The sequence below is a fragment of the Schistocerca americana genome, chromosome 4, assembly GCF_021461395.2.
Source record: "Schistocerca americana isolate TAMUIC-IGC-003095 chromosome 4, iqSchAmer2.1, whole genome shotgun sequence".
Taxonomy (NCBI): Eukaryota; Metazoa; Arthropoda; class Insecta; order Orthoptera; family Acrididae; genus Schistocerca; species Schistocerca americana.
In genome coordinates, this window is record NC_060122.1 from 277,399,220 (window position 1) to 277,543,398 (window position 144,179).

The 144,179-nt window shown below is 42.5% G+C and overlaps 1 protein-coding gene across 1 annotated transcript; it reads right to left on the bottom strand.

The window, feature by feature from the left end:
- Nucleotides 1-12,178: 12,178 nt before the first annotated feature.
- LOC124613401 (carboxypeptidase B-like) lies at nt 12,179-111,351 on the bottom strand. Its single transcript, XM_047142104.1, has 9 exons — nt 111,275-111,351; nt 90,870-91,079; nt 81,263-81,359; nt 61,678-61,983; nt 47,457-47,544; nt 41,619-41,764; nt 24,649-24,705; nt 24,478-24,562; nt 12,179-12,463 (listed from the first exon to the last, which is right to left on the bottom strand). Exons 1-9 carry the CDS (start codon nt 111,349-111,351, stop codon nt 12,270-12,272), a joined length of 1,260 nt encoding a protein of 419 aa, XP_046998060.1. The 3' UTR covers nt 12,179-12,269.
- Between the last annotated feature and the right edge of the window lie 32,828 nt (nt 111,352-144,179).

A 144,179-nucleotide genomic window follows, 5' to 3' on the forward strand; every position in this document is an offset into this window, starting at 1 on the left:
CCGGTCTCAGGTCGACGGGCACGTGCACCTTCCGCCGACCACTGGCGACAACATCGATGTACTGTGGAGACCTCACGCCCCACGTGTTGAGCAATTCGGCGGTCGTCCACCCGGCCTCCCGCATGCCCACTATACGCCCTCGCTCAAAGTCCGTCAACTGCACATACGGTTCACGTCCACGCTGTCGCGGCATGCTACCAGTGTTAAAGACTGCGATGGAGCTCCGTATGCCACGGCAAACTGGCTGACACTGACGGTGGCGGTGCACAAATGCTGCGCAGCTAGCGCCATTCGACGGCCAACACCGCGCTTCCTGGTGTGTCCGCAGTGCCGTGCGTGTGATCATTGCTTGTACAGCCCTCTCGCAGTGTCCGGAGCAAGTATGGTGGGTCTGACACACCGGTGTCAATGTGTTCTTTTTTCCATTTCCAGGAGTGTATAAAAAAGGGAGGAAGGTTTATCTGTTTAGCAAGAGTATTAGAAGGCAGATTTCAGACTACCTAACAGATGAAAACGAAAATTTCTGTTCCGACACTGACAATGTTGAGTGTTTATGGAAAAAGTTCAAGGCAATCGTAAAATGCGTTTTAGACAGGTACGTGCCGAGTAAAACTGTGAGGGACGGGAAAAACCCGCCGTGGTTCAACAACAAAGTTACGAAACTATCGCGAAAGCAAAGAGAGCTTCACTCCAAGTTAAAACGCAGCGAAAACCTCTCAGACAAACAGAAGCTAAACGATGTCAAAGTTAGCGTAAGGAGGGCTATGCGTGAAGCGTTCAATGAATTCGAAAGTAAAATTCTATGTACCGACTTGACAGAAAATCCTAGGAAGTTCTGGTCTTACGTTAAATCCGTAAGTGGCTCGAAACAGCATATCCAGACACTCCGGCATGATGATGGCATTGAAACAGAGGATGACACGCGTAAAGTTGAAATACTGAACACCTTTTTCCAAAGCTGTTTCACAGAGGAAGACCGCACTGCAGTTCCTTCTCTAAATCCCCGCACAAACGAAAAAATGGCTGACATCGAAATAAGTGTCCAAGGAATAGAAAAGCAACTGGAATCACTCAACAGAGGAAAGTCCACTTGACCTGACGGAATACCAATTCGATTCTACACAGATACGCGAAAGAACTTGCCCCCCTTCTAACAGCCGTGTACCGCAAGTCTCTAGAGGAACGGAAGGTTCCAAAAGATTGGAAAAGAGCGCAGGTAGTCCCAGTCTTTAAGAAGGGTCGTCGAGCAGATGAGCAAAACGTCGATCTGTTGTATAATTATAGAACATGTTTTTTGCTCGAGTATCATAACGTTTTTGGAAACCCAGAATCTACTCTGAAGGAATCAACATGAATTCCGGAAACAGCGATCGTGTGAGACCCAACTCGCTTTATTTGTTCGTGAGACCCAGAAAATATTAGATATAGGCTCCCAGGTAGATGCTATTTTCCTTGACTTCCGGAAGGCGCTCGATACAGTTCCACACTGTCGCCTGATAAACAAAGTAAGACCCTATGGAATATCAGACCAGCTGTGTGGCTGGATTGAAGAATTTTTAGCAAACAGAACACAGCATGTTGTTATCAATGGAGAGACGTCTACAGACGTTAAAGTAACCTCTAGCGTGCCACAGGGGAGTGTTACGGGGCCATTGCTTTTCACAATATATATAAATGACCTAGTAGATAGTGTCGGAAGTTCCATGCGGCTTTTCGCGGATGATGCTGTAGTATACAGAGAAGTTGCAGCATTAGAAAATTGTGGCGAAATGCAGGGAGATCTGTAGCGGATAGGCACTTGGTGCAGGGAGTGGCGGCTGACCCTTAACATGGACAAATGTAATGTATTGCGAATACATAGAAAGAAGGATCCTTTATTGTATGATTACATGATAGCGGAACAAATACTGGTAGCAGTTACTTCTGTAAAATATCTGGGAGTATGTGTGCGGAACTATTGGAAGTGGAATGATAATATAAAATTAATTGTTGGTAAGGCGGGTACCAGGTTGAGATTCATTGGGAGAGTCCTTAGAAAATGTAGTCCATCAACAAAGGAGGTGACTTACAAAACACTCGTTCGACCTATATTTGAGTATTGGTCATCAGTGTGGAATCCGTACCAGATCGGGTTGACGGAGGAGATAGAGAAGATCCAAAGAAGAGCGGCGCGTTTCGTCACAGGGTTATTTGGTAACCGTGATAGCGCTACGGAGATGTTTAGCAAACTCAAGTGGCAGACTCTGCAAGAAAGGCGCTCTGCATCGCGGTGTAGCTTGCTCTCGCCAGGTTTCGAGAGGGTGCGTTTCTGGATGAGGTATCGAATATATTGCTTCCCCCTACTTATACCTCCGAGGAGATCACGAATGTAAAATTAGAGAGATTCGAGCACGCACGGAGGCTTTCAGACAGTTGCTCTTCCAGCGAACCATACGCGACTGGAACAGAAAAGAGAGGTAATGACAGTGGCACGTAAAGAGCCCTCCGCCAGACACCGTTGGGTGGATTGTGGAGTATAAATGTAGATGTAGATGTATTTACACATTTGTCACTATGATCTATTGATATGATGAAATTACAATTTCCTTGATACATATGAGTCTCAACTTTCTTTTCAGTAATGACAAAAGCTGAAGAAATAAATTAAAATTTGTGCTATGCCCGGGACTTGAACCTGGGTCTCCTGCTTACTTTTTTTAAATTTTTTTCCCACTAGACGTCTTCCATATCAGCTGTTACCTGTCATTTCAGCTGTCTTAAGCACCTTGCCACGTTTCACGCGGCTCCCCCAGTCGGAGGTTCGAGTCCTCCATCGGGTATGGGCGTGTGTGTTGTCCAAGCTACATTAAGCAGTGTGTAATCCTAATTTAGAGCTTCTTACGATCTAGGTGTGGTTATCCCGCTATACATTGTGAGAAATCTTATTTCAGACCGTTCAATTTGTCTTATTTGCTCAAACGTTGGACCCCAGCTTTTGCTTCATACAACAATAACGGTAGAGCAACGGTCGGTTTTCCTTTCGAACCTTACGTTTAAAAGTTCGTTGCATTTTTCCACAAAAATGCCTAAATCTTTCAAACTTTATTTCAACATCATCTGATTTTTTATGCTTAAGCCAATACCTCAAATATTTAAATCCACTTATTTTTTCCGTAAATTACAAATAGTTGCTCCGATTGACGATTTGAGCTCGGTCAGACTGACCATGATAACGAGACTCACGAAACAAGTAGTAACCGTTAACACAACTTTTTGTACGTTGAATAGATGCTATATAACAGTTAACTTATCAACTACACTGCTGGCCACCGTAAATGCAACACCCTGAAGGAAGCATCCGAATCGAGTGAAATTTACACCATGAGTTTGCAGCGATGAGATATGCAACTGATTAGAATTTCAGCGCAGACGCACATCACGCGCGCCTGTGGCGCCACCTCATAGCGCCATTTAAGGCTTGGCGATTTCGACGAGTGTACGTTCGGCACGTGTGTTTACCTTGTGGTTGTTTCACAAGACGATCAGTTATGCCTCGTAGACAACAGCGAACATCGTATAGCGTCCCCAGTGCCATATTACGAAAAGACCATATTTATAAAGAAGACATTCATAATTTGTAAGAGATTTTTTTTCTCATGTAGCCTTAAAATAATAATTTCTCTGTGTAGGTTTAGATTGCAAAGAAATAATTTATGACAGAATGATCTAAAGAGACGCCCAGTTACACTCTTTTGTTAATTTTTTAGTCGACCCTACTTCTTCGCTTGTCTTGAATGTGTCTAGAGGGACATCTTGCGTGTGCTGACGAATGTAAGCATATTTGTATGAGTTAAGCATATAATATACTGATTTAAATTTATTGTGCACTTTTAATTTGTAAGAGGTGATCCCGATTTCATGTCCGCCTTCCTTGAATTAACCTGCATTCAAGTAATTTACAGCTCAACAATCGCAGCGGCCGATGCAGCCAACGACGCCATTAAGTGGCGATATTAACTTATGAAAAATTAGCGGAAGCGGAAAACTCGCCCGCTATTAGCATAATATTAATTTTTCTCCACAGCCGCACGTACTTGCAGAAATACTTAGCTTTAAGATTCTTATTTTCAGTAGCATAGCCGAGACCCAGAGCCAGGACTCTGACTACAATACAATGGTTAACGGAGGTAAGAAAATACTCTCGCGCGTGTGTGGGCCGCAATTGTAATTAATAACTAAAGATCTTTTGCTTTAACGTCAACTGACTAGCCGAGGAAATTTATATGAAAAGTTTATTACATTGTTCAACTTAAATATCATTTTTATGAAGGCCCACCACGTAAGTCGGCAACAATCAAAATAATAATAATAACAATAATAATATATTAAATTACGACGACCGACGGACGCGAGATTGGCGCCGCAACTTTGGGGCCCGATTAATATGATTCTATTGTAATGAATGTAATTATGTATGTGTCTAATTGTTGTAAAATATTAATGCTTGTATGAATTCTTTTACATGTACAACAACAAAACCACACCCTGAGGAGATCTGGAGAGGAAAAAGTGTAGAAAAGAAAGAGGATTGCGAGAAAGAAAAATAAGTAAGGTAAGGCCTATTGTGCAAGTATCCTGTGTAGCTCTGTGCGGAATATCGAACCCATGTGCACATGAGATACCTTCGGTGTTTTGTGTATTTATGTGTTTATTTTTGGAGGGGATAATTATTCGTTTTGTGTATTTATGTGTTTATTTTTGGAGGGGATAATTAATCGTGTGTGTATCAGTGTTAAAGATTCGTCAGTGGCTTAAAGTGAATTTAGTATGGGTAAGATAGGACAACCTAAAGCATCCGTACCAGAAGAACAAAATTCTGTTAATATGGAAAGTGAGGATCATTTGCAATATGTAAACGAGTCCCAAGCCACCGCCTCGGATAACATAATTTCCGGAGCGGGGGGCGAGGATCTGTGGACGGTGAATGACGCTCCACAGCAGAATGGGAATAGAGTAACAACTCCACTGCCTGGGCAGGGGGGCCAATCGAGTGCTAGATTAAGCGGGGCACCAGTATGCTCACCGATTGCAGACCCATTTGCAGAATTTCTGCGCAGGTTAGAAGAAAGAGATAGGGAAAGAGATCAGAAACTGGCTCAGATGCTACGTGAGCAAGAGCAGCGCAATGAAGCGAAACTAGATAGGATCCAAAGCGAACTTGCCGAGATGCGGGACGCGTGCAAAGAAATACCCGATCTTGTGCAAAGCTTAGCCGGAGAGATGCAAAAATTACAGATATCGCAGGCTAGGGTTGAAGATAATGTCCAGACTTTAACCAACCGCGTAGATAATGTGGAGATAGATGCACGGAAAAGTATTGACGCATATTTGGAAGTGCAAGCTCAAAAAGTAGAAAAAGAGTTAAATGAATGGCTAGAAGTAAAGGATCGCGAGATATCTGCAAAGATTGAAAGCGATGTAAAAACAGCCGTAGAACAAGCGACTGCGGCCGCGAGTGTAAATACTGACGCTAGCGCTGCCGCACTACGTGCCGAATTAACACAGATTAAGTCCCGTGTGACTGCGGAGTTGCCAAATTGGCAACAGGAGGTCGCGCGGAGACTGTCTGCGTTGGAAAGCAATGTAAACAGTGGCGGACAGATCATGAATCAGACTCCGCGTACTGATTACTATAATAACGCTGACGGTAGCCAGGGTGCGAGTGCGCAACCGCAACCTAATGCGAATTCTGAGCACGAGCAACACGCGATACCGTGCAGCGCACATCACGAAGTGATGAATGTCCCAGAATGTAGCAATCAGACGTGCAAAAAAGAGGACAATGTAATAAAACACAGGACATTCCAACCCTTCAATAGCGAAAAACGAAATGTCCACCCTGTTGTATTTATTAAGAGCTTTAGGAATGTGTTTCCCAGGACATGGACGGAAAGACAAAGAATACAGTTCGTGGTCTCCTTTATTCAAGGTGACGCGGCACTGTGGGCCACCGACGTGTCCGAAAAATGTCTAACGATGCAACAGTTTGAAGGTGCATTCTTGCAAAAATTCTGGTCCGATAGCGTCCAAGAAAGACTACGAAAGGAGTTGTACAGTCCAGAAATGTACAATCCTAAGATGGGAACGTTACGCAAATATTTCGAAAAGTATATAAACAAAACCAGGTACTGGGACGAGCCAATGTCCGATCGTGACATAATCAGATTAATAAAAATGAAGTTGCCCAGTGAAATTAAAAGATATTTCATCAATGTGCCGGAATATGATATAGAACAATTCATGGAAATAGTGGATTCTGTTGACCTATTGATCGAAGATATGAAAACCGAAAACAAGTGGAACCATGCAGGCTATAATCAACACAAAGCCGATTACAATAGCAGCCACAGTAACGGTAGTAACTTAGTACCAAATGGTAACGGGAATAGGCAAGAGCACCGGCAACAGAATCAAGGCACAAACAATGGCAATGGTTATAACGGCAACGGTTACAATCGTGAAAATCGAAAGAGACATCATGATGGACGCATGAGTAATGGATATAATGGTATCGGCAATCCGCAATGGCGGAACAACCGAAACCAGTGGCGTGGTCGTAACGAACCGACACCACAGTGGCAACAAAACACAGCGCCACAATGGAACGCCAACCCAGGTCCATCACAGAACATGTCAGGGAGTTACAACCGACCACCACAAAACCAGAGCCATACACAATATCAAAATACACCAACGGGGAGGCAGGGCGGCCAACCCAACAGTAGCAACAACAACAACCAGAACCACAATGTGAGGTTAGTGGAAGTGACAGACAACTGTCAACCCACTGATGCTCATCCGTTAAACTAAAGACAGCCACAATACGCTCTCCGTTGTTGGCTGCAGGATGGTGTAGTGAGGGCACATTCACGGATGACAGCCATAAACTTTGTATGCTGAGATACAATGAAGGAACAAAAATAGAAAAGGAACTTGTAGACATACCGCAGACATGTAACCGAACCGACAAAAGTGTTGTGCAGGCTATATTGCAAGCAGATATGTATGGAGCACCAATACACATAATAGTCGATACCGGTGCGTCAACCAATGTCATGAGCGCAAATTTTTACAAGTACTTGAGTCAAAATAATAGAATACCAGTATTGCCAGTGAAGAATTGTCGTGTTACAGGTGCAATAGGTGCACAATCTCATATCATAAAGCACCAGGTGCAAGTCGAGTTTACGGTAGGAAATGAAGCAATGAAAAGCTCGTTCCTAGTAGTTAGGGGATTAGGTGTTGCTTGCATCCTGGGGATGGAATTTTTACGCCAGAGGGACGCAAAAATCGACCTCTTGTGCGGGGAAGTAAGCCTTATGAATGAGGATAGACGTGTAATTTTGCCGTTGTTGAGGACACGGGAAGTGCACGGTAAATATTGCCGGAGCTTTCAGTCGAGATTCGAAGGAATACAGGTAATGAATTTATATTCTGACTTAAGTACAAGACAAGCATATTTTAAAGATTTTATTACTGAAGACAAAGAGGAAAAAAGGAAACTGATAGCCATGAAAGTTAGGGAGTCAGAACATTTGACTGAAGCACAACAAAACGAATTGACTCAGCTACTTACAGATTATGAGAATGTGCTTTCGGAAAAACCCGGTGTTATCGAGGGCTACACCTATAACATCGAAGTGGTACCTCACGATACTTTCTGTCACGCAAACTACACCATTCCGTGGTCAAATAAGGAGGCAGTTACCAAGGAAATAAGAAAAAATACTTACAAAGACTTAAAGAAGTTCCCTCAGTAGAGCAACGTTTACATTTGTGTGTAGTAGGTTAAGTTTATAGTGTATTTTTTCTGTGTGTAAATGTTCCGATTTTAGTGTAATATTTAAAGACAATGAGGCACACGAGATTAGTGCGATTCAATTTTGTAGATGTTAAGGAATAATAGTACTTTTAAGCAATTGCATTTTGAAGAAAAAAAAATGAACGTAGGTTTAAGAATATGTTAAAAATTTCATGTTGAAAAATGCTAAAAAAATATATATATATATAAAAAATTTCAATAGCATGTAACGATGAAAGAATTTTTCATTAGTGTGTCATGAATATTTTTGAACTGTAGTAGTAACGCAACTTATGAAATTTAATATTATAGTGTATATGTTGTTCTATGTATTTATGTCTATATCGATCTTGAAATATGCTCAATCATAATTTACTAAACAACATGAGTGCATGGTGTACATCACCCAAGGTACCTCATGTGTTGTGGACAAAGTACAAAGCAAATCAGTAAACGCGACTACCGCTAAGCACTGTTAAAATATATTGCCATCTGCTAAGGCAGAGATTTGCACGAATTTGTAGTGTAAACAAAAGTCACAAATCAAACATTAATCTAGGAACTTGCACGCTAGGCCTAGGTTATAAAATGTCTACAATAATGCGAGAGGCAAAGTTTTGTAAAGTCGAGCCTGGCTCTGGAGAGCAAGTACGCAATGAGTGGGCAGACATGATATGGGGACTTACCTCAGATGAGACGGAAATACAATTGTATAGTCAAAAAATCTGAAGGCAAGTACGACTCTAAGTGGAAAATAAAAAGAGATAATTAGTGCGAGAGACTGGTAAAATCCAGCATTAGCCAAAATCCAGTTCAGACTGAATGAAATACATTAGTGTTTGTGAACTAATCGAAACAGTTACTTTAAACAGTGTGAAAAACTGTGAAGGTGAAACTGTGATATGGACAGTGAGGTGCTAGTATTGAACGTTCAACAGCGGTGAGGACGCCAAACGCCAATATTACGCACGAAAAACTGTGAATTTACTATAAATGTGAACTATTAACGTGAAGTGAACCCACAGTCAATATTTTTGGGACAGACTGTAGTTTCAGTGAGCACAATAATGCGAAATTGGAATACGATGCGTGGACTGTTGCAAAACAGCGACCGCAGAAACGGCGAATGTTTGTGCTAAGCTCGTATTGGGACACTCACCAGCGCCTGCGAGTGCGGCGAAAACAATTTTGTCAAGGCAAAAACTGACGTTGTAATGGAAATAGTATTGCATCAAAACTGCATTCACGGGAGAAGGTCCATGTCATGTTTTCTGCAAGACAGTGCTAGCTTGACACTCGGAAACTGGCGAAAACTTAACAACAACTGCCGCACTAATAAATGCTCCTTTCCCACTAGCGTAACCATCTGCGGCGGGAAACAAATATTACGTTGGTTGTGTGTGTGTTTCATGTACTACGTCGGAGATGCGTAGCAGAGCTGACTCCTGCCAACAAGAGCGGGGGGCGGATATCATCCCACTCCGCCACGCCCGGCCGAGACAGAAGCGCATCGCCAACGGTGCAGCCGATCAGCTGATTCTGACGTTTCGCGACGGCGAGACACACGCTGGCGTCGAGCGGGCGTTGACCTCTCCGCAGCCGTCGCGAACGCCGAGCACCGAACACACCAACCGACGCCGTCGCGAGCCAAACGTCGCGGCGTAGATCATCAACGACACCGCAATCAATTGTTTTAATGACCTCATTTTTTGCATAGTGCAACAAAAATGTTTGTATGCACATCCTGTACTCCAATGACATTCCAGAAACAATTAAGTGAAAGTGGCCAAAGCAGTTAGTCTGTCGCTCCGCCGAGGTTTTCCCCAGGTTTCCCTACGGCCGCGCCAAATGGGGAGCGAACAGTTGACACCCCTGGGACTTCAAGTTTATGGACTAACTCGTGATTGTATACCTTTGAACACTGAACACTGCAAAAGTTGCAACCCTAAGAAGAAGCAACCAAAATAAAACTAGTTGTATTCTATGTCCTTTTGTACATGACTGCATACGTAACCAATTGTATATTATATTGTTATGTAGATAACTTCATCTGTATTACACTTTGTGTGCAACACACCTCAGTAATTACAACATACGATGTGACATATATAGACTATGAAAGAAAACTCTGCGTGTGGACACTGTGGACATGAAAGTGGAAATATTTATGTCAAAAAACACGAACATTTTTTATGACATAAACATTTCGGGGGGCAATATAGCGTCCCCAGTGCCATATTACGAAAAGACCATATTTATAAAGAAGACATTCATAATTTGTAAGAGATTTTTTTTCTCATGTAGCCTTAAAATAATAATTTCTCTGTGTAGGTTTAGATTGCAAAGAAATAATTTATGACAGAATGATCTAAAGAGACGCCCAGTTACACTCTTTTGTTAATTTTTTAGTCGACCCTACTTCTTCGCTTGTCTTGAATGTGTCTAGAGGGACATCTTGCGTGTGCTGACGAATGTAAGCATATTTGTATGAGTTAAGCATATAATATACTGATTTAAATTTATTGTGCACTTTTAATTTGTAAGAGGTGATCCCGATTTCATGTCCGCCTTCCTTGAATTAACCTGCATTCAAGTAATTTACAGCTCAACAATCGCAGCGGCCGATGCAGCCAACGACGCCATTAAGTGGCGATATTAACTTATGAAAAATTAGCGGAAGCGGAAAACTCGCCCGCTATTAGCATAATATTAATTTTTCTCCACAGCCGCACGTACTTGCAGAAATACTTAGCTTTAAGATTCTTATTTTCAGTAGCATAGCCGAGACCCAGAGCCAGGACTCTGACTACAATACAATGGTTAACGGAGGTAAGAAAATACTCTCGCGCGTGTGTGGGCCGCAATTGTAATTAATAACTAAAGATCTTTTGCTTTAACGTCAACTGACTAGCCGAGGAAATTTATATGAAAAGTTTATTACATTGTTCAACTTAAATATCATTTTTATGAAGGCCCACCACGTAAGTCGGCAACAATCAAAATAATAATAATAACAATAATAATATATTAAATTACGACGACCGACGGACGCGAGAATCGTTTGATCAAGTATCCGAGTTCGACAGAGGAAGGATAGTGGCTTACCGAAATTGTGGATTATCATACAGAGAAATTGCTAGTCGTGTTGGACGAAACCAAACAACTGTAATGCGGATATGTGACCGTTGGATGCAGGAGGGTACGACGGATCGACGTGGTCGATCGCATTCACCTCGGTGCACCACTGCACGTGTTGATAGGCAAATTGTGCGCATGGCAGTGACGGATCGCTCAGTGACATCCCGAACCATAGCACAGCACATTGCGTCTGTAACGCATCATCCAGTGTCTGCGCGTACCATTCGACGCCGTTTACAGCAGAGTGGTCTGTCCGCAAGACGTCCATTGCCTCGTCTACCATTGACGCAGAACCACAGACGTCTCCGTCGCCAATGGTGTGATGGCAGACGGATGTGGACGGCAGAATGGAATGACGTTGTCTTTACTGACGAGGCACGCTTCTGTCTGCAGCACCACGATGGTCGGATTCGAGTGTGGAGACACCGTGGAGAGAGGATGCTGGACAGCTGCATTATGCACCGCCACACTGGTCTTGCACCGGGTATTATGGTATGGGGCGGTATTGGATATTACTCTCGCACGCCTCTAGTACGCATTGCCGGTACTTTAAATAGCCGGCGCTACATATCCGAGGTGCTGGAGCCAGTTGTCCTTCCTTACCTTCAGGGCTCGGCCACAGCCATATTTCAACAGGATAATGCGCGACCACACGTGGCACGCATTGTCCAAAGGTTCTTCGTCAATAACCAGATTGAATTGCTTCCCTGGCCGGCTCGCTCTCCGGATCTTTCGCCGATAGAAAACATGTGGTCCATGGTTGCTCAACGAGTGACCCAGATTACATCCCCAGCTGCCACACCAGATGATCTTTGGCAACGTGTGGAAGCTGCTTGGGCTGCTGTACCCCAGGAACACATCCAACGTCTCTTTGACTCAATGCCGAGACGTGTGGCAGCGGTGATCTCCAACAATGGCGGCTACTCTGGCTACTGATTCTGGCAGGAACCACATGTCACAGACGTCTGTAAACGTAATCATTTGATAGTTGGTCAACATGTTATCTACAAAATAAATTTTGTTGTGCTACCTCTAGTCTTTCTTGGTGTTGCATTTACGGTGGCCAGCAGTGTAATATCTAGAATCCATAATACAGATAATGTTTATGTACCTTTACTTAGCTTGCTAACTAGGGTGAGTAAGGAGAAATGTGTTACACTGTAGAAGGGTGGCGAAAGGCGCGTATAATTTATTATTTGCCTTTACACTGACAACGAGAATATAATACGGAAAATTGTATTTATTATAAAGAATCATATCTCACTCATAGAAACTGCTTCAGAACCGATCTTCATCGTCCATAGTTGTCAGCAATATATTGGCCGAAGACGCGTATTGCCTCAAAGAACGGTGTCACAATGCTGAGGATGTCGGATGCTGGAGGATCGAAACCCTCGTCCCCGCCACCAGGCAGTTCAAGGGTGAAGGAGAGGTTCACCCCAGCCACACCTTTCACCCAGTCGCTGCTCACGCCAGACGCCGTGTCTGTAAAAAACACGGGTAGTCCCATCGGTTAGAAATATACATGACAGCCTACGAGAATGGAGAACAAAATCCTAGAAATGAAAAATAAAAGCATAGTCTTAAAGATCGCGAGGCTCATAGGACTCTCGTGTTCAACTACACACATCAAAAAAAGTTTTGCATCACCCCAGTTCTCGGAACTCTGGAAGATAGGCGTTGACTGTGGTTGTTGTATCAAAAACACAGTCACTTTGACTGTTCAGAGATGTCACTAAACCCGCCCAAAAATGTAAACAACCGTGCATGAGCAGCGCCTATTAGACGGAGGGGATCCGACAGCCGATCAGTTGCAGTCATTCCACAAGGAGGGAGGTACACGGCTCGTGTTGTCTGTAGTTCGATCGTGTCCGCATTGTTACTTTGTGCCAGGAAGGTCTCTCAACAAGGTAAGTGTCCAGCCGCCTCGGAGTGAACCAAAGCGATGTTGTTCTGACATGGAAGAGATACAGAGAGACAGGAACTGTCGATGACATGCTCCGCTCAGGCCACCCAAGGACTACTACTGCAGTGGATGACCACTACGTAAGGATTATGGCTCAAAGGAACCCTGACAGCAACGCCACAACGCCACCATGTTGAATAATGCTTTTCGTGCGGCCACAGGACGTCGTGTTGCGACTCAAACTGTGCACAATAGGATGCATTGTGCGCAACTTCACTCCCGACGTCCATGGCGAGGTCCATCTTTGCAACCACGACACCATGCAGCGCGGTAAAGATGGGCCGAGCAACATGCTGAAGATTGGCGTCACATTCTTTTCACCGATGAGTGTCGCATATGCCTTCAACTAGATAATCGTCGGAGACGTCTTTGGAGGCAGCCCGGTCAGGCTGAACGCCTTAGTCACACTGTCCAGCGAGTGCAGCAAGGTGGAGGTTTCCTGCTTTTTTGGGGTGGCATTATGTGGGGACGACGTATGCCGCTGGTGGTCATGGAAGGTGCCGTAACGGCTGTGCGATACTTGAATGCCATCCTCCGACCTATAGTGCAACCATATCGGCAGCATATTGGCAAGGCATTACTCTTCATGGAAAGCAATTCGCACCATCACCGTGCACATCTTGTGACTGACTTTCTTCAGGATAACTATATCGCTCGACTAGAGTGGCCAGCATGAAAACTATCGAACTATTGACCATATCTGGGATAGATTGGAAAGGGCTGTTTATGGACGACGTGACCCACCAACCACTCAGAGAGATCCACGCCGAAAGGCCGTTGAGGAGTGGGACAATCTGGACCAACAGTGCCTTGATAAACTTATGGATAGTATGGCCACGGCGAATACAGGCATGCATCAATGCAAGAGGACGTGCTACTGGGTATTAGAGGTACCGGTGTGTACAGTAATGGTACAACATGCCATGTGCGGTTTTCATGAGCAATAAAAAGGGCGGAAATGATGTTTATATTGATCTGTCTTCCAATTTTCTGTACAGGTTCCGGAAGTCTCGGAACCGAAGTGATGCAAAACTTTTTTTGATTCGTGTATTAAGTAATAAATCAGTCTTCATTCCTATCTGCTTCTTGATCTACGTTTACTTATGTACTCCATAAGCCACTGTATCGTATTAAAGATTCTTATTTTATTGACAAATGTGGGGCGCGAAAAATACCAAGGTTTGTTATAAAGTTTTAATTACGACATCTGAAAAATAAAGCTAAATTTCTTTTTAGTTGCAGCTACATACTGCTAGAGGGACAAAGAAAATGGCCCAGGGCATTGATAAAGTGTATTATCGTTTGGCAGTTGTAAGGGGAACAACGCCACAGAAACCCATGCTAAGTTGATGAAAGTATGCAGCAGGAACTGCTGGGCTAAGTCAGATGATAGATAACTTAGTAGTTTTAAGTAAGTATTTTGAAAAAGAGGATCATTCTATGACAACGGGATGCGACTGAAAACAGTTTGAACTGGGATATGGCATATGTAGTAGGTGACGATCTGGACAAAATAGTTTCCCTGATTCATGACATCAACGTTCACTTTGTCGAGCTGTTCCGACGTAATGGTCGTCTACGCGTTAATGGAGCTGTGAGGCGAATTAATGAGTTAGAAATTGCACTGTTAGCAGCCGACATTGCGCATATTGCTTTAGTAACAGTCGGAACTATCGACAGATGGGATTTAACAAGTCACAGCCTACACCTAAACTGGACTGGGAAGGGAAAATTGGTACGTCTGATTCATGGGAGCGTACGGGGTAGATCTCGGGCCATGCGTAGACAATACCTGTTGTCATTGGTAGTAGAAGTAGTTCCATTTTAGGATAAATTCAGATAACAGATTATTCTGTCTAAAGGGTATCTTCATCATCTTTAAAAATTCTGCTATAAGCACTTACAATATAGATCCTAACACACCAAATGGCACACATACTATGTGTAATAAAGGAAAAGGAATTATTGGAAAAAGTAATGGGAACATTTCATAGACTTAGAAACTCGTCATCAAGATATACAGTCAATAAAAAATTATATATAGGAATGCACAGTTGACATCCAATGCAAAGAAGAAATTGAATGCACTCTGGGACGTCATGAGACAGTAACAGGTGGATATAAATGACACATAATAACATACCGATGAGGATGGGGATAAAGTAATAAGTGATCCATACCTCCTAGCAAATTATGTGACTGACCATTTTTCAAGTATTTCAGAGGAATTACTACAAAATTCCCAAAAACAGTTACAAATCCTATAAGTTCAAATGGTTCAAATGGCACTGAGCACTCTGGGACTTAACTTCTAAGGTCATCAGTCCCCTGGAACTTAGAAATACTTAAACCTAACTAACCTAAGGACATCACACACATCCATGCCCAAGGCAGGATTCGAACCTGCGGCCGTAGCGCCTAGAACCGCTCGGCCACCTATAAAATAAATAAAATAAAATAAAATAAAATAAAATATTAATTATTTTTATCTGTATGATTGGCTCTCCTATGAGTCGTCAGGTTTTGATTATTCGGTATCAGACGCTTGACAATGGCTTTTTCGTAAAGGCAATGTTACTCGTAGTTGACCGTGAAATAAAACTGAAATAATCGGACTTCGTAATTAAATCGTTTCCAAAGACTGCTGCGGTAGGTGCGGACTCATAAACTAAATCTCAATATTACAATAATTTGCCAGCCATGCCAAAACGTCGTACAGAGGTGATTGTCTACTAAACAAAAAAATTACACAGTTAGTGAAATCAGATATATTCAATGAATAAGCCTACAGTTCATAATCCTACTTACTTTTATAAATATAAATTCTTTACAGAATCGAGTGCCTAGTATGGTTGCAACTCGCAGTAATTTTCTATATCATGAAATATGGCGGTGTGCCAGACAATAAACTAAAATACGTGCTTCTCGCACCACTTCAACCAGGGCTCTTCCTTTTTTTTAATCAAACATACGAGTAACGTAAATGTACTTTTGTTTTATCAGCGACACAGCGCTGCAGTTGTGTGCCATAGGCTTTATTTATTTGTCACTGATTATTTATTTAATTAATATCTCGCGTTTCCGAGGAAACTCACGCTCGGCATGCAAATGTGCCTTTATATTGCCCCCTGAATTGCGAGGCGAAAGGACACACCTGCAGGCGAGCAATTCACCTAAAGGCACAAGAAAATCTAAGTTATCTACAACTATTTACATGACTTACATTATACTGTATATCATATACAAAATTTGAATGACGCGCGTGCGCCGAAAAAGTTCTTATGTTGGCAAAACAGAGTGCGCGCATGCGCAGAAGCGTCTGTGTAACTACGGCACTGCCGTTATTTCGTAAATTTAGATCACGCGGCACAGTATTGCAGTTCATATTGTTCGTGTGCGCGCGCATTTCTTAGTCGTTGCACAAAGAAAATATTCCACCAAGATTACATATGAAGACTACATTCTATGACAGGTAACTTAGTTTTAAAATTACAATATTTGTTATAATACAATACAACTTTAGATTGTTGAATGTTCTTAGTTACATAGCATTGCAATGAAATGCTTCAACGAAAAATGTTCTGTTGTTTCAGGTGCGTTGACCTATACACATGGTGTCGTTATCACAGTTCATATTCATCTGCTGCACAATAATTTTTTACAGGTTAGTATCGTCGTGGTAAAGTTTTTTGATCACAGTAACATCGTTGTATAACAACGTGATTAATACATAAGCGTGTCCATTTCCTATTTCCATTATAGTCGTTGTGATGCAGTTCGTTGTGACAAAAAGCATTGTTTATTACAGATCAGACGTGACCCGTCGAGTAATTGGTCCACGTGCAGTTCGTTTTTTTTTTACATTCCGTGGAAGCTTGGTTGCAGAACCTCGGACGGCACATAGCTGGCGTCGATCCTTGGACAGTCCAGGTAAGAGTGTCCGTCACATTTCGAGAACATTTCATTCCCTGAAGTTCCAACCAAAACTCTTCCACCCGTCGTGTTGTTTTCTGGACAGGCACTTTGTGTCCATTTAATCCAGTTAACATCTTGAAGTTGGGTACTGTAGTAATGTCACTAGACGATGCACGAATTATTCACTTCACATTTTCAGTTTTTTTTTTAAATATAGCTCACCTAAATGTTCGTGGTTACTCATCGAAGAAATCGTTCATCGCGTTAACAAAGGTACGATGCATCATGAATGTCATTAACAGTTTCTTTCACATAGGTTTCTGCGTAGTTGCAGACTTAGTAATGTACGTTAATGTCCGTGAACAGTGGTTCACTACGCATTTTTTTTTTTTTTTTAGAGTTTTTCACATTTTGGCACTCGTTATCGTTCAAATTTTCACACAGTAACAGTTACATTATACATCAGTTTAAAAAAAAAAAGTAATAATACATACACACGTCACATATTTTCTTAGCATAAACATAATACAGTTGCACATAAACATGTTTACATCATCATTACATAGCTATAGGTTATTACATTGTGTCACATTTGATTACATGAATTGCATCCTCTTTGGCGGTTTTGCTGGGATATTATCGATGTTTTTTGTGATGTCATCTGAAATTAAGATAGGTTAGACACAACATTCATTACATCAGTAGGCAAGACCAGGCGTTTTCGCTACTCAATAAATATTCAAAATAGTAAGAGAGAGAAAATGTTCGATTCCTCGCGTTTTGTGCGTGTGTGTAGAGTGTCTGTGTGGCCTTGACTACTGATAGATGCTTTTCGTGTTGAGAGATGTGCGTCTAATCTATTTCTCAAAGTAAAAGATCGCTTCACAGATGACGTCTGTCAGTTCGTCAGGTGTCATACCAGGTCAGTGGTACCTACAGTCACAAATGTTCCGTGAAAAATTTATATATCATTCACTGCTACGTAATCATAAATTTTACTTCAATATTCAGTCTTCTCGGTGGAGCCGCGGCGTTGAAAGAAAAGTTCTTCTGTCTTCAACTGCGTCACTGGAACGCTGAAATGAAAACTTCTATACTACTTATAATCTATGTTGTAATTTGTTTTAGTTCTTGCCACACAGCAGGTCGTTGAGATAACGGTACGTTATATGTCTTATGGTAGAAGATCTTGTGAGGCTCAACTTCAATCTTGTACACATACGTGTTGATAACACCTAATCGTTTGGTAAAAACTTGTAAATATTTGGATAACACTTCCTGTAGTTTTATACGTTCATGTACACTGAGAGCTGTAGCTCCACTTATCTTATGATCAAGCAATGTTTTCAAGTCCATTAGCTCTGTGTCAGATGAGTGTGTTTGCATGTCTTGAATGTCATTGTCAAGTACTAACTGAACCTTGTACCCTGTACAGTGTTTGTCATGCTTTAGAGTTCTCCTGTCCAAATCAATAATAATTACCCTGCTTTTATCATTTAAAATACATTTACCTTTGGAGAAGTCTATAATGCAGTCCTTCTCGCTCATAATATCTATTCCTAATATGCAATTAGTCACAAGGTTTTGTACAACCAGGAATGGCCATTGTACGGTTCCATTACCTATTTTAACGTTTACAAAAACTTGCTTCGTAACCCTACATGACTTATTACCTAGTGCAGTAGTTATTTTACAGTTTTGGGCAGGAAACTCAGGCACAGGTTCCAATTCACACATCTTTTTATAAAAATTAAAAGATAAAACGCTCACAGCTGCACCTGTATCTAGGATAATAGTAGTTGGAATCCCACCTACTACACCAGTAGTGGATGCTAAAACAATTTCATTTGTGTTTAAACGACATTGTGTACTGTCTTGTAAAAGTTCATCTGATATGTTGTTATTGTGGTTGTATCTTATAAATAAAACAGGTAGTTTTTGTTTAGAATTACTCGGCATATCATTATTCTGTTGTTCAAGTGTGGTGTCAAATAACTGATTAACATTGAAGCCGCCCCCCAAGGATTCTTCAGCCACGACCTGGGGCAAAGTAGTGACTGTTTCTAGTTTGTTGGATTAGCATTTGTACTAGGTACTGACACAGATTGAGGTCGTGCATCAGGTGTCATTTCTATTATATTCACATTCGGATATTGCCTATTATGATCTCCAAACTTTTGCGGTTGTTGTTGCTGTTGCGCATTATAACTTACCTGTCGGTCGTAAGGTATGCTCCAATTTTGACCTGGTGGCTGCTGTGGTAAAGCAGAGTTTGAATGAAAGTACTGATCGTTACGAGTCCAACCTTGATGCTGTCTTGGCTCGTAGTTATTATTATTTCTATTTCTGTTTGTGTTTTTGTTATTACCTTTGTATCCGTTGTTACCGTTGTAGTTATTACCGCGGTGCCTTTTGTATGGATTGCCGCATGAAATGTTATTACTGTTGTAACTATTGTTCGTATTGGAATACGCGTGTTGATTTTGATTTCCGTACTGAGACGGCATGTGAGTTTGCTGTTTTTGTTGTACCGCGTATCCAACTGTGGGCGCGCCAGAATTGTGTTGGCAAGCCTGCATGTTTTGCATACCACTAGTGTAAACATTGTGGCTGCTGTTTTGCCGCGCGAAGCGCTGATCTTCAAGTAACATGTCAACCGAATCTAAAGCTGTTAAAAAATAATCTGAATCGTCATCCGGGATATGTAGGAGTTTTTCTTTAATGTTGAAAGGCAATTTGGCCTTCAACGCTCGGAGTATATCACGTGTTGCGACTGGTTCGTCTAAAAAATGTCCCATGTTCAAGTATTTTTCAAAATATCTACGTAAGTTACCATTTTTACTGTTAAAAGTTTCAGGTTCTAAAATTTGTCTTCTGAGTCGCTCCTGGACGGATTGCGACCAGAATTTGTTCAGAAAAGCGCGCTCAAACTCACTGTACGTGGTACATACGTCAGCTTGACTGTATGCCCAGACAGCTGCATCGCCTTGGATGTAACCGACAATATATGAAATCTTTTTCCGGTCACTCCAAGTGCGTGGAAATGCGTTACTAAAAGATTTGAGAAAAATCACCGGATGAATGGTTCGTTTTTCTGGGATAAAAATCTGAAATTGCCTGTGTTTCATTAAGCTTTCTTCTTCCTTTGCATTATGATATGGATTTGTACCACTGTAATTACTGCAATGCTAAGCTGGCGAGTAATTACGATAATGTTGCTGTGGTTTACCATGATAATACCTTGTGTTTGTGTTTGCACGTTGTGGTATGTGTTGTTGTCGTGGTGTGTTTTGTTCTTGTGTGTATGTTGTGTGCGGTATGTGTGCGTCATACTCGAATGTATATTGATTTCTGAACTGTACATTTTGACTGATATTTTCGTTACATTCAGACTGTGGTTGATCGGTGAATTGTCTCATGGGTGCAGTGACGGATTGTACTGCGTCACTAATCAGCTGTTTGTTATTAGTGATGTATTCCGCTACGGAGTCGTGCACAATTGTTGGTAAATTTTCACGTATGCATCTATCAAAATGTTTGTCTTTGTTCTCTACCCAATCATGAAATTCTTTATTAATATTTTGAAAATGAGCTGTGGCATCAGATTGTAAGATGTCAGTCAGGTGTTGTTCAACATCGTCAAATTTATTCTGCACGTCAGTAATTCGTTTTTCAAGGTTGTCGTGTACTGAAGGATATGTTTGAATTTGTTCAGTAAGAGCTTCACACGTGACATTAAGGTTTTTTAATTGTCTCTGTAAAAGTGCTACGTCATTTGTAGTCTTTTCTTGTCTCGTATTAAGCTTGGAAAATTTCGTACTGAGTTCAGTCATCTGTTTGGTCAGTGTGGCGTCTATAAGTTCCACACGCTTACATAAAGTGTCATTAGCTGTCTTGAGTGCTATGAGATCAGATTTGATTCCGTCATTTTGTGTCTTTAACTGTTCATTTTGCATCTGTAAGGTTGCCATGTTTTCGGCGTTTTGCTTCATTAGCATTTGTAACATGTCGGCAATGTTTACCGTTTGCAAGGTCTCTGCCCCCGCCGCGTCATTAGACGTGACGTCATGCATTAACATGGGCTCTGATTGAGACTTTGAAATTTTTGTGGTGGAAGGCCTATTGTCAAAATTTTCGTCAACACTCGCGTCAATGTTTGATGAATCGTCACTACCGGTTGCTGTCGTAAAGTCATTTTCTAACATTTGTCTCTCGTCCGAGTCGGATTGCGTCTGAATAGTACGTCTTTGCTGTTCCATTTTTGCGTATTGTTTTCTAGTTATTACCATGCCACACGTGATATATGTTTCAAGAAAATATTTGACACTGATTTTAAAATAAAATACAGTTGAGTATGAATCGGTCGTAGCAACAATGGCTGTCTGTTAATTTAAAAATATAAACTGAATTTGAGATTATTGGTAATGGCTGCTGGCCATGTTACATGATATCGTACAGAAGTCGGCCATATTGTACACTCGTGTGTTGGTATTGTTGCATACGTTATTGTTTAAGGAAAAATACTGAGAATGGAATTTATCACTGAAACTGTTATGCGGAAAAGAAACACTACAGAATTTTACTGAAAAGCTAATACACTGAATTATACGTCTGGTCAAGCCTGCTAATGCAAAGATGCTGCGTCTTACCTTATTTTGCTGGAAGCTTCTTTGCGTCTTCCCGCAAAATTTTATAATTGGCAAATATCTTCTGATTTTTTTATTTCTCATATAGTCAAGTCCAGGACCAGAAGGTTGATTTTTCACATGAAACAAAGAGAACAATGTAACAAATGACAAAATAACAAGTCCTGTCACGGTCGCCAATATAAAATAAATAAAATAAAATAAAATAAAATATTAATTATTTTTATCTGTATGATTGGCTCTCCTATGAGTCGTCAGGTTTTGATTATTCGGTATCAGACGCTTGACAATGGCTTTTTCGTAAAGGCAATGTTACTCGTAGTTGACCGTGAAATAAAACTGAAATAATCGGACTTCGTAATTAAATCGTTTCCAAAGACTGCTGCGGTAGGTGCGGACTCATAAACTAAATCTCAATATTACAATAATTTGCCAGCCATGCCAAAACGTCGTACGGAGGTGATTGTCTACTAAACAAAAAAATTACACAGTTAGTGAAATCAGATATATTCAATGAATAAGCCTACAGTTCATAATCCTACTTACTTTTATAAATATAAATTCTTTACAGAATCGAGTGCCTAGTATGGTTGCAACTCGCAGTAATTTTCTATATCATGAAATATGGCGGTGTGCCAGACAATAAACTAAAATACGTGCTTCTCGCACCACTTCAACCAGGGCTCTTCCTTTTTTTTAATCAAACATACGAGTAACGTAAATGTACTTTTGTTTTATCAGCGACACAGCGCTGCAGTTGTGTGCCATAGGCTTTATTTATTTGTCACTGATTATTTATTTAATTAATATCTCGCGTTTCCGAGGAAACTCACGCTCGGCATGCAAATGTGCCTTTATACACCCTGGTCGGCAAACCCTATATGTAACTGTGCACTAAGTGCAATGGAGTTACTACCAAACACAGAACATGAAGTCAGAAAAGCCGTTGAAAATCTAAAGGATAAAAAGTCAGTAGACTTAAATGAAGTTCCAATGTGGGTGCTGAAGCAATGCATAAGGAGTTTACACGGTCTCTTAACAAACATGATAAATGAGTAATTGACACCAGGGAAATTTCCAGAGTAATCAAAACAGGAAATTGTCGTGCTTTTGTTAAAGAAAGATATCTCAGAAGCTCTCAGTGGCTCGGCATTCGTTTGCTGGATTTGGGTTGGTGATGCTGGTGCACCTGAGCTGAGGCTCGGTACGCGCCGCCAGTCCCCTTTCACTGTAAGCTCTGGGCATGCTTCAGCGATCACTGTTCGGTGCGGCGGTGGAGTATTGTGTGCCACAGTGAACAGCATCTTGGCTTGACTGCCCGGATCGCGAGGATGGCGAAAACCTCTATGAAACCCTCAATCTGAAGGTGCACTGTGAGCCGATGAGATTAGGTGGAAAGTTGTTAGCTGGCAAAATCTGGGGGAATCTGCCCGACCTCAGTTGTATAAGCCTGTCATACGCAAGCGGGGCTGAGTCTCAGTGGACCCTTAGTTCCCTATCTACTCGTGGAACAGAGATGGAACACCCGAATTTTTTTCCTCCATCTCCCAGTGGAAATGGTGAGCCACAGGTACGTAACAACACCCAATCTCTCAAGAGGCTTCCAGATGTTATATTTATTCAGGGTAGTTCAGTCTTTAATAATAGAATACATGCTGTGAGCCAGAATTCGTTTTTAATATTTTAATGAAGGGGCTATGCATTGAGAAAGCTTCCTCTTTCTACATTCTAAATGGTTTAGAGGACATAGAAGCTACATTAAAATCCTTCAAGGATTTGGGTAATGGAAGGCTGTTGGTCGAACCTCTAGTTCCCAAAAAACGACAAACCTACAGAACGCCAAAAACCTTGGTGAATATGTGACCGAGACTGAGTTATACACAACCATGAACAACAGCAAAGGTAGTGTGTCATGTACGAGTATGGAGGACAATCCCAAAGAACTGAAAACTGAGTGCACCCAAGACGGCACTCCTGATGTGCGGAATATCATAAAAAGCATGGACGCCGATCTGATCAAATTCGACTCGTTCATACTCGCTTTCCATAACACGAAGCTACCAGAATATGACAATGCAGGTTTCCTTTGTTTAAATGTGCGGTCTTATATCCCCAACCCAGTGACCTGTTTAAAACGTCAGCGCTCTGTGTGTAAGGGAGAGACCTCTTTCCTTTGAAGTGTGTGAATTGCTCTGGGGATCACCCTGTCTGGAGTAGGGAGTGCAGAGTATATGTTGATGAGCAGAGGATACAAGAGCTTATAACTACGAAGCGCAACCCATATGTTGGGGCCAAAATAAATGAATAAGGCCATGCCGCCTCACACGTTCGCTAACTCCTTTGCTTCAGTTCTTAAGAAGCCTGTTCAGAAAACGGATGCTGCTACATAAACGGAGATTGCTAGTGTCAGCTCTAGTACCTGCGTTTGTCAATGGGCGGATGCGGCTGCAAATATTTCGAAGCCCTTTACTCCCCTCAGAACATCAGAAAAGATCGTGGTTGCCGACGCTAAAGCGCAAATAGGGCTCTCCCGAATGTCAGCTCCATCACACTGCGAGTATCCGGAATGTAAAGGAGCAGTTACAACGGCTGTGGACCAGTTTGCCTGAGGAGAGGATGCTACGGAATCACCGAATCAGTGCATCTATCCAGGCTAGAGAGGGTGCAACGTCAGACTGATAGTTGGACACATATTGCAAATCTCGTTGTATATTTTATTCAATTTTGTTATCACTGAAGTGACATCACTTACCCTCTCAAGCAGTGAAGTTTCATTCAGTTTTCTCCTCTCCTTCTGGAGGTTTCCTTTCTCTGTGAGGCAATCTATTAGTTCGCTGGTGCTGGGTCTGATGTACAGTGTTTCAACCTGACCGTAGTAGTGACACATCGGGAGAGAAAGTTACACATAAAAAGACTCTCGCGAGTTTCCTAAATCAGTGCTGTTTGAAAATGGTGGCTGTAGGTCTACTCACACAAGACGTTGTTGAAGCTGCCGATGGTGTACTCGGGGCCTCCCGCTGCCAGCTGCGCTTCATTTGCGTCTTGGGCCAAGGCGTCCTGTGGAAGTAACGGAATTTAACATCTCAGTTCACAAAGTCATTTAAAACATCTACTACTTAAATAGAACGGTAAGTTTAGCTTACCAGAGTTTCCCAGTCATCAGGCAAGTCGCCAGTGTAGCCCCAGGGATAAAGTATGTACTGAAAAGAAATTACACGTTCATTATTAATCTCTACTGAAGACACAGAGTATATTGACACTCTGATAGTACTTCAAAATAAAAGTAATGTGAAAGCTAGAACTATATTAATCACCAGAATGAGATTTTCACTCTGCAGCGGAGTGTGCGCTGATATGAAACTTCTTGGCAGATTAAAACTGTGTGCCGGACCGAGACTCGAACTCGGAACCTTTACCTTTCACGGGCAACAGCTCTACCAGCTTTTCTTTTTTCTTTATTTTGCATTTTGTTCGTTGTTGATTGTTGTGTTTTGGTCGTTGCGGACGTAACAATAACATCCGTTCAAATTCGTTTGTTGATCGTTCCACTCAGTTTTCTTATTACAGAGGCCAATCGGCTCTCTGACCGAACACGCTGAGCTACCGTGCCGGCGTCATCTGAGCTACCCAAGCACGACTTACGCCCCCTTCCCCACAGCTTTACTTTCTGCCTGTACCTCGCCTACTACCTTCCAAACTTAACAGAAGCGCTCCTGCGAACCCTGCAGAACTAGGACTCCTGAAAGAAAGGATATTGCGGAGACATGGCTTAGCCACAGCCTAGGGGATGTTTCCAGAATGAGATTTGCACTCTGCAGCAATATCCTTTCTTTCAGGAGTGCTAGTTCTGCAGGGTTTCGCAGGAGAGCTTATGTAAAGTTTGGAAGGTGGGAGGCGAGGTACTGGCAGAAGTAAGGCTGTGAGGTCGGGGCGTGAGTAGTGCTTGGGTAGCTCAGTTGGTAGAGCACTTTCCCGCGAAAGGCAAGGGTCCTGAGTTCGAGTCTCGGCCCGGCACACAGTTTTGATCTGCCAGGAAGTTTCATATCAGCGCACACTCCGCTGCAGAGTGAAAATCTCATTCTGGAAACATCCCCCAGGCTGTGGCTAAGCCATGCCTCCGCAATATCCTTTCTTTCAGGAGTGCTAGTTCTGCAGGGTTCGCAGGAGAGCTTCTGTAAAGTTTGGAAGGTAGGAGGCGAGGTACTGGCAGAAGTAAAGCTGTGCTTGGGTAGCTCAGTTGGTAGAGCACTTGCCCGCTAAAGGCAAAGGTCCCGAGTTCGAATATCGGCCCGGCACACAGTTTTAATCTGCCAGGAAGTGTTTGTATTAATCACATTTTTCTAAACACAACATGTAATTTCGTCTCAGTAATTTGCAGATAAATATTGTCTAAACATAACGTCACTGTTTAGCAGGAACGCTCGCCCCACGCACAGTGAGGGCAATCTCTGCTAACACCTGGCGTGTCTTCTCTAATTTACACCCACGACCACACTTACACACGCAAACATAAGACTACGGAAGTGTAAAAAAATTCCATTCACAAGGTTGGCAGTACAGCCTACGGAGTAAACGAATGAATAAATCGAAATACTATGCTGACTGCGGAACACGTGAAACTACAGTTATTTCACTTGTGAACTTTACAAGAGTAAAGTGAAGTGGAAAAAACGCAAATGCAGAATAAGAAAAAGCACGTTCATAAATGTCGAAAAAATTGTTGAAAGTCAATGTGCTACCACGTTTGACTTCAGCCTCCGCTAACGACGAGGGAAAAGCTACGCACTTCAAAATATGTAAATAAGAGGGTAAAACCCCCCTAATTGTACGCCAGATTTAAAGAGAAATACTGTCTTTAATCTGTAAATAGCAAAATTTAGAGGCGTATTTTTTATACCATTTCCAGAATCATCACTGATATTCTTTATATGAGGGGCAGTCAATAAGTCATGGCAACTATGGTATATCGTGCGGACGTGTGCTATCATCGTAATAATAATATTATCTTGGAACCGTAATGGTACTTAATACACTCGAAAGTGGGGAGCAAACACTACCGAAATAAAAGGGCGGATTGCGATCGCGTGAGAAGATGACTCTGTATCACTTCCTGAATCATTCAGTGTGAGAATGACAGTGCTACATGATGGATCCCGCCGCACCATCCTATTCACTCCACTCGACGTCAGACCAGGTAACCATTGCGTGGGAGCGGTTTGCAAACAGGGCGAAAGTCCTCACAGCATTTCGGCGACAAGTGGCACACACTGATGGCATTCAACGCCTTCTGCATTTTTGGCAACATTGTGCATACGCACTGGAGGACTATTTTGAAGCGCAGTTGTTGATTTTGAACCATTTTTGTTCCGTTTGTACTCGTGCAGAGTAACTTTACACAAAGTTCCAATGCGTGTGTTTCATTTCAGCCTTTACCGTAACCTCCTGTACTGGAACTCTATTTTATGTTGGTATTCACACACACACGACCGTTCCGGTTCAATAAACATCTCGGAATTCTCATGTTGACACACTATTGCATGATATACACTACTGGTCATTAAAATTGCTACACCACGAAGATGACGTGCTACAGACGCGACATTTAACCGACAGGAAGAAGATGCTGTGATATGCAAATGATTAGCTTTTCAGAGCATTCACACAAGGTTTGCGCCGGTGGTGACACCTACAACGATCCGGAGAGATCAGTACCCAGAGCAACCACCTCTGGCCGTAATAACGGCCTTGATACGCCTGGGCATTGAGTCAAACAGAGATTGGATGGCGTGTACAGGTACAGCTGCCCATGCAGCTTCAACACGATACCACAGTTCATCAAGAGTAGTGACTGGCGTATTGTGACGAGCCAGTTGCTCGGCCACCATTGACCAGACGTTTTCAATTGGTGAGAGATCTGTAAAATGGGCTGGCCAGGGCAGCAGTCGAACATTTTCTGTATCCAGAAAGGCCCGTACAGGACCTGCAACATGCGGTCGTGCGCTATCCTGCTGAAATGTAGGGTTTCGTAGGGATCGAATGAAGAGTAGAGCCACGGGTCGTAACACATCTGAAATGTAAAGTCCTCTGTTCAAAGTGCCGTCAGTGCGAACAAGAGGTGACCGAGACGTGTAACCAGTGGCACCCCATACCATCACACCGGATGATACGCCAGTATGGCGATGACGAATACACGCTTCCAATGTGCGTTCACCGCGATGTCGCCAAACACGGATGCGACCATCATGATGCTGTAAACAGATCCTGGATTCATCCGAAAAAATGACGTTTTGTCATTCGTGCACCAGGTTCGTCGTCGAGTACACCGTCGGAGGCGCTCCTGTCTGTGATGCAGCGTCAAGGGTAACCACAGCCATGGTCTCCGAGCTGGTAGCCCATGCTACTACAAACGTGGTCGAACTGTTCGTGCAATTGGTTGTTGTGTTGCAAACGTCCCCATCTGTTGACTCAGGGATGGAGACGTGGCTGCACGATCCGTTACAGCCATGCGGATAAGGTGCCTGTCATCTCGATTTCTAGTGATACGAGGCGGTTGGGATCCAGCACGGCGTTCCGTATTACCCTCCTGAACCCACCGATTCCATATTCTGCTAACAGTCATTGGATCTAGACCAACGAGAGCAGCAATGTCGCGATACGATAAACCGCAATCGCGAGGGGGCTACAATCCTACCTTTATCAAAGCCGAAAACGTGATGGTACGCATTTCTCCTCCTTACACGAGGCATCACAACAACGTTTCACCAGGCAACGCCGGTCAACTGCTGTTTGTGTATGAGAAATCGGTTGGAAACTTTCCTCATGTCAGCACGTTGTAGGTGTCGCCACCGGCGCCAACCTTGTGTGAATGCTCTGAAAAGCTAATCATTAACATATCACAGCATCTTCTTCCTGTCGGTTAAATTTCGCATCTGCAGCAGGTCATCTTCGTGGTGTAGCAATTTTAATGCCGGCCGGTGTGGCCGTGCGGTTAAAGGCGCTTCAGTCTGGAACCGCGTGACCGCTACGGTCGCAGGTTCGAATCCTGCCTCGGGCATGGATGTGTGTGATGTCTTTAGGTTAGTTAGGTTTAATTAGTTCTAAGTTCTAGGCGACTGATGACCTAAGAAGTTAAGTCGCATAGTGCTCAGGGCCATTTGAACCATTTGAACCAAGCAATTTTAATGGCCAGTAGTGTAAAAAAAAATGGTTCAAATGGCTCTGAGCACAATGGGACTTAACATCTATGGTCATCAGTCCCCTAGAACTTAGAACTACTTAAACCTAACCAACCTAAGGACATCACACAACACCCAGTCAGAGAAAATCCCTGACCCCGCCGTGAATCGAACACGGGAACCCGGGCGTGGGAAGCGAGAACGCTACCGCACGACCACGAGCTGCGGACGCCAGTAGCGTACATTATAATACCATCTTTATTTTGGCAATTCTAAAACAGAGTTTCTTCTTCAATGTTTTCAACCCTTTTATCGTGAATATCATCCCGTTTCAATCAAAATTAATGTGAGTTACTGGCAGACCGGACCAGTACTCTGTGAGAAATTTATATAAAATAAGTTATATAATACTAACTTAACGCTGGATGCTTCGCTCGCTTAGACTGCATGGCCTGCACAGTCTTTTTTGTTTTTATTTAATAGAATTTTTATGTTGTTCACAAATTGCAACATCTAAGCTTTTCACGGTGATTAAGGTCACATGAGCGTGGCCTGTTTTGAATGTATTTGCGATCAAAATACGACTCTGGTAGCTGGAGTCCAAATGCCCGCTGCATTCTTGTGGAGATACTTCCATAGCAAGTTTCATCCCCCAACAAATATTTATTTATATCTAACAGAAAAGTGAAATACCAATGTTCGTAAATTTAGCTTTCAAATATTTTCTTAAAAATTTTCATCCCTTATTGCACTCCCTTAGGGGTTAAATTTGCAGTAACACTGAAACACGTATTTTTTTTACTTCTTACGCAGAAGCCAGATCCCAATTTTCATAGATGTAGCCCTAAAAATCCTTTATTAGTAGATTAGCAATTATTTATTTTCAAAAAAACTTTCACCCACTATTTTAACGCATTAGTGGTTGAATTTCCAAAAGTGCTGAAATACGGATTTTTTTATTTTCTAACTGCGAAACCAAATACCAGTTTTCGTAGTTGTAGCTTCAAAATCCCCTTATCGACACACTTTCAAAAAGCCTTTCATAACTTCCTTCACGCCCTCTGGAGTGGAATTTCGGACAATCCCTTCCTAAATTGAAGCCTACACTATAAGATCCACACCGTCTCCAAACTCCAAGTTTCTATCCTTAGCAGTTTGGGCTGGGCGATGATGAGTTGAATTTCCAAAAACAGTGAAAAACATATTTTTTCATCTCTAACCGAGAAGCCAAGCTCCGATTTTCAAAATTTATCTGTAAAAATGCTTTGACAATGAAATAATTTCACAAAACTTTTCACGCCTATTTCACCACTTTATGGGTTGAATTTCCAAAAATTGTGATATGTGTATATGTTTTACTTCTAACAGAGTAACCAAATACAGGTTTTCATAGATTCAGCTACAAAAATGCTTGCACAATGAAATATTGCCATAGAAACTTTCGTCTCCCTTTTCACTCTCACAGGGGTTGAATTTCCAAAGACGGTGACACACGTACTTTTTTATTTCTAAGTGAGAAGCCAAATTTAAATTTTCATAGATTTAGCTTTAGATAGGCTTTCATAATAAAATATTTTCATAAGAACCTCATCTATTTCACCTCCTTAGGAGTTCAGTTTTCAAAAACACTGAAACAAGCATTCATTTAATTTGTAACCGAGAAGTCAAATACCAATGTTCATAACTGAAGCTTTAAAAATACTTTAGTAGTTCATTAATAATGATATATTTTCAAAACAAAAAAAAAGCTTTCGGCCACTATTTCACTTTCATGGGGTTAAGTTTCCACAAATCCTGAAACATGTAGTTCTTTATTTCTGACAGAGTAACGACATTAACCAAATACCAATTTTAGTAGGTCTAGCTTCAAAATTGACTTAATAGCGACAGTTTTCAAAAAAACAAAAAACCTTCATCTTCTACTTCAATCCCTTAGGGTTGGAATTTCGAAAAATCCCTTTTTAACGACGCCTACAATATAATATCCACACCTTTTCCAAATTTAAAGTTTCTATCCTTAGCGGTTTGGGCTGGGCGATGATGAGTCACTTAGTCAACCTGGACATTACAGCGCATATATTTCGGACATGGGATGCACTATCGATAAGCGGTTTCACAGAATTGAATTGTAGGCAAGAGAGCGTATTCGCAGATTTTGAGACGATGACGGATGTGCTGTTATTTACAGGAGTTACAGATTTTTAAATAGGACAATGCCTACTGATAGTGAAATCCTAAAAGAAGCGTAAATGGGAATGCCAGTGGTTTTTGTTGCGGGAAGCTAGTGCAAGTGGTTTACGAGTTATCATATTGAGAACATTTTACAACACCGACAGCTGTTTTTCCCATTTAACTACTTATAAGTTAGGTGACGACGTTGAGTTTGTTTACATTCTGTTGTGTGTGCACTGCAATTGCACTGCAACTGACCTGTTAGTTGCTGTGAAAGAGTCGACGTAAGTATGACGTGTTCGTAAGACGCTACCTCCCAGAGCGAAAAAAATGTTGGACATACTCATGCTTTGTGGTAAGTGTAAGAAATATGTTTTCATTCGTGTACCATGTACTCCAAAAGAAATGCCAGTAGACGCCAACCTCTTAATCATTTCAAATAATGCATATGATGTGATGCGGCTTATTACTGCTGCCTGCTTTGCAATTTCCGCTGATATGCTAGAATCTGTAAAGCAGTCGTTGCTTGCCAGAATGCGGGCTTGTACTGCCGCTGGTGGTCGTCATTTTGAGCACAGGCTTTGAGGCTACGTTGGTTTTTTCGTGTCAGTCCTCACGGAGGTAGTGTATTCACATTTGTTTGTCTTTCGTTTGACCTAGGCAGTGCCCTGTTTAACAAACCGACACAATTGGAGACGTATGAGCATCTGTTTAGGGCTGCACATATGCACCCTTGTGAAATTCACATTCGTTTGTGCTACCACCTGGGCTGGCCTGTGTGGCCGAGCGGTTCTAGGCGCTACAGTAGGGAACCGAGCGACCGCTACGGTCGCAGGTTTGCATCCTGCTTGGGGCATGGATGTGTGTGCTGTCCTTAGGTTATTTATGTTTAATTAGTTCTAAGTTCTAGGGGACTGATGACCTCAGAAGTTAAGTTCCATAGTGCTCAGAGCCATTTGAACCATTTTTTTTGCAATCACCTGGAACAAACAACTTTCGCTGTTTACAGTCTTCAAGCTGCGATATCTAGTAAACTACTTGCACTAGACGCCTGCAACAGACACTATTGACATTCTAATTTAGTTTACTGTTATTGTGGTACTGTCAATGGGTATTGTTCCACTGAAATATTTGTACCTTTGCTAAATAAAAACACGTTCGAAACTTGTAACACTCTGTTTAAGAGCTGCAGAGATGGGTTCCTGGTCACATTCCAATCTGCGAAATCCGCATATCATCAGTTGCTTCTTCCATTATCAAAATAATTGCGGTGCAAATTTTAAGTGAAAAGACACTTCGGATCAGTACCTGACAACGTCAAAGGTAAGTTCATGCACACTGTGTGGCGACGCTGTTCTTCATTCCTGGAAATCAAACCAATAGCTGTGTTCCATTCATATGTTTTTATTTGAGCTACAAATGAAAAAGCGAATCTCCTCATTCATTGGTAATAAAAACAATTATATAACCTCAAACATCAAAATAAACATTGGCTTACACATCTACACCAAAAATATATAAAAAATATAAATACCAATCCCCATAAATTGTATTTGCTGTGTAATAACTGGTTTTCAATACGCTGGGAGGGAAGTCAAGGGACTTTTTAATATATGAATTAAGCAGGTGCCGTAAATCTGCCTATAAATGCGGACGCCACAGTAGAAAGTTCTGGTCCGCAGAGACGAAGTCCGACAACCAGATGCAACGAAACGCCACGACACAGTTTGGAAGAGAATCACCGTACCGACCATTGTTCAGGCTTGGAATACGTCATTTATTGAAACAGTTGTGTTTTCAATAAACGGGGGGCAGGTCGCCCATCCGTTTGTTGTGAGCAAGGCGTCCGATAAAGCCACTGCTTATGGCTGCCAGGGAGTTGGTAATGCTACTATCAACAGTGCACCGAGTCCTATGTAAGCAGTCACGTCCTTAGGCCTACAAGGCGCAGGTACTTCAGAGACTGAAGCCGAAGAGCAAACCCAGCGCGAAGAAGTTGGAATGGATATGCTGGCCAAGATAAATGTACAAACGGTTTTTTGGGAAGAGTCGTTTCTCCGTTGAGTCATATTTTTAGGTATCTGTTAAACTGGACAGTCATAACGTTGGCGTATTGGGACCAGAGTGTCCTCATGTTAGACTTGAAACAGAAACAGAAAGCCCCAATGTCAGCGTGTGATGCGGATTTATGCTCAGCTGCATCACTGGTCAATTTTTTTTTTTTTTTTTTTTTTTTTTTTTGAACGAGATGTTTAGCTGGACATGTCACAAGAGTATCACTAATTTACATTCGATGAATCTAGCAGTCCATACTGCTGCTTTTTGCTTTTCAGAAGTAATCGTTGGGATAAATATTCCCAGGGGAACCACTGTATATTTTTTTCAGTCTAGTGTATTTTTCATCGGCATCCTGCACTATCCTGCAATATGTTCTATGTTCTGTGGATGAATGAGCAATTACAAACTGAATGGTAACTAAAGGATCAGGGTATCTTCACTTATTATTTCTTTCTAAAGGTGCAGTAATGTTCGGTTGGCCTCTGTTTCGGACATGGCGTATGGCCTGGACTGAACACTGCCTATGCAGTATCTCGCTTCTTAAGAAGTACGAGCAGTAATTAGCCGACTTAAAAAGAGCGGGGGTTTTTGAGAAAAGTTCCACTGAGTCATGCATCGCTTAAACTGTCCACCGATAACCCACATATTATAGTTGAATAGTGTGACCAACACCTAAAGTTCCTTAATGTATTCATATATCCTCTCAGTCTAATCTATAGTATATCTCAAAAGCAGTTCAAATAATAATAAGTCCCACTCTACCCACTCACAGAAGTCAGAATCTCAAATGGCTGCCAGCTTCTACGTTCAACCCACTTGTCAGTAGCGAATTTTACTAAGTTCCTGAAAATGACAAAGTATCGTACAGCCACATGCCGTCCTATATCTATCACTCTGCAACCTCAGGTCAGCCTGAACAAACCTTCGAGTCCAATGGCTCCAAACACAATGACCCTGAATGGCCAGATGCACTCCTTTGTATGCCCCTTTTAGCCAGCCAAAATATGTTATTTGAACAAGTTGGAGTACCATTTAAAACACACACAGCTGACGGGTGATATGTACATATTGAGAAGAGTGCCTCAGTCGTTGGTCCTTCTCAGGCCACACACATTATTTTAGGCCGAATAGTTTAGTCACAAGTAATTTAAGTACAAATTATCTGCACCTGTACTCAACATTCACAACAGAGATAACATCACAAATAATCAGTTAACAGTAAACACAGCGTGTTCATAAGAAGCACCTTTTGAGGCTCTATCCAATGGTGGTGTAAGAATTTACGTATGTAGCATATGTACATGTATAATTTGCCAGATCGTGGATGATGGAGTGTAAGAAAATAGGTTTGTGTCCTGCTATACGCTAATATTTTTTTCATCTTATCGTTTGTAACATATTTTGGGACTTTCTTTTATGAAACATAATGATTATCAGCCAGACGAGTATTTAATTAATTAATCAATAAATCAGTCTAAAAACTATACATACATTATGTTGAAATTGGGGAATTATTCAGGGTACAACATGCTACTTTCGTATTGAGTTTTATGTAGAAGAATCGATCTTCTGACAGATTTGTGTATTTACAATAATTGAAACATGATATAAGAATGTGTGTAAAACAGTGATGTGTGATCTTCTGCGATGGTAGCTGGCATGCCCAACTATCGTCAAACACCTAGACTCTAAATATCGCTCGAAGTGTTTGTGAGATATTTATTTTTAAAGGTTTAAGTATTATTGTTTATGTGTTGTTCTGGCATAAAAATGGTTCAAATGGTTCTGAGCACTATGGGACTTAACATCTGAGTTCATCAGTCCAATAGAACTTAGAACTACGTAAACCTAACTAACCTAAGGACATCACACAAATCCATGACCGAGGCAGTATTCGAACCTGGGACCGTAGCAGCCGCGTGGTTACCGACTGAAGCACCTACAACCGCTCGGCCACAGTGGCCGGCTGTTCTGGCATAAGTTCCATAATTTTACAGTATAATTACTGTTGAAACAGTTTCCTGATCACCAAGATTTACTTATATTTTTGTTACGACGTTTCTGTGAATTACTATACAATTTCATAGTATTCTGTTGTAGCCATTACCTGACATACTGTGATCTCTGCTATCTTTGACGTCTGCACCCTTTGTGCCCTATGCTAACCATTTGACTTCACTTGTAGCATTCTGGGTAAACCAGGAGTTCTTATACACTCAACATACAATTCTTCCCCACCAAGCAAGCTCGCTGTGCCACTAACCAATGAGCAGCTACTCAGGCAAAGAGATTCTGTAGCAAGAACTTCTGTGTACCAGGAGAAGCTAGCGCCACACTCGGCTTGTTAGGAAGTGACTTCAGAATGACATGCCACTCGATCAATCCATGCGACAGACGCCAAACCGATTTGTCGTATTCCGCAGTTTTGGTACTATAGCTTGCAGAGTGCCATATCAAGACAATGGAGCATTGAAGATTTCTCACAAAAACGTCACACTCAACTGGATTTCTTACAATTAAATGGCAATAATAAGGCACCAGCAGCAAAAGCCTCAAGAGACTCGAAGATAAACAATACTGATGTTCCAACTTGCAAATCCCCGACGTAGCGTGTCAGCAATTTGTCAGATTGTGAATGATGGACTGTAAGGGAGTAGGTTTGTGTCCCGCTTATCCTAATATTTTTTTCATCTTAGCGTTTGTAACACATTTTGGGACATTCTTTCATTTGTTTAATAGATGTATGAATTGCAGTGTTCTATGTTATTTATATCTAAGGGTGTGCTCTCAGGAATGAATTACCCCTATTTTGTGACTTCTGTCTGATTGGTAAACAAAGAATGAAACCGCTTCGGGTGGAACGACCAGCAATGATATTCCCATTCTGGGTTGTCACAAATATTCGGCTGACTTTTTACAATATGTCGCGACTCCTGAGGGAAGGAAGGGTTAAGATGCGCTTGATGCACGACATATATACCTGCCCTCATTCTTCCAACCAGTCCAACATCTAGTTGCTGTCATGACTGAATTTCCCACAGATCTGGATATTACGAGATTTAACGAGCCTGCCAAATGATCCTTTTAATCTCTATCAGGTGCTGATAACGCTGTCTCACTTGAGTTTGCGGCATTTCCCTGTTCTTCACAGTGATCACTCAGTATCTGACGCTGTTCGCGCCCCTCATATACCCCACCAGCCCTGGTAACAACACTTATGCACTGTGGTGGGCATTCTACGTGTCACTGGGAATTGCACCTCTACTCAGTTGCATTCCCTCCAGTAGTGTGTACATGTTCGAAATCACATTGCCATCTGACCATGTATTCTGGCTGCTTCCTTTTTTTTCTTTGTCAGACAGTATATATGCAAACTTTCTTTACTTTCCGAATACGCCTCGTATTTTAAATTACTTTAGTTTCGTCCCTCCTCATCATCAAGGACCAGCAGTCGGACGTCCACTGCGGCTCTTCAGAGAACCGCTTTGTTCAGAACGAAAAAAAAGGCAGGTGGACACCAGCCATGACTAGGTTGAAATGAAAAATGAAAGTGTGGACAGCTGTTTATGGACATAACCATCTTCGTCTTATCAGTACGAACCTACCACAAAACAACAAGGCGCAGAAATTCTCACGAAGTTACAGGTTCAAATGGCTCTGAGCACTATGGGACTTAACTTCTAAGGTCATCAGTCCCATAGAACTTAGAACTACCTAAACCAACCTAACCTAAGGACATCACACACGTCCATGCCCGAGGCAGGATTCGAACGTGTGACCGTAGCGGTCGCGCGGTTCCAGACTGTAGCGCCTAGAACCGCTCGGCCACCCAGCCCGGCGAAGTTACAGGGTCTCATGACGTAACCAACGTGTAAGCCAGTGTGACACATGAGTTGAACAATATCTCAAAGAAGATCTTATCTGATATTTCAAATCGATGTATGAATGTTCGATACGTTGTTCTCAGGTGAAGGGAAGTTATGTAGAACACCTGAAGCATTAAAACCATTATCTTCAATTTTCTCTATTTTTTTATTAATCCAGTTACTTATTTTAAGTTTTGTACTGATGGGGTATGGTGAGCTGCTTCATTTATTCTGTGTCAGCTACAGGCTTTGTAAATTCAGTGATATTGTAGAAACAATACTGAGTGTAATGAAATAAATTTTGTCAAGTTGTTGAATTAAACACAGTACGTCGACTCCATACTTCATGGCTATCTGACAATAACCGACTAGTACACGAATGAAACATTGTAGTAACTTATAGATTTTGACAGGTCTGGGAACTCGAGCAAAATGTGGGTGGGAAACAGAAGTTTCTAGCTTGACTAATACACGGCTGTCAGTGGTGGGAGGCAGATGGAGCATTCATCATGCACTTTGGGACTGCTTGCGATACTTTTGTCCTAAATACATGTTGCTAGATGGCGGATATTTCTTCGCTTTTTGAATCACAGTGTTCCAAGTCGAACTACAAGTACACGATAGGTTACAACTTTCAGAATAACAGGAAACAGTCGCCAGGACCCGACAAAATATCATGAAGAAGTGGAAATGTCGCCATTGCGAGAGAGGCAAACATCATTATCCCAAAACTCTGCACGCGTCAACATGTATACTGTCCTTGCATAACGAGCTGTGAGTCTGTAAGAAAAATGTTACATTTGAATTTTTAAATGTTGAAGTCTTCTAAAACAAAAACTTTATTTGCAAAGATCGCAATTATTTGTACAGTGGTGACTAGTTAGGCAAATTTTAACTGCCATTTTCAAATCTGAAAATGCGTAATGTGTAAGCTAAAAGAGAATGTTCGACATGACTATGTAATATTACTTGACGGAAAAAGAAGTAAAAGAATTACATACCATATTACTACAAGCAGTAGCTTCCATATTCAAGTCGAATATTCACCAGTATGTTATATTTTATGCACCTACATGTTTGAAGACGGCAGTTCAAATTTGCTGAAAACAGTCATAACTGTAAAAACAATTGCGAATGAAGTTTGCGTAATAGAAGACTTCAACATTTACAAATCCAGATCGCCTCCTACAAGGCTGATTACGTTAGGTAATTGAAATTTGAATATGTGTTGTAGGAAATCTCCAAGATACGGGTGGAAAAGAACGTCCCCCCCCCTCCCCCGCCCCCCTTGTCACCCAATATCACCCTGGACTGGAGCAACTGAGCATATCCTTCGCCAGGACTTTGATCATCTCTCATTATGTATTGAAATGAGGGGTATCCTATCCAAGATCCCCCCCCCCCCCCCCCCACCCCTCCTAATGTGGTACACTCCTGGAAATTGAAATAAGAACACCGTGAATTCATTGTCCCAGGAAGGGGAAACTTTATTGACACATTCCTGGGGTCAGATACATCACATGATCACACTGACAGAACCACAGGCACATAGACACAGGCAACAGAGCATGCACAATGTCGGCACTAGTACAGTGTATATCCACCTTTCGCAGCAATGCAGGCTGCAATTCTTCCATGGAGACGATCGTAGAGATGCTGGATGTAGTCCTGTGGAACGGCTTGCCATGCCATTTCCACCTGGCGCCTCAGTTGGACCAGCGTTCGTGCTGGACGTGCAGACCGCGTGAGACGACGCTTCATCCAGTCCCAAACATGCTCAATGGGGGACAGATCCGGAGATCTTGCTGGCCAGGGTCGTTGACTTACACCTTCTAGAGCACGTTGGGTGGCACGGGATACATGCGGACGTGCATTGTCCTGTTGGAACAGCAAGTTCCCTTGCCGGTCTAGGAATGGTAGAACGATGGGTTCGATGACGGTTTGGATGTACTGTGCACTATTCAGTGTCCCCTCGACGATCACCAGTGGTGTACGGCCAGTGTAGGAGATCGCTCCCCACACCATGATGCCGGGTGTTGGCCCTGTGTGCCTCGGTCGTATGCAGTCCTGATTGTGGCGCTCACCTGCACGGCGCCAAACACGCATACGACCATCATTGGCACCAAGGCAGAAGCGACTCTCATCGCTGAAGACGACACGTCTCCATTCGTCCCTCCATTCACGCCTGTCGCGACACCACTGGAGGCGGGCTGCACAATGTTGGGGCGTGAGCGGAAGACGGCCTAACGGTGTGCGGGACCGTAGCCCAGCTTCATGGAGACGGTTGCGAATGGTCCTCGCCGATACCCCAGGAGCAACAGTGTCCCTAATTTGTTGGGAAGTGGCGGTGCGGTCCCCTACGGCACTGCGTAGGATCCTACGGTCTTGGCGTGCATCCGTGCGTCGCTGCGGTCCGGTCCCAGGTCGACGGGCACGTGCACCTTCCGCCGACCACTGGCGACAACATCGATGTACTGTGGAGACCTCACGCCCCACGTGTTGAGCAATTCGGCGGTACGTCCACCCGGCCTCCCGCATGCCCACTATACGCCCTCGCTCAAAGTCCGTCAACTGCACATACGGTTCATGTCCACGCTGTCGCGGCATGCTACCAGTGTTAAAGACTGCGATGGAGCTCCGTATGCCACGGCAAACTGGTTGACACTGACGGCGGCGGTGCACAAATGCTGCGCAGCTAGCGCCATTCGACGGCCAACACCGCGGTTCCTGGTGTGTCCGCTGTGCCGTGCGTGTGATCATTGCTTGTACAGTCCTCTCGCAGTGTCCGGAGCAAGTATGGTGGGTCTGACACACCGGTGTCAATGTGTTCTTTTTTCCATTTCCAGGAGTGTATTTTGCCTCGCACCCAACCTAAAGTACATCCTATTCCTTCCCTAATTCACTCCCACTCCCAGTCCCTTGGCACAGCGATCATTTCCCTGTGACAGACTAAGGTACAAAACATGCCAATCCACCCACCCAGCACTTACTATTCCAGTCGCGTCACAGGCTTATCCTACCCCATCACAGGATGGGCTGCCTGTGAAAGCTACCGTGTCATATACCATCTTTGCTGTAAACAGTGCACACGTTTGTCAGTATCACTACCAACCAGCTGTCTACCAGTATGAATGTCCAATTTTTTGCAGAGAATAAAGATGATCACTCAGTGGCACAACATGCAACTGAGCATAACATGCTCAATTTCGATGGCTGCTTCACAGAATGACCATCTTAATCCTTCTCTCCACCACCAACTTCTCTGAAGTATGCAGGTGGGTGTTATCCTTACAACATAGCCTTCACTCACATAACTGTTCTGCCTCAATCTCTGGTAAATCACTCTCCCCCACACCCTCCATCCAATAGTTTCCCCCTTTCTCCATCGAGTCACCCCCTCCTAGTTCACATACAATGTCACCCACAGCGCGCACTACTCCCCACTGTCTTCGACAGCGATGCATCACGTGCCTAGGCTGTATACCACTCCTGCCACTCCTACCTCTCTCATTCCTAGCTGGCATACCGCCAGCCACCTACCCTCAATTCCTGTGCCTGCTTCACACCTTCCTCTCCCTCTACCCACCACACTCGACGCTAACCCCACCACAACCTAATCCACTTGCTGAAATGAAGCAGTATTGCTTTTAGTCCAGCTGGCAACACATAGAGGCATAGGTGTGTGTATGCATGCATGCTTATGTGTGTGTGTGTGTGTGTGTGTGTGTGTGTGTGTGTGTGTGTGTGTGCGTGCGTGCGTGCATGCGTGTGTGTTTTTTGTGTGTATTTTTCTCTAGCTCATAAAAGGATTACTCCGAAAGCTAGGACGTTTTCTTTCTTTCTGTTTGCGCCGATCGACAGCTCAACACTTCTGCTTTTGGTGAGTAATCTCCTTTAGTATTTACATATGAATTTAAAATTCCGTCCTGGTGAAGTTCTGGTAATTCAGCAGATGAGAGATAGGAAGTTTCAATAATGAAAAGACACTCTGTGCGTATTAGAATGACCTTTGAAGACGCACAAACACAACATCGTTTATGAGTGAACGGTGCACTTTCACATAACTGACTCAGTTAATTAACAGAATTATCGCTTTAGCTCCCTGAACAGCCTTGTGCTGTACTCCCCACATGTAACTCTGTGGTGTGCTGCTGCTGTTGGTGACGTAACTGGAATCTTGGTGGGGGAATGCACAACAGTGACAGTGTGCTCAGAACGTTATGTACAGGTGCTGAAGACATTCCGTCGACCAGAATTGTGGATGTGACTGATGCACACAGAACTTTCTGTTTTCAAAAGGATGATGAAACATCACAGACTTCAAATGCATCCACAACAATTGTGAGTAACGTTTTCCTTGGACTCTCCATTACTCGTTTACGTGAATCCAATTGTGGCTTATTCTTTTGGGGGTTTTTGAAATGGTTTGTCTGTGTTCACAAATCCAAAGTTTAGTGGAACTAAAAGCTAGTATTAAAAGAAGTGGTGTGTTAGATTGATCAATGATTCTTTGCTTGAGTTGTGAGCAACTTATGGCAGAGAATTGAAAATTGTATTCAGGATAACAGTCGACATTTCATCGACATAACTTTTCTTAAGTGACACTATAAATCAAATAGATACATAGATATATAAAGTTTTTTCTTGAAAAAAAAAGAAAAGAAAAGAAAACGTACTGCCGTTTATTTCAAAACTGTCCATTCTCCATTCCCGCCAGGTCACTTATTTTTTATTTACTGATAAAGTATAAAGACTGTTCGTTTGTTCAGTATTAAATTAAAATTTACTGTTTACCAAATGGTTCGTTACATGTCTTTGGAACAGTGGTACATTATTACTTACGGCACCATAGCTGTGGAACGTAAGGTAAAGCTTGATGCGATCGATGTTCCTGTTGATGTGGTTCCTCAGGTAACTGGTCTCCACTTCGGAGAAATCCATAGGCCCGGCATAAGTGTCAGAACAGGGGTCGCTGCTGGAGCCCGTCTCTGAAAAAGCAGAAATGTACAGCTTGCAGATTAATACATATCACTCTCTGTGATCAAAAAAAATCTAACTCGAGTCCACAGCCTACGTCACTCAGGTTATCTACTGACGTAGCTCTGAGCTGGGAGTACACTAGTTTCAATCCTGCTGTGGAAGAAAATGTAGTCAGCAGTAACTGGCCAGGAATGGAAGGAGATATTGCGACTTCCATACGATCACTCAAAGAGTAGAGGAAAGATTTGTGCATATGTGTACATGCGAGAACTAGCCATACGGTTTTCATTATTGCTCAAGAAAGGTCATGTATTCATCTTTCCCATGTTGATGCTATTCTTTCCTTGTGTGCTTGCTCAGAAAAAACTAGAGAGATATTCCACTTTATGAAGGCAGTGTTTGTTTAGTTTTACTTTACCCAAACATATTTCAGCATCTTTGTGCTATCTTCAGTGAATTTTTTTTATTTCTCGATCAGAAAATTATTGTGATATTATAACATTTGCATTTCAGCTTAAAGTTACTCATATTTTTATATGTAAAGGAGTGAAAACTAGCATCAGTTTTTTGCATTGATTTACATATACAATTTATGACACGCGTTACATAACTAAGACAAGGAATATTACATGTTTATGCTGTGGCGAAAACTAAGTCCAGAATATTAGTGAACAACAAATATTTATATAGTTTCATTCATCCCTTACATAATGATAACAAGTTATTTTAGGTTGATAGCTGCACAACTACCATAAACAACAAACCGTTTTCTATTATTCTACTCCAAAATTCGTTTCCTATCGAAAATCGCGTTGTTTAGCATTTTAAATGTGTTTTCGGGTTCTGCAGACTTGTCGTCCCTTATTTTGGATCTGTTAATATACTTATTGCCTCTGTTACTGGAAGTTTTGCTGGTTACACATGCGTTTTTGTTCATTATGTCACAAAAACACAAGATTTCAATTGGCGTTTAACATGTTAGTGTGTCTGTATTTTGCTTATTTGTTTCATTGTGCGCTTATTAGATGGCTGGCGCGTGAGTTTCTAAATACTGTTATTATTCAGGGTACTTACTGTATGTATGTGTATGTGTGATGTGTTCGTTGAGGTGAGAAGGTGAGGTTCTTTATATAGTTCTTCTGTTCCAGGAAATACTTTTTTACTGCATTGCAGAGTGATATTTATTCATTCAGTATGTTTTTCTGAGGATCATGTTCTTCGGCTGTTAATTTTTGGAGTAAGTTATTGCTAGCATCAAGAATTTTCAGATCTGTTTCTGTGATTTTAGGGTAGTGATTCTGTGCCACTAGATGCTCTGGAAATGTTGGGTGAGAGCTCTTAATTTATAATGATCTTAGATTTTGTGTCCATCTGGTTCTGAAGTTCCTACACGTTTCGCGCACATATACAGACTGGCAGTAATAGCAAGTTAACTGATAGAGACCAGACTGGCTTACCTTATCAATGTTAGTGGTTTGTCTTCCTAGTTTGTTCTGTAATGTGCTGCTATTCTGTATGCTATGATGAGCCCCTCTACATTTAGTATGTTTCCTACCCAGTATGTGAATTGGTTCTTGTTTGTCATTACGTGCCATTTGTAGCTTACTGTCTGCTAATAAGTTGCGTATTGTTTTGTGTCTGTCTGAGTGCGTGTTTCATGATCAAATGTTATCCATTTATGTACTTTGTTGTTTACTTTCTCTACTGTTTTCGAATCATTGATACTCTCTAGTACTCTCTGAAGTTGGGCTGTTAAAATGTTTTGTATGTATCTATCCTTGGGGAACATGTCCACCTATACATGCAGTTTGCTTTTTCTTGGCACGATAGCACCTACGAGCAGAACAATTCAACTTATCATACAGCTCACAGTGTACATGTGTGGTTCTAAGAGCAGTAGGATAAGGTTACCGTATCCCCCCAGCGAGTAAACTCCCCAGATTTAAACCTAATGAAGAACCTATAGGACCAGCTCCATCGGTCTGTTCACGCAATGGATGCTCAACCGCGAAACCTAGCGCAGCAGGCCACAGGCCTGGAGTCGCCATGGCCCCACATCCCTGTCAGTACCTTCCAGAATCTCCATGACTCTCTTCCTGCACACCTCGTAGCAGTCCGTGCTGCAAAATGTGTTTATTCAGGCTTTTGACTGGACATTTTATACGAAAGTTACAGCTACCAATAGCAATCATATGCCTTCGACTCGGGAAACAAAGGCCGAAAACTGAGTCTCTTAGAACCCCCAGGAGATAAATAAATATTTGGCACACAGTCCATATTTATCTAATTCTTCCCACACTGTCTCCTACTTCCTAGTCCTCTACTTTTCCGTACATTTATTTAAATGTGACTATGTGCTCCATATATTCTGTTGTTTGATTATATGTACATGTCCCCTACTGTATAAGATTAATTATTCCACTAAAACATGGTTTAGATTAAGTATTTTCTGTCAATATTTTCAGTTACACCTTTACTCTGTTTCAATTCCAGCTTACATAAATAAAGCTTTTTCAAGCTATTTCTCAGTACTGTTAATTTCTATTTATTTTATTTTATGTTATTGAAATGCTTAACTTCATTTAATTTTTATACAGACGAATAGGCTGTTTAATCACGTCTATATCAACCCCTCTTTGTTGACCATGATGCTTTGCTCACGTTGTCCTCTTCTTCCCCCACCTCATCGTGTCATGTTTTCCGCGTGTTGTTGTTGTTGTTGTTGTTGTGGTCTTCAGTCCTGAGACTGGTTTGATGCAACTCTCCTTGCTACTCTATCCTGTGCAAGCTTCTTCATCTCCCAGTACCGACTGCAACCTACATCCTTCTGAATCTGTTTAGTGTCTTCATCTCTTGGTCTTCCTCTACGATTTTTACCCTCCACGCTGCCCTCCAGTACTAAATTGGTGATCCCTTGATTCCTCAGAGTATGCTCTACCAACCCATCCCTTCTTCTAGTTAAGTTGTGCCATAAATTTCTCTTCTCTCCAATTCTATTCAATACTTCCTCATTAGTTATGTGATCTACCCACCTAATCTTCAGCATTCTTCTGTAGCACCATATTTCGAATGCTTCTATTCTCTTCTTGTCTAAACTATTTATCGTCTATGTTTCGCTTCCATACATGGCTACACTCCATACAAATACTTTCAGAAACGACTTCCTGACACTTAAATCTGTACTCGATGTTAACAAATTTCTCTTCTTCAGAAACGCTTTCCTTGCCATTGCCAGTCTACATTTTATATCCTCTCTACTTCGTCCATCATCAGTTATTTTGCTCCCCAAATAGCAAAACTCATTTACTACTTTAAGAGTCTCATTTCCTAATCTAAAACCTCAGCATCATCCGATTTAATTCGACTACATTCCATTATCCTCGTTTTGCTTCTGTTGATGTTCATCTTATATCCTCCTTTCAAGACACTGTCCATTCCGTTCAGCTGAACTTCCAGGTCCTTTGCTGTCTCTGACAGAATTACAATGTCATCGGTAAACCTCAAAGTTTTTATTTCTTCACCATGGATTTTAATTCCTACTCGGAATTTTTCTTTTGTTTCCTTCACTGCTTGCTCAATATACAGATTGAATAACATCGGGGAGAGGCTACAACCCTGACTCTCTCCCTTCCCAACCACTGCTTCTCTTTCATGCCCCTCGACTCTTATAACTGCCATCTGGTTCAAATGGTTCAAATGGCTCTGAGCACTATGGGACTTAACATCTGAGGTCATCAGTCCCCTAGAACTTTGAACTACTTAAACCTAACTAACCTAAGGACATCACATACATCCATGCCTGAGGCAAGATTCGAACCTGCGACCGTAGCAGTCGCACGGTTCCGGACTGAGCGCCTAGAACCGCTCGGCCACCGCGGCCGGCCTGCCATCTGGTTTCTGTACAAATTGTAAATAGCTTGTCGCTCCCTGTATTTGACCTCTGCCACCTTCAGAATTTCCGTCTACATTTTCTTTATACTTACAAAATATTTAGCTTTAAAATTTTCAGTTAAGTCACTATTCCACCACCAAAGAAGACATTTACTTTGTATTTGCAGCTCACTCTGCAAGTGCAATATATTTTTGAATGCTGTTCAGCAGTAATACACACTATGTGATCAAAAGTATCCGAACACCCCCAAAACACTTGTTTTTCATATTAGGTGCATTGTGCTGCCACCTACTGCTAGCTACTCCATATCAGCGACCCCATTAGGCATTAGACATCGTGAGAGAGCAGAATGGGGCGCTCCGCGAGACTTCGATAGGGTGTCACTTGTTCATACGTCCGTACGCGAGATTTCCACACTCATAAACATCCCTAGGTCCACTGTTACCGATGAAATTTGTAAATTTGTGGTAAGGTCTTATGGGACCAAACTGCTTAGGTCATCGGTCCCTTAGATTACACACTACTTAATCTAAATGAACCATGGACAACACTCACACCGATGCCCCAGGGAGGACTCGAACCTCCGACGGGTGGATCCGACGTGATAATGAAGTGGAAACGTGAAGGGACACATACTGCACAAAAGCGTACAGGCTCTCCTCGTCTGTTGACTGACAGAGACCGCAGACAGTTGAAGAGAGTCGTAATGTGTAATAGGCAGACATCTATCCAGACCATCACACAGGAATTCGAAACTGCAACAGGATCCACTGCAAGTACTACGAAGTTAGGTGGGAGGTGAGAAACTTGGATTTCATGGTCGCGCGGCTGCTCATAAGCCACACATCACGCCGGTAAATGAGAAACTACGTCTCGCTTGGGGTAAGGATCGTCAAGATTGGACGATTGAACAGTGGAAAAACGTTGTGTGGAATGACAAATCACTGTGCACAATGTGTCGATCCGATGGCAGGGTGTGGGTATGGCGAATACCCAGTGAATGTTATCTGCCACCGTGTGTAACGCCAACAGTGAAATTCGAAGGCCGTGGTGTTATGGTGTGGTCGCGTTTTTCATGGAGGGGGCTTGCAACCCTTGTTGTTTTGCGTGACACTATCACAGCACAGGCCAACATTGATGTTTTAAACACCTTCTTGCTTCCCACTGTGGAAGAGCAGTCGGAGCTGGCGTTTTCATCTTTCAACACGATCGAGCACCTGTTCATAAAGCACGTCCTGTGGCGGAGTAGTTACACGGCAATAACATCCCTCTAATGGACAGGCCTGTGCAGAGCCCTGATCTTAATCCTACAGAGCACCTTTGGGATGTTTTGGAACGCCAACTTCGTGCCAAGCCTCACCGACCCACATCGATACCTCTCCTCAGTGCAGCACTCCGTGAAGAATGGGCTCCCATTCCCCAAGAAACCTTCCAGCACCTAATGTATTCCTGCGAGAGTGGAAGCTGTCATGATGGCTAAGGGTGGGCCAACAACATATTGAATCCCAGCATTACCGATGGAGGGTGCCACGAATTTTTATGTCATATTCAGCGAGGTGTCCGGATACTTTTGATCACATAGTGTATCTTGTTTGACAATGACAGCCAGTTAAGCTCTGACAATCGTTTTGTACGTGGAAAATAGGTTAATGCAATAAATAAATGCTCTACATTATCCACAATTTTGTGCTTTTCATTTGTAAGGCTAACAAGGAATTCCCACCATGGTCCATAAAATTAGTGTTTAGTGTGTTTGAGTCGTAGGCAATAAAATGAAAATTTCATATGCTGTATGAAATTGCTCTTACCATTCCAGTGAAAATTGAAGTTCCTGTTACCGTCCACTCCAACACATGTTACGATTTCGGTAGATCGGGTCTTCCTCCACATACGCTCCTGCGACAATAAAAATGCAAGTAAGAAGAGATACGTATCTAACTCTACGAGGCGTGAGTAGAAGCAGTTGCGCTCACTAATGGGGAAATTTTAATGCATTTCTCCTATAAAATACTGATATTCATTATAGAAGGAAATATAATTACAAACATTGCTCCAGAGCTTGGGATAGATTTATGCAGTAGTAGTCTTGTTTATGATTACAGCGTGTCCAAGATGTTCGGCAACGGCGCTACTGATGTAAATAAACAGGGTTACTAACTGTTTTCTTCTGTTCAAGAATGAACTTGTATTTTGTACACATCCATTTTATCAGAAAAGTGGTTTCGATAGAATAAGAAGTTTTTATTGCAAATGCTATTGACATTGAGGCGCTACGTTTCTTCGTGATAGTACAAGTACAGAAATAAAGCATTAGGTTTTTGACAAGTAGAATTTTCATACAGGAAGTCAATATTTTGACATTAATATTTCCATATGACGTCTTGAATGACGAATGCATGTGGGACATAAGCATGTAAAAGCCACTTTTAGTATCTTATAAATTGGACCCCAAAGGGAAGCTCAGTTTGACACGAAGACCATGAGCTAAACTAAGGCATGTTTCAATGGCTTTCTCCATGGTTTGGCACGTGGATCAAGTATAGAAACATGGAACAGAGTTCCGAGATCACAATAGCACTGAAAACGCATAAAAAAGACTCCTAGAATGTTTGTCGTTTCTACTCTTCATATTTGTACAGATAATCATACAAACAATCATGGTGGAACACAATTATGGTTCCAGCGACCGCCCCATTATCTGAATGGTCAGCACGTCTAACTGCAATGCAGCCGGCCCAGGTTGGATTCTCGACGAGGTCCGAAATTTTCTCCGCTGGGAGACTACATGTTTTGTTGTGCTCATCGTCATTTCATCATCATCGACAAGAAAGTCGCCCTTTTGGTGTCAACTGGAAAGACTTGCAATTTGGCAGCCTAACTTCTCAAGGTGGGGACTTCTAGCCATCTATGCCAGACGATCATTTCATTTCACGGTTTAGTGGGGTGCTAGGAAGAATGTCTAACATATCGGGTCAAAACTATACAGACGCTAGAGAATCCTAAACTGAAAATTTTCATACAGGAAGTCAATAGTTTGAAATTAATATTTCGATATGACGTCTTGAATGACGAATGCATGTGGGACATAAAGCATGTAAAATGCGTAATTTTATAGTGGATGATGGATGTTTGGTTTGTGGGGCGCTCAACTGCGTGGTTATCAGCGCCCGTACAATTATCCAATCTTTGCTCAGTCCAATTTTGCCACTTTCCTGGATGATGATGAAATGATGAGGACAACACAAACACCCAGTCATCTCGAGGCAGGTGAAAATCCCTGACCCCGCCGGGAATCGAACCCGGGACCCCGTGCTCGGGATTTTTTTTTTTTTTTTTTTTTTTTTATAGTAAACAAATCCCTGCCTCATCGACGTTGGTAGTGCTATTTAGTGAAATAGTAATCAGGAATTTGCGATGGAGATCGACAGTAGCGACTGGCTGTCAAAGACTCGTTACAGAAACCTGTAAACGTGCATTTAATGTATGATGCAGGGGGATGTAGCTCCAGGAAAACAGCAGGAAAGTGTTTTGTTATTTTGTCATCAGTCTTCTGAATGGTTTGTTGCAGCCCGCCACGAATTCCTCTCATATGGTAACGTCTCCACCTCAGAGTAACACATGCAACCTCCGTCCTCAATTATTTGCTGGATGTATACCAATCTCTGTCTTCGTCTACATTTTTTGCCCTCTACAGCTCCCTCTAGTACCATGGAAGTCATTTTCTCATGATTTAACAGATGTCCTGTCCCTTCACCTTATCAGTGTTTTCCACATACTCCTTTCCTCTCCGATTCCTTACCTTATCAGTCCACCTAATTTTCAACATTCGTCTGTAGAACCACATCTCAAATGCTTAGATTCTCTTCTGTTTTCCCACAGTCCATGTTTCACTCCCATACAATGCTGTACACCAGACGTACATTCTCAGAAATTTCTTCCACAAATTAAGGCCGATATTAGATATTATTAGACTTCTCTTGGCCAGGAATGCCCTTTTTGCCATTGATAGTCTGCTTTTGATGTCTTCCTTGCTACGTACGTCATTAGTTATTTTACTGCCTAGATAGCAGAATTCCGTAACTTCATCTACTTCGTAACCATCAATCCTGATGTTAAGCTTCTTGCTTCCCATTACCTTCGTCATTACTCCCATTCCATACTCTGTACTCATTAGACTGTTCATTCTGTTAAGCAGATCATGACATTTTTCTTCAGCTTCACTCAGGATAGCAATGTCATCAGCAAATCGTATCATTGATATCCTTTCACCCTGAATTTTAATTCCACTTCTGAACATTTCCTTTATTTCCATCATTGCTTCCTCGATGTATAGATTGAACAGTAGGGGCGAAAAGCTACATCCTTGTCTTACACCCTTTTTAATATGAGTACTTCGTTCATGGTCGTTCACTCTTATTATTCCCTGTAGGCTGTTGTACATATTGTATATGACCGGTCTCTCCCTACAGCTTATTCCTACATTTTTCAGAATTTTCAGCATCTTGCACCATTTTACATTGTCGAACGCTTTTTCCAGGTCCACAAATCCTATAAACATGTCTTGATTTTTCTTTAGTCTTGCTTCCATCATTAACCGCAAAGTCAGAATTGCCTCTCTCGTGCCTTTACCTTTCCTAAAGCCAGACTGATCGTCATCCAGCACATCCTCAATTTTCTTTTCCATTCTTCTGTATATTATTCTTGTAAGCAACTTGGATGCATGAGCTGTTCAGCTGATTGTGCGATAATTGTCAGCTCTTGTCGTCTTCGGAATTGTGTGGATGATGCCTTTCCGAAAGTCAGATGGTAAGTCGCCAGACTCATACATTCTACACGCCAACGTGAGTAGTCGTTTTGTTGCCAGTTCCACCAATGATTTTAGAAATTCTAAAGGAATGTTATCTATCCGTTCTGCCTTATTTGATCTTAAGTCCTCCAAAGCTCTTTGAAATTCCGATTCTAATACTGAATCGACTCCTGTTTCTTCTTCTATCACAAAAGAAAAATCTTCACCCTTATAAAGGCTTTCAGTGTATTCTTTCCACCTATCCGTACTCTCCCCTGCATTTAACAGTGGAATTCCCGTTCCACTTTTAATGTTATCACCCTTGTTTTTAATATCACCGAAGGTTGAGTCTGTCCTTCAGACAATCATTTCTTTTTCGATGTCTTCACATTTTTCCTGCAGCCATTTCGTCTTAGCTTCCCTGCACTTCCTATTTATTTCATTCCTCAGCGACTTGTATTTCTGTATTCCTGATTTTCCCGGAACATGTTTGTACTTCCTCCTTTCATCAATCAGCTGAAGTATTTCTTCTGTTACCCATGGTTTCTTCGCAGCTACCTTCTTTGTACCTATGTTTTCCTTCCCAACTTCTGTGATGGCCCTTTTTAGAGATGTCCATTCCTCTTCAACTGTACTGCCTACTGCGGTATTCCTTATTGCTGTATCTATAGCGTTAGAGAACTTCAAACGTATCTCGTCATTCCTTAGTACTTCCGTATCCCACTTCTTTGCGTATTGATTCTTCCTGACTAATGTCTTGAACTTCAGCCTACTCTTCATCACTACTGTATAGTGACCTGAGTCTATATCTGTCCCTGGGTACGTCTTACAATCCAGTATCTGATTTCGGAATCTCTGTCTGACCATCATGTCATGTAACTGAAATCTTCCCGTATCACTCGGCCTTTTCCAAGTATACCTCCTCCGCTTGGACAGAGTATTCGCTATTACTAGCTGAAACTTGTTACAGAACTCAATTAGTCCTTCTCGTCTCGCATTCCTTGTACCAAGCTCATATTTTCCTGTAACTTTTCCTTCTACTTTTTCCCCTACAACTGCATTTCAGTCCCCCATGACTATTAGATTTTCATCCCCCTTTACATACTCTATTACACTTTCAATATCCTCATACACTTTCTCTATCTCTTCATCTTCAGCTTGCGACGTCGGCATGTATACCTGAACTATCATTATCGGTATTGGTTCGCTGTCGATTCCGATAAAAACAACCCTATCACTGAACTGTTCACAGTAACACACTTTCTGCCCTACCTTCCTATTCAAAACGAATCCTACTCCCGTTATACGATTTTCTGCTGCTGTTGATATTACCCAATACTCATCTGACCAGAAATCCTTGTCTTCTTTCAGTTCACTTCACTGACCCCTACTATATCTAGATTGTGCCTTTGCATTTCCCTTTTCAGATTTTCTAGTTTCCCTACCACGTTCAAGCTTTTGACATTCCACTCCCCGACTCGTAGAATGTTATCCTTTCGTTGATTATTCAGTCTTTTTCTCATGATAACCTCCCCCTTAGCAGTCCCCTCCCGCAGATCCGAATGGGGGACTATTCCGGATTCTTTTGCCAGTGGAGAGATCATCATGACACTTACAGGTCACATGTCCTGTGAATTCACGTCACGTGCCTTTAATCCAATGGTTGCCATTGCCTTCTGCATCCTCATGCCGTTGATCATTGCTGATTCTTCCGCCTTTAGTGGCAGCTTCCCACACCTAGGACAAGAGAGTGTCCTTAACCTCTGTCCGCTCCTCCGCCCTCTTTGACAAGGCCGATGACAGAATGAGGGTGAATTCTCATGCCAGAAGTCTTTAGCCCCTAAAACTGATTATTAATCAAATTTTAAGTAGTGGCGGGATTCGAATGCTGGACCGTAGACGTTTTGATTATGAATCAAAGACGCTACCCCTAGACCACATTATTTTACGTCCAGTATTATTTAAGATGGTGTCGCATCACGTGGAAAAAGATTCATTAACAGCACACATCGAAAAATAAAACCGAGCGAGGTGGCGCAGCGTCAGCACACTTCGGGAGGATGACGGTTCAAATCCTCGACTTTCCACCTGAATTTAAGTTTCTCGTGATTTCCATGAATATCTACAAGCAAATGCAGTGATGACTCATTTGAAAAGCGCACAGTAGGTTTCCTTTTGTAATCTGAGCTAGTGTTCCTCCTATAATGACCGGGTTGAAGACAGTGCGTTAAACTCCAATCAGCCTTCCTTTCCTGATTACGAAAAATACAGCGTGCAGAGTACTAATGGAGTGGCTCGTCCGGCTAGCGTCTCAGTCTAACGCGCCGCTTCCCGAGCGTGAAGGCGTGCCGGTCTCTGACACGAATACACCCAGCGGATTGATGTCGAGGTCCGGCGTGCCGGCCAGCCTCTTGATGGTTTTTAAGGTGGTTTTCCATCTACCTCGGCGAATGCGGGCTGGTTCACCTTATTCCGCTTCAGTCGGCGATCGCTGCGCAAACACTGTCTCCACGTACACGTACACCATAATTGCTCTACCGCGCGAACATTCGGGGTTACACTCGTCTGGTATGAGACATACTCGGGAGGGAGAGGGCGGGGGGGTGGAGTATACTGGGGCCGAACCGCACAGGAACCCTGGGTTCGGCGTGGGGCGCGGGTGGGGTGGGTGGACTGCTGTGGCGTGTTGTGGGTTTGTGAACCACTGAGGGCTACGGCGGGACGAAGCCTTTCTGTCGTGTCTAGCTCCCTGGTTTAAATACACAATACTAATGGAGTAGCAACTACACTCTGTCATAAGCACCTACATCCACATACATTCCTGGAAATTGAAATAAGAACACCGTGAATTCATTGTCCCAGGAAGGGGAAACTTTATTGACACATTCCTAGGGTCAGATACATCACATGATCACACTGACAGAACCACAGGCACATAGACACAGGCAACAGAGCATGCACAATGTCGGCACTAGTACAGTGTATATCCACCTTTCGCAGCAATGCAGGCTGCTATTCTCCCATGGAGACGATCGTAGAGATGCTGGATGTAGTCCTGTGGAACGGCTTGCCACGCCATTTCCACCTGGCGCCTCAGTTGGACCAGCGTTCGTGCTGGACGTGCAGACCGCGTGAGACGACGCTTCATCCAGTCCCAAACATGCTCAATGGGGGACAGATCCGGAGATCTTGCTGGCCAGGGTAGTTGACTTACACCTTCTAGAGCAGGTTGGGTGGCACGGGATACATGCGGACGTGCATTGTCGTGTTGGAACAGCAAGTTCCCTTGCCGGTCTAGGAATGGTAGAACGATGGGTTCGATGACGGTTTGGATGTACCGTGCACTATTCAGTGTCCCCTCGACGATCACCAGTGGTGTACGGCCAGTGTAGGAGATCGCTCCCCACACCATGATGCCGGGTGTTGGCCCTGTGTGCCTCGGTCGTATGCAGTCCTGATTGTGGCGCTCACCTGCACGGCGCCAAACACGCATACGACCATCATTGGCACCAAAGCAGAAGCGACTCTCATCGCTGAAGACGACACGTCTCCATTCGTCCCTCCATTCACGCCTGTCGCGACACCACTGGAGGCGGGCTGCACGATGTTGGGGCGTGAGCGGAAGACGGCCTAACGGTGTGCGGGACCGTAGCCCAGCTTCATGGAGACGGTTGCGAATGGTCCTCGCCGATACCCCAGGAGCAACAGTGTCCCTAATTTGCTGGGAAGTGGCGGTGCGGTCCCCTACGGCACTGCGTAGGATCCTATGGTCTTGGCGTGCATCCGTGCGTCGCTGCGGTCCGGTCCCAGGTCGACGGGCATGTGCACCTTCCGCCGACCACTGGCGACAACATCGATGTACTGTGGAGACCTCACGCCCCACGTGTTGAGCAATTCGGCGGTATGTCCACCCGGCCTCCCGCATGCCCACTATACGCCCTCGCTCAAAGTCCGTCAACTGCACATACGGTTCACGTCCACGCTGTCGCGGCATGCTACCAGTGTTAAAGACTGCGATGGAGCTCCGTATGCCACGGCAAACTGGCTGACACTGACGGCGGCGGTGCACAAATGCTGCGCAGCTAGCGCCATTCGACGGCCAACACCGCGGTTCCTGGTGTGTCCGGTGTGCCGTGCGTGTGATCATTGCTTGTACAGCCCTCTCGCAGTGTCCGGAGCAAGTATGGTGGGTCTGACACACCGATGTCAATGTGTTCTTTTTTCCATTTCCAGGAGTGTATTTACATACATATTCTGAAATCCACTGTGAAGTGCATGACGGATAGTACTTAGCATGGCACTACACTGATGAGCCGAAACATAATTGCCACGTGCTTAATAGCTTGTTTATCCATCTTTGGAACAAAATACATCACTGATTGGTCTGACAGTTTGATAGTAAGTTTGTGGAGATATGTGACATTAGATTTCTACCCACAGGTCACGTAATTCGCCCAAAAGATGGGCCGCTGATTTGCGTAGTTGGTGATGGTAGCCACTAGCGATCCAGAAGCGTGTCATCGGATTTACATCAGACGAATCTGTTCGCCGAGACATCAACGTGAGTTCACTATAACGCTCATGAAGCCACTGTAACCCAGTCTCTGGCTCCGAGACACGGATAGTTGTACTACTGAAAGATGACATCGCCGTCAGGGGAGACATCAAGCACGAAGACATTCAGGTGGTTCGCAGCTGTCAGCGTGTCTTCGATTACTACCACAGGTCGCATGCAGGCGTAGGAGAATGTCTGCCACGGCATAATGCTGCTTCCAACAGCCTGCGTCCGTGACGCGCTGCACGTCTCGAGTCGCCATTCTCCTCGATGACGGCGTTTGTGGAGACGGCCAGCGACCTAGTGTAGCAAAAACGTGACTTACCAGAAGAGCTGAAACGTTTTCATTGACTGACAGTCGAATCCCAATGGTCCTTTGCCAACTGCAATCATAACTGACGATGTCGTTGGCTCAACATGTGTGCAGAGAGCTCCATGTTCAACAACGTACGATGAACGGTGTACTCCGAAATACTTCTGTGTGCACCAGTTTTGTGCTCTGTCGGCAGAGATGCCGCGGGTCACCATCTGTCCTACTTTACAGAGCAGACAAGCCTCGGAACACCACGTTCTGCGAAGAGTCGTAGGAGTCCAACCATTTAGCGCCTAGTGATAGCTTCACAGTCCTCCTATCTCTTTCCATGGATGATCACGACAGTAGCACGTGAACATTCCACTAGCTTCGCCGTTTTCGAGATACTCGTTCCAGGCTTTGCGTAATAATAATCCGCCCTTTGTCGGAGTCGTTTATCTCAATAGATTTCCCCGTTTCAGCCCATACCTTCGCTTGCGTGATCCACCGCCCGTGTCATCTCCGCTTACATATTTTTGTGTCACGTGCCCGCAACGCCACCAGGCGGCATCCAACGTCGCGACGGGCAGTGGTCGAAATGTTTTGGCTGATCAGTGTGTGTGCTTTGGTTCCTTCCCGTTGCTGTCGTGCTTATGAGCGTGGTAAGGATGACTGTTTAAATGTCTCTGAGTGTACTGTAAGAGGTCTTACCTTGTCTTCACGGGAGCAATACGTAGGGCTTAACTCTTTGATGCACAGATTTTATGTTTAATTAATTTTTTAATAAAACATGCATTTTCTATGTCTGGTGGGGTTGCTAATAAAGGAAAACATGAATTAAAATTTTTTATTGTATTGATTTTGGTTTTAGATGGTGGTATATATAATATACCACCATGCCACTTAGGGCCGTACCTAAAGTTTTTGAGATATCTTGGTTTGTGCTTGTAACTCACCTTTAAATTCTACTCTAAGCAGTAATAATTAGTATAATTAATGTAAAATAATTTTATTTCTGGCAATTGGTCATTTACAATACAAAATCAAATTACAAACCTTACAAATAAAATATGTTTCTTATTCCTTTTTGTGAAAATCTTGAAAGCACCTTTTTGTTTTGCTAAGGCACAAAGGCACTTTGCATTCAGCGCACATCCAGAAAGTGCGCACTTGCTTCTTTTTTGTACTGCATTTCGCACAACGTCTGGCGGTAGTACGCTCTGGCTGGTGGGATGAATTGTCGAGACGCTGGCGTGAGGAAACATATGGCTTGTTTTTCTTTACGTGGACTTGACTCTCATGAAGTCTAGATGGCCTCAATGGTGTTTTCTGGGTTACTAAGCTTTGCAGGATACTCATCCTGAAGACTTTGGCAGTCATTTTTTCTCTATCGCCTAGTTCCTTCCAAATTATATAGCTGTTGACGATACTGACATCAAGCAGGTGAAAGAATATTCGGTGCCACCACTTTTTACTTCTCCGGCTTATTTCATATGATTTTTTCAGTTGGTCGAACTTGTCGACATTGTTCATGTGTGCATTGTAATCCATCACTGCTTGAGGACAAGGTAGCTCTATGCGTGAACCATCTCTTTCACGGCGAGTCACTGTAGTAACTTCAGGACTGTGAAAATTTGAAAGGAGATGAACAGCTCTCTTATCTTTCCACTTCAAGTAGAGGATGCCACAGTTGCTGACCCTCCAGTCAAATTCACCTCTGCTTAATTCTTTGTCTGTTTTTAATTTGGGTAAATGTTTCCTTGTTGGTTGAACTGTCCCACAGGCATATATGTTTCTCTGCTGTAAACCAGCCAACAAGTTATAGCTATTGAAATAGTTGTCGAAATAAAGATAATGGCCTTTATTTACGAGTTCAGAGGACAAACTCAGCACTACATGCTCCCCAAGGCCTGTTTGCACTGTGTCACCTACTTTTCCGGTGTAAATATCAAATTTCAAGTTGTAAGAGGTCTTGTCACACAGCATCCACACTTTGTAACCACGCTTTATGGGTTTATCTCTCATGTATTGTTTCATACTGTTGCGGCCTTTGAATTTGATCATTGACTCATCAATTGCTAGGTGTTTGCTGGGTTGGTAACACTTGGAAAAAGATTCAGATAGTATCTTGATCACTGGTCGCAGCTTGTACAGTTTGTCATAACCTGGGTGTCCTTTTTCTGGATGCAATGTGTTATCATTCAGATGAATGTTCCTCAGTAACCATCCAAACCGATTTACTGCCATCAGAGATGCAATATAACGATCATGAAGTTCTGGGGCACTAGACCAGTAGTCTCTGTATGCTGGCATACGCTTTATACCCATCAAAATGTTGATTCCCAGGAAAGTTCGTATTTCATTGTCAGTTGTTGGAGTGAAAGACTTGCCAGATTGCGTCGCATATAAATTTGTTTGGAAAACGATTAGCTCAACTAGCTCTTTTGGAAATATTTTTTCGAATATATCGATAGGTTCTGGATCATCAATGTCCCTAATAAAAGCACTTGGTCCTGATTCACTGTCGAACTGCATTCCTGAGGTAGCATTGAATTGTTGTCCCCAAGTTGGCGCTGTGTCAGCAGCGCGTTTTGGCGGAGTGGACTCACTTTCTTCCTCGCTCTCTGAAACTTCGCCTTCAGACGACACAATAGCCTCCGCAACAATGCTTGCTTCATAATCAGATTCGTCATCTGTGGTGTCAACAGTGGAATCCTCGTCTGATGGAATTTCACACAATAATCGTTCGATTTCTTCATCTCGTAAGCCTCTTCTTGACATTTTCATTTTCAAACAACAGCCTGAATCCAAGTAAAGAATACGTAAGCAAAACAAAATGGAGAAAGAGCTAAAATAAGTCACAACACAATTAAAAACTAAACTTTGTAGCGGAGGATTTCGAATTTTATACTAGGAAACGAAATGCAATAGAATACTGCTACATGCACGGTGGTACAAATAATATACCACCAAAATAAATTGTATATAAATAACGGAAGATTGTGCATATGAATGTATACATGGGTTCATACCGTAGCTGTGACGTCCAAGATATGGAAAAAACACAGGCGCAACAAGAAATTCGTTATAAACCACTATTCACACGCAAAAACCATGCACAACTCAGCACGCAGCTTTCACAGTTGTAATCTATGCAATTCTTGGCGGGAACTGATTCCTTATAGGCAGTGAGTGCCATCTGTCTGATAAGTAGAGAACTAGGTGAGCATATTAGAGTGGTGGTCGTGCAGTTAAACCACTGTGCAAAGAGCCAAGAAAATTTTCAAAAGGTGGTATACTATGTATACCACCGTGCTCCAAAGAGTTAAAGAGAATACCTATACTTTTCGCTCAGTATGGGTTTTTGAAACTTTTTAAATAGACGTTCGCGGGAAAATTTGTGTCTTTCTTCAAGCGTGTGTCAATTCAGATTTTCCAAAGTTTCCGTGACGTGCTCTCGTTATTCAAACAAACGATTCATGTCGCCGTTATTTGCATACTTGTAGTATTTCCTGTTAGTCCTATATAGTATACCTGACGAATATCCTAAGATCGGACGCACAATTGATTTGTAAGTATATTGCAAATGAAACAAAGTCTGACACGTCCTTTACATGCAACAAAGCCTATTTGTTTGGTCGATTTCACATCCATACGAACCCTTTCCCCCAAGTATTTACATGAGTTGTGATACATTGATATTATAATCAGTTCATACCACACTCTTATACAATAAATAAATGAAAGAATTTTTTAAAAGATATCAAATTCACCGTTGACTGTAGAAGCTATTATTATCGCAATTGCCATTTCGGCCTTTAGGCCATTTTCAAGTCGAAGTGCAAAAGAGTTTGCTTCACCACTTGACAGACCTATCCTATACAGTAACATCAGGCGAGTATTTCTACAGTGAAAAGCCTATTTTTGACGATGACATGTATACATGACAGAGGCTTTTAAAGTTTGCCATGTGCTGAAACAAAATATTTTGCAGTACCACTTGAAAATGGCGCAAAGGCCGAAATTCTGATTGTGAAATAAATAATTTCTACAATCAACGGCGAATATGATGTCCTTTAAAATATTCTACAGGACTTTTAACCGCGACCATGAGAAGTTAAAAAAGACGATTTTCGGCAGTATGTACCATCTGACCGATTTACGTCATGCCGCATTGGCAATAGTTCTGAAAATCAGACTAATTACAGCGTGCACAGAGGGGCTTTAGCAGTCATTTCTCCCGCACATAGTACTCAGTTGGAATACGAAGAAAGCATAACATGTTAATTACCCTCTTCCATGCACTTAACTGTGTTTTACGGAGTGAGTATGGAGACGTAGGTACAAATGTCATTCCTAATGGAATCTTATAGGGAAATGATCATCTGGGAAGACACTCTTTTCTGAACAGTTTGTATGATGGGAAAACCGTAAATTTCACAGTAATTGCACTAAACAAACATTGATTATCAACTATGCACCACCGTCTACGAAACTTAAAAAAAGAAAAGAAAGAAAGAAAGAAACTCCACGCACAACCAAGGAACTATCCGGATGGGACGGAAATCGGTTGATGTGATGTATTTGCACAGAAAACAAATGATGACGGATTCAAAAAAATTTGATGATTTATTCAGTGCCGGCCGGTGTGGCCGTGCGGTTAAAGGCGCTTCAGTCTGGAACCGCGTGACCGCTACGGTCGCAGGTTCGAATCCTGCCTCGGGCATGGATGTGTGTGATGTCCTTAAGTTAGTTAGGTTTAATTAGTTCTAAGTTCTAGGCGACTGATGACCTCAGAAGTTAAGTCGCATAGTGCTCAGAGCCATTTGAACCATTTATTCAGTTTATTCAAAAGAAAGACCTTCACAAATAGAGCAAGTTAATAACGGATTGGACAACGTCTGTCCCTTACGCAAGCATTTATTCGGCTTGATGATGACTGACATGAAGTCAACGGATGGCCTGTCGAGGGTTACCGTGTCAAAGTCGGACCAATTTGAGCGTTAGATCATCAAAATCCCGGGATGGTTGGAGAGCTCTGCCCATTATGATTCAAACGTTCTCAAGTGGGGTAAGACTTGGCGACCTTGTGGCCAGTGTAGGGTTTTAGAAGCACGAAGACAAGCAGTAAAAACGCTCGCCGTGTGTGGGCGGACATTATCTTAAAATGTTTGAAATTTTTGAAAACATTCTCAGCGAGCTTAAAATTTGTTAAAATTAAAATTTAAAACAGTCTTGATCGCAATTTTTTTTATTGGAGTGAGTGAGCGGCTTCGAATCTTTCATAGAGTCATCTTCAGACTCTGTAAAGATGCATTGCCAAAGTAGTGTAGACGTTATAATAAGCATAAAAAAGACATATAGAAGATATATAAAAATAAGATAAGTAGTAATAAATTATACCCATATCGGTGGATGGACACTGCCAGACGAGCTTCGTCGACCCTCGACGCTCGTGTAACTGCTGACTGTTCATGGAGGGAACGAGTATTAATAGGCCTGGACACACTCACCGTTCTGAGTATGACACCATAAGTAGCCAGTCAGAAAACACGTGTGTCTGTCCAGGCCTATTAATACCCGTCCCCTCCATGAACAGTCAGCAGTTACACGAGCGCCGAGGGTCGACGAAACTCGTCTGGCACTGTCCATCCACCGATCTGGGTATAATTTATTACTACTTATCTTATTTTTATTTATCTTTTATATGCTTAGTATAACGTCTACACTGCTTTGGCAATATATCTTTACAGAGTCTGAAGATGACTCTATGAAAGAGTCGAAACCGGTCACTCACTCCAATAAAAAAATCGCGATCAAGACTGTTTTAAATTTAAATTTTAGGACAATACCTTGCTGAAATGTATGTGCAGGATTGTTTGTCACGAAGGGCAACAAAGCGAAGCGTAGAATATCGTCGACGTACCGCTGTGCTGTAAGGCTGCGAGTGACAACCAAAAGGATCTTGCTATGAAAAAAAAAGCACACTAAATCATTATGTCGGGCTCTGTGGGGGTGACATTCAAGTTGGTATGCCACCGCTGCCTGTGGCGTCCTGTGGCGTCTCCAAACACGGCTTTGCTGGTTATAGGCAGGTCCCTCCAACCATCTGAGCCTCTGACGATCAAAAGCGCCATTTCGACATAATTTGGTACGATACCCTTCAAGAGAACAATCAACAACTCTATCAATCAATGCCAAGCCGTTTAACTGCTTGCGTAAGGGTCAGAGATGGACCAACGCGTTATTGACTTGCGCAATTTGTGTAGCACTTTCTCTTCAGTAAATTATCCAAATTTTCACATCTACCGATTTCTGCCCCATCGGGATAATTTCTTCGTGACGCCTCTTAAAGTGTATAAATATAAGTTCCCCTATAGTTTCTGGAGTCTTTACCGTTGTGAAGGTGTACTCGTAACCATCAGGATTGATCACGGGTATGATGTGCCAGTCGACGCTATCCGTGAGGGCGCTCTCTTCAGCGTTCTCGACCAGCTGGTTGATGACGTAGAGGGCAGCAGCAGGCGCGATCCACTCCCTGGCGTGGATGCCCGCGTCGATCAGGATGATCGGCCTGGTGTCGTCACCTCCGGAGGATATCTTGATGATACCCAGGTCGCGGCCCGCATAGCTATTCCCAATGGACTCTACTGTTACCGTGTCGGAGTAGTTGGAAGCCAGATCCGACAGATATTGTAGAATCTGTAACACCAAGGAGCAGAACCGAAACCACGCAGTGTTAAATTAGAGTTTAATACCTGATTAAAGAGGTGTTGTTTGACAGTAATTATGCCGTTTGTGTGGGTTCTTAACCACAAATCTATGTTATTCTATGACATTGCTACAAAACATTGTTGCTTATTACGTATTAATACTGTAATGTTAGCCAAGTAGCCACGAAACATCACACGTTAAACTTATAATCCTAGGAGAAATCGACACAGTTCTTTCCAACTAATAAACAGACATGCAATCAAATAGGATGAGGGAGTGCAAAGCTCGTTGCCTTCACTGAATAATAAGAGAATGATCGTTGAGTTTGGTGAGTTTGCCCACTATGGACAACTGTAATACCCTCACAGTGAGATCAATAAGCTTAGGTGTGCAACTGATTATAGCTATTATCTGTGGTTACCTAACAACGGAAACGTTGTATGACAGTTTAAATAATCAAGCCCGAGAATAACAGATTTTCATTTGCTCCAGTTATTGGATATCGGTACAATGCACAAGTAGTTTAACAGGGAGCACCATTTTCTAAAAATTTGGTTCAATGCACACAAAAAAGACGTTAACACTGTTGGGAAGTAGGAAATTATATGGTAGACTGCATGGGGAAAACACAACAATTTAACCTTTTCTGGGCAGCTCACAAGTTCAACGTGAATGAGACAAAATCACAAATTGTAATCAAATGGGCAGTTCTAGTTGAGTGCCATAAAAAGTAAGAAGCTTGCTGCTCAGAATACAGATTGTACAACTGCAGGAACTTACGTTTCACCAAAATCATCAAAGCATGCACCTATCAGCAACAGATGGCAGTGAGGGGAGGGGGTGGGGATGCCAAAGCCGAAGCAATGGAAATGGAAATGAGCGTTTGGCGTCATTGGCGGGGAGGCCCCTTACGGGGCAGGTTCGACTACCTTGGCGCGCCTGATGAGGATGAAATGATGATGAAGACAACACAATACTTAGTCCCTCAGTGGAGAAAATCCCCGACCCAGCCGGGAATCGAACCCGGGCCAGTAGGACGACAATCCGTCACGCTGACCACTCAGCTATCGGGGTGGACAAAATGCCGAAGCAACCAGAACACGAACGTCTTGGAACTTCGTTGTCTGTCCTCAACCCTCTACTTTCAAAAAACTCTCCATGGAGTTGGCAATGCAGTTGGCAATGTGATGGGTGACAATATCGCTTATTTCATGAAAAAACGAGGAAATGCAGCAGAAACTTTGTGCCCTCGGTGTACAACACCTACATGAACAAACATGAGGTTGTTAGTGGCCTAGATCAGTGTCTTCTCAATTGGTCGGCCTCTTTGCACCAAACACAGTGGGGGGTCTACTAAACCAAACTGATTGACTAAAGATTTGGAGCAAACAACCCTCTTTTCACACTGGCTGGGCGGCGCCATGGCGCCTCGACCTTCCATGTTTGTCCAGACAAGCTGAAAACATCATACTCAGTTATGCTTAGCACGGTATGCCGTGCCCTCAGATAGGCCTTTCACTGGCTTTGTCCGTCTGCCCGTCTGGGGAAGCTCGCGCCTCCTAATAAAATTCACTGACTACCTTCTGCCGACAACAGGACTCTGAGACCACACTTGGAGTGCGCCTAGCCAGCGCGAAAAATGCAAAGCGTTTCTCCCAAGCCTACATGTCCAGTACTACCAATAAAATAATCATGAAAAAATGGAAAATGAAACAATATAGCTTATCTACAGGGTGTTTAAAAAATGACCGGTATATTTGAAACGGCAATACAAACTAAACGAGCAGCGATAGAAATACACCGTTTGTTGCAATATGCTTGGGACAACAGTACATTTTCAGGCAGACAAACTTTCGAAATTACAGTAGTTACAATTTTCAACAACAGATGGCGCTGCAAGTGATGTGAAAGATATAGAAGACAACGCAGTCTGTGGGTGCGCCATTCTGTACGTCGTCTTTCTGCTGTAAACGTGTGCTGTTCACAACGTGCAAGTGTGCTGTAGACAACATGGTTTATTCCTTAGAACAGAGGATTTTTCTGGTGTTGGAATTCCACCGCCTAGAACACAGTGTTGTTGCAACAAGACGAAGTTTTCAACGGAGGTTTAATGTAACCAAAGGACCGAAAAGCGATACAATAAAGGATCTGTTTGAAAAATTTCAACGGACTGGGAACGTGACGGATGAACGTGCTGGAAAGGTAGGGCGACCGCGTACGGCAACCACAGAGGGCAACGCACAGCTAGTGCAGCAGGTGATCCAACAGCGGCCTCGGGTTTCCGTTCGCCGTGTTGCAGCTGCGGTCCAAATGACGCCAACGTCCACGTATCGTCTCATGCGCCAGAGTTTACACCTCTATCCATACAAAATTCAAACGCGGCAACCCCTCAGCGCCGCTACCATTGCTGCACGAGAGACATTCGCTAACGATATAGTGCACAGGATTGATGACGGCGATATGCATGTGGGCAGCATTTGGTTTACTGACGAAGCTTATTTTTACCTGGACGGCTTCGTCAATAAACAGAACTGGCGCATATGGGGAACCGAAAAGCCCCATGTTGCAGTCCCATCGTCCCTGCATCCTCAAAAAGTACTGGTCTGGGCCGCCATTTCTTCCAAAGGAATCATTGGCCCATTTTTCAGATCCGAAACGATTACTGCATCACGCTATCTGGACATTCTTCGTGAATTTGTGGCGGTACAAACTGCCTTAGACGACACTGCGAACACCTCGTGGTTTATGCAAGATGGTGCCCGGCCACATCGCACGGCCGACGTCTTTAATTTCCTGAATGAATATTTCGATGATCGTGTGATTGCTTTGGGCTATCCGAAACATACAGGAGGCGGCGTGGATTGGCCTCCCTATTCGCCAGGCATGAACCCCTGTGACTTCTTTCTGTGGGGACACTTGAAAGACCAGGTGTAGCGCCAGAATCCAGAAACAATTGAACAGCTGAAGCAGTACATCTCATCTGCATGTGAAGCCATTCCGCCAGACACGTTGTCAAAGGTTTCGGGTAATTTCATTCAGAGACTACGCCATATTATTGCTACGCATGGTGGATATGTGGAAAATATCGTACTATAGAGTTTCCCAGACCGCAGCGCCATCTGTTGTTGAAAATTGTAACTACTGTAATTTCGAAAGTTTGTCTGCCTGAAAATGTACTGTTGTCCCAAGCATATTGCAACAAACGGTGTATTTCTATCGCTGCTCGTTTAGTTTTTATTATACCGGTCATTTTTGAAACACCCTGTATATGTGGCAGTAATGCCACAATGTGCTCCTTGTGTTCTATTGCCGCCTTTGACTTGCAGATCAGTCTGGGTATCGATGAATATTAATTGTGAATGGTGGTAAATGGTATTATACATCATTTCTGAGAGAAAACTCAAAACATTTTGATTGATGCTGCAGATGTGTGACAGGAACTCAATCGGTAGCCTTATATAGACATTATAACACACAAGTAGTCACTGCCTTAGTCAAAGAAAAGTTTCCACTTCATGTCCATGGTCATTAATCTAATCCTAGATATTTCCAGCCAAACAAGCACTGGTGATATTATGTTGGAAGAAGCAAACCGCAAATGAGTAAAACTACCGCACCACTGAGAGACCGTTTTGAGTGGCCAAATATTGTGTAAGTTTACAACGAAAAATCTTGCTATCCAGTTTTAAGTAATAAAATCAATAACAGAAAGAATATGTGTGACTTTAACGTTCATGCTGACTTCAATATTTATATGGTACTAGTAACTCGATAAGTTTCCGAACAGTAAATTCATTCTACATAGTCTTTTTGTCAATTTTACTAGTTAACATTCCAAACGGATTTTGATATAGATATTAAGTATTCGTCAGAACAGCGTACATCTGTTACGTATCGAATGAGGTTTGCTGTAAGACGACAGGTGCTTTACCACAACGTTTTTCATGGATTAAATGTCTCACGAAGACTGAACAATGTCTCTATAGCACCCACACCTGAGGCTGCCCTCTGACCAAAACACAAACCTTTTGTCTCCTGTTCCCTGTTACTGTCAGTTGATCTCCTTGTAGCATCGTCTTAGTTTCACTCACTCTTTCCCTTTACTGTGGGTGTTTGCTGTTTACATCATTAAGTCTTCCGTTGTATTCTGTTGGTGCGATGCCTCCATGTTAATTTTGATACCTTAAATATTTCCTGTGTTGTCGTTATCAAAAACAGTTTGTACTATAGTTCACATATATCCATTTGTTTCAGTCTCTTACAATTCCATTTAATGTTTCTGTTTTATCGTTGTCATTCCTAGGATCTGTAGGAGTCGCCCACTGCCATGCTGGGAACCCATACTATTTTGTGAGGATGCACACCGAGGAGCTGTGTGGCGTCGTTAGATGCAGTAAAGCAGTAGTGAAGATTATTCCATTTATTACTCATAACACAAGTCGTTGCTGTGCCTTCTGCGATGGCTGGTGTCTACGTAATCTGGAGAGGAATGCGCTGAATCCAACAGCAGACTCACGGCTGCTGAGGACGCTACATCAACCCGGATCCTGGACATTTCCAGCCAAATGTGAAGTGGCGTTATGTCTCTGATACCCAGGGGAGGCTGTTTGCCGGCCGCTGGTGAGGTAGGCATGCCCTGTTGGTAGCCCTGCTTGGAGATGGCGGTGACCGCGACATGTGCGTTTGATTCAGGCGCCATTTTGCGGAGTACTCAGTCCCTCCCAGATCACTGCCGTATTGTCGCCTCGGGAGGACCGCAGTGTCTAGTACCGTGATGTGTTGAATGCTGTACTTGGCCCGGCGGTTTTGTAGGCCGTAAGACTCGTGTAACGCTGGAGTTTTAGGGCAGCTTCTGCCCTGGACTGGAGCCGTGTTGGTTGGCCCCCTGGACAACCCATTAGGCTAGGCGCAAATTGAGACGCGTATAGCGCGTGTGGCTCGACGCAGCGTTTTTATAACTCCACAGGTTCAAATGGGACCGCGCAAATTGCGGCGCGACGTGACTGGGACGCGACACGCGCCTGCGCCAAGTCACGAGGCGTTGTGGTTGTGCAACAGTTTCTCGTGCCGCGCGTCGCGTGTGCCTCGCTGGCACCGTGGGAAATTTGAGGCGGGGAGCGGAAAAGTAGCCCGGCCATATGCTCACATGGGAACGGTGCATATGAGCAGCCCATACGATAAATTTTGCCTTACTGTGAACTAAATTTCATTGCCTTTGGGTACTGTTTCGTTTTTCGCCATTTAAACGCTCCATCTTTCTTCGTTAGTACATTATACTTTTCTGTTATTTATATATGCATAGTTTCGTTTTGTTTTTCTTCTGTCAAGAAAATGCATACTTCAGTGACTGATGAGCCATTGGCCGCTGGAATTGTATCATATGCCTCCGCGATGTTTTCAGATCGTAAGAAGGGACAGAGGGTAGTGAATAAGGAAGCAAGGTATATTATAAAATCATGTGATTAAGAATCAAGGTAGGAAAGTAAAACAAGGTTAATATTCTCGCTGCCTAGTATGCTGGCGTATCTGTACGATCTGTTACAAAAATTTAGAAAGGGATAATCTCCACAGGTGTGATCTCTTTGTGCTCCTGGTAAAAAGCGTCCAAGATCTGAAGTATAGAAGTCTCACTGTGATTACTCTGATATGGATGTAATACGACACACTGTACTACATGCATGTGAACGTCACATTTCCACTGCAAGCTACAAACAGTCGAAAAGCAGTCACAAATAACGATGTTTTAATTGGTTCGCCGTGATGAGAAAAAGCATTTCAATTGTTGCATGCACATTATCAGCATTAATAAAATAATTATACAACAGGCTACACAAATGAAGAAAATGGTCGGTATTATTACGAAAGTAGGAATATCCTAAAAGAGTGTTATGATTAGATATATTTAATTTGTTGAAATGTACTGCTGACAAAGGCAGATCTACTTTCATGAAAATGTTTTTCGAACTCCAACTCACAAGGCACACTAGCTTGTGCATTTCTGTCGCGCGCAATATCCTCCGCTGCTGACAATACACTGACCATTGTCTTGTGCGACAGATCAGTTGTTTATTTTTCTCAGTAACAACTATTTTATTCGCGATCACACATTGTTAGTTTGGCAAGCCGTAGGTGAGTAACCAGTATCTGGCATGTGCCTATCATTCCGCCTGAAGGAACGCTCGTCATTATTTTAATACTGCTCAGATCAAGAGACGGAATAAAATCCTTGGGTAAGTTTCCATTCCAGTCGCTCAGTGTTAAAAATACGATGGGTTACGTGGATTCCACCAAAATTCCAACGGAATTGGCAATCTATTTTTGTGTGAGTTGTTAATCTTTTCTCATTCGAAGAAACATTACCGTTTGTGAGGAACGGCCACATTTCTCTTGGTGAATGGTTTAATTGTACTTTCTTTGTCACAGTGTAATTTGCCGACTAATGACCTCAGCAGTTGAGTCCCATAGTGCTCAGAGCCATTTGAACCATTTTTTTGTAATTTGCCAAACTCATCTCACAGCAGCTATTGAGACAGAATTCCGAAACGGAGTTCCTCATTAAACAACTAATTGGCAGTCACAGAGCTCAATAGCTTACGGAAAACCTCATAGTGTCGGTTTGCAGTAACATAAAAGAAGAAATTTCATGTTTATTTTTATACTAGGAAGCTCTTGTTTCGCTATCTGTCGATAACTCTTAAAAAATTACAGTCACTGGAGTGAAATAAATAAAAAGGGAAGTATAAGTACTCAAATATCGCCATAGGTAAGAAAGTTCCGTGTGTTTAAGAATTGACAAAACACTCTCCTCCTTGTGTGCTATCATTAGCCAAACTTTCGATTCGATGTCTCGAGCGGTTTAGGAGATATGAGAGATGTTGCGAGTATTTCATTCTCGCGGGCGTGAAATCGGAAGTGAGCGCGCTACATGGGATCCATTTTCTCGAGATCGGAGGCAGATAGAGACCTACTCCCAAATGTAAACAAAAATTCAGCATGTTAACTAAATTTCATACGCAGCAACATAGGGTTAATACACACCAAACGCGAAATCATAGAAGCCCCTAATTTTCGTTGCAAACTTTTTGAGTTTTGCGTAGTGTCTTACTAAAATGTGTACATCACAATAAGAACGGTCATTAGCGAGTTGATGGGCACTTCGTCACGAAGCTGACATATAACGCTACAAGTAAGGCAAAAATTATATATTTTCAGTGAATAGTTTCCGTAAAATCGTTTGAGAAAGATAACAGGTTGCGCGCGCTTCGGTTCTGTCAGCGCAGAGCGTCGCCAGCCGGAGCGCGCGAAGTATGTTGTACGCGTCGCAATATGCGCTGCACCCGCGCGACCTGTGCGGAACGTGCGTGTCGCGCTGTAGTGTCGTGTCACGTCACACGTGCTATACGCGACTCCTAGCCTTAGTGCTGACTGCTACGCTGACTTCGTTACTGGGTGGTAGACTTCATTATCCACGGCTATGGATTACTGATCTTCTCATGAGGCAGGAAGTGTAAGACTAATACTAGAACAATTTCACACACAAGATCTATCTTTAAGATGACTAGAGAATCTAGTGCGAACTACATGAAAGCTAGCGATCCCATTGATCGAGTGCTCTAAACTAGTGGAGGTGGAGTATTTATGTTTTCGAGGAGAGGCTCCGTTCTGTGACACCATTCGTAATGAGTGAATCTGCTCTGCTCTTCTAGAGTTTTCAGCGGTCTCCAGTTTCGCTGCATTTGTTACTGAGTCTCCACTGCTTAGTGAAATGCCTGCTAGGCGCTGCTGAGTCGTACATGGTATCTCTTACATGATATGAGAGTAACGAACGCAGTTCGGTCTGTGCTCTTCTAACCATTTTTTTTTTTTTGCAAAGCTCGGTCGCAGCTGCATACAAAATGTCGCGGTTTGTTGAAATGTTTACGCTCCCTAGTTGGTGGCTGTTGATACTTCCAGGCGAATGAGTAACACCAGCTGTTCGAAATTTTCCTCGCCCGCTTCCTTACTAATTTGCTGCTTAGCATATCTTTACTTGCTGTATGCTTAAGAACTACTTGTTTAAGTCTGTCTCGTTCACCACACGTCTATGTCTCGTTCCTACCTTGCAGAAGAATGTGGGCCATACTCAGTGGCCCATAAATATGATGTAACATTCCTTTTAATAGGTTGCTATACCATTCTCAAATTTTTGCACCGATGGAAAGAGGATGTAATCTTTGTAGCTGAAGCCGTTTGCGCCTCAGTAATTCTGCCAAACTGCTACTTTTACAATTTCCATACCTGTAGTGCTTGCTGGGTAATAAAGGGAGTTCTTAGTACCTCTCACACTTTTGTCATATTCCCTTGTCAGGCTGAGTGTTATATTTACTGACACAGTGACCATTACCGATATTTCCTCCTGTTATATCCTAGACCGTGAACTTTCGACAGAGAATGTATACATACGTTGGGCGGCAAATTGAAATATCAGACATCCGTACCCAACCCACAAAATTGGAAGAAACCCCAACGTCCAACAACACCATTGATCACTCCTCAGATCGAACAATCATGAGAGAAGACTGCCGTGAGAAGTTGGTCCCGCCAGGGACAATACAAACAAGAGATTTCTGAGATAGACATAGGAATTACAATAGCCCCAATTCCAATATTTGGTAATGTGCTTCCCTTTCACTCACAACACCGCCCGTAAACGACTTAAGGTGCGCTTTCACCTGTGCTACTTGGCACACAGCACGTCCATGCGGTCATTGCACCAAGAGCCAAGGAGCGGATGCAGCTGTGACGAATCACGCCTGCCTCTAATATGTGCACACAGGCCAAGGGCATCACAGTCACGTCACCCCAGCAAGGAGAAACGGGCAGTTTCTCGCATGCATTCAAATTTTCCTTTGCATTAGCACTTTGGCCGAGTGGTCTAAGAAGATACAATACAGTCTAAGAACATCAACGTCCAGTGTTTTTGGTTAGTTAATTTTGGGAGGTTATGAAGACTGAAATGTGATGATCATCTGTGGTTCCTCAAAAATTAAAATGGTTCGAATGGCTCTGAGCACTATGGGACTTAACTTCTGAGGTCATCAGTCACCTAGAAGTTAGAACTAGTTAAACCTAACTAATCTAAGGACATCAAACACATCCATGCCCGAAGCGGGATTCGAACCAACGCCGGAGCGGACGCACGGTTTCACACTGAAGGGCCTAGAACTGCTCGTCCACAGCGGTCGGTTCCTCACAACTATGTAAAACTTGGAGACAACAAAGGCAAACCAAAAAAAAATGAGAAATTTTCCTTCGTACTTACGACGACTGAACTGATTAGTGTGGCCTTGATGCGCCTTAGCCGTCTGGGTTGCTTTAAGAGCCTCTTTGCTACGAGAGCAAATACACACATCAAAAAAAGTTTTGCATCACGTCGGTTCCGAGACTCCGGAACCTGTACAGAAAATTGGAATAGAGATCAACATAAACATCATTTCCACCCTTTTTATTGCTCATGAAAACAACAAATTGCATGTTGTACCACCACACAGCGAGACCTTCAGAGGTGGTGGTCCAGATTGCTGTACACACCAGTACCCCCAATACCCAGTAGCACGTCCTCTTGCATTGATGCATGCCTGTATTCGTCGTGGCATACTATCCACAAGTTCATCAAGGCACTCTTCGTCCAGATTGTCGCACCCCTCAACGGCGATTCGGCGTAGATCCCTCAGAGTAGTTGGTAAGTAACGTCTTCCATAAACAGCACTTTTCAATCTATTCCAGGGTTCATGTCTGGAAAACATGCTGGCCACTCTAGTAAAGCGATGTTCTTATCCTGAAGGAAGTCATTCACAAGATGTGCACGATGGGGGCGCCAATTGTCGTCCATTAAGACGAATGCCTCGCCAATATGCTGCCGATATGGTTGTACTATCGGTCGGAGGATGGCATTCACATATCGTACAGCCGTTACGGCGCCTTCCATGACAACCAGCGGCGTACGTCGGCCATACTTAATGCCACCCCAAAAGACTAGGGAACCTCCACCTTGCTGAACTCGCTGGACAGTGTGTCTAAGGCATTCAGCCTGACTGGGTTGCTTCCAAACAGGTCTCCGATGATTCTCTGGTTGAAGGCATATGCGACACTCATCGGTGAAGCGAACGTGATGCCAATCCTGAGCGGTCCATTCGGCATGTTGCTGGACCCATCTGTACCGCATTGCATGTAGTCATGGTTGCAAAGATGGACGTAGGGACTGAAGTTGCGCATCATGCAGTCTACTGCGTACAGTTTGAGCCGTAACACGACGCCCTGCGGTTGCATGAAAAGTATTATTCGACATCATCCCATTCTTAAAGGATATTTTTGGCTGAGAAACGGGCAGTTAGGGCAATAAGTGGTTAGTTCACGAACCTCTTGTCGACTGCTGTTCAGGAGTCTGGATATTTTGAGATTTTCTTCTCAATATATATATTCCTTACTGTTATTTCTTGTTAACAATGTTAGCTTATTCCCAAGAATAAGCAGTTTTCACTCGGTTAATACTCGGCAGAAATCAAACTTGCATTTTGATCGGACATCCTTAAATCTTGTGCAAAAAGGTGTGGAGTATAGTGCTGCATCCATTTTCAATAAGCTACCAGTCGAATTCAAAAATCTTAGCATTAATGCACGCGCTTTCAAATCGAAACTGAAGAGTTTCCTCATGGGTCACTCCTTCTATTCTGTCGAGGAGTTCCTTGAAAAATGAAGCTGATTCTTATTGTATTGTTGATTGCGTTTACTTAAACTTGTGGATTGACTTTTTCGTGTTCATAAACATTAAAATAAATCAGACTAAGAACAGCCGACCAGTTGCAAAGGATAAAGTAATATTTACCTAGGTTTCAATAGATAGAAATGGGTAGCCCCCTCGCCGGTATTCTAGCAGAGGTTTTCATTAACGCCCTGGAAACAACGTTCTTCAATTCAAGTTCAGAATTACGCCACAAAATCCGCTATTATGCACGGTATGTTGATGACATTTTCATTGCTTTTGATGGCACTGATCATGAGTTAGAGCATCTCTTTAACACTTTCAACGGTTTACATGAAAAAATTTCCTTCACAAAAGAACTTCAAAATGATAAACGTGAACTTAATTTTCTCGATTTAACAATTTCTATAGAAGATAATTCCTTCCATTTTAATATCTTCCGCAAGGAAACATATTCTGATAATGTCATTCCTGCTGACTCAACCCATCCACAAGCTCATAAATTGGCATTTTTTCATTCCGCCATTCACCGAATGGTAACCACTCCTTTATCACCTGCAGATCAAAAAAAGGAATTGAATGTCATCAAAGCGATTGCGGTTAATAATGGGTATAACCAGAATATGATCGATTACCTGCTCAATAAGAAAATCTCCCAAAATGTTCGACTTTGAGAAATATTCTCCCCACGGATACCACAGAAACTAAAAAATTTATTTCCATCCCTTTCCTGGGTAACTTATCGTATAGGATTAAACGTCTTCTAAATAAAAAATATAACTGTAACGTCTCCTTTTCTACAGATAACAGTTTAAAAAGAAATCTTGTACAGTCAGTAGAGATTGCCAGGGATTGGTTTTCTAATTCAGGTATTTACAAGCTAACCTGTAATAACTGCCCCTCTTATTATATTGGTCAAACCGGCAGAGCTGTGAAAACACGATATAAAGAACATCTGTTAGGTAAAAAAGGAACGAATATTCGTAACTCTACCTTTGCTGAACACCTCTTGATAACCGGCCATACGCCTAAACAGTTAGAAGACACGGTTATCCTACATAGACAGGTCAAAGGACGGAGACTAGATCTGTGGGAAGAGCTATTTATTTTTAAACATCTAGAGCTCAAAGACGGCAATATTCTGAATGATCAGTTGAACCTTGCCTGTAAACAATTTTTCGAAGGCTTTAAACCCGTACTGTGTAATATATAACATTAATGCTAGTAACCTCAGTAGTCTATTTCCTCAGGAAGCTATAATGCACTTTCAAATCTTCCAGTTTACTACCGTTTATATAATGTGTTCTTTTCACGATGTATGGCTGCTACTACAGCGGCCCTCATGTAATTTTCTCTTATTCTATATTACGTAGTAACTGGATTGTAGACCAGGTCTCGTAATTTTCTTAAAAGCCATTACTGATTGTTCTTGATGTTTTGACTCATATACGTTCTATGGGCTTCACTAATATGGTAATATAACTTTATATTTGGCTATATAGACCACTGCATGTAACTCACGGCGGAAGCGCCACCTGTCTTTTTGATGTATGTATCTACGTTATTGTTCCTATACCTCCCACAATGTCATAACGGGAGTGTTAAATGCTTGCCAATTTATTTATTATCACTCTATTTAAGAACGCATTTAATATTGATGTTTCAAATGTTACTTCAGTACGCCTATCGGCACATAGTTCGCGACATGAGCGCCACCTGCCCTGGCCGCTGTGCTACTACGCTGGCCGATTTTACTCAGTCGCTTAGGCGCTCTGCAACTTCTATGTACCTATTTTATTTGTTTGACAAACCCTGTTCTCAGGGCTATATTTTATATGATTAATGTAACTATGCAGATGTTTGCCTAAACGATAAGGACATATCACTTCATGTTATAATACTGTAAGTACCAAGAATCTTTCTCACATCTTGTAATACAATATTTTCCTAATATATGTTAAACTTTATTCTTGACTCAAGTTTCATACCTTAATATATATTACGATGTTCATTGTCCCGAGGCCGTCTTCTGAAGAAGATAGATTTATATCTATTGAAACCTAGGTAAAGATTACTTTATCCTTTGCAACTGGTCGGCTGTTCTTAGTCTGATTTACGTGGAACCGTTGCTGTAGCGCAGCTATGTTTAAAGTATTAAAATAAATGTTATTACTTTTATGTTGTAATTTCATGTACTGACACGTTCAATGACCTTGCAGATTTGCTCCTCAATTTGGTCCTACGGAACTTGACGTGTAAGTAAAATAAATAAATAAATAAGACAATGTTCCGCAACCGCAGAATTTTTAGGCCGAAATGAACGCGTGTGACGACGGCGCACGACGCATTAGTCTTGGACCATGCGAATCGTTTGTCCAGTATAATCTTCCTCGCAATGGCAGGGAATTTTCTAGACATCGGGTTTCCTCAAACGAAAATCACCCTTCACTGAGCCAAGCAACGATCTAGCCTTAGCTAGTGGACGGAATACACTTTTCATATTAAAGCTCTTTAAAATTCTTCCTAACGTTGAAGATATGCTTCCAGGTAGGACGTCACCTATTGGCTTGTATCTTCTGTTGGTTCCCGCGAAGGTCTGATCTGTAGAGCACGACGGATCTGATTGTCGGTATAACCATTATGCTTGAACGTTGCTGTTAGATGACCAAGTTGTGTCAAACTATTTGCATCTGAGATGGCGTAAGTTCTTTTTACTAATGTACGTAGAACCCCTTTGGGTTGGTACAATGGATGACAAGTAGATGCAGGAAGATACTGGTCCATATGCGTGGGCTTAGGTAAACACTGTGTTCTAGTGTCACATCATCCCTCCTGTGGACCAAGATATCTAAAAACAGAAGTTTTCCATCCTTTTCAACGTGAAGTTATTGTTGGGATGCAGACAGTTAACGATCCAGAACATCCTTCCCATGTGACCATACCATAAACGTATCGTCGACGTATCACCAAAAACAGGTATGTTTTAAGAACGCCGTCTTCAGTACTGTGTTCTCAAAATCTTTCATAAACAAATTGGCGACTATGTGGGATAATGGACTCCCCTTAGTCATTCCGTAAGTTTGTTCAAAGCATTTGTTATTAACTAGAAAATACGTCGACTCAATACATGGCAACAAAGCTTAGTTGTTTCTTCGTCCAATTTTTCAGCAATTAACTGCAAAGAATCTTCAAGAGGAGCTCTGATAAAAAGTGACACAGCATCGAAACCTACTAGCAGATCCGTGGGACTGTCACGCGGGACGGAGCCACACATTTGGGCTGAGTTAGAATGTCGCTTCCACTCCAGACCCCAGCATCCATCATCACTACTTACTCTGGTTCCGGGTCTTCAGTGAGAACATGCTGCCGTACGCCACAGACTTTCAGACACCTCACAGAAAGTGTCCCCAGCAGAGTTCAGGCGATTATAAAGGCGATTGGGTGGACACACTCCATATTAATGTCCAGTAATAGGTGTCCAAACACGTTTGATCTAATAGCGCAGCCTTACAGGAATTTCGCCAGAGCATGGAACACGTCTAGGATGATGTTGGATTTCAATGTATGTTGTATCTTGAACTGAAACTTAAAACTGGGATAAATACCACCGGTAGCAAGAAGTCTAAGGTTTGGGAGATAACATTGTCGCCACTGGTATAGCTTATCTGTGTTTAGTATTATCTTTTCTTATAAGTGCTTCAACAGTATGAAACACTAGTTCGAAATAACAATTAAAGTTATTAAACATCTTATTCCTTCCATCTTTATGTTTTCCCTCACACATTCACACTCAATACGGAAAAGATATTAATTATCCCAATACTTGCGCTTGTTCTACGATTTTTCCAGACTAGAAATGTTCGACTACGGCAATATCTGCTGCCAAAGAGGACATGTTGATCATTGGAACAGCGTGTGTAGTTGTATCTGGTTGTGAAAGGAATAAAGCATGCGCACACGACGAGAAAGAGGGATGCATCTACACGCTTGGCTCTTCTTGAGTGTGAGACGAACACAGAACACAGGTGCGCAACGACTAGGCGCAAGCTGCACAAGTGCAAAACCGAAGGTCAACTCCAGGATCTTTGAGAAAGACTCGCGGAAGAGCCTTAAAAGAAAAAAGAAAAACAAAAACATGGTGGATATTCTTAGTGTACAGATGGCTAGAATGCCTGACAAAAAAAAATGAAGCACCCAGAAGACATGGTCGGATATTAATGTAACTTGGTACACTACAAGTCAGTGGGCATGTAAATGATTGGAGTTGCAGTTCTCTGTGAAAGGTAGTACAGTCACTATATTGCATTAGTGTTATTCGTGTCTAGTGTTGTTACCAGGTTCTAGAGGTTATATAAGAAGTGCGAAAAGTGTTAAATGTGGAGTGATCACTGTGAAGGACATGAAAACGCCGTGTGCTCGTGTGAGACGGCGTTTCAGCAACTGACAGAGTCTGAAAGGACCTCATTGTGGGTCTGCAGTTTGTAAGTAGGCTGTTTAGGTTTTATGTTGGTAACGCCATGTAGCGCTCTATATGAAAATCACTGACAGTGCTGTGTGCAGTCTGTGGCTGGTTTGCGTCGTTGGAATTTGCTATTGTATGTTGGGCAGTTGGCTGTTAACAGCGCGTAGCGTTGCGCAGTTGGAGGTGAGCCGCCAGCAGTGGTGGATGTGGGGAGAGAGATGGCGGAGTTTTGAGAGAGGATGATCTGGACGTGTGTCCATCAGAGACAGTAAATTTGTAAGACTGGATGTCATGAACTGATATATATATATATATATATATATATATGTATATATATATATATATATATATAATGACTTTTGAACACTATTAAGGTAAATACATTGTTTGTTCTTTATCAAAATCTTTCATTTGATAACTATGCCTCTCAGTAGTTAGTCCCTTCAGTAGTTAGAATCTTTTGTTCAGCTGGCAGTATTGGCGCACGCTGTATTGCGGTAGTTTGAGAAACGAAGATTTTTGTGTGGTAAGTGAGTCATGAAATGTATAGGTTATTGTTAGTCAGGGCCATTCTTTTGTAGGGATTTTTGAAAGTCAGATTGCGTTGCGCTAAAAATATTGTGTGTCAGTATCAGCACAGTAATTCACTAATTTTTCTAAGGGGACATTGCAAGTTGACCGCCTGGTCTAATCGTGTAACATGTGGCACTTGCATCACGCTGGACTGCATGGAACATGGGGCCAGGCATACCCATCGTCAGGATACTTGTCGACCACGTCTGATCGCCACAAAGGAGGATCTTAACCCCTTTACATCGGCACCTGCCTACAAGGAACAAGTAGTGGACTCTGTAACACTGCGTAATCCCACACCATTGGTCGCTCACTACCAGCAAACAGACTATGGAATTACCGGCTCACACGTACGCTGCCTTTTACGCCGAAACACAAACGGTGCCGTGACCCAGAAGCTTGGACTGCTGATGAATTCCGTGATGAACTGCGGCTCTGAACCATCCTGGATGACAATCGTCGGCGGCCACGGCGGCGACCTGGGGAGAAGTACCATTGTTCCAACGCTTTGAGGAGATATGAAGGAGAAATTCCTGGCGACATGGTGTGGGGAATCACCTGGCATGATTTCAGGTCAGTGATTGAGGGAGCTCTGATAGCGTAACGATGACGAACATTGTTCGTGCTCATGTGTTTCCTCTCATGCTATAATATCCTGGTACGATTTTTCGACATGACAATGTTCATACACACTTGGAAAGTGTTTATCGAGCACCTGCAGGTAACTTTAATCTGTTCATAAACCACCTTGAAGCTGTACTGGCCCATTTAACAACCAAAAACAAAGAAATAGTGGTTGGTGGTGATTTCAGTGTAGATTTCCTTAAAGACTCTCCCAATAAGAACTTACCTGAGTTAGTAACACTATCATTGAATTTAATTCCCACTGTAAAGTTCCCCACTAGCGTAGCCAATTGCTCACAAACAGCCATTGATATTATCTTTATAGGAACCTCCAATGACCAAAATTATATTACAAAACCAATAAATAGTCAATGGCCTCTCAGACCATGACATGCAGTTCCTGCTGTTATGTTAATACTGAACAGGATATAAAATCTGTTAAATCTGAGCTCAAGAGGTAATCAATAAGCCAAAAATTGATTATTTTAGGACACTTCTATGAGACATTCACTGGAGTGATGTTTACAGTGCTCATGGCATGAATGAAAAATATAACATTTTTGCTAATAAAGTGCTTACCATATATGAACACTGTTTTCCCCCAAAACTAACCAAGGTTAGTCTACAAAGAAGCCATGGGTTACCCAAAGAATAGTGGTATCTTGTAAAACAAAAAGAAAACTGTATCTGTCAATACGAAACAGTTCTGATGTTGTTGCTGTAGCACATTACAAAAAATAGTGCAAAATATTAAAGACTTACAAGGAAAAAGTAGTAATATCAGATAACAAAATAAAGACAATATGGGATATAGTGAAGGAGGAGACCGGTCGAATCAGCCATGAAGAGGGACAAATAGCATTAAGAGTAAATGATACATTGGTGACAGATGTGTATAGCGTTGCAGAAATTTTTAATAAACATTTTATAACTGTTACTGAAAAGATGGGTTTGTCAGGTTCTATAGATGCTGCTAGGCAATATCTCAGAACAGACATTTCAAGTAACTTCCACAATATGAATTTGACCCTCACTACTCCAGCAGAAATAATGTCCATCATAAAATCTTGAAAATCAAAAACATCTAGTGGGTATGATGAAATATCAACAAAGTTAATTAAAGAATGCGATTCTGAGTTAAGTAACGTGGGGTCCCATAAGGTTCCATTTTAGGGCCCTTACTTTTTCTTGTGTATATCAATGACCTATCATCAGCAACAATACCAGATGCCAAGTTCGTTTTGTTTGCCAATGATACAAACATTGCAATAAATAGCAAGTGTAGTCTTAGAAAGATCGGCTATTAAAATATTTGTTGATATTAATGACTGGTTCCTAGCCAATTCTTTGTCACTAAACTTTGAAAAAAAAACACACTACATGCAGTTCAGAACTTGTAAGGGGTGTCCCACGAGTATACACCTAACATACAACGACAGGCAGATAGAAGAAGTGGACAGTGTTATTTCTTTGGATTACAGCTTGATAATAAATTCAACTGGGAGGAGCACATCACAGAACTACTGAAGCATCTTAACAGATCTCTACTTGAAATGCGAATTGTGTCAGACATATGGGAAATAAAAATGAAAAAGCTGCTTACTTTCATTCCATAATGTCATATGGGATTATTTTTTGGGGTAATTCATCAAGCCAAGCTAAAGTTTTCCAGGCACAAAAACGTGCAGTAAGAGTTATATGTGGTGTGAACCCAAGAACATCCTACAGAAGCCTATTTAGGGAACCAGGGGTACTAACTACTGCTTCCCAATATATTTATTCCTTAATGAAAAAACATTAAAATATATCATTAAAATATATCACTTTCTCAAACCAACAGCTCAATGCAAGGAATCAATACTAGAAATAAGAATAATCTTCACAAGGATTTGAAGTCACTTACTCTTGTACAAAAAGGTGTGCATTATTCAGGAAAAGGGTGTGCATTATTCAGGAAAAAGGTGGGCATTATTCAGGAACACACATTTTCAATAACTTGCCAGCAGCCATAAAAAGCTTAACAACCAATGAAATTCAGTTTAAACAAAGCCTAAAGGATTTATTGGTGGCCAACTCCGTCTACTGCATATATATGTATATATATATATATATATATATATATATATATATATATTTTCTGCCCAATTTCAGTGCAGTAATGTGTTCATTGTAAATAAGTGTATGTATGTGTGTGTGTGTAACTTCTGCACCATTTCAGTGCAGTAATGTGTTCATTGTAAATAAGTATTATAGTAGTTCTATTACAGGTTTACTACCTTATAAATAAATAAAAAACTTTTTTATTTTAAATTCAGTGCATTAGTGTCTCTAAAATTACTTTTTCATATAGTGGTCATTAAAAAAATGACGATCATTTCACTTGGAACCTTTGTATGAGTTGTAAATATTTGTCACGTATTATTGTTTTTTTGACATGTTTTACATCCTGGAGGACGTCCTCACTATGGATCAACTGGAATGAAAGTAAATTTAAGCTAATCTAATCTGATGTATATGGGGCCTGAAGATGGCATAATGAAATGCTTGCTTCAGAACAGATACGACCGCTTTATGACACATTTCCCAACTGAATCAGTACACGCATCCAGCTGGATGGGGAGCAACATAATTCTGATAAGAGGACTTATATTGCCATATTCTTTTCTCAATACACTTGATTTCGTGGTCACTCATTAAAATCACATACCTTTTTCTCCAGGGAAGATTCATTTCGTTTTTTCCTATGTTTCCGGGTGCATCACTTTTTTGTCAAGTAGAGTAATTTAAGTTACCCACGTTAACTTAGTGGCACACCACTGCGTAAACTTATGATTGTGAATTTGCACTTTTACCTTATGGTAACATACCTCATCATACTGAAGGTACTCGGTGAATGATATGCGAGACTCGGGGTTTTTAGAGACTGCTCTGGTCTGCGCCCGATGTCGCTCGTTTTCGAAGACCCTGCAAACCGACACTGAAACGTTATACACAGACTAAAAATCGCTTGATACAAAAATTGCATCGACAATGATAATAATTTAATTATAACGTCTACGATACCTATATAGAAACACCATAGCCCTGAACTGGCGATTATACACAGAGGACACTGGTCACAAATGTCCAGATGCGAGGTGAAAATTTCCTGTTAAAACATTATAGGTCCAGTATTTGCCGATCTTGAAGTTCCAGTCTGGGATGCGGAGAAATTATCCTACTGAAGGGAAGACAATGCCTGACGTACGATTGGTTGGTTGGTTTGGGGGAGGGGACCAAACAGCGAGGTCATCGGTCCCATTGGCATAGGGAAGGATGGGGAAGGAAATCAGCCGTGCCCTTTCAAAGGTACCATTCCGCCATTTGCCTGAAGCGATTGAGAAAAATCACGGAAAACCTAAATCTGTATGGTCAGACGCGAGTTTGAACCGTCGTCCATCCGACTACGAGTCCAGTGTGCTAACCACTGAACCAGCTCGCTCTGTCCTTACGTGCGATCGGCAGCAACGATGTTACCTGACCTAGCTCCATGATGCTTCACAAATAGATTTTCAATTTAATGATGGTCATGGTTGCATGTACTAGATATCAGGGACAACATTGCCCTGTCTGGCGAAATTACGTTGAAGAAAATGTTATCAACTACCGAGATACCGGTCTCCCGGTTAAAGAATTGGCCTCAATAGTGGAACGCTAAAACCAGCTAAATCTAACTGCCAATGAGAATACTGTTCTCTAGAATCGTCAACATAGTCTGAGGAAGTATAGCTAGTAATGTCGTTAACTCACTAGTCCGAAAATCGTGTAAAATTATCTAATTTGCTATGTCACTCAGTCATCATGTTTCAGAACACTATTTATAAGGATGAGAAGCAAACTATCCTTAAAGATACTATATGGTTTTTGCGCTCAAACCATTATCTACTGTAGATTATCGCAATAATTTTGCAACTTGCAATATGCATATGAGCTGAATTAAATACATTATAAGCCTGACAACAATATAATACAGCGTCTAGTACAATCGCTTTTGAAACTTATAAATGTCCGCAACAGTCACATCATCCTCTATCATATTTTGTAATTGCACAAAGAACTGGAAGACCAGTTGAACGGAATGAAGCCTCTCTATCACTCCCGAATGGATCGAGAGGACACTATCAGATTAATTACAGCACACACAGAGGCATTTGAACATTCTTGTAGGTGAATGGAACGGGAGGAAGCCCTAACATCTGGTACAATGGGAAGTACCCTCTGTCATTCATTTCACAGTACTTTGCACGGCATGCATGTACAGGTAGATCTAAATCAAGAGAAATGGAATGTAGTCGAATAAAATCTGGGGAAAGTGAGTGTATTGGATCAGGAGTAGACGAGGTTCGCTACATTAGCACCAAAGTAGGTGGCGATAGCAGACGTGGAGAGGACGTAAAACGTAGAATGGCAACAGCAAGAAAAGAGTTTCAGAACGAAAAAGAGACATATGTTCACACCGAATGCAAATTTAAATGTTTCTTCGTCTTTTCTAAAGGTAATTGTCTGAAGTGCAGCCTTATACGGAAGTGAAAGGTGAAAGACAAGCAGTACAAACAAGAAGGAAATAGAATCATTTAAAATATGATGCCACAGTAGAATGGTAAGTGTCAGATGGGCAGATCGAGTAACTAAAGAGGAGGTACTTATTCGAATTGGGGGGAAAAGAAATTTATGGAACAACGTGAACAACAATGGGGATCAGTTGATAGGATACATATTGATGCATCAAGTATTCGTCAGTTTGGCAACGGAGGAAAGTGTGTGCTGGAAAGGGGTCAAAATTTCAGACCGAAACCAATGCCAGACTACAGTAAGCACCTCTCCAGCAGTTATTCAGAAATGGGGAGGCTTCCACGGTATAGACTAGTGTGGAGAGCTACATCAACCGTGCTTTAGGACAGAGGACGACACCAACAACATTTCTACAATATAAAGAATATAGATAACCAGATTGTTGACTTGAACATCCACGAAGCGTTTGTAACGCAATGAAGAAGGTGTAATAACTCCCATATACAGCTGGGCAGGTAATAAAAATTATGGTTGTTTAATAACGGAAGCGTATCACCTCAATAACTATAAGCGTATTTACATACCATTACCCTGAAGAAATGGTAAATGAACATACAATAAGCTTCTTTAATTGTTTCTTCCGTTGAGAAAAGGAAGGTAATGTAGGAACAGACGCATTAATAAAATTGTCATCGGAAATATGTAAAGAATATGCCTGAGAACCTCTTTTTTTAATTATCTGAGTTGCGTGTATGTGCGTGTATTGAACCGGGGACCTAGAAACGACGGAGAGGCTTCGTCCTGCCGTAGCCCTCAGTGGTTCACAACCCCACAACATGCCACAGCAGGCCATCAACACCACCGCCGCCCAGGGGATGAGTTGTTGCACTATAGCACCATTTGTTTGAAAGCATTCCCTGTGTGCCTAACGCTTGTTTAACGCCCACGTATTTGAACAGGTTCGAAAATGTTAATTACGTGATACGATTAATGATCTACATGTGTGGGAAAGAGAAGTTGTTGTACATAAACATGGAAAACAAGATATCCATTAAGTTGGATATACACTACTGGCCATTAAAATTGTCATACCAAAAAGAAATGCAAATGATAAACGGGTATTGATTGGACAAATATATTACACTAGAACTGACATGTCATTACATTTTCACGAAATTTGGGTGCATAGATACTGAAAAATCACTACCTAGAACAACCACCTCTGACCGTAATAACGGCCTTGATACGCCTGGGCATTGAGTCAAACAGAGCTTGGATGGCGTGTACAGGTACAGCTGCCCATGCAGCTTCAACACGATACCACAGTTCATCAAAAGTAGTGACTGGCGTATCGTGACGAGCCAGTTGCTCGGCCACCACTGGCCAGACGTTTTCATTAGTGAGAGATCTGGAGAATGTGCTGGCCAGGGCAGCAGTCGAACATTTTCTGTATCCAAAAAGGCCCGTACAGGACCTGCAACATAAGGTCGTGCATTATCCTGCTGAAATGTAGGGTTTCGCAGGGATCGAATGAAGGGTGGAGCCACGGGTCGTAACACATCCGAAATGTATCGTCCACTGTTCAAAGTGCCATCAATGCGAACAGGAGGTGACCGAGACGTGTAACCAATGGCACCCCATGCCATCACGCCGGGGGTTACGCCAGTATGGCGATGACGAATACACGCTTCCAATGTGCGTTCATCGCGATGTCGCCAAACACGGATGCGGCCACCATGATGCTTTAAACAGAACCCGGATTCAGCCGAAAAAATGACGTTTTGCCATTCGTACACCCAGGTTCGTCGTTGAGTACACCATCACAGGCGCTCCTGTCTGTGATGCAACGTCAAGGATAACCGCAACCATGGTCTCCGAGCTGATAGTCCATGCTGCTGCAAACGTCGTCGAACTGTTCGTGCAGATGGTTGTTGTCTTGCAAACGTCCTCATCTGTTGACTCAGGAATCGAGACGTGGCTGCACGATCCGTTACAGCCATGCTGATAAGATGCCTGTCATCTCGACTGCTAGTGATACGAGGCCGTTGGGATCCAGCATGGCGTTCCGTATTACCCTCCTGAACCCACCGATTCCATGTTCTGCTAACAGTCCTTGTATCTCGACCAACGTGAGCAGCAATGTCGCGATACGATAAACCGCAATCGCGATAGACTACAATCCGACCGTCATCAGAGTCGGAAACGTGATGGTAGGCATTTCTCCTCTTTACACGAGGCATCACAACAACATTTCACCAGGCAACACCGGTCAACTGCTGTTTGTGTATGAGAAATCGGTTGGAAACTTTCCTCATGTCAGCACGTTGTAGGTGTTGCCACCGGCCCTAACCTTGTGTGAATGCTCTGGAAAGCAAATCATTTGCATATCACAGCATCTTCTTCCTGTCGGTTAAACTTCGCGTCTGTAACACGTCATCTTCGTTCAGTAGCAATTTTAATGGCCAGTAGTGTAGCTACTCTGCCGATCTGAGTGCATCTATAAAGATGTAATTAAGAGCTATCCACTACCACAAGACCAATTTTAAGGTGTTCCCCAGCTATACCGGTATATGAACTTCAACACAATCAGCACTTATTGTATAAACCGTAGAGTATCTTCCTCTGCACCTGACGATGATCCGCGTTATTTTATATTTTTTACTTGCTGCCATCTAAATTTAACCTCCAACTTAATGATTAGGAAAGAGTTTGTTTGCGTAATTTTAAATTGTACACTGACTTAAAATGAAGCTAATTTCGTTTTTTCATATTCTAACATGTCTTACCAGCAAAAGGAAATGCTTAAAATTAACGATTTATGTATTAAGAATGAAGGAAGGTAGGAAAGAGTTTATATTTGTAGACTACCACCACCAAAGCTGCCTTGGAGGGAGTACCTACGAAAAAAAAAAAAAGACATTGAGCCTCTCGCTCCTGGGCAGCAACTGCCTGATCTGCTACAACTTCTCGCTATTCTAGGGCGAGGATCTCAGCTAGCGTGGTTCCCCATCTAGGTTAGTTATATTGTCGAAATAGTGTGCCAAGAAGGCAGTCGGGCAACTTAGCCGCGTGTCGCTTATCTAGGACGACCTGTGGGATCTTCTATATTAATAGTACGGCTGGTCGCGTCCAAAGCGATTCAGATGATGTACATTCTCACAAGTCAATATTTTCAAATATGTTTCATTGCTGCAAATAAACCAAAGTACGCACCTTATATGTTATAAGCTATATGAGGGTAAACAGATTGCATTTTGAATTTAACTTGTTCATTTTCTTCTATGGTTCATTCCTGGAACAGACTATACTTATGAACCAGTGCACGACAGGATCTACACAGCACAGCATAAAAAGTTAAGCACCCAGAAGACTCGGTCGGCCGTCGTTGTAACTTCGAATACGTACTCACCATCGGCGGATACGTAAATGACTAGAGTTGCAAGTCTCTGTGACAGACAGAACTGGCACCAGAGTGAACTAATGCTGTTCGTGTTTAGCGTTGTTACCAGACCTGGGAAGATGAATAAAGATGCATAAGGATCGGGAAAAACACCAGACGTTTTGATCACGGTGAAGAACAGGGAGACATCGCCTACTCGTGATAGACTGTGTCATCAGCACCTGACAGAGTTGGAATGAGGCCTTGTTGTGAGTCTTTGTTTGGCCGGCTGGTCGAATCGTGCAATATCCAGATTTGTGGGACTTTCGTATGTGACACTGGCCTGATAGTGAATTGAATGGAACTTCAGGGCAGGTATAGTCGGGGTCAAGATTCCGATCGCTCACATCTGACCACCACAAGGCAGGATCACCTTGTTGTGCACAAAACACAAGGTATCCCTCTGACGTCTGCGCCTGTCATCCAAGAAGTAATAGACTCCCCATAAGATTCTGGGTCATCCTGCACCATTGGCCAGAGCCTAGCGGCAGCCAGACTAGAGAACAACTGTGCCACCTGTTGGCTGCTGTAAACACAACACAAACGGCTGCGGTTGGAGTGGTGTCATGACCGGGACCCAAACACTGCTGATACATGGTGTCGCACCGTGTTCAGCGATGGACCGCGGTTCTTGCATACCCCAGATATCAGTTTGTGAGTATGACGGAAATCTGCGGAGGGGTCCCAGGGGTCCAATGTTTTGAATAGGGGAGAGAGCTTAGTGGTGTTTCTTCAGGTACCATGGTGACTACAGCTCACTATTGGTAGTGACTGGGGGAACAATGGTAACTCATTGATACCATGTGTCCTCATTTATTGCCTTTAATGCGACAATATCTTGGTGCCATTTCTCAACAGGAAAATACTCGTCCACACATGGCACGTATCTGTCTGAACTATCTGTGTGACTTTGGGGTACTTCTGCGGCCAGCAAGGTGGACAGTGTGTCTCCAACATGACACAAAAGCCGCAGGATTGGCGATCTTTTACAGAGCTCAAAGTTCAGTGCGGGCTTAAATGCAAGATTTTTATAATAGTTCCCACAACGGAACTTTGTCTCGACACCAGACAGAAAATCGAAAGAAATTATGGTCATATGTAAAGTATACTAGTGGCAAGACGCAACCAATGTCCTCTCTGCGTGATAGGAATAGGAATAGTATCGAAGACAGTGCTGCTAAAGCAGAGTTACTAACTACAGCTTTCCGAAATTCCTTCACCAAAGAAAATGAAGCAAATACTCCAGAATCCGAATCAAGAACAGCTGCCAACAGTAGTAACTTAGAACTTGATATCCTCGGAGTAGTGAAGCAACTTAAATCAATTAATGAAAGCCAGCCTTCTGATCCAGACTGTATACCCATTAGGGTCCTTTCAGAGTATGCTGATGCAATAGCTCCGTACTTAACAATCATATTCAACCGTTCTCTTGATGAAAGATCCGTACCCAAAGATTGGAAAGTTACACAGGTCACACCAGTATTTAAGGAAGTCGAGTAATCCACTAAATTACAGGTCCATATCATTAAAGTCAATATGCAGCAGCATTTTAGTACGTATTTTGTGTTGGAAAATTATGACTTACCTCGATGAGAACGGTCTTTGACAGCCTGTCAATGCGAATTTAGAAAACATCGTTCTTGTGAAACGCAACTAGCTTTTTACTCTCACGAACTGTTAAGTGCTATTGGCAAGGGATTTCAAATTGATTCCGTGTTCTATATTTCCAAAAGCCTTTTGCACTGTATATCACTAGCGACTTGTAATCAAATTGGGTTTTTATGGAATATCGACTCTGTTATGCGACTGGATTCGTGACTTTCTGTGAGAGAGGTCACAGACTGAAGTAACTGATGTTAAGTCATCGAGTAAAACAGAAGCGATTTCTCGCGGTTCGCAGGGTAGTGTTATAGGCTCTCTGAGTTCCTTATCTATGTAAACGATTTAGGAGACAATCTAACCAGCCGTATGATACTGTCGTTTATTGTGTAGACAAGTCATCAGAAGATCATAACAAATTGCAAAAGGATTTAGAGAAGCTACCTGTACGGTGTGAAAATTGGCAATTGACCTTAAATAATGAAAAGTATGAGGTCATGCAAATGAGTGTTAAGGGGCTCCGGAAAGGCTCAAAATCATGAAAAGTTCAATTTTTACTTTTTTGCGTTTTCTGAATCTGCAGACTATTACCTTTTAATAGATATATAATTTATTCAATTCCGAAGACTACAGTTATTTTTAAATTTTTTTTGAAATGTGTTCTACATGGGCGTGACCCACTGTGGCGCTGTTAAACTGCTGTCAAATGGTGTTATTATTAACGTCCGTGTTCATCAGGTACATTTTAGTGATGTGAGATAAAGTATATGCAATAATGGAGGTGATAAAACCTATTTTCAGAGACTTAGCAGCACCTGAACTGTTGAAAAAGTGTATTCACGGAAAAACTCAAAACCCCAATGAAAGTGTAAATAGTGTTATATGGTCGAGAATCCCCAAGACTGTATTTGTTGGAATAGAAACACTTCACTTTGGTGTGTATGATGCTGTTGCGACTTTCAATGATGGCAACATTGTAAGGTGCAAGGTATTTAGAAATATGGGAATGAAGATAGGTTCTAACATGGTACGAGCGATTCTTGGTTTGGACAAGGAACGCCTTCGGGCTGCAGACAGGGCTGTAAAGAGTCTAGAAATACAAGCAAGAGTAAACAGGGGGAGGAACAAGAGGAAGCTGGAGGAGGAGTTTGCAGAGGATGAAGATAATCCATCCTATGGACCTGGAATGCACTAAAAAGTTAATCCAATCTTTGTCGCTCGATTCCCAAAACTTTTATTTTCTCATACTAATTACATGTTTTCTAAGGATCTTCCAAACATATTTGTTTCAAACTTTCAGTAAATGTTACACAGTACCTTCTGCATAATTTAACACAGCCTTTTTCCAAAAAACTGTATATTTTTGAATATATAAATAAAAAATTGCAAAAAATGTTGTGAATTTTCATTACAATTGAAAAAAAATCATCTTTAATAACTGAACTAAAATTTTGTAAAATCCGTGTGTTAAGTTGTAGCCCATATTCCAATAAATAATCTGTAAAAAGTTCAACTTCCTACCTCAAATACTTTGTGAGGAAAGATGTAATTTATAAGCGTTATTTTAACATTGCAAGTATAGGGCGTTCCGGAGCCCCTTAAAAGGAATGCGTTAAACTTCGGATACACGATAAATCAATGAGACCTTAAGGCCGTAAATTCAAGTAGATTCTTAGGAATTAAAATTACGAACAACTTAAATAGGAAAGAACGCATAGAAAATGCTGTGGAGAAAGTGAACCAAAGAGTGAGATTTATTGACAGAACACTTAGAACATGCAACAGATGTACAAGAGAGACAGCCTACACTACGCTCGTCCGTCCTGTTTTGGAGTACTGCTGCGAGGTATTGCATCCTTAACAGACAGAATTAACGGATTACATCGAGAAAGTTCAAAGAAGAGCAGTACGTTTTGTATTATTGAGAAATAGGGGAAAGAATTTTGGGTGGACATCATTAAAACAAAGGTGTTTCTCGTTGCAGCCGTATGTTATCACTAAATTTCAATCACCAACTTCCTCCTCCGAGTGTGAAAATATTCTGTTGATGCCGACCTACATGCGCAGAAAGGATCATCTTAATAAAATAAGGGAAATCAGAGCACGCACGGAAAGATGTAGATGTTCGTTTTTTCCTCGAGCTGTTCGAAACTGGAATGATAGAGAATTATTGTGAAGGTGATTAGATGAACTCTCTGCCAGGCACTTAAGTGTGATTTGCAAACTATCCATGTATATGTAGATGTAGATGTGTGGAACCAGCTCGAACGTGAACTCCGTCCCAAGACCGATATCCAGGATACTAAGGACCAGTTGCAACAGTTTTTGGCCAGCTTGCTTCAGTAACAGGGTCACACAAACGACATATTACTTGGTGCTCCGTACTCTCCCAGTTTTGCAAACAACCGATATTTCACCCATATATTAGTTGCCGTACCCTGCGCTCTTGGTAAGAACTTTAATAATTAATATAACCTTACTGAGCAAAGAGATGCTTTGTGTTTGCTACTAATTACGATACAGATCGTGTACAAATTATGTAGTGTGGTTGCCTTTGGCAGCCCTCTCATCCTGGCGCCACAAGCGGCTAGTTGAGTTGCTTGGCCCTTAAACCTTCTCTGCTTAGGTGACGATACGCCGGCTTCGTGACACCCTTTCAAACCGAATGCATGTGTCCAGGCCAGAGCGAGGTACAACGTTACACTGATAAGTGGGCTCGCGCTGCCAAATTCTTTGAAAATTTGATTCTACTTTGCTATCACTGAAAGAACTTCACATGGCCACTTAACCTTCCCTTCTGCGAGCTTCACATTTCTTGACAGGATGTGTTGAGAACAGTGTCAGTCTGTCGGATCAAAGCGTGTGTGAGAGAAAGGAAAACTCACTCTTCGAGGTCGTTGATCAGCAGCTGGTGCTCCACTCTGTGGCGGTAGAGATGCACCAGGAATTCTCGCTGCAAGTGTGGAGGGACCCTCACGTCCACAGGGTGGCCAGCGAGGTGCGCCTTCGACCAGAAGTCGATGCCCTCGCGCTGCCGCCACTCTGCCACGACGGGCAGCTGCTCCTCCGTGGGCACCAGTCGGTACACTTTGTGTCTGTACGAAGAACGCAGCCATTAGACTATCGTCCAAACGCTAAGCACAATGAAGAAATTAAGGCATATTTCTGAACAGCTAAGAGACACAAGGTAATCATAGCAAAACGTAATATTAGTCATCACAAGGAGGTGTCACGCTAATATGGTGTAACACCCCCTCTAGCCTGACCACAAGGACTACACTCCACAAGTTTTTCAGGTATACCATATTCATTTGAAGCCAAAGAATCATTACTAGAATCAGTGACTCTGCCAAATTGTTATAATATTGGTTGCTACGTTTCACTCGCTGTCCCAAATAGCCTCCGAAATTTTCTGTGGGACTGAGATCAGATGATTTAGCGGGCCCGTCGACTTGCGAGAGGGTGCCTGAATGTCCGACAAACCGGGAACGTATAGGTGCTGCTCTTTATCACTCATGTTGTCGTCTTGCAACATCTACGGTCCACAGCTTACTCGTCACGGGGATGTAGAAGTAAAGACAGCAATTGGTCACCTGGAAAGGTGGGTGAGTAGGACCAAGTCATGGTAGGAAAAAACACCCCAAAATGTCACTTTAACAACTCCGGTCTGACCAACACACATGCACACTCCAGGTTAAATTTATCTTTGAAGGTCAATACTTTCCACGTCTTACATCTCTTGAAGAGGAAAGTCGTCAGACCAGACTATGAGGCGTGTTTTTTAAGTAAGGTCCATTTGAACGTAAGTACAAAACGATAGGTTATTTCAAAAAAGTAAATTTATTTTCAGGAAGTACATACTTCACTCTGTTTTTCGACATAGTTGCCAAGTATGTTCAAACACGTATCATACCTCTCAACCAGTTTTAAAATACCCTCTTCATAAAAACTTACCACCTGCTCCGATAACCAAGAGTTCACTGCCGTTTTCACGCCGTCGCCATCATTGTAACAGTTGCCACTGAGGTGTTGTTTGAGGTGGAGGAACAGATTGTAATCGCTCGGCGCAAGATCAGGACTGTAGGGTGGGGGGTCTACAACTTCCCAGCCAAAACTGTCCAACAAATCGAGAGTCTGACCTGCAGTGTGAGGTCTTGCAATATCATGGAGAAGGACAATTCCCTTTGCCAGCATGCTGCGTCTTTTGTTTTGAATCGCTCTCCGTAGCTTTCTCAGGGTTAGGCAGTATGCTTCTGCTTTGATAGTGGTTCCTCGTTGCATGAAGTCGACCAACAAAACACCATGCCTATCCAAAACACCAAATGGTCCTAATGGCTCTGATCACTATGGGATCTGAGGTCATCACTCCCCTAGACTTAGGACAACTTAAACTTAACTAACCTAAAGACATCAAATACATCAATGCCCGAGGCAGGATTCGAACCTGCGACCGTATCGGTCGCGCGGTTCCAGACTGAAGCGCCTAGAATCGCTCGGCCACTCCGGCCGGCCAAAACACCGACACCATGATTTTGCACTGGGACGGAGTCTGTTTGGTCTTCACCTTTACAGGTGAGTGTGTGCGTCTTCATTCCATGCTCCGTTGCTTTGATTCGGACGTTATATGAAAACCCATGTTTAGTCTCCAGTTACGATCTGACTTAAGAAGCCGTCACCTTCTTCATGATAACGAGTCAAGAACTTCATCACACACTCAAAACTTTGATTTTTGTGGTCCTCTGTTAGGAGTTTCGGGACCCAATGGGAGCACAGTTTCCTAAAGTTTAGGTGTTCAGAAACAACGCTGTGAAGCACTGATCTCGACACGTCAGGAAATTCGTTTGAGAGACCTGTTAATGTGAAGCGTCTGTTCTCAAGAATCCTCGATTCAACTGAAGCCACCAAATCGTTTGTAATCAAAGAAGGGCGACTGGAGCAGTCCTCATCATGGACGTTGTCACGGCCATCTTTGAATTCTCGAACCCACTTACGCACTTTGGTTTCACTCACAACAGTATCAACGTACACTTCGCAAATCTGTCGATGAATTTCTGTAGCAGACAGGTTCCTTGGTGACAAAAACCGTATCATCGAGCGAACCTCACACGCGGCGGGCGAGTTGGTAGTCTTAAACATTTTTAAAGCACAGAACAGAACTGTACAGGTTAGCTACAGAGCTGAAGCTAAGCACAGTTGTTCCCGAGGCATGCCGGTACACGACGCACGCACTCGTTGCGGTATGAGCGCGAACTACTAGTGTCTACAACAAAACGGACCTTACTTAAAAAAACACGCCTCGTACATGCCAGCTACTACTGTACATGCCAGCTAGCTACTGTCCAGTTGATGTGTCGTCTGTTTCCGCCGAGGCCGATGCAAATGGATAATGTGACTAAAAAGAAGGGAACATGCAACAATTGCGCTCTTGGAAAGTCACACTCAGGGCTGCGGACCTCATACATGTAATTCCGTTTGTGGGGCGGCGGATAAGTTTGTAAAAATAATTTGCTGCATAAACACTTGCATGTTGGATCAGTTTCTGGCTTTTAGAATGTTGTTAATGCTGTCTTCCGCCGTTCTCAACACTGGCTCTCTATTTACTTTTTGGCACCCAGAAAGTGATTTAATAAAACATGGAACCAGTAATTAGAGATCCCAGTGCCCACTTTATCTGAGAATGTTATTATAGCTGCAGCTTATAGCTCTGAGGAATTAGGAGATTGTCCAGGATTTCTAATCAAAAACGGTTTTCCAAAATAGTTGAGTGTATTCTGAAATTCACTGATAAAAACCACAAGTATCCCTACAACCTAACTAACAGAGCAGTTCAGAGTCTAATGCGCTGATGCAACTATAAATGTCCGAATTAAATGTTAAAAAGAATGCTCGCCATAATTTAATGAAAATACTTCATCAAACGCCACGCTAAATATTTGGTAGAATGTCTGTCCCGCGACGGCACGTGAAAATACGACAATACGCAAACTGAAACTAGATAATGAAAATCATCCCAGAATTAACACTTCACTTGAAATGTTTTTATGGTTCCGCGCATCTCTAGTAACTTAATACGGCACCCGAGGCAGTTTGTAGCAGAGACACTGATGCGCCGCGACTCCCGACACAGATGGCGTGTCATTCAGTGTCTGGAGAGAACTGGGGCCTTTTTTCCTCGCGCAGCGTTCTTATATATATAGCCGCGGTGCGGACGGCTAAGGGGACGCCTGATCTTTTCGGCTCTCCCGACTAGCCGCTGGGCTAGTAACGCACCACTTCAAGTTACATAATAATTTATAGCTTCTTTTGCTGATGGCCGAAGAAGCTCTTAATTTAAATGTGCATTCAGCACGCAGGTAAGTATTGATAATAAAATTTTGACGTGGCTAAGTTAAATATTCTGGGCGAGAGAATTAATTAAATTACACTGCACGCAGTAGATGAGCTCTGAACTGGCCCTTTTGAGATCCGCTATCGCTATAATTTTATAGGTATTAAAAAGAAACTTTACACATCTTCATAGTCATAGCGGACCTCCAACCTATTTAAATCTAAACATCCTAGCCTTATTTATTAGCCTACTTAATCTATCTTGCTTCCTTCAGTTTTGAGACGAAAACCACAAAATCATGAATTTCCACTAAAATTTTAATATGTGAAATCCGAAGTACTGTTTTTATTAAATCATTATGAAAGATGAATCTAAATATAAATTTTGAAGTCTCTAGCTCTTTTCTGTTGCGCCAATGATTTTTTCAGAAAAACGTCCAAATTTCGAAAATGACTTAAGTTATCGAACTGATATTTAACACACATTAATTTAGTATTATTCCTGACATGCTAGAAAAGTTTTAGTTCATTTGTTTGACTTTTAAGGTATTGCGCAACATTTATGACGTCAGAGCTAGTTACAGCAGACTGGCTGGCACACAATGGAAACTGATGTGAATTTACTACAGCATGAGTAGGCTGCTTCCCTACACGTTCGTTAACCCCTTTCCTTCAACCACCACCTAAGCTGTGAGTCGCCGGACATCGATCCGTCTCGATGCTCCCTTACACCAGGATTCTAACTTCACCAAACTGTAATCTTTCAACGGTATTACGGCGTACCTGGTAGTATGTAACTTTGATTCCTGTCTCAGTCATCACGAATCATATGCCAGGGATAATTCTATGATTTGGTTGCTCACTGAGCTCAAGAAACTTTCATGGAAGGTCTATAAGCTTTACAGCAACATCGTCCACATGACAAAGGAGGATTATGATTTGTACAAGAATACTGTTGACTTTAATATTTTTGGGTTGACATTAGACTGGAAAGCGGAAACTCCCCACAAGGACCATTGCCACCTAACGGCAGCTGCGTTGCAGCTCACAATGCATGCAACCTGAAGTATCAATTACAACGACACATACCAGTTTTTTTCGATAATTCGAGTGGGTATGATGTTCGGTTTATTGTTGAATACTTTACTGATTTCGCTATGAAAAGTGATTAAATTAAAAGGAAGGTCAGCGTTGGTCTTAATATTGATGTTTTATTGATAGCAGAATCGATTTTCGATCACATAGTGATCATCTTCGGTGCTGTACACATTAAACTCAGACACTGGTATCAAGTCATCAACAACCAAAACTGAGAAGTGATCTGTGTTTAATGTGTACAGCACCGAAGATGATCACTATGTGATCGAAAATCGATTCTGCTATCAATAAAACATCAATATTACGACCAACGCTGAACTTTCTTTTAATTTAACATATATGGTCGATGTGCACACAGCACTCCATGGAGTCGCCAATCAATAAAAGTGATTAAGTTAATGTCATACCTGAGTGCATCAAGAAATATGTATTATTATCTAAACGAATGACGTGTAGAATTATGCTACACTTCCTCGAGTCGCTACGTTTTAAGCAGGCAACACTCCACAAACTTGTTGAAACAATGTATCAAGGTGATATGCACATGATGCAATGTCCATTTCCCTATGATACAAGGTTTCAGCTTGTGACTAGGAACGGGATTTTTTCTTATGCGTATCTGAGTAGTATAGCAAAATTCGTTGAAACAAGATTATCTGGTATAATTGTACTCTCCAGTAATCTCACTGGTAATGCCATAACGGATGCAGAGTACGAGCATGTTGTGAATGTCTGGAAGGAATTTAATACCTCAACTTTGCGTGGATACGCAAAGCTGCACATGGTCACAGACGTACATTTGCTTGTGAATGTTTTTGTAAAATTCCAGACTGTATGCATGACCACATACAAAATCGAATTTGCCTTTTGTTACACAGAACTGAGGTTGTCTTGAGATGCAATGTTCAAGAAAACGAAGAAAACCATCAGACTATTGATCGATGTGGACATGTTTCTTTTCTTTGAGCGATGGATCCATGGGGTGCTTTGCCAATGTGTCCATAGGCACGCCAAGACAAAAAAAAAACCACAGATGGGTGAGATGTTCAGTGCATCCATTGAGCATAGTTGCGTCATGTATTTGGATGTGAATATCTCACACGAGCGCGCAATGCAACAACCGCTACCAATTGGTAGGTTTCAATGGGTGCCTGAAGAAGATCTCAGTGGATTAGGTGAGATATTTAAAAATGGTGGCATGTCAGATGATTCTGATATTGGGTGTGTTACAGACGCAGACCTCGCATATCCTGTTAGTATGCACGATGGACATGCTGATTTGCCCCTGTGTCCAGAGTGACTAGTTCTGCGAAATACAGGTTCCTTGCCTAAGCTGATGACAACGCTGGGGGACATGCAGAGGTATGTTATTCATTACTGTAACCTTCAGCAGTGTCTTCGGTTATGGATGGCTCTGGGTGGAATTAGATATGTTATCGCCTTCAACCAGGGACCCTGTTTGAAGGAGTATATTGATCTAAATACCACACCGAGGGCTTCCGTGACGTATGATTTCGAAATAGATTTTTTTTTCAAATTAATGAACAATGCGGTTTTTGGCAAAACTATGAAGAATTTAAAAAATCACTAAGATATTCTTATTAGGAGCGCATGGAGAGGGCGTTATGGTGTAAGGGAATACATCGCCAGACCAAATTTCAAATGGGTCAACATATTCAATAAGAACTTTGTTTCTGTGAAGATGCCGAAGGTTGCTGAAGAGTTCAAAAAACTTATCTGTGTGGTGATATGCATACTGGACCTACCCAAACTCCAAGTGTACCGTTTTCATTATGAGTTTGCGAAAACTCATTCAGATAGTCCGAAATTACTTTATATGGATACAGATAGCTTCATCTATTGGGTGAAGAAAGTTAATAAAAAAATGGTTCAAATGGCTCTGAGCACTATGGGACTCAACTGCTGAGGTCATTAGTCCCCTAGAACTTAGAACTAGTTAAACCTAACTAACCTAAGGACATCACAAACATCCATGCCCGAGGCAGGATTCGAACCTGCGACCGTAGCGGTCTTGCGGTTCCAGACTGCAGCGCCTTGAACCACACGGCCACTTCGGCCGGCGAAGAACGTTAATCCATATGAAGTAATTATGTACCACGTCTTCTGAATTCAACACATTCTTATACACAGCTGATAAACCTTATAGCATTGTTCCATGGAACAAGAAGATTATCAGCCTAATGAAAGGAATTCTGTAAACGCTCGGGTTTACACATCGATAAATTCTACATAGAACAAATCGGTAGAAACTCCAGCATAAGATATAAAGAGTACACCAAAGAAAGTGAAAACAATCCACCCAAGCCGGCCACTGAGGCCGAGCGATTCTAGGAGCTTCAGTCTGGAACCGCGCTGCTGCTACGGTCGCAGGTTCGAACCTGCCTCGGGCACCGATGTGCGTGCTGTCCTTAGGTTAGTTAGGTTTAAGTAGTTCTAAGTTCTAGGGGACTGATGACCTGAGATGTTAAGTCCCATAGTGCTCAGAGCCATTTGAACCAATCCACCCACATCTTATCAGTATTTACAGGGTGTTTCAAAAATGACCGGTATATTTGAAACGGCAATAAAAACCAAACGAGCAGCGATAGAAATACACCGTTTGTTGCAATATGCTTGGGACAACAGTACATTTTCAGGCAGACAAACTTTCGAAATTACAGTAGTTACAATTTTCAACAACAGATGGCGCTGCGGTCTGGGAAACTCTATAGTACGATATTTTCCACATATCCACCACGCGTAGCAATAATATGGCGTAGTCTCTGAATGAAATTACCCGAAACCTTTGACAACGTGTCTGGCGGAATGGCTTCACATGCAGATGAGATGTACTGCTTCAGCTGTTCAATTGTTTCTGGATTCTGGCGGTACACCTGGTCTTTCAAGTGTCCCCACAGAAAGAAGTCACAGGGGTTCATGTCTGGCGAATAGGGAGGCCAATCCACGCCGCCTCCTGTATGTTTCGGATAGCCCAAAGCAATCACACGATCATCGAAATATTCATTCAGGAAATTAAAGACGTCGGCCGTGCGATGTGGCCGGGCACCATCTTGCATAAACCACGAGGTGTTCGCAGTGTCGTCTAAGGCAGTTTGTACCGCCACAAATTCACGAAGAATGTCCAGATAGCGTGATGCAGTAATCGTTTCAGATCTGAAAAATGGGCCAATGATTCCTTTGGAAGAAATGGCGGCCCAGACCAGTACTTTTTGAGGATGCAGGGACAATAGGACTACAACATGGGGCTTTTCGGTTCCCCATATGCGCCAGTTCTGTTTATTGACGAAGCCGTCCAGGTAAAAATAAGCTTCGTCAGTAAACCAAATGCTGCCCACATGCATATCGCCGTCATCAATCCTGTGCACTATATCGTTAGCGAATGTCTCTCGTGCAGCAATGGTAGCAGCGCTGAGGGGTTGCCGCGTTTGAATTTTGTATGGATAGAGGTGTAAACTCTGGTGCATGAGACGATACGTGGACGTTGGCGTCATTTGGACCGCAGCTGCAACACGGCGAACGGAAACCCGAGGCCGCTGTTGGATCACCTGCTGCACTAGCTGCGCGTTGCCCTCTGTGGTTGCCGTATGCGGTCGCCCTACCTTTCCAGCACGTTCATCCGTCACGTTCCCAGTCCGTTGAAATTTTTCAAACAGATCCTTTATTGTATCGCTTTTTCGGTCCTTTGGTTACATTAAACCTCCGTTGAAAACTTCGTCTTGTTGCAACAACACTGTGTTCTAGGCGGTGGAATTCCAACACCAGAATCCTCTGTTATAAGGAAAAAACCATGTTGTCTACAGCACACTTGCACGTTGTGAACAGCACACGCTTACAGCAGAAAGACGACGTGCAGAATGGCGCACCCACAGACTGCGTTGTCTTCTATATCTTTCACATCACTTGCAGCGCCATCTGTTGTTGAAAATTGTAACTACTGTAATTTCGAAAGTTTGTCCGCCTGAAAATGTACTGTTGTTCCAAGCATATTGCAACAAACGATGTATTTCAATCGCTGCTCGTTTAGTTTTTATTGCCGTTTCAAATATACCGGTCATTTTTGAAACACCCTGTACAAACAGAAAAACGCAACGTAAAACCCATAAACGAAACACCAGAAATTCTCCATATTACGGAAAAGGGAGTAATCATGAACATCCTTGAGGGAATATAGACATATTCAAACGCATACAGCAACCTCATACATTTATGAATGAAAAAACTGACATAAAGAATATAAAGATCACAGAAAACACTATTCACATTATAAAGCAACAAATGGGTAAAGTAATAAATGAGAGACACTAAATAATACACATCCATACTAACAGCGATAACAACATGAATAGTATACGACGAAGACATAATAGTAAGAAAAAATTACAAATCATAGACAGCAACAAAATTGATACAGAAAAATAAAAATATAATACAAAACTCTAAACTGTAACTAAAACAAATTCCCGGCAAAGACATAAGTAGAACAAGTAAACTGTGTGTTCTGCCTTACGGCAGGTCTTGTCATGGGGGAAGCCTCGTCAGAGAGGTGCACCCCATGAGCGTCTATGGAAGTGATTCCAGTGGCGGTTGCCCGTTGCCTTCCACTGGTGATGATGAAATGATAATGAGGACAACACAACACCTAGTCCCTGAGCGGAGAAAATCTCCGACCCAGCCGGGAATCGATCCCGGGCCCCTTGGCGTGACAGACCGCCGCGCTGACCACTCAGCTATCGGCGCGGTCAATTAGAGCAGAAAATATAAAAAATATAAAAAAAGAACCAATATCCACACACCACTTAACTTGTAATGGTAACTATGTAAACATGTAATATCGCTGATCAACTGTCATTCAAGCTGTCAAGAGAAAAATAGCATATATAAAACCCGTCTAAAGTGAGATATACGTACATCTAAGCAGAAACTAACAATTCTACAGAAAGGCAGTACATAGCAACAACGATATTACATCTAAGGTAAAAACACCAAACGAAAGTTGTATAATAATAATAATTATATCTTTAGAGGACGTATTTTACACTGCAGGCCCCAAAGAACAGAAGTCTTTATCTTGAGCCGATGTAGAGCAAGGTACACGTAGTTTTCCGCGTTTTGAATAGCATCAAACTTGAAGATTCAACGCATCCACATGACCTCCTCGCCTTTGACGTAGCTGAGGGTTTGCGTGTGGTCAAATAATCGAAGCAATGCCACCATATATCTGTAGGGTATATCATGATCATCCCAGTGAGTTCCATGGCAGAAATGTTTTAACCACTTTGCACTCCTCCATCTCTTAAAACACTTTACATCCCTGCCACGCGGACTGGCCGCGCGGTTTGAGGCGCCATGTCACAGATTGCGAGGCCCCTCCCACCGGAGGTTCGAGTCCTCCCTCGGGAATGAGTGTGTGTGTTGTTCTTAGTGTAAGTTAGTTTAAATAGTGTGTAAGACTAGGGGCCGAAGACCCCAGCAGTTTGGTCCCTTAGGAATTCACACACATTTGAAAATTTGAACTTCAAATCCTTGAAAGACCTCGGAACGCATGATGAGAATGTCTCTATTGTACCAGCATCTTCTGTGCACACTATGAATGAAACATTTGTAAATATGAACAGCCCATACTCTTCATCGCAGAAGGTCTTAAAGTCCTCACTGATGTTCACACCCTGAGATTCCATTGCGTAATTCTTCAGGTATGACACAGCACTTGCTCATTTATACAGCTCATTGCATAACACTGTAAGTAGGCTGTTTATGTTTTCTTATTGGTAACGCCACGTAGCGCTCTATATGAAAAATCACTGGCTGTGCTGTGTGCAGTCTGTGGCTAGTTTGCATTGTTGTCTGCCATTGTAGTGTTAGGCAGCGGCAGCTGGATGTGAACAGCGCGTAGCGTTGCTCAGTTGGAGGTGAGCCGCCAGCAGTGGTGGATGTGGGGAGAGAGATGGCGGAGATTTGTAATTTGTCATGAACTGCTATATTTATACATGATGATATCAAGGTAAATACATTGTTTGTTCTCTATTAATATCTTTCATTTGCTAACTATCCCTATCAGTAGTTAGTGCCTTCAGTAGTTTGAATCTTTCATTTAGCTGGCAGTAGTGGCGCACCTGTATTGCAGTAGCTTGAGCAGCGAAGATTTTTGTGAGGTAAGTGATTTGTGAAAGGTATAGTTTAATGTTAGTCAGGGCCATTCTTTTGTAGGGATTTTTGAAAGTCAGATTGCGTTGCGCTAAAAAAAAATATTGTGTATCAGTTTAAGGACAGTCGTGTATAATTGTTCAAAGGGGACGTTTCAACACCAGTGAGTGGGCAACAGTTAGTCACCCACTACTCTGGTCCGGCAGAAATTTTCACATGTTACCGTTGATACATTTCAGTTCCCAAATGGGACTAACGTCATTAAAACCTTTGAACAACGACTGATTTTTCAGCCACCACATCTACCACCTGCAGACTCTTTGTATGGTGAGACACAGTCGCAAGAGCGAAGTGAACTTTAGGGAAACTCGAGGTTTATATAACTGTGTTCAATAATTCCAATCCTTATTTCTAACACTTATTTGCAGTCAGAAGTTGAACATGTTTTCAATTCTGGTTACAGATGCACACACATATCCTTATGTAGTATTTTCGATCTCTATGAACTAACCTACCCCAGTCACAGTACAGTCTCTGCAAATTTGAATGATTTGTTCAGACATGCAGCAACATCGAATTGCCAATCCAAATCCTTTATGCTGGTTTGTCAAGATCTTAGTTTATTAATTTCAGTTATTGTTAAATTTGTTTCTTGAGAGATCTGATTACTGCCAAATAATAAAATGATGTAATTGGTCTTTGTCAGATTTAGTAGTCAGACTCATTCCTTAACCATTGATTTGATGAGTGATAGTTTGCTGCTACTAAATACTTCAGGGCCACATTCAATCATCTAATTAAAATATCCACTTAAAGAACTCCACCCACTCATAGGCAAAGACAACAACCCATGTACATTTACACCAGCATATGCCTAATTGTGTAAAAATGTGACATAACTACCAAAATGAATAAAGCTATTTTTTTAAAAAGGCACCTTTATGTTTCTCATGTAACTTTCGACCTTTTTTAAATGTCACAAGACCTCCACTTGAAAATTACGAGATAGACCCAAGATGGTGGCTTCCAAAGTAGTCGCCATGTTGGTAATATAGCCTCGCAGTTCTTTGGATTTCAGGTCCGCTTGTTATGCAGACAACTGCTTTTTATCAAAACCGAAACATTTCTCCGAACGTTTATACAATAATCAGAGGGTTCTATTTATTCAGTTCTGTAAAATGTACTTATGTTTTAAACAGTAATTATTCTAACGAAAGAAGATAATAGAATAAGTGGAGAGCATGCGATGCCGAAACTACCATGCAATGACGTCTGGAGAAACGGTTGCAATGGCCACTACTTGTGATCACAAGCAGCTGCTCTCCATGCCACCAGTTCCTGCCAAATGGAGCCCACAATCTGAAGATGGCCCATTAAATTGCCCAAGTCGGTCATTTTAATAATTGAGATATTCCGCGATCTTGACTGTTTTTCCTAAATGATTCACTTGTGTTATCTTTAAAATGCTGCATCGATAGCAGGTTTAGTGGTCTGCAGTCAAACGACAGAGGTAATAGAACTTGTTATCAGGACAAATACGGCAATTAACATCATTATTGAGTACAGCTTCTTACAGCTGGTCTAAAGCATTTAATAGGTTTTGAGGACAATTACCTCAATGACTTTGTTATAGCAACTTTTGCTCTTTGCATGCAATGAGACCCGTGGTCTAGGGGTAGCGTCTTTGACGTCCTCAGCCACGGGTTCGCGCTTAACAATGCTTAAATTCTGAATAAAAACCATCAACAATGGCGGCCAAAGACTTCCGCCTTAAGAAGTCGCCCTCATTCTGCTTGCTAATGGCATGACAAAGAAGGTGGAGGAGCGGACAGAGGTTCAGGGAAGGCTCTTGCCCTTGGGGCGAGAAACTGAACCTAAAAGGCAGAAAAATCAGCAACGATCAACGACATGAGGATTCAAAAAGCAATGGAAACAGTGCGTTAGAGACGCATAATGTGTATTCACAGGACATGTGGTCTGTAACTGAAAAAGTGTAATGATGGTATCTCCAGTAGCAAAAGATTACGGACTAGTTGCCCATTCGGATGACTGGGAGCAGCTGCGAAAGAGAAGGTGACCATGAGAAAAAGTTCGAATAACAAACGAAAGGATAACGTTCTACGAGTCGCGGCATGGAAGAAGTTTGAAGGTGGTAGAGACTCTAGAAAACGTGAAAAGGGAAATGTTAGTGCTCAATCTAGATATAGCGAGAATCACTGAAGTGAAATGGAAAGAAAACATGGACCTCTGGTCATATGAGTTATACAGTGATATCAATAGCAGTAGAAAAAGATATAACAGGAGAAGGATTAGTTGTGAACAAGAAGATAGGACAGAGAGTGCGTTATCAGAATCGACAGCAAACCAACACTGACTTAGGTACAAGGAAGGTAACTGAGAAGGAACCATGGGTAACAGAAGAAATACTTCAATTCATCGATGAAAGAAGAAAGTGCAAAAATATACAGGGAAATTCAGGAATACAAAAATACAAGTCACTTTGGAATGAAACAAACAGGAAGTGCAGGGAAGCTAAGGCGAAATGGCTGCATGAAAAACGTGAACTCGAGATGGAAATAATTATCGAAAGGACTGTCAAGACAATCTTCAATTAAATTTAAAGCAAGGGTGCTCACATTAAGAACGCAAGAGGGATTCTACTGTTAAATGCAGAGGAGAGAGCGGATACGTGGAAAGAGTACACTGAAGGCCTCTATGTGCGGGAGGACTTGTCTGATGTGATAGGAGAAGCAATAGCAGTCGGTAGGGTAGAGACAGTCGATCCATTATTAGAATCACAATTTAAAAGAGGTTTGGTAGACTTAAGGTTAAATAAGGCACAAGTGATAGATAATATTCCATCGGAATTTCTGAAATCATGGGGAAATGACAACAAAACAACTATACTGTTGATGTGTAGAATGTGTGAGACTGGTGATATACCATCAGACTTTCTGAAAAGCGTCATTCACTCAATTCCGAGGATTGCAAGAAAAGAAAACTGCGAGAAACATCACACAATCAGCTTTGTAACTCATGCATCCAAGCTGCTGAGAACAATAATATGTAGAAGAATGGAAAAGAAGATTGAGGATCTGCTAGATGACGATCATTTTGGATTTAGGAAACGTAAAGGCACCAGAGAGGTAATTCTGACGTTGAGACTGGTAATGGAAGCAAGAATGAAGAAAAATGAAGACACGTTCATTGAATTTGTCGACCTGGAGAAAGCTTTCGACAATGTAAAGTGGTGCAAGGTGTTCGAAATACCGAGAAGAATAAGGGTAAGCTATAGGGAAAGACGGATAATATACCGTGTGTACAAGAACCGAGAGAGAACAATAAGTCTGGAAGACCAGGAACGAAGTACTCGGTTTAAAATGATTGTAAGACACGGATGCAGTCTTTCAGCACTACTCTTTAGTCTATACTTCTAAGAAGCTATTACAGAAATAAAATAAAAGTTCAATAATGGGATTAAAAATGGAGGTGAAGGGTCATGTATGATAATATTCTCTGATAATATTTCTATCCTCAGTGAAAATGAAGAAGAATTACAGGATCTGTTGAGTGAAATAAACAATCAAATGAGCACAAAATATGAACTGAGAGTAAATCGAAGTAAGAGAAAGGTAATGAGTAGTAGCAGAAATGAAAATACCGAGAAACTTAACATCAGAATTGGTGGTCACGAAGTAGATGAAGTTAAGGAATTCTGCTACCTAGGCAGCAAAACAACTCGTGACTGACAGAACAAGGAGAACATAAAAAGCAGACTAGTACTAGGAAAAAAGGGCAGAAAGGGCAGTCCTGGCCAAGAGAAGTCTGTTAGTATCAAACATAGGCCTTAATTTGGGAATGTACGTTTGGAGCACAGCATTGTACGGCAGTGAAACGTGGACATGGACTATAGGAAAACAGGGACAGAAGAGAATTGAAGGATTCGGAATGTGGTACGACAGAAGACTGTTGAAAGTTAGGGGACTGTCATAGGTAAGGAATGAGGAGGTTCTCTGCAGAATCCTCGAGGAAAGGAACGTATGGAAAACACTGACAAGAAGAAGTGTCAGGTTGACAGGACATGCGTTAAGGAGTCAGCGAATAACCTCCATGGTATTGGAGGGAACTCTAGAGGGTAAAAAATGTAGAGGGAGACCGAGATTTGAATACATCCAGCAAATAATTGAGGACGTAGATTGAAAGTGCTGCTCGGAGATGAAGGTTGACACGGGAGAGAATAATATTGACGGAACTTGTTCTAAGACGTGCCTTAGAAATACAACCAACGAACCAGTGAGGCAGAATCACCTTCAATTGTCTCATATAATTTGCTAGCTTCGACCACAGTAATATAACACACGTTCCATTCAACCTGTACTCAGTTACGAGATTGATATACTGCTATTCCTCTCTTCATATACATCCTCTAGCACAAGTACGATAACCGTTACATCTTGGTAGTTCTCCACAGTTGTAAGAGACACTGTGCGCTTTAACGCCGCCAGATTGGCTAGACAGTTTGCTCGTGCTGCTATTGAGACTTTCTCATATAACGAGAGATGGAAAAGTTTTCGGTGCGACGAACGTCACCAAACTGTTAGAATAGCTGTGTGGTTGAAGCTGAAAAGTATACTGGTCATGCCAGACCCTCAAGATCTGTCTTTATAAACGTCATAAAAATATTTCAAGAAACTCAAAGTGTGAAGACTAAAGTAAGCCAACAAAAAGGAACAGCAACAAATGAGAGAAATGCAGCTCATATTTTAGCAACGATAACACACAGGCCGCATGTCGCTTCGAGGAAACTTAATGTGCTAGTGGGATCAGGCATGCGAGTGTTCCACTGAATTTCATCCTTTCCACATTTCGCTCCATACAAAGCTCTGTAGTAGTGAACTTCAAAATCTGTTACCGTTCTCCGACTGCCATCATCGACAAATGCAAAATAATGCAGCGTTCCTATATTAGATTTTTCTTTGCGCATGAGGCATTGCGTACAAACCATGATCATATTAATCTACAGGTCAGTTGAAAGTGGCTTAGTTCGCAGCTCGTGGTCGTGTGGTAGCGTTCTCGTTTCCCGCGCCCGGGTTCCCGGGTTCGATTCCCGGCGGGGTCAGGGATTTTCTCTGCCTCGTGATGACTGGGTGTTGTGTGATGTCCTTAGGTTAGTTAGGTTTAAGTTGCCCTAAGTTCTAGGGGACTGATGACCATAGATGTTAAGCCCACAGTACTCAGAGCCATTTGAAGCATTTGAAAGTGGCTTAGAGAAGTGGACAAACAATGACCTTAGAACATTAACGTGTAATACAAGTTTATCAATAGGTGGTTTCTTAGTTCATTGATGGGACTCTAAGTAACGACAAGTAGCTTCAGGTCCTAGCAGACATACTGCTGCAGTTATTGGAAGACATCCCACTGTGCGTAAGGCAATCCTTGAGGTACAAGTGTGTATGATGGCCCATGAATTACGCGCAGATAATTAGAGAGCATGCGTAGAACGTTTTGACATCGTTTGGTCCATCGTTCGGGAAACAAAAAATGGCCTACACTTCTGGACCTTTATATGTGAGAAAATCTAACAGATCTGGAAGGAAACGTAGACGACTTCCGATGAAGTTAAATACGGTGAAACACTGCAGTGATCCGCGAGTATTGTCTGTCCGGAATCGCTTTCAGATGGTATCAATAATTCAGATCAACAATTTGAGCATCTGATGTGACAGTCGTAATAAGAAACACCATACCTGAATTACGTATTGTTCACATTTAGAACAGTAGCACAGATTTTTGTGTTATAATTTTTGCTGACAATAAGACAGGGCTGCGACACTATTATCTTGCTGCTGTTGTCAAGATCTATACATACTAGGCCCATAACTCTTCTTCGAAAGCTCCTACCAGTGCAAAAGAAAACGTACATAGTTCCATTAAAGAAATTGAGCTCATACTTCGGCCGCTATAACTTCGCGATAATGTCCGCTGTAAGTTATCTAAAGCCACAGCTAAAATTATTTAATCGTTCGGGATGTGTTTTGAGAGTCTATCCTAGTTACATTAACATACGAGTACTTCTTCTTTGACCTATTGTGCATAGAACGCATCACTTAGCTGCCCTGTTAGGTGGATACGTTTCCGGTCACCTCGAGTGTGGAGGCAATAGAACGCGAAGTGTATAGCTGAAAATTTTCTGTTAAATGTCTTTCGTGAGTAATGGGGACGAAATGTGGGTATCATGTTGCGTTAGTGATCACCCGCTTGTAACCAGACCAAGAATCTCATCGTTATACAGTATTTCAGAACCGTTGGTTTACTCTCTTCGACAACGCGAAAGAACTAGAACTGGAAGGGTGCAATGCAAGGAAAAAATGGCAATTAATATAGCAGTTATATTAAGCATATTACACGGGAGCACTCAGAATGAAGTTTCTGGAGGAAAACATGATTTATTGTTTAAGAAATGCATGAAACTCTTTCACACAATAACCTCATTTTTAAACAGCATGGGTATATCTCTTCTGTTCGCACATTACAAGGATCTCGTTGCGATGGCTGGTAGCAATATCTGAATCGATAGAAATCAAACGATATCAATCGGTGGCGACTTGTCCTTGATCGTTACCACCGTTAAATAGCAGAAGACGCTGGGTTTAAGGTGTCTGTAACTACTAAACCAAAGGTGGATGACAGACTTAACGACCACCGAAAAGTTGTGAGCAGTTGAATAATTGATTTATTCACACGTTCGGTTCCGGGGCACACTGTGTCGTCTGTTAGCTAAATTTGTCAGGTAGCGAAAAGCAGTCAAAGTTAGTCGATTTGACTCGATTCAAGAACTTCCATTAGTCACTTGGCTGAGAATATTCTTTGAATGTACGAGGGTCACTCCAAAAGAAATGCACACTATTTTTTTAAAAATCCATCTTTTATTCTACATGTTTGAAAGTTGAACAGTGTGTAGATACATTCTTCAAGAACAATCTTTTAATTTCTCCACATAATTTCCATCCATCTCAACTGCCTTGCGCCATCTTGGAACCAGTGCCTGTATACCCACACGGTAAAATTCTGAACCCACCTGTTGGAGCCACTGTCTGGCAGCGTGCGCAAGGGAGTCATCATCTTCAAACCTTGTTCCACGAAGAGAGTGTTACAGTTTCCCAAAGAGATGATAGTCACATGGAGCCAGGTCAGGACTGTAAGGCGGGTGTTTCAGTGTTGTCCATCCCAGTTTTTTGTGATCGCTTCCATGGTTTTTTGATGGACATGTGACCGTGCATTGTCGTGCAACAGCAAAACATCCTGCTTTTGCCGATGTGGTCGAACACGACTCAGTCGAGCCTGAAGTTTCTTCAGTGTCGACATATATGCATCAGAATTTATGGTGGTTCCACTTGGCATGTTGTCAACAAGCGAGAGTCCTTCAAAATCGAAAAACACTGTAGCCATAACATTTCCAGCAGAAGGTGTGGTTTTGAATTTTTTTTCTTGGATGAATTTGCATGATGCCACTCCATTGATTGCCTCTTCATCTCTGATGAAAAATGATGGAGCCATGTTTCATCACCTGTCACAATTCTTCCAAGAAATTCATCTCCAACATTCTCGTACTGTTCCAAAAGTTCGCTGCATGCCGTTTTTCTTGTTTTTTTGTGAGCCACTGTCAACATCCTGAGAACCTATCTGGCACAAACCTTTTTTAACGTCAACACCTTCAGTATTCTGCAAACACTTCCTTCCCCTATCCCAACGTAGCGTGACAGTTCCTTCACTGTGATGCGTCTGTCAGCAGTCACCAACTCGTTAACTCTCTGCACATTGTCTGGAGTGTGGTCAGTACGAGGCCTGCCGCTGCGAGGACAATCCTCAATATTGCCGTGCCCGCTTTCATCACGTAACCTGCTTGCCCACCGACTAACTGTACTGCGCTCGACAGCAGCATCTCCATACACCTTTTTCAAGCTCTTGTGGATGTTTGCCACTGTCTTTTTTTCACAGCACAGGAATTCTATGACAGCACGTTGCTTCTGACGAACGTCAACTGTAGCAGCCATCTTAAAGACGTCCTGTGACGGCGCCACTGACGGGAACGGGTTGAACTAAGTATGAAAAGAAGTGGGAAGAATGTATCTACACACTGTAAAACTTGCACGCATCCAGAATGAAAACTGTATTTTTACAAAAATAGTGTGCATTTCTTTTGAGTGACCTTCGTACGAATAGCAACGAGCCGGCCGCGGTGGTCTAGCGGTTCTAGGCGCTCAGTCCGGAACCGCGCGACTGCTACGGTCGCAGGTTCGATTCCTGCCTCGGGCATGGATGTGTGTGATGTCCTTAGGTTAGTTAGATTTAAGTAGTTCTAAGTTCTAGGGGACTGATGACCACAGATGTTAAGTCCCATAGTGCTCAGAGCCATTTGAATAGCAACAAAGTGTGTGTTATACCAGTTTTACGCGAGCGAATTTCTGGCTAAACTCTACTCGCAGTGCGCGCGCCTTTCGTGCTTGCGCGTATATTGGCAACCAACAACGACGAGAATGTGTCTGTGACTTCAATGAACTATAGATAGTGCCGAGTATGCTGCACGTTGCGCATGCGCAGAGACAAGGGACTATGCCGGCATATACTAACATCGAAAGTTATAACGTATTCTGATAGAGCTCACACCTATTATGGAAATAGATTTTATGCTTTTTGGTCTTCTTAATTTTTTAATGTGTTATGTGACGTGTTTTCGTGGCACATTGAAAAGTTACCAATGTTCCTGTTTTTTGTTGTTTTCCTGCGAGTGTTCTTTCTACAAGAGAGACGACGTATCGGGAAACAATTTTATTTGATTTTTACAGAGAAAGAAACTACACTACGCATAAATAAGAACGTAAACAGATATACATGTTTTAATGAAAATTATTTTGACAGCGAGAAAGATAATTTTCGTTGTTATTTGGCACTTAGAAAACATGATACAAAAGTTAAAGCAAAAAGGTGCTATTTAGTGCATTACATATATTATCTGGTGTGTTTGGTTCAAATGGCTCTGAGCACTATGGGACTTGACTTCTAAGGTCATCAGTCCCCTAGAACTTAGAACTACTTAAACCTAACTAACCTAAGGACAGAACACACATTCATGCCCGAGGCAGGATTCGAACCTGCGACCGTAGAGGTCGCGCGGCTCCAGACTGTAGCGCCTAGAACCGCTCGGCCACCTCGGCCGGCTCTGGTGTGTTTGTAAGAACGTATATATTTTCTCGAGCAAAAACGTGTATATGTTCTGAAATGTTTGGATGACACTTAACCTATTATTTCAGTTCTCAGGAGAGTGAACAATTCACTAAACAATCTTTGACAAGAACTTCCACAACGAATTCTCCTTTGGCCATTAATAAATCCTATTGTCATTGCTTGTTCCTACATTTTATTCCTATGTTTCGATTTTTCCGTAATAAGATAGCCCCTCATAACCTCACTTTCACCACTGAGTTGCCAAAGTGCACAGCAGACAGCTCTCGCAATATCGCCCATTTCGGTGCGAAATTGACTACTCAAAACAGACGATACTCAGTAGAGGAATAAAGCGCCAGGGGCACTGCAGTATACGCACTTGTCTCGAGAAGCCAACTGAGATAAGAAAGTCGATACTGTAGAAGAGGCTTAGACGGACCGCCGCGGCAGGTAGCGTAACACTGGCGAGACTCACCCACTGTAGGGGACGGCTGCCAGCGCAGGCGCTAGAAGCGCAGCCAGCGGCAGCAGACACAGTGCAGAGGCGCGCATCCTGTCGTGTGGTAACCTCGCCGCCCGCCCTCCGCGTATATACCCATCCTTATCTCGTTCCTAGCCTCTAATTATCCACTTCATTTAGTGCCATATTTAAGAGCTCTCAACAACTGATGCAAACCCTCTTTATATTTTCTATATACCGATGAGCCGAAACATTATAATCACTTTTAAACGCGAAAATGCTGACACGCATAGGGAAATCCACTTACCGATGGTTATGACCACCGCTTGGAAAAGAGCATCTCGGATACGAAGAATCTGTTCCGCTTTTCGTGAGCTACAGTCTTAAGCTTCTGTGGAAAATAGGTGAAGGACCGTGAAACCATGAGTAGCTCACTCTGACTTCCAAGCCTCATCACAGAACGTGGATGTCGGAGGCTTGCCGGCACTGTGGAGTAGTATGGGCGGCGTTTGTGGCAGATCTTACGGCAGAATACAATTTTGGTGCAGTTACTTTTCAGAGAACACCACACAGCGCACAAGAGTGGACCACCGATCAATGAAAACGAGTCCCCTGGTCGGATAAATCACATTTATAGTTATACCACATTGATGGTCGTGACCGGACACTGCGTCTTTCAGCTGAATGGCTTCTTGAGACAATATATCGTGGCATGGACGCACGCTGATGGGGGTGGTATACTGACGCGCCTAAAGTCATGGGATAGTGATATGCACACTTACAGATAGCGTTAGTATCACGTTCACAAGGTATAAAATGACAGTGCATTAGCAAAGCTGTCATTTCTACTCGGGTGATTCATGTGAAAAGTGTCTCACATGATGATGGCCGCGGGACGTGAATTAACAGACTTTCAGAGCGGGATGGAAGTTGGAGCTAGACACATCGGACGTTCCACTTCGCAAAGTTAGGAAATTCAATATTCCGAGATCCACAGTGTGAAGAGCATGCCTAGAATACCAAATTTCAGGCATTACCTCTAACCACGGACAACACAGTGGCCGACGGCCTTCACTTAACGACCGACAGCAGCGGCGTTTCGTGCAGTTTTCAGTGCTAGCGGACAAAAACACTGCGTGAAATAACAGCAGGAATCAATGTGGGACGCACAACGAACGTGTATGTTGTGACAATGTGGAGAAATTTGGCGTCAATGGGCCGTGGCAACAGATGACTGACGCGAATGCACGACATCGCCTGCAGCGCCTCTCCTGAGCTCCTGACTGTATCGCTTGGAGCATAGTAGATTGGAAAACCGTTGCCTGGTCGGACGAGTCCCCATTACAGTCGGTATGAGCTGGTGGAAACGTTCGAGTGTGGCGTAGACTCCACAAAGCCATGGCTCTGTGCAAGCTGGTGGTGGCTCCACGATGCTGTGGGCGGTGCTCACAAGTAATGGACTGGGTCCTTGGAGACCATTTGTAGCCATTCAGGGACTTCATGTTCCCAAACAATGATGGAATTTTTATGGATGGCAATGCTCCATGTCACTGGGCCACAGTTGTTTGCAGTTGGTTTTAAGAACATTCTGGACAATTCGAGCGAATGGTTTGGCCCCGAGATAGTATGTCATGAAGCCCATCAACTTTTATGGGACATAATTGAGAGGTTAGTTCGTGCACAAAATCCTGCACCGATAACACTTTCGCAACCATGGACGGCTGTAGAGGCACGATAGCTCACTGTTTCTCCAGGGAACTTCCAGTGACTTGTTGAGTATATGCAACGTGGAGTTGCTGCACTACGGCGGACAAAAGGAGGTCTGCCACGATATTAGGAGGTATCCCGTGACTTTTGTCAGCTTGGTGATACGCTGTTATCCAGTTGAACGGCTGCTTGAGACATACACTATGTGACCAAAAGTATCTTGACCCCCACAAACATACGTTTTTTATATTAGGTGCATCTTGCTGCCACCTACTGCTACGTACTTCATATCAGCGACCTCAGTAGTCATTAGACATCGTGATAGAGTGGAATGGGGCACTCCGTGGAACTCACGGGCTTCGAACGTAGTCAAGTGATTTGGATGTCACTTGTGTCTTACATCTGTAAGCGAGATTTACACACTCCTAAACATCCCTAGGTCCACTGTTTCCGGTGTGATAGTGACGTCGAAACGTGAAGGGACACGTACAGCACAAAAGCGTACAGGCCGACTTCGTTTCTTGACTAACAGAGACCGCTGACAGTTGAAGAGGGTCGAAATGTGTAATAGGCAGACATCTACCCAGACCATCGCAGAGGAGTTCTAAACTGCATCAGGGTCCACTACAAGTACTATGGCAGTTAGGCAGGAGGTGAGAAAACTTGGATTTCAGGGTCGAGCGGCTGCTCACAAGCCACACATCACGCCGGTAAACACCAATCGACGCCTCGCTGAGTGTAAGTAGCGTAAATATTGGATGACTGAAGAGTGCAAAAACGTTGTGTGGAGTGAGCAATCACGGTATACAATGTGGCGATCCGATGGCAGGGAGTGGGTATGGCGAATGCCCGGTGAACGTCGTCTGCCAGCATGTGCAGAGCCGACAGTAAACTTCGGAGGCGGTGGTGTTATGGTGTGGTCGTGTTTTTCATGGAGGGGGCTTGCCCCCCTTGTTGTTTTGCGTGGCACTGTCACAGCACAGGCCTACATTGATGTTCTAAGCACCTTCTTGCTTCCCACTGTTGAAGAGCAATTGAGGGAAAGTGACTGCATCTTTCAACACCTGTTCATAATGCACGGTCTGTGGCGGAGTGGTAACACGACAATAACGTCCCTGTGATGGACTGGCCTGCACATAGTCCTCACCTCTATCCTATAGAACACCTTTGGGATGTTTTGGAACGCCGACTTCGGGCCAGGCCTCACCGATCGACATCGATACCTCTCCTCAGTGCAGCTCTCCGTGAAGAATGGTTTGCCATTCCCGAAGAAACCTTCCAGCACCTGATTGAACGTATGCCTTCGAAAGTGGAAGCTGTCATGGAGGATAAGGGTGGGCCAACACCAAACTGAATTCCAGCATTACGGATGGAGTGCACCATGAACTTGTAAGTCATTTTCAGCCAGGTGTCCGGATACTTCTGATCACATAGTGTATATCGTGCCACAGAAACTTGCAGATGGGGGCACTGTTTACTATGTGGGGCAGTTAAATGGACTTCCGGGGAACCTGTGGTAGTAATCGAAGGCACTATGAAAGATGAGAAGCGTGTAAACACTACTGCGGACCACCTGCATCCCTTTACGGTTGATGTCTCCCTCGACGGTGATGACATCTTCCAGCAGGGTAACTGTCAGTGACACGAGGCCAGAGTCGTACTACAGTGCTTTGAGGCTTGTGATGATTAAGTAGCGTTGTTTTCCTCGCCACCAGACTGGCCTGATCTTTAAGATCTGGAATAGATCTTGGACGTCATCAAGAAATGGTGTGACCTGTGTGGAGACATGTGACGCCACGTACCTCCCTAAACCTGTCAAGGAGTTGTCGAACTTATGCCCGCAGAATCGCTATTTTACAAAGTTGGATATACACGCTATTATAACCCTTTGACTACCAATGGGACGTTTGATCCCCTACGATAAGTTTCTAGAGAACCAACTGGAATCTGTTGCATTTTATTGCTAGGTATGTGTCCCACTTTTAAAAGGAAACTTACTATTTGTTAGCAGAGTTTTTATAGTTGCAGATTGCACCTGTAGGCTGCGCTGTTCTCTAGTGCCACTGTTCAAAATGTTCAAATGTGTGTGAAATCTTATGGGACTTAACTGCTAAGGTCATCAGACCCGAAGCTTATACACTACTTAACCTAAATCATCGTAAGGACAAACACACACACCCATGCCCGACGGCGGACTCGAACCTCCGCCGGGACCAGCCGCACAGTCCAGGACTGCAGTGCCTCAGACCGCTCGGCTAATCCCGCGCAGCTGCCATTGTTAATCCTCACCATCGTATCATCACCTCGAATCATCGAATTAGTTCGCACCTGCAGATAAGCAACCCAATTACCAGATTCGCAAAGCGGACTGCATTTGCGTCTTTACGGATGCATCGTGATAGACGTCGTGGGGTTGGCACATTACAGAAACGGACGTCGTAGGTTGGGCAGATTCGTTAAACAGAACAGTAGGCGACCTGTGGCGGAACTAACATCAGAGATTAATTCTGGGCGGTATACAGCTGTGCCCGAATATACAGTGCACCGAATACTCCTAACGATGGGCCTTCAGATCCATGTACTCCCGATGTTAACACCACGACATCGGCTACTGCGACTGAAATGGGCACGTGGCCATCGGCACTGGACGTTGGTGCAGTGGCAGAGCTTTGCATTGTCTCATGAATCCCGATACCCTCTTCATCATGCCAACGGGAGGAGGCGAATCCGTCGTCTTCCGGGGTAACAGCTCCTTGACACCTGTACCGCGGGACGGAGAAAACTTGGCAGCAGCTACATTATGCTCTGGGGAAAATTCATGCGGTGGACATCCACTGGTCCAGTGGCGCTCATGCAGAGGACCATGGCAGCCAAGGAATATCGTACAATGGTTGCAGGCAACGTACACCACTTCATGACGGTCAAGTTTCGTGCTAGCAATGGTATTTTTCAACAAGATAACAAGATAATGCGTCATGTCACACACCTAGGAGTGTGATAGAGTGGTTCGAGAAACACAGTGGCGAGTTCAGATTATGTGCTAGTCCCCCAAACTCGCCAGATATGGACCCAATCGAACACATCTAGGATGTGGTTGAACGTAGCATCAGAGTTCATCGCCCGCCTCTCCGGAATTTATGCGCGTTAGGTGATTTATGTGTGCAGATGTGATGACGACTCCCTCCAGTGCCCTACCAAGGCCACATCTCTTCATGCCATGACGTGTCGCCGCTGTTATCCGTGCCAAAGGTGGACAAACCGGGTTTAGGTAGGTGGTCATAATGTTCTGGCTGGTGTCTTGCAGTTACTATTAATCAATTACGCTGAGGAAACCTCAGCACACGAGTCATCAGTACACAGAAACTGTCTGAAAATAAAAAAAAAGGACAAATAATGTGTGTGTGTGGGTTGAGTTCTGAAAGAAGTGATTACAGAGTTCACCTTCAGCTAGCATACATCCAGTTTCAAATTTGTACTGGAGGTGAGCATTCAGTCAAACGTCCGACGCGTGATATTAACGTGACGCATATTAGAATGTTATATCGAAAAGTAAGTACGGGAAGAATGTTTCATCATATCGTCTGATATGGCTAACAATCATCTCTCGTGTTAGACTTCGCCCTCCTACGCGACAGACACATTAATGATAAGGCTATAAAAAAAGTAAAGAAGTTCAAGGCTCTAAATAATGCTATTAACGGCACATAGAATGCTAACTCTTATCTCTACGTCAGACGATGCCTTTGGTTAAATATTTGGTAATTTGAAGAAACCATTATCTCAACTATCAAGCAAAATTACATACGAGCTAGTTTTTACTGAGAGCAACTTACGCTCAGAACAAAGCGGTGTCCGAGCAGCTCGCATACTGAATTCATTACTTATGAAGTTTTTGCAGTGTGAAGCGACTTTACCTTCAACATATGAGTATTTTTACTGATGGAAATCAAGAATAATCACTAACTGCATCTTTTGCTGTGAGTAGTTTAAGGTTTGAGCTACAAATCAGACAAAAACATGTGTTTACTAACATCGATCACAGATATATTGGTATGTGCACCGCGCCTTTTTTTAATGTAATGGTGTCCACTACGATCTTTTGAGGGCGTTACCCCTCTGCTCCCTTGGTATTGCTACGATTAAGCGAGATTTGAATGTACTTTGTTCATCGTTACCATAATACTGACATAAACATTGCGCTATTTATTCTTCGGCGTTTTGCGTTATCTGTGTTATTTACTTCCCGCGGAGCGTAAGCCATACCATCAAGAGTGAAGTCAATAACAATAGTGTCCTTTCCAAATTATGCAAGCTCTGTATCATGCAAGGGATGTGAGAACTTTCTACCACCTACTTCTCTATTGCAATTTCTTGAACAATCTTCTGAAAGCAAGGGAAATATTCCAATATCCCCTTTTGTAAAGATGTTGATCGTAATCAAAGTTTTGCGAGGAAACCTTTTATTTTTTCTTGGCCGTTATAATCTTTTCTTCCTTCCCTTGGAGGCTTTCGTTTAAAATACTTAGGTGGTTAAGAAGAGCAGCTATAAATGCTAATTTTAGTAGTCAAATGGGGTAACAAAAATAATTCGTATGTCCTGATTTAGAATGTTGTACGGACATTAACATTTCAGCTTTTAGCTCCAGAACACGTGTTAATATCATTTCTTTGGAAAGCCACCGGACCTCTAAGTGATAAAGGAGGTTTTGATGGAACGAATCTGTGTCTTCACAAATGATACTAAACAAATGAGTTTGAAAAGCTTTACCTGTAATAGAGTTCAGAACTTTTATAGATTCTTAAAGCACATCATTTAAAGCAGAAGCTAATACCGTGGCTGACAGAGCTTATCGATGAAGAAAGCAGTTTGTCCATGAAACGTCCGATATTGATTTACATTTCGCAACGAGCCCACTTTCATTGCCAGTCATAGCTTTAGCACAATAACTTCAAATCACTATACATCTTTTCCAATCATTCTCGTAGTTGCGTGTGCTTTCTAAATACATGTCGTAATTATACTGACCGGTAGTGTTTGCAGGAAGTGTGTTGTAAAAAAAGTGTCATCCATGATACTTTCATCTGTTTCAAAGAGAACAAAAACCATGAATAGCGCACAATCTGAAACATCAGGACATTAAACAAACTGTGAAGCAAATTATGGACAGTTTTTATTTTTTCGACTAATTGTTCTCGAATGTCATCAGCGACATCGTTTATTATGCGTTAGTGGTGTTATGAGAAAATGGTATGCTTTTAAGCTTGTTTGCCGCCTGCTTACCTTGGAGGCTTTCGTTTAAAATACTTAGGTGGTTAACTGTACCCAGAGCTGCTGGCAAAATAAGATTCTCTGCATCTGTATGCGGATTCCCTGTTTTAGCGACTCGGTGTGCAACTTAGTCGCTAGCTGATAACGCATTCTCGCTGACGCTGGATACATAAAATCTGATAAAAAGACTGTTAAATCGCAGAAACAAAAAAAGTAACAAATATTATTTTTAATCAAAGAAATACAAAACAAATTTATTGCCTGAACCACTGAAGTTTCTCGATAGTAATGCGTTTTCAGTTTTCTTTCGAGGAAATCCAGCGGTTTATCAACTTCCTTGCAATGTTTAGTTGAGAAGTGACACATGAACTTTGGTGGTTTCATACTCTCACGTGAAGATACTTCGTCGAAAATTACAGATTGAGGTTTATTATCCATGACAGTAAAACCATCCTATAGTTAACTGGCGTACATTTTTCCGGTTTCGATTCGCTTCCGGCACTGCCACTTATGCCACACGTCGAGAACTACGAAAATCTTTTAAGAAATTTTTCCATTGTATTTTCGATCTGGGTGAAGGGCAAAGACACAATAATCATTCGGTACTCTCTGAGGTATTCGGGAAAACGAATGAAGCGAGCGAAAACATGCTCGTATTCCACCGCTGGCACCTTCTAGCCTCCACCCCTCCGTCGCGGTGAAGAATATATCTACATACGTGGTACTTGTTCTTTCGGAAATGTCCGGAAGAATAGACACCATTTTTGATCCAGCAGCCATTATGAATTAAGACACAAATGGATTACGGACATTGGCTGCAAACGGGCATAGACTGAAATCGCTGGGAAAAGCTGAAAGTTTGTGCCGCAGGGGGATTCGAACCAGACCTCCTGCTTACTAGGCAGATGCTCTGACTGGTAAGCCATCCGGACGCTGTGGTCACCGCAACATTGCGGACAACCATAGCAAGCCTCCCGTAAGACTCAAATTCTCAACTTATCCGCCGGCCGTAGTGGCCGTGCGGTTCTAGGCGCTACAGTCTGGAGCTGAGCGACCGCTACGGTCGCAGGTTCGAATCCTGCCCCGGGCATGAATGTGTGTGATGTCCTTAGCTTAGTTAGGTTTAATTAGTTCTAAGTTCTAGGCGACTGATGATCTCAGTAGTTAAGTCGCATAGTGCTCAGAGCCATTTGAACCATTTTGAATCAACTTATCCACACACTACTAACGTTGTGTCCTCCGCCCATTATCCTCATTACTCGCGGCCTTTCGCCGATTACGATAAGAATTCGAGCCTGGTGTACAACTGCGCTGAAGAAATTAAGGCACAAAGCAATTATAGCCATGAGCTGTGAACAGCTATAGACTGAGATCAATGGGCAAAGGTAAATATTTGTGTCGCATCAGGATTCTAACCCGGGTCTCATGCTTATTAGGCACATGCTCTGATCACTTTTTTCTTTTTTCATTTTGTCCGTTATTATTCGTTGCGTTTGGTCATGGCGGACGTCACATAACACCCGTTGAGATTCATTGTTGATCCATTCACTTGGTTTTTTCTGTTATAGAGAACACGCTGAGATACCGTGCCGGCAACCACTAAGTCATCCAGACACAGTGTTCATTGCAAATGCACAGACTACCCTAGCTCGCCTCCCGTCATACCCGAAGTTTCAACCCATCCACACACTACTAATGTAGTGCTCCTTGCCCATTATCCTCATTACTCGCGGATTTCGCAATTCCCGTAAGACTCCCGAAAGAACGGACACAACACACACACACACACACACACACACACAGCACGTATTTTACGTTGTCGAATGCTTTTTCCAGATCGACAAATCCTATGAATGTGTCTTGACTCTTCCTCAGTCCTATTTCCATTATCAACTGCAACGTTTAAACTGCCAAACTGATGCCTTTACCTTACCAAAAGCCAAACGGACCCTCATCCAAAAAATCGGCAGTAATCTTTTCCATTCTTCCGTATATTACTTTTGTCAGAAACTGGGGAGCCTGAGCTGTTAAACTGATTAGATAATGGTTCTTGCACTTGTCTGCCTTTACTGTCTTCAGGATTGTGAGAACGATATTTACCTGAAAATCTGATTGTGTCTGCCAAGACTGATAGATTCTACAAATCAACTTGAATTGTCGTTTGATTGCCGCTCTTCTCCCCCCCCCCCCCCCCCCCAACGCTTTTAGAAATTCCAAAGGTTTGTAATCTCTTATAAGTCAATAAAACTATTCTGGGTTTAGGACCGCATTGTCAACTACAAAATTCCGACGTTTCGGCGACTATTGCAAGACGTCTTACTCAAAGTGTATTGCAATACACCCAGAGGAAACGTCGGAATTTTATATTTGACAATGCGGTCCCCAATCAAGAAGAATTTGATTGACTGTGACAATGGCGGCGGGAGCCTACGTTTACATATGTCACAACTTGTTTGCCCGCAGATCTTCAAATGCTCTGTTAAACTATAACTCTAATACTGTATTCCCTAGCGTTTTCGTGTTGACTCTCATTTATTTTTCCATCACGTCACAATACAGTGGAATTCCTCCTGCACTCTTAATATTCATGCCTTTATTTTTAATTTCGAAAAGGTGGTTGTGGCTTTTCTGCATGGGGTCATTCCATGCCTACGGACATTGCATTTGTGCAATTGACAATGAAGTATCAGCATTAGATTTAGAAAGAAAACCGATAGACCTAAACAAGGAAATATACGGCGAAGGTTAGATGATGCGAACTGTATTCATTTGATAGCAAACAAAGGAACAGGAAGTGTTACAGATGTAGCAAAATCTTCATTTTTCATGGAATGGCGTATGATGGTTGACTCCTTCCTACGAAAAACTTTTTTTCGATTTCTTTGAATTTTTCCTGCAGCCATTTCGCCTTGGATTCTCTGAACTTCTTATTTCATTCCTAAGTTGCATATTGCCTATTTCCCGTCTTTACCTGAGCATTTCTGTACTTCCTTCTCTACCCGTCCAACTTATTTGACTATCCTTGTAATCGATGTTTGTTCTCCTTCAACAGAACTACCTATTGTGGTATTCATTATCTCAATATCTAAAGCATTAGAGTTTTCTGTTCCTGGAGTACGTCTTAAAATTCAGTAACTGGTTTCGAAATCTCTGTTTGATCTCTCTGTAATTCAGGTATTACCTTCTCGTGTCAGTTTGCCATGGATACATCCTCCTCTTGTGGTTTTTGAACAGTGCGTTCGCTATTACTACCTGCAATGTCTTACAGAACTAAATTAGTATCCCTCCTCTGTCATTTCTTCTACTCCGGTAACTCCGTCTCCTGATCCATCCCCTACTAAAATTTGAAAATTTGTGGTAAGGTCTTATGGGACCAAACTGCTGAGGTCATCGGTTCCTATGCCTACACACTGTTTAACCTAACTTAAACTAACTTACACTATGGACAACAAACACACCCATGCCCGAGGGAGGGCTCGAACCTCAGACCACGCGTCTCATGACCTACTACAGCGTTCGAATTACACGCCAGTCTTAGACTTCCATCTCTCATAATTTACTGACTTTTACGTTTAGATTCCTCGAATACTTTGTTTGTCTCTTCATTTTCTGCTACTGGTTTTAACATGCAAACCTGAACTATTGTTGTTAGCGTTTGTTTACTGTTGATTCTGATAATAATAACCCTATCCATGAACTTTTCACAGTAACTCACTCTCTGCCATATTTTTCTGTTCATGATGAACCCTACACAGCTAAACCATTTTCTGCTGTTGTTGCTAATACTCTTTATTCGTCTGACCATAAATTCTTACCTTCTCTACATTTCACTTTACTGACCCCCCACTGTATCTAGACCAAGCTTTTGTATTCTCTGCTAAATTCATATTTCCGAGATTCATCCCCCGACACGTAGAATACTATCGTTTTGTTTCGTATTCAAACTTGTTCTTAACGGTCACCTCGCCATCGGCAGTCCTGTCCTTGTGATGCGAATGGCGTGCTGTTGCGGAATCTTTTGCCAACAGAGATATCAACATGACACTTTTTCAATTACAGGCCACATGAACTGCGGGTACATACTAGTCGTCTTCAATGCAGAGGTTTTCAAAGATAGAGGCCATAGGAGGGGGAGTGTTCTCTGCAGTTGACAAAAATATTGTCACTATTGAAGTCGAAGTTGAGTGTGACAGTGAATTTATCTGGTCGCGTATAACAGCTGTAGATGGAAAACAAATTAATTGCTGGATGTTTGTTCCGGCCACCCGACTCCGCTGTGACAGTTCTACAGTCATTCAAAGAAAGTCTACGGTATTAGCGATCATAATATCGTTATAGCAACTTTAGTGACGAAAGTTACCAAATCTGTCAAGGAGGCTTATTCACTCGCGGCAAGTCTGTCAAGGCAATGTTTGCTATTTCTACAACGTGCTGAAAATATCAGTACAGTCTTTCAACTTCTGTGAGTGCTCCACATATGCGCACCAAACACCTGTCCTGAGATTATGTAACGCCTCTTCAAAGTACTAACTGGAACTTTCAGATGCATAATAGTGCATGTTTTGTGAATTCCCACAGCGTGACACCCAGAACCAGGCATCACCTGAAGAAATGAAAAACTGAGGATCCAAAACTCATAATTTCAGTTCATCTAGAAACCACAGGCAGAACTCAACACGCGAAAGTTCGTCTAGGCTCCTCAACTTATGTACAACAGTAAATTTGTAAGAATAAAGGTGAAGGTTCTTTTTGGCAATGTTTCAACACGACCATTGAAACGTCCCCTTTTTGAACAATTTCTACGGGACTTTGCTTAACCTGACACACAATATTTTGCTAGCGCAACGCAATCTGACTTTCAAAATTCCCTACAAAAGAATGGCCCTGACTAACATTAAACTATACCTTTCACAAATCACTTACCTCACAAAAAATCTTCGCTGCTCAAGCTACTGCAATACAGCGAGCGCCACTACTGCCAGCTAAATAAAAGATTCAAACTATGGAAGGCACTAACTACTGATAGGGATAGTTAGCAAATAAAAGATATTAATAGAGAACAAACAATGTATTTACCTTGTATCATCATATATAAATATAGCAGTTCATGACAAATTTCAAAACTCCGCCATCTCTCTCCCCACATCCACCACTGCTGGCGGCTCACCTCCAACTGCGCAACGCTACGCGCTGTTCGCAGCCAGCTGCCTAACACTACAATGGCGAGTATTACAACAATGCAAAGCAGCCAAAGACTGCACACAGCACAGCCAGTGATTTTCATACAGAGGTGGCGTTACCAATAAAAAAACCTAAACAGCCTACTTACACCATCTCTTAATTCTCATTCTCAAAAATAAACGACATTGAGATAACGTTGCTCTTTGTTCCACGTTTTCCTTCACTCGAGCGTTGTTTTCTCGTTTTGGAACTGTTTTCGGATAGTTACTGTTGATACTCGCTACAAGACCATTTCAAGCAATATGGGCGCTAAATATGGCACTCCAGAGTTTTCCGGATTTTTTTCAAAACATATATAACCTTAAACTCTTGCACAAACAGCCACAAATTTTGCTTCGAATACCTCTCGACCAGAACGCGCGCTATTTCATTCTGATCATCATCTTGTGTGACACTAAACACGTCTGCTCCTCTCCCTCGCTCAAACGTAATGACACAGCAAAGTATTCGGGACAAAGGATGTGGGAGACGTCCATGGAGTTGCTCATGTAGTGATATATGACAGCAAATGGTTGGTGCATCAGAATCACTGTTTCCAGCTTCTTCTGTAATGGTCTGTGATAGACGTATCTACTGTTAGGCACACGACGCTGACGAATGAAAGTTCCTCTGACCATGTGGCGTGTGTTCCTTGTGCTTCGCAGGCTGTGTGAATGACGCAGGGTACTGTAAGCAGCAGAATGGTCCAGTATTCATGTCGGGAACAAGCCGAGATGGTGTTTCTGTAGACCAACCAAACGGAAACGGTCGAGAGCCAGGACGGCTATACCGAAACAGGTACCCTCACAGACACCAAGTACATCACACAACATTTCAATTCCTTTTTGGGCGTTTGTATTATCATGTGTCTTTTCAGAGCGACGAAAGTGTAGGTAGGCGGAGGACTGTGCATACTCCAGATATGGAGGACCAGGTTCTAAAGGACATTGAGACTAACCCTAGTAGGAGCTCCAAGCAAGTGGTCCGCCAAAGTACAGGGTGATTCAAAAAGAATACCACAACTTTAGGAATTTAAAACTCTGCAACGACAAAAGGCAGAGCTAAGCACTATCTGTCGGCGAATTAAGGGAGCTATAAAGTTTCATTTAGTTGTACATTTGTTCGCTTGAGGCGCTGTTGACTAGGCGTCAGCGTCAGTTGATGCTAAGATGGCGACCGCTCAACAGAAAGCTTTTTGTGTTATTGAGTACGGCAGAAGTGAATCGACGACAGTTGTTCAGCGTGCATTTCGAAAGAAGTATGGTGTTGAACCTCCTGATAGGTGGTGTATTAAACGTTGGTATAAACAGTTTACAGAGGATGGGTGTTTGTGCAAAGGGAAAAGTTCTGGACGGCCGAGAACGAGTGATGAAAATGTAGCACGCATCCAGCAAGCATTTGTTCGCAGCCCAGGAAAATCGACTCGCAGAGCTAGCAGAGAGCTGCAAATTCCACAATCAACTGTATGGAGAGTCCTACGAAAAAGGTTAGTTATGAAACCTGAACGTCAACTACCCGAGGCGATGGATCGGCCGCCAGGCAGCCCGTGACAGAGCACTTCATCACTGGCCTCCAAGAAGCCCTGATCTTACCCCCTGCGATTTTTTCTTATGGGGGTATGTTCAGGATATGGTGTTTCGGCCACCTCTCCCAGCCACCATTGATGATTTGAAACGAGAAATAACAGCAGCTATCCAAACTGTTACGCCTGATATGCTACAGAGAGTGTGGAACGAGTTGGAGCATCGGGTTGATATTGCTCGTGTGTCTGGAGGGGGCCATATTGAACATCTCTGAACTTGCTTTTGAGTGAAAACAAAACCTTTTTAAATACTCTTTGTAATGATGTATAACAGAAGGTTATATTATGTTTCTTTCATTAAATACTCATTTTTAAAGTTGTGGTATTCTATTTGAATCACCCTGTAGTGTAAGCCAAAGTCCAATTATGTGTATCCCGCATGACAACCGCTACTATCCTATCACCTTCAAAGAGTGCAAGGATTATCAGTAGCGTATTTCTCACTACGGGAATGAATTTTTCGCAAAAGTTGGATTTCTGTCATCAGTCCTCTTTACGTGCGAAGCTACCTTTACCAGAATAGGCATCATCAGTCTGCATAATCGTCATCTGTAGGCTACAGACACATCACGTGGTCAGAGGTACTTTCATTCTTCAGCGTCATCTACCCGTGACAATAATGTATTTACGGACACATGCCATAGGAGCTTTTTTACAACATTTCCAGTGAGTAATCCATACCTGTAGTGTGTGTGTGTGTGTGTGTGTGTGTGTGTGTGTTTGTGTGTGATATGTGTAAGATGCAACATCATTCTCGGCAAGGTTATTTTATTGATAAATGGGCTGACAAACAAGTATTCATCATTGTAGGAGTAATGACAAAAGGTGAAACACACGTCACAGTAGCATCAGTACATAATGCATCCCCTTATGGCAGCAGCGAAGGAGCGTTTTCCTGTGTGCAAACGATCATAAACGTGTCGAAATGCATCCTGTGATAGACTATTTCAAGCACTTTGAGTTTTTTTTTCTCAATTCGACTGTGATTCTTGCACGTTCTGGAGAACAAGTGAACTCCTGCTTCATCGCGCCTCATATGTGTTACTTGGCAGGATCTCCGGTGATATTGTTGACCAGAGCAGTTGCTGTACACCACTAAGAGTACATTTTAATATAATACCATTTGTAGATTTCATTATCCTGTTGGAAAAGTACATCACCTTCCTGTTGAAGAAATTGGAGTGCTAAGGAGACAACAGTCTGTACAATGCAGCGGGTACTGGATACTTTGCCCTGCAGAAACAGCAAAAGTGCCTGCCTAGGAGCACACGTGATCTTAATCCTGTTGCAAGCAGACGCTTCCCGATGGTCCCTGACGACACAGCTGGAGCAGCATGCACCCTGATTTCTTCCCTGGATGACATACGGTCTGCACCGCTACTTGCAAAATGCCTGGATGTTGACGTGCGTCTGTTCCACACAGACGACACACCACCGATACATCGTGCCACACATGTGCAGCAATTCGTCAATACATACACCCAACTTCCTGCAGGCCCACAATGCGATCCCATTCAAATGTCTGAAGCTGTTCGACAGGAGTACGCACTTATCGATGAGTCACGGAGAGAAAGTTCTTTTCTTCAAATTTCCGTAATTTCCGATCATAAAGTAGGCACTTGCTGTATCTGCAGCTGTTCCATTGCGTTGAGAGAAGTACAGAGCTCCAAACCCAGCGTTTCACTACATTCCATGAGCCCCAATCACTGAGTGACACATAGATTTCTACGTGTAACGCTGTAATCATATACGCTTGCATGAAACTTATTTTCAAGTGGTAATGGCTCATTAAGAAAAAAGAAATCTATATGCCCACAATGAAAAAGAAATAAGACTAGGGCTTAACGTCTTATCGAGCACACCTCGATTGTCTCGAGCAGCTACCATCACAGCTCCAGAAACATTGGGCCACGCTCAATCTTCGATAGTCGCGCGATCTGTTGGCGTCAGTTGGTACTGTCTCAGCGAAGGAACTTGCGCAGTAATTTGTTCTCGCTGTCTCAGTTACAGTCAGCATAGTATGATTAGTTTCTTTAGTTGGTCGACATCTCTTGGGCATCATGGCCTGGACGAAGAGCTCGTGATGCATACATACCGCACTGTTTGAGAACTTTTCAAATTAGTTCAATACGTGAAGAGTTTCTCCAGTGGTAGTGTTTAATGCTATTTCCTCTAGTGCTTCCTGAAATTGCCAAATTTTAAGCAGATAAAGCTGTTTTTAGTTTCTCGTCTGTCATTTGCTCTCATGCAGCGTGAGACAATTGTCACGCGATTGTCCAAGTAGTGCTCGATACCATGTCTGCGTCGTATCGGGAAATTTGAGTCTGAACGCGAGCATCGTTTGCCAGCCATACTGTCGACGATGAAATCAATAGAGCCGAAGCGTAAGCTCGGATTGGGGAAGGAAATCGGCCGTGTCCTATTCAACGCAAACAGAAAGACACGTGCCTTAAGCGATTTAGAAAAAGCAGGACACTTATACATTGCTGGCCATTAAAATTGCTACACCAAGAAGAAATGCATATGATAAACGGGTATTCATTGGACAAATATATTATACTACAACTGACATATGATTACATTTTCAGCAATTTCGGTGCATAGATCCTGAGAAATCACCACCAGAAAAACCACCTCTGGCCGCAATAACTGCCTTGATACGCCTGGGCATTGAGTCAAACAGAACTTGGATGGCGTGTACAGGTGCAGCTGCCCATGCAGCTTCAGCACGATACCACAGTTCATCAACAATATTGACTGGCGTATTGTGACGAGCCAGTTGCTCGGCCACCATTGACCAGACGTTTTTAGTTGGTGAGTGATCTGGAGAATGTGCTGGCCAGGGCAGCAGTCTAACATTTTCTGTATTCAGAAAGGCCCGAACAGGACCTGCAACATGCGGTCGTGCATTATCCTGCTAAAATGTAGGGTTTCGCAGGGATCGAATGAAGGGTAGAGCCACGGCTCATAATACATCTGAAATGTAACGTCCTTTGTTAAAAGTGCTGTCAATGCGAACAAGAGGTGACCGAGACGTGTAACCAATGGCACTCCATACCATCACGCTGGGTGATAAGCCAGTATGGCGATGACGAATACACGCTTCCAATGTGCGTTCACCGCGATGTCGCCAAACACGGATGCGACCATCATATTGCTGTAAGTAGAAACTGGATTCATCCGAAAAAATGACGTTTTGCCATTCGTGCACCCAGGTTCGTCGTTGAGTACACCATCGCAGGCGCTCCTGTCCGTGATGCAGCGTCAAGGGTAACCGCAGCCATGGTCTCTGAGCTGATAGTCCATGCTGCTGGAAACGTCGTCGAACTGTTCGTGCAGATGGTTGTTGTCTTGCAAACGTCCCCATCTATTGACTCAGGAATCGAGACGTGGCTGCACGATCAGTTACAGTCATTTGGATAAGATGCGTGTCATCTCGACTGCTAGTGTTACGAGGCCGTTGGGAACCAGCACGGCGTTCCGTATTACCCTCCTGAACCCACCGATTCCATATTCTGCTAACAGTCATTGGATCTCGACCAACGCGAGCAGCAATGTCGCGATAAGATAAACCGCAGTGGCGATAAGCTACAATCCGACCTTTATCAAAGTCGGAAACGTGATGGTACGCATTTCTCCTCCTTACAGGAGGCATCACAACAACGTTTCACGAGGTAACGCCAGTCAACTGCTGTTTGTGTATGGGAAATCGGTTGGAAACTTTCCTCGCGTCAGCACGTTGTAGGTGTCGCCATCGGCGCCAACTTTGTGTGAATACTCTGACAAGCTAATCATTTTCATATCACAGCATCTTCTTCCTGTCGGTTAAATTTAGCGTCTGTAGCACGTCATCTTCGTGGTGTAGGAATTTTAATGGCCAGTAGATTATGGATGGCCGGAAAGAAAGAGGAACTTCTGTCGTCTCAGTGTCGTAAACACTCTGCAACCTTGCTATATAAAAATTCACAAGAAAGACTGCGAGCTCGCAGACAGAGCGTATGACTTATGGTCTGAAGATAAGTAACAGGTCAACGAAAAACTTACTATCACTTTAGGATCCTCCAAAAGCAGTTTGCAATAATTTCCAATGATCCACGGAAAAGGCACGGCACAACTTTACAAAACTAGAGCTCACAGAGAAGCTGCTATTAACAGAACTTATTACACGATTGAAATGACAAGTGAAATTAGGAAATTTGCCGGTGCCCAGAAATTTCGGTTTTGTTCGTGTTGACTTGATCCTCATAAGTGTGGAATACAGTTAAGTGGAACGTGTGTCTGAAGAGTAAGATGTTTGAAGCATTCATCCACCCGAAAATATAACGTCTATCAGGCAGAGGATGGCCTCAGAAATTAAGTCTCCAATGTCAATGTAGTGTTTAGTCTTATCAGTTTACGGTTATTTCCGCTCGCTTAATTAACGGTAACTTCACACTGCGAATTTCTGTTCTGGGGGCACTGCTGTTAAGTGATAAGATTAAATTTCTGTGATTTACCTAGCAATCACGTTATCGCACGTTGTACTAATCAGTCTCTGCAAATGATCGTACGGGCAGGTGACAATCATTCTAAGGAAGACGAGTCTGCATTTTATTTCTGCTACGTAGAAATCTCAAGTACCTACGACATACCCTTTAGAAACTGAAACTGTAGCCACCTCATGACCAAAACATTGGTAGCTCGCAGAGGTAGCACAAACCGATATTCGAATCGGACAATGACTGACCGAAAAGTGTTCGGTTATGATCACCATCACATAACAGCCTGTCAAGGTGCAATGGTACTGCTCCTACAGTTTATTTACATGTAACCGTAATACGTTGCTGATTTGTTACATTTGTATCCAGTGCTACAAGAAGAGATTCAATCCAACTCGGAAAGACGAGAAAGATTTGCACTGCGTCCGACGTTACTGCCCCAACCTTGACAGGTCCTTCTGATGATAGACATTAGCCGCATTCAGTGTTAAAAGTAAGTTCCTATTCCATGTATCCTGCCTTATTTCCCACTGTTGATTAGTTCGCAAAAAGGTTCGTAATTAAGGATATTTTAAGAATTAGGAAGTTATTAAGGTAACACCTAAAATGACCTCGTAATACACAAGACTAAGGGAGAGTTACAGACTGTCTCGTTGAGCGAATGCATGGAATGCATCCTATTGAAACTTAGCTTTCCCTTGACGTGGGATCTAAGACCGAACAGAGAACTGATGACTTTATTATTGAACATCACAGAAGGTCTGCTGCAACCAGAGCTATTGTATTGTGTTTGTTGTGGAACTTGGTCAGGTTTGATGCAGCTCTCCGCGCTACTCTATCATGTGCAAACTCCATCTCCGAATAACAAATGCAGCCTACGTCCTTTCGAACCTGCTTACCGTATTTGTCTCTCGACCTCTGTCTACAATTTTTACTCCCCTCCGTCCAAACTTTTCCCTCCAATACGAAATTGGTGAGACACTGATGACTCAGAAAGTGCACCATCAGCCGACCCCTTCTTTTAGACAAATTATGAGACAAATACATTTTCTGCCACGTCTCCTCATTCTTCAGCATTCTTTTGTAACATCACATTTCAAAAGCTTCTGTTGTCTTCTTGTCTGTATACTGTATCTAACCAGAATATTTAAAGAATATCTATGTGGCTGACAAGTTAAAAAAATTACTTGAATGTCTATAAAGGTTGCTGGTCTAGTTGGCATTCATATTTATAGTCTGTCAGACGCGAAGCAGATTAAACTGAATTAATAATGTTTGTCAACTTTGACTAGCTGTCTCTTTTTGCAGAAAGGAATTCAGTGTCTTCATCGTCCACCTGGCGTTGAATCTCTGTCTTAAAGATCAGACAAATGTGAACGTCGTTAGTTCTCGTAATCCAGAAAACACCAAAAGTTCATAATATATCTGCCAATGAAACCAGAATACCTTTGCTGAAATCATTTATCGCCGAATGACTGTCTCCGCCATGAAATGCTGCGTCTGATTTCAGAATCAGGGAATTCGTCTAATGTGCTATGGCGAACCTCAGCGTGGAGCATGGTGGGGAATTCTGGATATGTTGTACATTAACGTGCAATTCCATTTTTTACGCCTTTACGTGAATGGCAAGGACCGCGTTGCTGGATTCGACCAACCCGTCAGCCTTTACTCTCCCCTCTACCTTACGTCGAGAAATTTCATGGTACATGAAATAGGACTCAGAAATTACCGAGAAATTCGCTGAACGTACCTTGATTAATGTAGATAACTACATATTTTTAAGTTTAGTACCTTCTAATTCAGTGGGTAGATTCTCGCCCCACACCCCCTAATTTGATAAATTACAACTTTTCCTTTAACTAGAAGTAACGCGAAGGAAATCTCTTAATTTATAATCTTATTTCTTGGAGTAAGCGACGCTCTTACCAGAGAGTAAATAGCTAACTCGCTGCTGTCACTTCTGTATCACCGCTGGCCGCGCTCGGTTGCGTAGCGAAATTTCACATCACATAGACTACACTTTACACACATACCGAGAAGGTATTAGAGGCTTGGGAATGGCATATTTGAACTCTTTATCGTCCGATCTTACTTCCATAAAAGGCTACACTTCAGATAAATACCTTCAGAAACGACTTTTAAAAACTTAAATCTATATTCGATTTTAACAAGTTCCGCTTCTTCGAAACGATTGTTTTGTCATTTTCGTTGTACATGTTATATTCTTCATACTTCGATCATCACTCGTTATTTTACTGCTCAAGTAACAAAACTCATCTACTACCGTTGCTGTCTCGTTTCCTAATGTAAATCCCCAAGCACTGCGTGATTTAATTCAACTACATTCATTGGCTACTTTTGCTTTGTTAACCTTCAGCTTGTATCCTTTCAAGGCACTGTCCATTCCGTTCAATTGCTCTCCCAAGTGATGGTGGACCTTTAAACTTAGAAACCGGTCGTAGAATAATTTGAGAAAATGACTGGCAACTGAAGGGGATTTTTATTCTATAAATATGTTCGTCAGTAGAGGGGATTCACTTGATCAAATATTTTGTACTTCTGTAGATAATCCCTGTTCGTATTTTGCAGCCATCACTTATTAAAGTGATAACTGGGTGACATTCACATTTTTTAGCAGCTGTTTTTCTTGGAACTTGAATTATGACATTCTTCTTGAAGGCTGAAAGTATTTTCCCTGTCTCATACATCTTGCTTAACAGATTGAGGAGTTTTGTTACGGCTGGCTGTCTTCAGGCTGTCAGTAGTTCAGAGGGAATGTCGTCTACTCCAGAGGCCTCGTTTCGACCTAGTCTTTCAGTGCTCTGTCAAATTCTTCTCGCAGTGTCATGTCTCCTATTTCATCTTCACCTACGTCCTCTATGATATTGCGTTCAAGTACATTTCCTTGTGTAGCCCTTCTATGCACTTCTTCCACCTTTCACCTTTCCCTTCTTTGCTTAGAACTGGGTTTCCATCTGGTCTCTTGATGTTCGTACAGCTGCTTTACTTTTCTCAGAACATCTCTTTAATTTACCTGTAGACGGTATCTACCGCTCCCCTAGTTGCACAACAAGGTGCCAAAAGTCATGGGATACCTCCTGATATCGTGTCGAACCTCCTTTTGCCCGGAGTAGTTAAGCAACTCTACGTGGCATGGACTTGACAAGTCGTTGAAAGTCCGCTACAGAAATACTGAGTCATACTGCCTCTATAAACTTTCACAATTGAGAAAATGTTTACCCTCTCGACCATGTCCCATAAATGTTCGATGGGATTCACGTCAGGCAGGCGATCTGGCTGGATAAGTATTTGCTCGAATGTTCTTCGCTCCAATGGCGAACATTTGTGGCCCGGTGACGTAGAGCATTGTCATCGATTAAAAATTCCAAAGTTGTTAGTCTCCAGGCATCCGAACATAGCCATAACCAATCAATGATCGGTTCAGTGGGCTAAACGGACCTAGTAAATTCAATGTAAAAACAGCTCATATCATTACGGAGCCACCTTAAGCCCGCACAGTGCCTCGTTGTCAATTTTGGTCCATGGCTTCGACGGATCTGCGCCACACTCTAACCCTACTATTAGCTCTTGCCAACTGAAATCGGGACTCATCTGACCTGTCAAGGTTTCTCCAGTCGTCTAGTGTCCAACCGATTTGGTCAGAAGCTCATCAAAGACGCTGCAGGCGATTTGTTTATGTTAGCAAAGATACTACTCGCGTCGGTCGTCTGCTGTCATACTCCATTAACGACAAAATTCCGCTTCACTGCCCTAATGGACACGTTCGTCATACGCCCCTCATAATTTCTGCTGCTATTTCAGGTAGTGGTACTTGTCTGTTAGCATTCACAACTCTTCGCAAACGCCACAGCTCATGGTCATTAACTGCAGGCCGTTGGCCACTGTGTTGTCAGTGGTGAGAGGTAATACCTGAAATTCGGTATTCTCGGCACAATATTGAATTCCTTAACGATTTACGAAATGGAGTATCTCATGCGTCTATCTTCGACTACTATTTGTGTTCAAAGTCTGTTAATTCCATTTGTTGGGCCATAATCACGTTGGAAACCTTTTCACATGAATCACCTGAATACAAATGACAGCTCCGCAAATGCAGTGCCCTTTTGTAGCTTGTGTACATGATATACGGTCATGTATGCATGTATTTATCGCTATCCCGTCACCATAGTGTAGGTCTATCACGCCACAGTGACTTTGATGTGGTGATTGAGATGCAGAACATTCAGAGTCTTTGTAGCAGTAGCAGAATATAGTATTCATGGTGCAGATGGGACTATCGGTATAGTGTGATAGTCATAGAGGGAAAGATGACAACGGAATATAACGCATCGAGTACTCCTATGAACAGTAGCATGTTAAAGAATGAGGTGTCAATTGTCAGCATGTGTGGAGATGCATTGCTTGACTTGTAATGTGAAAGAGCGGTCACACATATTAAACATTCAAGTGTGGTGAATTTAAACAACCTGCACAATGCTTAACTTATTGTGGCAAACTGACTGAATTGCTGGCGTCCTTATATTACACTTTCATATTGCGACTTGAGTGACTACTTGCGTGTGCACAGTGTAGATATAAATCAATTAGAACAGTGAATAAATGACGACATGCCTCCAATACCAAAATATGCATTTGGACAGCATACAAGCATAACTTCTGTGAAAGCTGAAATTACTGAAGGAATGCCTTTACATGCAATTGCACCTATAGGTGTGAATAAAATTCGGGCCGAATTTAAGGCATATAGAAGAGAATTATTTGGATAATGCTGTAAAAATTGAATTATTATTCAGGTTGATTCACGAGGATATGCAAATATCTTAATATATTGTTCTACAAGTGAAACTAAAGAAAAAAAGTTTAGCCATCGCAATACTGTACGAGGTTGAAGTAAAGCTCGATTTCCATTTATTTTGTTGTTATTGATCTGGTGACTCCAATAAAACATGTCCCAGATGTGTATCTGCAGTAGTTTTCCAGAACATTCAGATTATGATAGCAATGTACAGAACTTGCCTCCGTAACATTCGAAATACTCCACTAATGATCCGTGCATTCGGAATTCTCCGAGTTGGATAACGTACGCGATATTCGTAACATTACCATCACATTTGCCATAAATAAACACCATATCGGCGTATTACTGTGTCGTAAATTTGATAGGCAGCCCTATTTCACAAATAATCTACAAACTACTACGTGGTTTCACTTAAATATACTCTTATTATTATGTTATTTCAATGAACAATATAGAAAACTAGCTCATCCAAGGTTAGGAAACGACTGAAACAAGTCACTAACGGTTGCCAACAATGACATAAACCTTTCTACATTCATAATGGAAAGTAAACAAATTTACTTTTATAATAATCTTTGCTGCTCTAGATGTTCTGGAAAACTACTGCAGATACACATCTGGGAAATGTTTTATGAGATTCACCAGACCAATAACAATAAAACAAATGGAAATCGTGCTTTACTTTAACCACCTACAGTTTTGCAGTGGATTCATATTAGCGAAGTTGCTAAATTTCAGGCAAAATCTTTTATTAGAGTTGTGACAGCTACCAGTGGAGACAGTTGCAAAGTAACTGATGTTGCTATTCTCTCAAAACGTTGTAGATGTAAGGGAAATACCAAGGACGAACATAGTGAAAGTTGTGAAGCAAATTTTCACAGCACGAGTGGAGCCATGGAAGTAGAGGGAGTGAAAGCAAATTTTTCCAGATCACAGGAGTGGTATAATGTACGATACACTAACCATCTAGAAGATGGTGATTATAAGGGATATAAAGCTATAGAGGAACTCAAACCTTTTGGCAATGAAATTCATACTAAAAAACAGGAGAGCATTGGACATGTGCAGAAGTGCATGGGGGCTTGCTTGCACAAACTAAAGCAGACATGAGGGTCCCAGAAGCTTAGTGATGGTAAGACCCTTGGAGGAAGAGGAAGATTGACAGATGAAGCAATTGATAGATTGCAAAGGTATTATGGGTGTGCAATTAGGCAAAATACTAGAAGCATTAAGCATATATGGAGAGCAGTATGGGCAATGATGAAGAATACACTGAAGTTTAAGAGACTCGTCAAGAAGAACCAGTGGGGAAGGAAGTGGAAAACTGAAGTACGAGGAATGATGAGACGCATTTGAAATTCTCTAAGGATGTGGATACCGCTATAAGTAATACCATAGTAGGTAGATTAGTGAAAAGGAATGGAAATCTCCGAGGAGAACAATCACAGATGTTGCACAGGCAGACATAAGTACAGTCGTGCTCAAAAGTATTCGAACGACCTGAATTGCATTTCACCTTCTCTACGGATGTGGATACCGCGATAAGTAATACCATAGTAGGTAGTTCAGGTGAAGAGGAATGGAAATCTCCGAGGAGAACAATCACAGATGTTGCACAGGCAGACATAAGTACAGTCGTGCTCAAAACTATCCGAACTACCTGAATTGCATTTCGCCTGATTTGAATGCAACCCACATAGCGCAGCTGTCTAGCAGGTCCTCTAATCGCCCCTGGGTACAGTCGTTTGACTATTGAAAATGGTTCCAACAAGTCACCACTAAAAACACTGCTCTGTATCGCAATAACTCAAGATGTAAAGTAATACCAAGGTACTACAAATATCAGGGAACATCTTATCACAGATAAGACGGTTCTCCAGGCTTGTAAGTTCACATTTATTACAATAAATGACGTACATGAAATGTTACCACTCTCATTATTACGTCATATAGGTAATTCACGTAGTAAGTTCGTCGTATTCATGATTTCCTCTTCAAAATAACATACCGTACTTATTATTTAACACAAAATGACATTAAAAATTTAAGTTATTCACGAGCAGCTAGTTGAGAATATGTATGAACTTCAAATGGCACGACGAACCGTCTCGTTTTGCATATGGATTCAAACTCCGGTCATGCAGACTAATCAAAGACTTCGTGACTGACGGAAACTAACAGTCATTCCTGACGATGCATACAGAGAGTGATATACCTCGATTTAAGACAGTATCAGTTAGCAAATATCAACTTTAAATTACGTAACGTAAACATTGTTAACGGACGCGAATTCCTACCCAGCATCTATTGTCCTTGTTAACGAACTACGAGGGATGTTAAATATCGCTTCTTCACAAGTAACTTACTTGAAATGCCGTGAGGCAAAGCTTTGTGTTGGACAAGGATTCGAACCCAGAACCTAACTGGATTGTCATCGAAGCACAATCAACTGTGACATATCGGATTTTCTCGGCAGTAGCTAGATGTTTTAACTGAAATGACGAGACGAAACATTAATTTTTCCTTTCCCAGGACTCCAAACTGGCGCCGGCCGCGGTGGCCGTGCGGTTCTAGGCACTCCAGTCCGGAGCCGCGCTGCTGCTACGGTCGCAGGTTCGAATCCTGCCTCGGGCATGGGTGTGTGTGATGTCCTTATGTTAGTTAGGTTTAAGTAGTTATAAGTTCTAGGGGACTGATGACCACAGCAGTTGAGTCCCATAGTGCTCAGAGCCACTCCAACCTGGCACCTATCGCTGTTATATTCTAGAGGAAACGAACGTTAAAAATGGGTTTGTTACACCAGCAGCGACATGTGAGCATGTTTGAACTAGAAACAATATGACGAAGAGTTCAGTGCTGTCTGGGAATCGAGCCCCACACATATTGTTCACTGCACACAAAGAGACTTCAGCCACCGAATTTTTTTCCACCAGCAGCTCGGAATAACATCCTTGAATTTACAATGATTTCGCAAACAGTTCTGTGTCTCGCTGGGACTCAAAAACGTCAGATACCGTTAGTGTTGACAACGAATGAAAATACATTAAAAATCAAAATTATTACCCACCAGCAGATAGGTGTCCTCATGCTAGAGCTTGATAATAAATTCGAACCCTTTCACGCGCAATATGTGGAGATGTTGAGGAATCTGCAGTTTTGAACAAACAACAAATTGCAGTCGAGCTGTATTGTCCCGAAGGGATCAAATTCGGCGTAGAGGGCGATCTGAGTTGCATTCCCAGATCAGAACCAATTTTATCGACATACAGAAGCTCAAATAAAAGATGGAATAAGTGCCCTGTGACCCTACATAGCGTTTGTTTCGTCACTAGAAATAAATAACTAGTATAAGAAAGGTTACTGTTGATAGAGTTTCTACGTGTCGCGACTCCTGACTTTATTGTGGTTCAACCTAACGTCTACTTGGTAGAGAAGGAATATCATACTTAACATGAATGTCAGACCACAATGCCATTATACCTTATTCACTCGGCGTAGCCAGAAGAGAACAGAATCTGTCTCTCCTTATCCAAAATCATCAGCAGAAGTGGAATCGAACCCAGACCATTAATTATATGAACCTAGCATCAATCCAAGAGACCACCAAATTCTCTTCTGTATCACTCATTTTTCTATCATAGCAATGTTGCGCCACACTAGATGAGAATTCTGACACACAGACTCCCTGTAGTGATTTGCAGCATGTTCAGTACATTCATTTACTTGGTTGGCCGGATTGCCATGAACTAGCTGCCTCGGCTACCCAGTGCACACATTCGACTCTATTTTGTAATCACCGAAATAAAATCACGTAACTGACACCTACACAGAACTGCCAACAGTGTAGAATGCATAAATTTAAACAGGAAGTGTTCCTTTCGACTTCAGCTACTCAATTGCGCTATCTGTTTGTTAAAAACGTCGTGCAGTGCAAAAGATAGGCTGTAACTGTCTGTCTCTCAGAAGTCTAGATCCGGCCATATGCATTATCTCACAGCACTGTGGAATGCGCAAGTTCTGGAGGAATTGTTGTTGAGGTTTGGAGGTGTTGTAGCTGCGTGTCAGCTAGTAGCGTAACGCTAAGCGTCGCGCACTGTTAATAAGACGTCGCGAGTTTGGGTACATCCACTGCTAATTTTTTTAAAACGCCATACTGCTGTCTGCTGAAGTTATCGATCTAATGGAACTTTGAACATAATTCCCTTCACTTCTCAACCCAAAATAGTCGCATGTAGAAAAAGGGCTAACTTCTGCGACATTTTGTTCTTTTCAGGTTTAATAGATGGCCAGGCTGCAGATGCATCTCGAAAGTTTTGTATTATGTATGGGGAGAGCGCATCGTGCCATAATACGTCAGAAAAGTATTTTCTACATTAGCTGTCGTGTGGCAGCGGCATTTTGTTCTTCATAAAACCTTGTTTGACAGCTTTAACTCAGAACAAGTTTGCTACATGCATGCAATCGATAAACTGCATTGCATTGTCAGGCTGTTATAGACAACATCAGAGAATTCGCATGTATCGATGATGATTAATTTCTCTCTCATGTTAACTAATGTTTTAACAACACTAAAAGAAACCGTACGAAAATTGTGCTCTGTATTATAAGAAATGAAATAAAACTACCCACGATAAACTTACGACGAAAGTCTGTTTCAATAGAACTGAGCCGGCCGCTGGTGGCCGAGCGGTTGTGGCGCTACAGTATGGAACCGCGCGACCGCTACGGTCGCAGGTTCGAATCCTGCCTCGGGCATGGATGTGTGTGATGTCCTTAGGTTAGTTAGGTTTAAGTAGCTCTAAGTTCTAGGGGACTGATGACCATAGATGTTAAGTCCCATAGTGCTCAGAGCCATTTGAACCATTTTTTTCAGTAACTCTCATAGTAGTTTTTATATATCTTTCGTAAGTGTGCTCAAAACTAAGAAAATCATTGACGAACGTTTTCGTGCTTCGCCGATAGTCGAGCACAACAAACAAATAAAAATAAAAAAAGACTGTGTGCGTGTATATGTGTGTGTGTGTGTGTGTGTGTGTGTGTGTGTGTGTGTGAGTGAGAGAGAGAGAGAGAGAGAGAGAGAGAGAGAGAGAGAGGGTGGGAGAGAGATAAAAATAAGAAAGAATGAGAGAGAGAGAGTAAAAAATTGTTGCAAAGAAATGAATCATGGTATGTAAAGAAATCTTTCATTAAAATGACACGTTCTACGCCATTACGAAATGTCGTATTCATGATCTATGGAACAAGTATTAATCTAATCTAATCTAATCATATCATATTGCTGACTAGTCATGAAGAAGCACGAATTACAGATATTTCCGCCAATATAAGTAACCAAACCTAAACTTGAAAAAAAAAAAAAAAAAAAAAGACGACAGTTTTTGTAATAAACCGGGACTCCTTTAAAGACCCTTTCGTCCCTGTTAACTAACTGCGAAAGATGTGTGATATACCTCCATTCAGAAGGAACAAAGTGTTCATGCATTTAAAGATGAAGCGCATGATGTGAAGTTCTGTGACGGAGATACGAACCCAGCACGCAATCGGATTGTTAACTAAGTAAAATCAAATGTTACGTATCGGTTTTTCTTATCAGCTGCTAGATGTTTAAATCTAAAATAAGAATACAAATTTTTGTTCCTGAGCGACAATCAAACTGCACACCTACCGTCCTTCTTTAGCATCAACGAACATAGCTTAAGTAACACTTGCTTACTCACCAACAGTAAGATGTGTGCGTGTTTGACCAGAAATAACGACACCTATTGCGATTGTTGGCAACAAATGAACAGACATTAAAAATGCACGTTAATTTTCACTAGCAGACTGTTATGCATGTGATAGGGCTTGAAATGAAATTATGAATATTTTTGTACTGGATCAGGATTCGGACCCACATACCTTTGGAGGAGACCTAGAGAAGATTGCATTCTTGGGAAAATGAACGAAATGATTGAACTATACTGTTCCGAGAGGTTCAGATCCTCGAAAGATGCGATACGAATTCGAATCACAGTCCAGCACCAAATTTTTCAACGTCTCTAGTTCAATCAAGTACAAGAAAAATAAGAGCCCTGTTCCTTTAAATGGCTACGTTTCATCAAATAAAATAAAATTTTCTAATGTACAAGGGTCGGTCAAAAAGTAATGCCTCCCATTTTTTTTCTACTTAAAGAAATTAAGTGAAAAATTTGAATTTGGCGCCATTCCTCAAACCTTCTTCTGCAATCCACTGCAGTAGTAACTTTCTGTGTCAACAGGTGGCAGCACAGCAGAAGTTTGTAAGATGGCCGACATCGATGTTCGTTTGAGACAGCGTTGTGTGATTGAATTCTTGAATGCAGAAGGTGAAACGCCCATACGCATTCATGAAAGACTGAAGAAGGTGTATGGTGTTGTGACAGTGGATGTCAGCACTGTTAGACGATGGGTTCGTCGTTGTAAGGAAGCTGAAGGGCAAACACCGTTGACTGACGAAAAGCGGAGCGGCAGGCCGGTGAGTGCAGTGACTCCACACAACATTCAGCAAGTTGATGACATCATTCGTGGTGACCGTCGGGTGACTGCAGATGAAGTGTGTCGCATTATTTCTCTTAGTAAAGGCAGTGTGATCACGATTATTAAACAATTGGGGTACTCAAAAGTTTGTGCACGGTGGGTTCTAAGAATGTTAACCGATCAGAATAAAGAGGCAAGGAAAACAATAGCCTCCCAACACTTGCAGCGCTTCCGTTTGGAGGGAGATGAGTTTCTGAAAAAAATTGTGACCGGGGACGAAACATGGGTGCATTTTTTTGAACCCGAATCAAAGAGGCAGTCAATGGAGTGGCGTCACACAAGCTCGCCGAGGAAGAAAAAATTCAAAACTGTGCGATCGGCAGGGAAAGTTATGGCAACAGTTTTCTGGGATACAGAGGGTGTGATTCTGGTTGATTTTTTGGAGCAGGGATGCACAATAAATTCTGTTCAATACGTCACAACCCTCAACAAACTTAAAGCACGTCTTCAGCGAGTTCGCCCAACAAAATCAATGGCAGATGTTCTTCTTTTGCATGACAATGCAAGACCACACACCAGTCGTCACACCTCTGACGAGATTGTCAAAATTGGATGGGAAGTTTTGCCTCATCCCCCATACAGCCCTGACCTGGCACCATCAGACTTCCATCTGTTCGGGCCACTAAAAGAAGCTCATCGTGGGATTCATTTTGAAGATGAGGAGGCCGTCAAAACATCCGTGCGTCAATGGCTTAGGAAGCAGAGCTGTGATTTTTACCGTGCTGGGATACATGCCCTTGTTCAAAGATGGACCAAAACTGTAGAGATGGGCGGAGATTACATTGAAAAATGACAAAATGATCCTCAATATTGTGGTTTTCAACCTATGTAATTGCATTTAAATTTCCTGACAGTTAAACGTAGAAAAAAAAATAGGAGGCATTACTTTTTGACTGACCCTCGTAAGTAAGTTTACTGGAGACAGTATTTCTGGTTACCATGACTTCCGCCTATGTCATTTCCCCATTGTAAACCGACCCTGCCCAATTGGTAATGAAGGAACGTGATGTTTAATGCGGATTCTAGATTATAACGTCTTTCTCTTGAGGTTACCAGAGGTAAAGTAAATCTGTTTGTGCCTCTTAAAAGTAAATGCCTGAACCCAAGCATTGCACCCGTCATAGTTCGTTCCACCAGACCATTTGAAAATGGTTCAAATGGCTCTGAGCACTATGGGACTTAACAACTAAGGTCATCAGTCCCCTAGAACTTAGAACTACTTAAACCTAACTAACCTAAGGACATCACACACATCCATCCCCGAGGCAGAATTCGAACCTGCGACTGTAGCAGTCGCGCGGTTCCGGACTGAGGCGCCTAGAACCGCATGGCCACCACGGCCGGCCAGACCATTTGATTCTAAAGCATTATATCAGGGTGAAAATACTGAATAAATTGATTTTTCTCTCTTAACAACATGTGGGCAGGGTGGGTTCTCCCTTGGCTCGGGTATGAGATAGAATGAAACAACATTTTTACGTAAGATAACTTTTATTTAAGATTTGTACAACTGTTTCCTTACTCGAAGTTCTGGCTCGGAGAGCGGCAGCTGTGTCGTTTGCGAAGCCTTCTGCTGCGGCAGCGGCGGCGTCTGATTACGCGCGGCAGTGTGTATCTCGTGTCGCCGTCTCGCCCAGTTGACTGGAGACGCGCAGCGCGAGATGGCCCGTTTAATTATTGAGAGCGAAGTCGTGCATCGGATGGTGATACCTTAGATGTGACGTCCCAGTGTTTCTCTTCTCTAAGCGGCCGCGTGTGTTGTGCGTCGGCCAGCGAAGCGGTGCAGCGTGGGAAGGCCAGTGTCCTGGACTCGAACAACGAACTCCCGCTTGCCAGTCTTCGGCTGTCAGATCTTCATCCCAGCTCACAGGTGCCTGCTGGTGTGAGGCCGTCTCCTTCCTGTCCTCACGAGTCACCCGTGTACATAAAAATCAGACTTCAAATACCTTTTAACTTCTGTCTTCTGGTGCCGAGGCAGCTGCTTGCTATTCCGTTACAGCGGCGGACTCGGTGCGTCTGTGTATGATGTAGTCTCTTCTTGCATGATGGTCTTCGGCACCGAAACTGACTGAAAACTACTGCTACTCTCTTTTCTCCCTCTGTCAGGCCCCTGCGTCACGCGTATTTATTCACTTCAGTTCATTGGAGGTGAACGACTTCACGGTCATTGCCTCGTCTGTCACGTTGAAAAGCTTCTCGAAGAATCTTCTTAACGTCGGTCATTGGCTCTTGGAATGTAGGCGAGGGCCTTTGCTCACATGCGACAACTGAGAAACACGTGAGCCGGTCGGGCGTTGCCCTGACGGCTGACTCGACAGCGTCCGCTTATGTGGGGAGGACGATGGCTTCTGAACTTGCTGACTTCAACGGTCATTGTCCTTCTGCTCTGCTGCTCTGCCCGCTGTTTGCCAGTGTGTAATTCTTCTAAACTAAACTAAGTTTTTCATTTATTTTCTAATTTCTACTTCACTTTGATTTCACTAATTTATTTACTTATCTTAAGCACTACTCAACAGTTCCACCAGACCATTGTGGCCATATTTCCCAGCCCCAGGAGTGTGCTGTACAAGATGATGTGCTTAGCTTACAACATTAGTCACGGTGGAAAAAATGCGAGTCTATTAAATGGTTAAGTAGAGGCAATCTTCTGACGTAGAGATTATGTTATTCTCAAGTCAGCAGGATGTAAAGACTCTTCTAGGCATCATGGCCTTGATGTAAAGCCATTTTGAAATATTCATTAATTAAGCAAATTTCTTAGTTCGAGAAAATCCACTGTGAAGTGTGAAGTTACCGGATAATTCGATTATTACCGTCATTGTTACTATCGTTTTCTTCATACCGTTGCTGGAACACATGTGCTTGAAGATGATTTAATGCCTTTTGGTCATTATAGAAGTAGTTGCCCAAGAAGAGGTTCTTTCCCTGTCTACAGAGTCCTAGTCATCTTAATATCAAACATCAGCAATTACTCGCAGATTACATTAAAACTAAAGTAACTGATGAAGACGTTGCTTGATAACTAAAACGCGCTGCCACGGTGGTCTAGCGGTTCTAGGCGCTCAGTCCGGAACTGCGAGACTGCTAGGGTCGCAGGTTCGAATCCTGCCTCGCGCATGGATGTGTGTGATGTCCTTAGGTTAGTTAGGTTTAAGTAGTTCTAAGCTCTAGGGGACTGATGACCACAGATGTTAAGCCCCATATAGCTCAGAGCCATTTTTGAGCCTTTCTTAATTTACTTGCGCCTAGAAATGGCTGTCGAATACTGCCAAACCAAAAGCCAAGGGATC

Excerpts from the sequence above, each read along its gene's own strand:
- LOC124613401 (XM_047142104.1), bottom strand. The coding sequence starts at position 111,351 with ATGCGCGCCTCTGCACTGTGTCTGCTGCCGCTGGCTGCGCTTCTAGCG. Across the intron at positions 61,984-81,262 it reads AGTACCTTCAGTATGATGAG|ATTCTACAATATCTGTCGGA; the intron begins GTATGTTACCAT and ends TTGGTGTTACAG. Across the intron at positions 12,464-24,477 it reads CAGCTTCAACAACGTCTTGT|ACACGGCGTCTGGCGTGAGC; the intron begins GTGAGTAGACCT and ends TGTTTTTTACAG.